Source organism: Tubulanus polymorphus, chromosome 5 (genome assembly GCF_964204645.1).
Source record: "Tubulanus polymorphus chromosome 5, tnTubPoly1.2, whole genome shotgun sequence".
Lineage (NCBI taxonomy): Eukaryota > Metazoa > Nemertea > Palaeonemertea > Tubulaniformes > Tubulanidae > Tubulanus > Tubulanus polymorphus.
Genome location: NC_134029.1, coordinates 12770335 through 12914513, shown reverse-complemented (window position 1 = coordinate 12914513; position 144179 = coordinate 12770335). Strand labels below are relative to the sequence as shown.

Here is a 144179-nt window from a genome sequence, read left to right as displayed (position 1 = left end):
CATTTTGTAATTTCGTAATTTGGTTTCGTATTTCGTAATTTCTTTTGTTTCGTTATTTCGCTCCATATTTCGTTATTGCGTTTCATATTTCGTAGTTTCGTACTTTAGCAGGACCCCCTTGAAACTGAAGCTGTCATTACTTGGCATTCAGGGTTACTCCTATGTCTGTCGGGTTCATCTCGTGAGCCTGGTTGTTCTCCGGTAGTGCAGATAAGACGGAGATATCTTAACACTGATTCAAGTTGAACCCTCCGTGTTTGCATAAACTCTTCATAAACTCAAACGTAAGACTGACAGATTTTGCGGGGTCAGCAGGACACTTCAAGCAGTCATTGACGTAGAAGTTACGACTTATGGTTCATACCACTTCGTAGGCGAAATCATCAGCACTATCGATAGCCGTTTGAGGCAAGGGCATGTTTGCGCAGCTTGGTGATGAGACAGCTCCGAATAAGTGAACAGTCATATGGTAGCACCCTTGTTCTTTTGTCACATTGGTCCACCACAAGAAACGTAGGCAGTGGCGATCTTTTGGTGGTACCCTAACTTGAAAGAACATCCTTTCTATATCAGCTTTCAGTGGTACTTCACCCTCCCGAAACCGATGCAATATACAAACAAGAATTTTCATATGGTTGGGCCCTTGTAACAGTACGTAGTTCAACGACAATCCGTTGAACTACGCCGAGGCATCGATAACGACATGAATCTTGTGTGGTTTCTCGGGTGACAGACACAGTGATGGGGTAGATACCATACGTGGCCGTTGGTTATTACGCTATCTGGGGGTACCAGTTCGGCGTAACCTGACTTGATTGCCATCGACATGAAAGTTCGGTAGTGATCCCGGAACTGTTCATTTATGCTTAGTTTCCTACGTAAGCCTTCTAAACCCACAGGGGGTAACTAAAGTTATTCGGCAGTTTAACTAAGTTCAATGCGAAAGGCAAGTCAATGGTTGTCTTTGCTCTTCTCCTACTGGCCGTCCATCGGTAGGGGAGCAGGGCGGCGATCCCTCATGGAATTCTCATAAGAAATCCAGCCATCCACCTCCCGTCACTCTCGCGACTACGGTACTAGATACCAGTAGTAAACAGAGCCAGTGCCCAAGTCTGTGCCGCTCTCGTCTCCAGCTCCGGTTGCCCATGCATCGTCTGATATCATGTCAAGTTGCCCAGCCGGGCCAAGAGCTTGCTCGCCCGTTCGTCGCTCCCCTGGAGCATGTCGTAGGAGACAGTCTCCATCGTCGTCTTCTTCGACCTCATCCAGTCGGAGGAATTACGACCGTTACCATCCGAGAAGGCCATGCTCCCGGTCCAGCTCCTCGAGGTCAAGCAGAGCGTCCTCACGGTCCGTACAGGAGCTGTCGCAGGAGCTCCTTGTCTCCTGAGCAGACTACATCCTCATCCAAGTAAGATTAGGCAGAGGATTTTAAGGCCTTTCAGGCAGAACTGAGGGGACTGTTAGAGTCGGCAAAGGGTCGCCTCAACCCGACTGGCTCTGGAGCCCCTCGCTCTCTGTCTTCCGAGTCAGAGAACTCCAGTCCCAGGGATGTTACCCATGCGGATCCTGACCGCAAGCATTTCGACGAATTTTCTTGTAGGCAGGTCCCATCACGCATCCGGGTTCCAGGGAGTCGTCGCCTTGGATTCCACCATCCGAATTGACCACTTCCTGTTCACCATTAACGTTTGACCGACCGCCTTCGGGCTCGTTCGCTACCAGTTTCAACTTTTCAGCACTGGCGGATAGTCCGTTCTACACGCTCATTCAAAAGGTTTTATGCAAACATGGCGCCACCATGCCTAAACCTCGTAAGTCCGCGGAACAGGCTGAGTGTATGGCTTCAGATACCGCCTCCAAGGAGGATGCTCACGCTCTTGGCGAGTCATCTGTGGTGGCAGCCGAGTTGATGTGTATTGATAAATACGGGTCCAGGACCGGCTGACTGGGTTTACCTATCCGCCGCTGGAGTCGGGCCACCGAGCCGGGAAAGTTTCTCTCTGGCTGAGCCACCTATCGACGGGTTAAGAACATCCGATGGACCCTGTATGAATAGAATTATCTAGTTCCTAGGTCAGTGACTCGTGTGATTTTACTGGCTGTCAAGGCTCAAATCAACATGATTCTGGCAGCAAGATCTTCGCTGATTAGGGAAATCCAGCCGATGGGAAGAGATCGTCCAGAACCTCAAAATTACACAGCCAAATTGGAGAAATGTGCTCCCTTCAACAGTAAATGAATTGAGATTAAATGATTGTTAACAAATTGAACATGTACACTATTACTACAACATGTTAGCAGATACCGGAGGAGTCCTCTCTGGGCTGGAACTCGAGACTGTTTACAGTGCTCAAGGCCTCGGGAGGCTTACGCACTGTGACAGACCTGTCCTTTCTCAGTGAGCATCTAGTTTCGGATGACCTCACCCAAACAGGTAGTTCAGACGCTTCTTCCTGGCAATGGGTGGCGTGGATCCAGATACGTTCAGGTGCCAAATCCACCCATAGTCGCGTTGCTACCTCCGGGTCATCTAGCACTTGTTTAAAATCATGAAATGGCAAGCCCATACTTAGTACATCTTCCTAGTCAAAAAATATATTTGATTTTCTTCTGTTTTCTTACAGAGAGGTTTCGCAGTTATGATGATTTGGTTAATTTGCTAAATAAAAATCGTGGATATCTAGGCAGCATTTTCCAAAGCTAAGTATTACTTTTTTTTCTCAACCTTTTTCTTCTGTTCCTCCATATTTTGACAGGTTTGGACCTTTTGAATAAAGACTGGTGTTTGATTGATTTGATTGATTTGATCCATTGTGATCTCAAAAATTTAGAAAATTGTTGATTTCTTTGAATAATACATGTACATCACATTAGTAGAGATCACCTTAGCATGTTATAAGTATACATTGCCGATAGCAATTATATTAAACTTGATATGATTTCAGATTTTATGTCGATATCTTGATGATCATAAAGCAGGAGGAAAGAAAATGTGTAAGTATGAATAATGGGCCATATTTGCTGAATGTATCAATTGACCAAACTACAGTTCCAGTCAGTAGTCGAGGTTTTATTGATGTTTGTATCTTCACGCGCTGATAACTTTCTGTTTGAATGGTCTAAAGGTTATCTTGGTAAATGAAACAATTACGTTGCTCACGCATGATAACCCCCGAAAATAGCACTTCTGCCGCACTTACAGCATAAGTCACAATAGTTTAGGGATATCTTTCTCAATTCACCTTCCAAATAAAACATGTTGTATCTACCAATCAAATGAATAAAAGGGGCCAATGTTAAGATGAAAAAAATACCCACAAGAAGCAGAATTTTCAATTCAATCATGATAAAGCCCATTTTTGGAAGGATCATTTGCTAGTTCTTTATATGTGATGAATTGTTGTGTCTAAGTTTGTTATAGCCAGGTTCCACTGTAACTACATGTAGATTTTGATCTAATATGTTCATGTTTAAATGGATCTCTTACAGTGAACTTGACGTACCAGGTACCATCGCAACTGTACAGCAACAATCAGTATATTTGTGTCTTCCAGTAGGCCAATATGGATTATGTTTTTCGTGTGCTTCTTCCGGAGACACTCATAATAATATATGGAGGTTCATGGAATCACTCATGATAAAGCCGAGGAGCAAATTGTTGAACTTCATAGCAATGGAGATGATTGGTTAAGGTGGCTGCAAGTGGAAATCATTATGTGATGTTTAATGTTTTCTGTAGAGTGTATTCAAAATCAGTCATTTACTTCAATCATGGGAATATTTTTAGGTATTGAAAGAACGCTTACTAAAATTGAAATTAGATTGTTTTTACAAAATAGAATTAGATTTTATGCGGTTTCGGATATTTAGATAAGACCTGATAATAAACCCTTTGTTATATGGTAACTGTTAATTGGTACCGTAAGTGTTATGTTGAAAAATGATAAATGGTAAGTGTTAAAAGGTTTCTCATTTTTAGCTAAACTGGGACTTAAGTCCCCGTGGGCTATTGCATTCACTTATCATCCGCTTGACTGCCCTAAAACTGAGCCTGTTGGAATCAAGATGACCGTCGCCAGAATCAACGCTTTTTACACATTTTATCAATGAAAATTGAAGCAAATCGATCAATTATCTTGAACTATATGTGTCCCCCTGTACCCATCAGCATTAGAAGAATTGGGTCAATTGGTTACAAGATGGCCATCCTGTAACCTTTCTATATGCTAAAAGGTTATTTTTGGCTTGAATGTGCAAGACCTGTAGCTTCCTAATGGTTTGCCATCTTTCGTTGAAATTTGTGATTGGTATTATAAGGAAAGGGATCTTTAACATATCAGACACATATTTTGATCAGTCAAATATTTTGCAGCTGGTGGCCATCTTAGTGTGATGAATACTCATTCGTAAGTGGAAAAATTTCAACGGGTGTTAAATTTGAGTCTTGATAATCGATAATTATTAGCACCGTCATAGTTTTCATCTCCTCACGTGAAATTGGGATCACCCAGTTTTTTTTCTCACCATCAGGGGCAGTTGTTGAATATTTTCAATTCGTCCATTTATATTGGTACCTATCCGTTTAATATTTAGTAACCGCAATCAATTGTAGCTCATGACTTGTTCTATAATTTGGGTGGGGTTCAAGGTCATTGGATTTTGTATATTGTCACCAGTGAGCGCTGAATAGCCAATTAACGTAGTATTTTCATATTACATTGATATCTGGGCTTATTTTGTTACAATAATTGCAAAATTGTAGCTCATGACAAGTTCTAGTGGTAAATTCCAAAGGTTTCTGTATAAGAGGCATAGAATATAGAAATTTCTGATTTTTGGGCATTTCATACCACTTTCCTAGTAGGCATAGTGTTCCTGGACCCCTCGTTTAAAAATGTACTCTGAAAATAGAATATTCTCTATTTTGTTATGTCATTGAAGATTCTCTTCTATGGTTCTGCCAACGCAACTTCTAATTTTGATTCCATGTGTGAATGTGTATAATTGATTTCCATTTGCAGGTATGAACTTGTATTGAATATTCAAACATTTATGTCCATTTGAGGATTATGAGTGTCCATAGATGGAATCAGGTTTCTTTCTAACGTTTTCATTACACTTTGATGTGTTGTCTTGATGCCTTTCCTAGGGGCATCGTATAATTTTATGGACATTTGCTTTACTGAAGTCCATTTTTGCTCATGTATGACACGTGCCTCCATTGGTACAAAATAACTTGCGAAAGAAGCTTAGTTTCTCATCTGAACTTTCAAATGTTCAATGTTGTAATAATCTCTAACCCTCCTGCACCACCCTCCTGTAAGGTTTGTTAGCACTCTACAGCCGGTAAGTCTTAATAAATCTTCTTGAAAGTTTGTGTATGAGTTGGAACAGGTAAGAGGTGATATTGAAAATGGTGATCTATCAGCTAGATGATATGTCCAACATGACAGCCATGTCTGCCATCTTGAATTTTTCATTGGCACCATACAGCCTGCCAACCTATATTGATTGCCTTGACCCTGGTGTATAAGCAGGTAAGAGGTCTACCCCTATTAAAATTGGTGACCACCAATTGTCTAATATTGCTGCTATATTATCCAATGTATGATTTTCTTCATATTCAATAATCATTAGCACTGTCACATGTTATATACCTGTAGAAATCTGTGACTAATGAGTATACTCTACACCGGGAGTTGAAAATTTGAATACATTACTACGTATTAGTCAATTTTTATGAAAACCATGTTATGTATTGATAATGATGTTAAATGGCCATTTGTCTACAAGGTATAATATTGATTCCCCTATTTAGATTCAGTTATTTTCGATTTGAGGAATTTCTATCAACCTCAGGTACATGTATATCGTACATAGTTTAAAATGACCCCTGTGTAAAAGATTGATTTTGTGCTGTAATTATCAAAAGTGTCGGAATATTCATTATTGCCATACCACGTAACAACCATTGTGAGTATAGATTATTTCTGTTGCATGGCATGTTGTTTCTAAGAGTCCATGGTTGTACAACAGGGGACCAGTCAAAAAATGAAAAAATAGTTGAGAAAAAAATGTTTCGGTTCTCCATCGTAGGTTTGACACATATGTATTAATGCTGTAGTCATCGAGAATTAATCATATCTCTACAGATTTTGTGCATATTTACATGTTAATAAAGATATTTTCAAATAAGACCATAGCGTTGTGTTTCCATTGCTGAAAAGGAATAGGATCGATTCGATGCAGCATACTTGATTCCTTATACAACTAGGGCCTACATATGTTCAATTCCCCGACATCAATTTCCGACGTTCACGTTATCGTATTGGGTTTTAGTTGAGTAGTTTATGCATGTATAGTTTTGACTGGAAGACAACACCGTTGGGCGAATATCTCAAATATATAGAAGGAAAAATATCGAATTGTGGTCGGCCCAGAATGCAGATCGATTCCTATGTACTGCCAAGGCTTCTAATGCAATATCTCGAGGCCCCCACATCGCTGCTGCAGACCAGATCTTTGATGCAGAGCCCAACGAATGACCTGTTCAGCCCTACACATACATTTTTCTGGCAATCTATCATATATTTTAATGATAATTACTGAAGTACTCGACGTAAACCCCAATACGAAATATTTTGAAGCATGGATTTATTTTTATTGTTTCAATCATAATATTACATGTAATGCATTCACATCGTGATGTTACTTAGCCTAAATGTTTAGAATAGTGATTAAGATGAGCGCAACATACATAGCATCAAAATTTAAAAATTCAGCCATCCATTAAACATGTTGACTTGTTGTTTAGTGGGGTAGCTAAAACACATTTAAAAAAATAATTTCCAGTGCCAAATCCGAATCTGTAAGGAGAGATGAAGTGGGGTTTCTTCCGACTTCCTGAGCTATGAATAACTAGTTTTAAAATTGCAAAGTGATTTCGACGGTTTATCCGAAGTCTAAAAGCCTTGCGTAAGTTGGATCTTTTGGGACCAGACAAATCCTTCGACTTCGAAAAATTCCGATTTCCAGCCGTTTCCAAAAACTATACGACTTCCAATCAATTTTTGTAAAGGGAAAAATTTAATCCATATCTACAAGAAATGATTAAAAACACTGAAATATTTCGGGTTTATTTTTTCCAATATACTCTCACAACTAGAATAACGACTGTTGACATGTATCATCGATTTACAGCGAGAAAAAAGGGTCGGAACAGAAAAGAGAAAAGAGGAGAAAATTCTGGACCATCAGTATTCACGTGATATAAATGTGATCGTGATATAAGCGAGTATCCGACTACGTAAATTCATTGTTTCTGAGTTGAAATCATCGCCCTTTTATTTCCACAAGTGACTTTTGAGGTATTTTCCGAGTTTCTGACCTGAAATCATCGCCCTTTTAATTTCGCAAGAGATTCTGTAGGTAAATTCTGAGTTTCTGAGCTGAAATGATCGCTCTTTTAATTTCGGAAGTGACTTTGTAGCTAAATTCCGAGTTTCTGACCTGAAATCATCGCCCTTTTTGTTAATTTCGCAATTCACTTTACAGCTAAATTCCGAGTTTCTGAGCTGAAATGAGCTCTTTTAATTTCGCAAGTGACTTTTTAGGTATTTTCCGAGTTTTTGAGATCAAATCATCGCCCTTGTAATTTCGCAAGCGACTTTTTTGGTAAATTTCGAGTTTCTGAGCCGAAATGATCGCCCTTTTAATTTCACAAGCGACTTTTTAGGTAAATTTCGAGTTTCTGAGCCGAAATCATCGCCCTTTTAATTTCACCAGCGACTTTTTAGGCAAATTCCTAGTTTCTGAGCCGAAATGTTCGCCCTTTTAATTTCGAAAGCGACTTTTAGGTAAATTCCGAGTTTCTGAGCCGAAATCATCGCCCTTTTAATTTCGCAAGCGACTTTTAGGTAAATTCCGAGTTTCTTAGCCGAAATCATCGCCCTTTTAATTTCGCAAGTGACTTTTAGGTAAATTCCGAGTTTCTGAACTGAAATCATCGCCCTTTTAATTTCGCAGTTACAACCGGGATCACACACAACTCACCAGAACAACAATGGATTCTTTTCAAGAGAGCGATGTCACACTGCTACATTTCTGCAGTGAAATCATCGCATTTCATAAGTGATTTATGTAAATTCTGAGTTTCTGAGCTGAAATCATCTTTTTTTAAATTTCGCAAGTGACTTTGTAGGTAAATTCCGAGTTTCTGTGAGCTGAAATCATTGCCCTTTTAATTTCAAAAGTGATTTTGTTAGTACATTCTGAGTTTCTGAGTTAATTAATCATCGCCCTTTTTTCACGAGTGTTTGTGTAAATTTCGAGTCTCTGAGCTGGACATCACTAGTTTAATTTCAAATTAAGGGATTATTAGTAACTTCCGACTCGAGATCTAGAATCATTATAGTTAGTGATTTTCGAGGTTTATATTGTTTGTGAGCTAGGAATGATAACATTTTAACAAAAGGGAGTCGCTTGATGAAACTAAGGCTAGGAATCAACTATTCTTAGATTTCAAAAGTTATCTTGATCGCCATCGTACGCCACAGCACAAAATTTTTCCTCGGTTTATTCCGAGTGAAATAGGAATAAATTCCACTATTGCTATTTTCGGTATGATTCCAAGTCTGTGAGCTGTTCAACTAGGGAAAGTTGGACTTAACTGCCAATACTAGGAAATTATCTGACGGCTGATTTTTGTCCCCGAAATGTTTGTATGATCGTCGAATTTATTCATCACATCGGCATACCAAGGACTGCAGTTGTCACCTTGTTGTGTTTTAATATGCAGTTGAGGTTCGGTCCGTATTTTCCGTCTGGATTATTTTAGACGAACGGCTTTATGATAACCCAATGAACGAACTTCATGGTACAGGCTTACTAACGAGGATATCATCCACCCGCTAAGCAGTCTATTACTACGTGATACTAAACTATAAATACGTACTACTAATACCGGTACCATTCTATTCTCACAAGATTGATTTTTCAAAATCCCAATCACATCAAAACTGGGAGATATAAATTGTATTAATTCCAACGAACGAATTGGCGGTTGCGGGGCCGCCCAGCGTGGCAAAAATTCAAAAAACAATCGGATCCACCCGCTCGTAATGAATGATTTGGCTTCCGTTTATATAATTTCTTAATCTTCTACTTCATATGAACTATTTTTCTTCGTTTCCTGGTGATTTGTAGGCGGCCCGCAAACAAATCATCGTGCCACCTCTGAAATCTTCAATTTATAATAGTTTGAAATCGGGGTGATTGCATCTTCACCCGTCAAGTGATTCGAACCCACTACGCTAAAGCTGTTCCCCGAATCCCTTGACCTCACGAGTCGTTGGAGTCGTTACTAGCCGACCAGAATCCGGTCGTACCAATCACAGCGCTTGTAACAAACCGACGGTAGACATCTGTTTGTTTTCCCGTTAAATGGACCAATCAGCGAACGTTTTACCGAACAAGGAAGTATTTCGCAAATCGATATATGACGTCATGCGCAACAGCGCCAGTAATGAAATCACGCTTCGTGAGGCCAGGGGGCTGGTGGAAGCGCGTTCGGGAGTGATACTGGAACCCCGCCAAGCGAGGATGGGGTGATTGCCACTTGGGTTGTGACACGTTCTGGGTAGCGCGTCATTATCGGTTCCAGAGTTGTTCCCGAAACTGGTTGAACTGACTCGGACTCAGAAATCCACTCAATAAAGACATAAGACCGTTATTCGTAAAACGTAACGTTAGACATGTTTATTGCCTCAACAACGCAAAATTTATAAATGGAATGTTGCTCGCTACTCGTAGTGCTCATTCATAGTAATACTTTTTATACTCGTAATACTTTTAATACTCGTAATACCTTTAATACTCGTAATACTCTTAATACTCGTAATACTAGTAGACCCCTAGGATAAGGTCACAATATCTCACTAAATGACGGCTCGTCAGCCTAATCACGTTCAACTAATATTTCGTACGAAATGTGGTTAACTCACGCTATGAAAGAACATTTAGGGGGAGAGAAGGGTGAGAGGTACAACTATGAAATTAAATAAATAAAAGGCTTGAGTCTGAAGCGGAAATGTCAGTGACGATAGACAGATCCCAATATCTGAACCCGGCCCCAGGGCCGACTCGATAACACCTCCTCTTGAACTACCACTACAGGGATTCTTCATCTTGGTTGGAATTAAAATGGCTAAAATGGTCTAGTATAAGAAGATTCAAGAAATAAGGATTCTATTCCTCACGCGGTTTAACAACTGCGGAAAAGTGATTCCCCGGATAGTTTAAAACTCGGTAAGAACATAGTCTGGGTGAAATCCTTAACCGAACACAACTCGACCGGACGCGAGTTCGTGCTGCAGCATAAACTGGAAATTTGGCCCGGATATATAACAGCCATAAAGGAACAAGACGGATGATTAACGTTTGATAAAGTAGTTATAACATTATGACATTATGACGCTATCTGTGGCGATTATTTCGTGACGCTATCTCTATTCTATGGCGATTAAAGGAAATTGATTTTGAATTTGGCGCTCTCGGCGCAATCACAAGGGAATTTCCGCTACACGCTGCAGCGTTAGACTGGTTACCTGTCCCATTCAATATGGGACAGGTTTTGCCTAGACTGGTCGCCTGTCCAATTCAGCGCCACCTGCATTCGCAGTCAGAATAGGACAGGTTTAACCCGTCCGCCATCTTCCGCGGAATATACGGATCCAATCAGATTTCAGTATTTCATCACGTGAACAATGTAACATGGCCGCCTCCATAGTGTCTCGATTTACGTTCCATGGACCTCTTAAAAGTCGGTTTTTACATCAATGGAAGAAAGAATCTCGACCAAAACTATCAGGTAACGCTTCTGCGAGAACCTGTACTGCGTGTGGCCTCGAAGATATCGACATACAAGGCAGTATGTCTCCGTTAGAGCACCATCAAAATCTACCCTGCTCAAAGGAACGGTCGTCAATCGACAACCACCGACGAACTTGAGATGGAATAACCAATTTCTACTGACTGACTTACTGAACTGAACCTAGCCATGCAGCAGAGGCCACGACACCGGCAATTTGTTTGTTCACTTAAGATGATTGATTGGTTATGCTGAATGTGACACTAGATATTAGGAGTCTATCAGTATGGTGAAAATATTAGCCTACGACAGGTAACTTCACTTACTTCACTTCAATGTCTTTTATTAAAACTTGTGAACAGTAAATGAATACTTATTTACAAATATTCTGTTGATTGTCTATCGTAGGTCACTGTGTGTGTTCGGATGTTGATTTTCTGAGATACAACTGAGGTTTTCTCAAGAATGAGAAGTTATACGTATTAAATTGAATGGGCTCAACATGCACAGAATGAATTGTTGTTGTATCATGTGTTACGGTCAAATCCCGCCCGCTCTGTTGTTCTGGAGTTTAGACGTTTTTTGTCGCTTTATTAGCATGACCGAGAGATACTTGCGCATGCGCAATGATGTAACAAGTCTGAAACAGTTCTGTAGTTGAAGTCAATTTTAGTTCCTTAAGAAGGTAAAATGTTTCGGTAAGCTTTTTATTATTTTAGTTTAATTGTCAATGCATAGTTTTAGTTATTTGTGTAAGTGCTATTTACTCTATAAAGTGCATAATAATGGTTTTAATTGTTTCCTCGTGGACGCGATTTAACTTCCGCCCGGCGCCATGTTCAATTTTGGATTGTTGTGAAGTTTCGGTGCATTATTTCTAGAGAGAATTAAGCATATTACATTTTGTCATTCGACTTATCAATTGCCTTAGAGATGTATTATTAATGTGCAAATTTGTAATTCTATTATTATGCCTTATAAATTGGCATAAATCATGATTTTCTGTGAGAGCTTAATCTGGCATGTGAGTAAAGGTGGCAGCTCCTGCTGGTTTAAATGCCTGAAATTTAGTATTCCTTATTTTGTATCTTACAGTAATCGTTGAAAACGGAATAAAGAAAAGACAACGCATTATGAATATCTGACTTATGGTTATTAGATTTATTGATGACTCTCAATCTACATAATTACGAAACAGTACCAGAACAGAAAGAATAAAGATGGAAGACACAGTAAACACCTTCCTACGGGCAGCCGAAATGATGGAGAAACGTCGCACGGTCGCTAATACTAGTAAAGCGTCAAGCAGATCATCGTCCCAGTCAAAGAAAACTGCATCGAGTCAATTGCTAAGATTGGAAACAGCCGCCAAAGCCGCTAGAGCCACAGCACAGCTAAGTTTCTTGAAATTAGAGTCCGAAAAGAAATTACAGCAGCTTAAGACTGAAGAAGAGATGAGAGAACTGGAAAAAGAAAGGAACTTGCTTGTTGTCAGGCTGAGTTAAGCGCCATAGAAAATATAGAACGGGAATCAGAAGCAGGAAGCGTAGTCCTCGACAACAACAACGAGTTATTATCAGAGGTCAAGGTCGAAGACTGGCTAAAATCTAACAAAGGGATCGATTCTGATCTAAGTCCCGGTGCACAGCCGTTCGTACCCGTTCTACCGTTAGAAAACGACGTGCACATAAAGGACCCACCTGAATTAACGGATACACAGGCAATAGTTAGACATTTGAATAAGCCAACATCGCAATTAAAAAGGTTCGACGGTGATCCTTTAGAATATAACCGGTTCGTTAGGCAGTTTAAACATAAAATAATCGCCAACTCTGATGACAAGGATGAATGTATGAACTATCTCGAGCAATATACCGGCGGTGAAGCTCATAAGGCCATAGTTGGCTACGGCCAGCTGGACTCGTCAGTTGGTTTTCCTAGTGCCATGAAAGAACTAGAAATAAGATATGGCGACAAGGAGATAATAGCTAGCGCTTACGTTAAAAAGGCATTGGAATGGCCTATAGTAAAGCAGGACAATCCGAAATTGCTGGACGAGCTCGGAATGTTCCTTATGGAATGCCAAAACGCAATTATCGATTTAAAAGGTGTAAAACTGTTAGAGTATCCCGACAATATTAAACGAATAGTAAATAAATTATCGTATGGTCTACAAGAGAGATGGCGTAACGTTGTTTGTAACCTGAAAGAGAAAGGGCGAAGCGTTGCCTTTGACGACCTCGTTACTTTTATTAGAAAAGAAAGTCGTAAAGCTTGTGACCCAATTTATGGACGCACTGCATTATCTTCTGTAGATCCTAAAGCAAGTAAATCTAATAAGAGTAAACAGACTTTTGTGGCAGCAGCCACCACCATTACTAGTACATCAAATCAATATTCGACCTCGCGTTGTGTATTCTGTAACAAGGAAGGGCATTTTCTCGATAATTGTTTTGAACTGAAACGCAAACCCTTAGATGATAGAATAGATTATTTCCGTAAAAACTGGTTGTGCTTCGGTTGCGCAAAAAGCGGCCACCGGGCCAATGAATGCAAAGCAAGGTCTACTTGTAAAGAAAAAGACTGCGGTAAACGACATCCAACTGTCATTCATCGATCACCCAATTCGAAGTCTGGCGTGACCACAGAAACTGAAACTGTGACAACAAAAACTGAAAAAGCAGTCACAGGCGCCACGCTAGTGAACCAACTTCGGCAATCGTTAGACGCAAAGGCGAAGATGACCGTAGTTCCAGTACGCCTACGAGCTCAGAATGGTTTAAAAGAAATCGTCACATATGCCTTTATGGACAATGGAAGCGAAGTCTCTTTTATCCGTAAAAGTTTAGTAGATGAAATCTGTAACCGTACTAAGCCAGTTACATTAAAGCTAGGGACCGTGAGCCAGCCCCAGGGTAGCGACCTAAAAACAGAAAAGGCTTTCGGCCTTGAAATCAGAGCGTCAGATGAGGAAAACTTTGAAGTTGTACAACTACCGCCCTTGTACGCCATAGAGGAGATACCGGTTACCGCTGGTCATATCGTCAATCAAGATGACATTGGACAATGGCCCCACCTAAGTGAAATTTATATGCCTGATCATAGTGGCATCACCTTAGGTTTACTCCTAGGGGGTAACGTGCCAGACGCGTACAGTCCACGAGACTTTGTCTCCGGACCTAGTGGCAGTCCTCACGCCACCAAAACCAGACTAGGTTGGCTAGTATGAAACGTCTTACAGAATCATATGATCGTAAATTCAACAACGTTGGTGTCTCGTACTACCGTGTTGTCAGAAGATCAGAAGCTGGAAACACTCGAACGTCAGATTAAAGAAACATATAATCAAGACTTTCCTGAACGTGTAATCGATGACGAAAAACAGTGGTCTGTAGAAGATAAAATGTTCATCGATCGTAAAAGTAATTTAAGAAAAGTCGATGGTCACTATGAGATCCCGTTACCTTTACGGAGCGACGTCAAACTCCCAAACAACAAGTCCGTAGCGGAATCACGTTTGAAATCCTTGAAGAAGAAATTAGTTAATGACGATAAACTACGTAAAGATTACGTCACGTTCATGAACGGTGTTATAGAAAGTGGGTTTGCAGAGATTTTTCCCAGCGATGAAGTGGAAAAAACAGATAAACAGTTAAAGTGGTACTTGTTACACCATGGCGTTTATCACCCCACCAAACATAAGTTAAGAACAGTGTTTGATGCCGCTGCAACATATTTAGGGGTTTCGCTAAACGACGCCTTACTTCAGGGCCCAGATTTAACGAACAGCCTTTTCGGGGTGCTGTTACGTTTCCGTGAGAAGCCAGTGGCCGTATCTGCCGACATCGAAGCCATGTTCCATCAGGTGCGGGTACCAAAAGAGCATTGCGATTACTTACGTTTTCTCTGGTGGAAAAATGGCGACCTTGACAGTGAACCAGTCTGTTACCGAATGGTAGTTCATTTGTTTGGTGCGACCTCGTCACCTAGCTGCGCTAACCTCCCCTTACGTACGGCAGCCGAACAGGCTCGTGAATCTGCAGGTACAATTGTAAAGGACTCCGTGATGCGATCGTTTTACGTTGATGACTACTTGAGGTCATATAATACTGACGATGAAGCAATATCTATATTTAGCGGAACAGTCGAAGCCTGCGACGAAGGAGGCTTTCGCTTGCATAAGATAGTTAGTAATAGTCGTCAGGTGATTAAAGCTTTCGATAGCAGAGAGTGGGCATCTAGTGTCGTCAGTCTAGATATGGAGAATCTGCCCACAGAAAGAGCATTGGGGGTTGTTTGGGATGCCGAGACAGACGAGTTAACCTTCAACATCCGTATGGACAGAGATAAACCTATAACGCGGAGAGGAATCCTGTCAGTCGTCAGCGGTGTATTCGACCCTCTAGGGCTGGCAGCGCCCTTCGTCTTACCAGCCAAAATACTGTTACAAGTCCTCTGTAAAGCAAAGTTAGGATGGGACGAGGACATTGGAAAAGTTAGTCAAAAAAGCTTTGAAACATGGAAGGCTGGAATAATTAGTTTGGAACGTATACGTATTCCTCGTTGCATAAAACCAGTAGACGTCGAGGTAGTTAAGTACGAGCTCCACTACTTCACAGATGCTAGGGAGATTGGTTGCGGAGTAGTATGCTATCTGAGGTGCTTAGATAAGAATAAAAACGCCACATGTCGTATCATCACGTCAAAATCGAAAGTTGCTCCACTAAAAAAGATATCTATTCCTAGATTGGAGCTCACAGCCGCGTCACTAGCCGTCCGCATGAACAAGTCGATATTAAACGAGCTTGAAATTACGATAAATCAGATCGTATTCTGGACCGACAGCATGAGCGTGCTACGATATATCGCTAATAACTCCGCCCGTTATCAAACGTTCGTGGCGAACCGGGTTAACATCATACGAGAAGGTAGTCAAGTTGATCAATGGAGATACGTTCGGACAAGCGAGAACCCGGCCGATTATGCATCAAGAGGTATCAATCCTTCGAAGTCGACGGTGGCAAATGAATTTTGGTTTCGCGGGCCAGATTTCCTCAATTTAAACGTAGACGACTGGCCAACAGATTCGTCAGATAGAACATTACCGGACGACGATGTAGAAGTTAAAAGGAATGTAATCGTAGTGAATTCAGCCACATTAAAACCAATACACCCTATCGAAAAGTTAGCCGATCGTTTTTCGTGCTGGCAGAAGTTCAAAAGATCCGTCGCGTGGTGGATTCAGTGCGTACGAAGACTACGAGATAAAGTTAAAGGAACTGTTAATAGTTATAAACGATATCTCACACCGGTGATGCTCAACGAGGCCGAAAATCGTATAATCCAACATGTTCAGAAGAATAGTTTCCCAAAGGAAATGATAACCCTAAACCATAAAAATCCGTATGTTACAAAAGACAGTCCGTTGTATAGACTAGATCCGTACATAAAAGATGGTTTGATCCGAGTCGGTGGACGAATTAGTCGTGCATCAATACCATTCGACGAGAAGCATCAAATCATATTACCAAAACAAGTGCGAGTATCGGTTCTCATTATAGAGGATGCTCATCGAGCCGTAGGTCACCTTGGAAAGAACTCAATTATGGCGTATATTAGAAAAAGATTCTGGATCACACACGCTACCGGCAAGATAAAATCGATAACTGATAAATGTGTGTCGTGTCGAGAATATCATGGAAAACCGGGTAAACAAAAAATGGCCGATGTCCCGGAGGAGCGTTTGGCTGTCGATAAGCCACCTTTCGCCAACACTGGTATAGATTACTTTGGTCCTATAGAAATTAAGTCCGGTCGAAGTAAGGTGGAGAGGTATGGAGTGGTTTTAACGTGCATGACTAGCCGAGCAATTCACCTCGAGTCAGCCAATTCATTAGAAACTGATTCCTGTGTGAACGCTATAAGAAGGTTTATAGCTAGAAGAGGCGCGGTGAAACACATTGGCTCAGATAATGGTAGTAATTTAGTTGGCGCGCAGAATGACTTGAAGCAGGCGTTAACAACTCTCGACCAGGAAAAAATCTCTAAATTCTGTGCCAAACATGACATTGAGTGGGATTCCAATCCGCCCCTTGCTAGCCACTTTGGTGGCATATGGGAACGGATGATAAGGACTGTGGGAAAAATTCTATTTCATCTGATGCGTGATCAGTCGAAAAGCCTGAACGATGAGATGTTAAATACGATTTTATGTGAATCGGAGATGATTGTGAACAATCGTCCTCTCTACGACTTCGAGAGTAATAACCCTAACGACCCTAAGCCATTGACTCCGAACCACTTGTTACTTCTGGAGCCAAAATCAGATCTACCGATAGGAGTTTTTGACCGAAAAGACTCTTACGCAAACCGAAGATGGCGTCAAGTTCAGTATATGGCTTCAGTATTCTGGAAACGTTGGTCCGATGAATATATGAAATTGTTACAAATACGGTCCACGTGGAATCGCACGAGAAAGAATGTAGCTGTAGGGGACGTTGTGTTAATCGTAGACTCAAGTATTAGAAATTCGTGGGTTCGTGGTATCGTCTCTTGTGTCGAGCTAGATTCAAAAGGTTTGGTCCGAGCTGCTACAGGTAAAACCTCGGCCAGTGAATTTAGACGGCCGGTTGATAAGTTATGTGTACTTTTGGAAGTAGATTCGTCGTAAATAGTTAGTTAATTCTAAAATATAGAAGTCATGCTGTGTAAAGCTTTAAGTGGTTAAAATCGTTAATATTGGTTGTGAACTAATACGGCACTAAAGTGGTGCATCTAAGTAACATTATTGATCAATATTTCATATAATTTAGTAAATGGTATATTTTTAAAAGCAAATTGCTTGTGTTTAAGGCATAAAGTTTAGTTAATTATAGTATTACTTCAGTACTTTGTAACTGATCTTATTACAATCATTATAAGTTTAGAGAGTTAGGTAATCCATAGCAGTAGACTTAATTGAAAGCTGATTATATTTCAGTTGTAATATTTCAGTTAAAGTTTATGTTCACAAAGTTTAGTGGAGTCTTATATGTTTGTTCATAGTTGAGTCATGAATATTGTGTAAAATTTTGAATGTTATGTAACGGAAGTATTTGACCGTTTATAAGGATTGTCATAGGTTATCGTCCTATTGAGGGGCTGGTATGTTACGGTCAAATCCCGCCCGCTCTGTTGTTCTGGAGTTTAGAAATTTTTTTTCGGTTATTAGCATGACCGAGAGATACTTGCGCATGCGCAATGATGTAACAAGTCTGAAACAGTTCTGTAGTTGAAGTCAATTTTAGTTCCTTAAGAAGGTCAAATGTTTCGGTAAGCTTTTTATTATTTTAGTTTAATTGTCAATGCATAGTTTTAGTTATTTGTGTAAGTGCTATTTACTCTATAAAGTGCATAATAATGGTTTTAATTGTTTCCTCGTGGACGCGATTTAACTTCCGCCCGGCGCCATGTTCAATTTTGGATTGTTGTGAAGTTTCGGTGCATTATTTCTAGAGAGAATTAAGCATATTACATTTTGTCATTCGACTTATCAATTGCCTTAGAGATGTATTGTTAATGTGCAAATTTGTAATTCTATTATTATGCCTTATAAATTGGCATAAATCATGATTTTCTGTGAGAGCTTACTCTGGCATGTGAGTAAAGGTGGCAGCACCTGCTGGTTTAAATGCCTGAAATTTAGTATTCCTTATTTTGTATCTTACAGTAATCGTTGAAAACGGAATAAAGAAAAGACAACGCATTATGAATATCTGACTTATGGTTATTAGATTTATTGATGACTCTCAATCTACATCATGGTAAGTTTGAAAAACGGATGAAACATGAATTGAAAACTCAATCCAGGTTTAATTGTTAGTATATGTATATCGGTTTAATTTCAGAAAGTAACCTCAATCACGAATCAAAGAGATTACTACACGAGCGAGCATGCAATTGGAATTGAGATTGGATTGAGACCTACTTTCTGGTCAAGACTTGGTCTTTGTGATTCGAGTTAAGTTAGAGATATCAGTGTCATTCTGTTGTCACACACAATTTGCTGTCACAAAATACGTATGTCACCGTCTTATCAGGCAGTCTGCATATTGAATAAGATTTTGTACTAGATAGTGGACAATAAATATAGAATTGCCAGTAAAAAAGAGGTTGTCGTGATGGATTTGATACTCAATTTCTAGCAAAAATCATGTATGGTCCATGAGGAGAGGAAAATATTGCAAATATCCAGTTGATCTGAATAACTGGTCTATCCCAACTTGCTGTCTGTGTCATAAGGAATAAATGTAGAGATGCAGCGTTGGATCCAAATATCCGATATAAAAAAAACTGACAAGGAGTTCAACTATTGTAAACTTTATTCAGACTTTAGTCATTTTCACATCATCAGAGTGAATATTTTACATATGGTTGACAAAGAAACCATGTCACCCTTCAGCCAAGTTCCCTCAGAATGTCTATCACAGCTGATCCCTTTTTCTTACCTACAAAATTAATAAGTGTCGAGATAGATCAATTGACCCAAACTTCTTCTTTATATTGACAAACGTTCATTAATGCGTTTATTTACTAATAAAACGATTGACTGAAAAATACAAAATAATGCTATTTTGAGAACAATATCTTAAGAAACATTGTAAGACAAATTCCATAATTTTAAACACTACGCCCAGAGAGCTGTGGAGACGACAGTAGAACAATGTACGAGTTTTAGTTTAAAGTACAATATTAATCATATACAATAATTGAGATAATTGTCTTTCCAAGCCTGTTAAAAATAACCAAAAACGAACCTTCGGAAATATTATTCAAGATGGCGGCGGCTTAGTAGCCACGAGGATGTACAAAAAAACCCTAATACACACCTTAGATAAATACAAGGTCATCAGAAATATAGATGAATAATTTCTCTATGTAGTGATAAAGCAATTAAAACTCACCGAATTGTTTGACATCTTAACTTTTTTATAATAACAAGCTTTAACTAGATTCTAAGAAGACGGTTTCAAAATTAATCTTCTCGGCCATCTTAGGTCGTACTAATTTCCAACAAAACCCGTCCAAAACACACGAAATTACCCACAAAGATACATAGAGGGCGCATTTGCCGCAACATACCACCCCTCCAATAGGAAATCACCTATGACAAACAAACAATAGGTAAATGCGTCTAGTACAGAATGTGTAATAGTACACTTAAACTTAAACTATATACATTGAGAAAAAAAAATTTAAGCCAAACGGCTTTAGCTATAAAAGTTAACGTTCATAGATAAGAAGTATCTTAATACAAAATTACACCATAGCCTTAATTACCATAAGCATTAGCACATTAATTATGATGAGCCTACATAACTCTCAAAAGTATTCTATAAAACTCTCAAAAGTATTCTATAAAAGGAGTCTCTAGACAAATAATTACTTCGACAGAATTTTAGGATATATACCTAACTCGAACTAACTAAAAACTACTATGTGCTGAGTGCACATGTTAGAATAATAAATCTGATAACAGGTCACAATACAGAGTTCTAATCTAATAATCACTAACTTGATAGCTCTCAATAAAGTCAATATATGAGCTATTTAAAACCGGTGCTAATTATATGTCTACTTATATAATAAAACGTTACTGGATCATTAGATTGTCAGGTTAGAAGGATTATTTTACCGCAGCCTCGACCAAAACACACAATGTATCTACGGGTCGACGGAAATTGCTGGTTTGGGTTTTAATGGAGGCGGCTCGTACGAATCCTTTACGATCGCATTCGACACTTGTTACGCGACCGGCTACCCACGAACTCCGTTGCCCAGTGTCCACTATGAGCACTACGTCACCCACGGTTACGTTTCGGCGGGATCGATTCCACTTAGACCGAACTTGGAGAGTATGCATGTACTCTTCTGCCCACCTTTTCCAGAACATCTGGGCCAAATACTGTACTTGACGCCACCTACGTACGGAATACCTGTCTTCTCTCTTAAATGTTCCAACAGGAAAATCCGATTTCGACTGCACTAACAACAAATGGTTGGGAGTCAGTGGCTGGGGATCATTCGGGTTGCCACTCTCCAGCTCGTACAGGGGGCGATTGTTCAAAATCATCTCCGCTTCGCAGAGAACGGTATTCAGCAACTCGTCGTCCACACTTTCCGATTGATCGCGTAGCAGGTGAAACAGGATCTTTCTCACCGCTCTAATCATTCGCTCCCAAATGCCTCCGAAGTGAGACGCGAGCGGGGGATTAAAAACCCATTCTACACTATTCTTTGAACAAAACCGAGTAAGTTTTTCTTGATCGAGGTCGTCTAACGCACGTTTCATTTCGGATTTAGCGCCGACCAAATTTGTGCCGTTGTCGGATCGAATTCGCTTAACCGCACCTCTGCGAGCTATAAATCTTCTTATCGCGTTTATACATGCGTCCGTCTCGAGAGAAGACGCAGACTCGAGATGTATAGCTCTGCAGGTCATGCATGTAAACACGACTCCATATCGTTTGACACTACTTCGACCCCTTTTAATGTCGATCGGACCGAAATAGTCAATCCCCGTGTTCGTAAATGGAGGCTGATCGAATGCGAGCCGATCGATTGGCACGTCAGCCATCTTCTGGTTAGCCTTCTTTCCGTTGTATTTTCTACATGCAACGCATTTAGACGTAATTGACTTGATCATACCTCCCGCATGAATAATCCAAAATTTCTTTCTGATGTACGCTAAGATAGCGTTTTTACCCATATGACCTGTGGCTTTATGAGCATCTTCAATAATCAAACTAGATACGCGGTGGTACTTAGGGAGGACAATCTGGTGCTTTTCCTGGTAAGGAATGGATGCACGGCTAAGTCGCCCACCAACACGAATAATATCATCTTTCATATAAGGATCCAGATTGTGCAACGGACTTCTTTTTGTAACACGACTAAGCTCACTGGACAGGTTTGTGACATCCGTTCCTAAGCTAGATTTCTGAACATACTTCACGATATTTTCCTCCGCTTCGTCCAACATGGTCGGTGTAAGATACATTTTTACGCCAGAAGGCCTATCGGAGCCAAGAACTTTGTTGCGAAGTCGCCCTTTTACACTGGATCAACCAAGCCACAGCTCGTTTAAGCTTCCACCAACATGAATAATGTCCGGCTAACCGCTCTATAGGGTGGACTGGTTCATCTTTGCTAATAGTTGATCCCACCATGTTGGTTTTCTTTATTTCGACGTCGTCGTCACAAGTGGATCTATCTATCGAATCTACTGGTCTCAGCCTGGTACAGGTATGCTGGACCGCTGAACCATCTCTCTGATAAACTAGTATTTCCTGGACTGACGCCACGGGAGGCCAAGTCTGCCGGATTCAGTGAAGATGGAACGTATCTCCATTGTTCTTTATTACTGCCTTCTCTGATCGTGTTCACTCGATTGGCTACGAATGTCTGGTATCTGGCTGTGTCGTTACATATGTATTTCAATACAGTTTTGCTGTCTGTCCAGTACTTAACATCGCTGATCTCTAACTCGATTTCCTTTTGAATCGCTGTGTTCATTCGAACTGCAATCGCAGCTGCCGTAAGTTCTAGGCGCGGAATCGTGATCTTTTTTAAAGGTGATACTCTCGATTTCGACATCATAAATGTACAGTTTGTTTCACCGCTGATGGCTACTGATCTTAAATAACATACCACACCATAGCCACTCTCACTGGCATCCGAAAAATAGTGCAGTTCGTGTTTTGTCGAATTTTCACAGCTAGTTGTGAGGGATCTAGGCACCTTTATTTCTTCTAGAGTAGCGAGATTCTCTAACCAGGTTGTGAATCTGATTCTTTGTGCTTCGCTGACCTCTTCATCCCAACCATGGTTGCTCAGTTCTTGCAGCAATATCTTGGCAGGCAAGTATCAATATCTTGGCGGGCTGGCTAGTCCTAGCGGGTCATAGACAGCGCTGACTGTTGACAATATGCCTCTTCGTGTGATAGGCTTGTTATTATCTATTGAGATCTGGAACGTTAAATTGTCCGTTTCTAGGTCCCAAGACACGCCCAAAGCACGTTCGGTGGGCAGTTGTTGTTCTAGGTCTAGATCTACTTTATGCCATTCCTCACTGGAGAAGGATTCCATCACATCCCGACTGTTGCTTAGGATCTTGTGTAACCGAAATCCACCGTCAGCGCAAATCTCCTTAGTATCGCTGAGTACTTCTGTTGCTCTCTGGTCAGACTTAAAGGATTTGATACAGTCATCTACATAGAACGACTTGAGGATGGTCTGACGAGATTCAGTATCGTAATGATCGTCGGGATTTTCTGCTGTAGCCCTTAAGGCCAAGTTAGCGCATGTGGGGGAAGAAACACTTCCAAATATGTGGACGACCATTCGGTAGCATATAGGTTCTGTATCTAATCTTCCGTCTTTCCACCACAGGAATCTTAACAAATTCGAATCTTCCTTTGGAACCCGCACCTGATAAAACATTGACTCTATATCTGCAGACACTGCCACGGGCCACTGTCGGAATCGTAGTAAGACGCCGATTAAATTGTTCGTCAGGTCTGGTCCCTGCATTAGCGCATCGTTTAGACACACGCCTTGGTACTTAGCCGCTCCATTGAAGACAACACGTAATTTCTGTTTCCTCGGGTGGCGAACGGCGTGGTGTGGCAAGTACCAAGAGTTCTCGTTCTCCATCTCATCAGCCGGTACGATTTCAGCAAATCCTTTCTCGATTATTTTATTCATGAATTCATTGTATTCGTTACATAGTTTTTCGTCATTAAGTAATTTTCTTTTAAGACTGTTCAGACATGATACTGCCAGCGACTTGTTACATGGGAGCTTTACGTTGCTTTTAAGCGGCAGTGGGATCTCATAGTGTCCGTCTCTAAATGTGATGCGTTTCTGAATTGTATTCATGAATTCCTGGTCTTCATGTGACCACTCCCTTTTATCATTTATTCTTTTCTCCGGAAAATCGAAGTTAAATGTTTCTTTTAACCTGGACTCTATGAATTTCAAATCCGACTCTTCAGTGTTCCATGTTCGGTTTACTGGTTTACTTTGTTAGTCTTTACTGGTTTACCATCAGGATGATTAGCAGTTCCAATGTTTAGACGTTGAGGTTTCTTACTAGCTCCTAGTTCTTCTACGAGGTCGGTTCGACAAAACGATATCGAGCTACCTGGATCTAGGAAGCAATAGGTTTCTATTTCTTTGATACCACCTTTAAGCCGGAGACGAACTGGAATGATTGCCATGGTACCGTGTATGTTTTCTGTATCGACGGAGATAGTTGCTCCACTTTGGTGGTTCGTCTTCATTCAGCTTCGGCGGAGGTTCTTTTGGTTCCTTTGGTATGCTTGGCGTCTCGCTGTGGAATGAAGTTAGATGTTGTTTTCCACATTTGGCACATTTCATCCGGTCGGTGCATTTGGCAGCAATGTGGCCAGATTGACCGCAACCAAAACAAAGTCCTTTGGCTTGAAAAATCTCTCTCTTCTCATTTAGCGGTTTGTCTGCAAATTTAAAACAGGATCCTATCTGATGTCCTGGTTTTTGACACAAGGAACAGGTTCTCTTCTTCTGATCTGAGGATGTCTGAGTGCTGGCCGCTGGGAAAGTCGTCGGTCTCCTGAGTCTATTCTTGTCCACGCTCGAGCTTGGTACTATATGGGAGAGAGCAGCGCGACCATAGACAGGATCAATAGCTTTCTTAGCCTCTCTTTTAACAAAATCTACCAGTGTCTCAAATGTTGAAGGTCGCGACCTCTCCTTGTTGGTAAGTACTATGTTTCGCCATCTATCATGGAGATGGAACGATAACTTCCCAACCAGACGTTTCATATTCTCTGGAAATTCGAGTAGCCGGATGCCATTAGCGTTGGCCTTGATAGCGTTATTACACTCCATTAGGAATAAGGAGTAGTCGTCGAGTGATTTTGGGTTATCGGCTTTAAATGGTGGCCACTTTAATGCCTTGTTTACGTACGCCGTCGCGATTACTTCGGCATCACCGTATCTTTCTTCCAATTCGGTCATAGCAGCATTATACCCTTGAACCGCGTCCAGCTGAGCGAATCCTGAAACGATCTTGTTCGGTTCCCCTGTAGTGTACTGTTCCAGGAATCCTATCAGTTCTTTTGGTTCTTCCGTATTGCTGACGATCCTACTGTTAAACTGTCTGATGACCTTCCTGTACTGGGTCGGATCGCCTCCAAACTTCGCTATTTCGGAGTTGGGTCGATTCAAATACCGCACAACAGAACTTAATTCGGAGGTAATGGCTACTGGAGTAATCTGTTTGGCGGGGATGATATTATTGCTAATATTTTCTATACGGCTGTCATCTACAAACGGAGTGAACGTAGGCGCTGTATGCGTTAATTTCGAATTAACGACATTTTCCAGACTTGTATCAGGCACTTGATCGTCGTAAGATCGATAGTTCTGACAGTTACTGAGTGTGTCTTTCGTATGTTCTAAAGTTCTTAATTCTACTCTCTGGGGCTCTAGAGGAGTTTTTACTAGTGCCTTATCTTCCCTTTCTAATGAGTCGAACAGCTGATGGTCCGATGTAAGCCATTGCTGTACCTTCTCGCTGCTTTTGATCGATCTTGCCTGGCTACGATGACCCTCTGATACGATAGTTTCTATGGCGTTCAGTTCGGCTTGTGCACAGGCAAGCTCCTTACGTAACGTCATCTGCCGTATTTCCTCTTCTTCTTTGAGTTTCTTAAATTTCTTTTCAGATTCAAAACGTAGGAATTTTAACTCTGTTTCATGTCTCGCCGCCTTTGCTGCGAGCTGCATACGCATTTTCAGGGAAGCAGACGACGAGGAGTGACATGATGAGGCTCCACTTCTTAAGCTGAGGGCTTCTTCTGGCTTATCTATTATCTCTTATCTCATTTGTGCTGCTTCCGCAAGTACTTCTAGACCGAATGACTGCATCTTATCTTTCACTGGTTTCTTTTCTTTACTTTCACTTTGTAGCCAAATTCGTCAATTATGTCGAGATAGATCAATTGAACCAAACTTCTTCATTATATTGACAAACGTTCATTAATGCGTTTATTTACTAATAAAACGATTGACTGAAAAATACAAAATAATGCTATTTTGAGAACAATATCTTAAGAAACATTGTAAGACAAATTCCATAATTTAAACACTACGCCCAGAGAGCTGTGGAGACGACAGTAGAACAATGTACGAGTTTTAGTTTAAAGTACAATATTAATCATATACAATAATTGAGATAGCTGTCTTTCCAAGCCTGTTAAAAAAAACCAAAAACGAACCTTCGGAAATATTATTCAAGATGGCGGCGGCTTAGTAGCCACGAGGATGTACAAAAAAACCCTAATACACACCTTAGATAAATACAAGGTCATCAAAAATATAGATGAAGCAATTAAAACTCACCGAATTGTTTGACATCTTAACTTTTTTATAATAACAAGCTTTAACTAGATTCTAAGAAGACGGTTTCAAAATTAATCTTCTCGGCAATCTTAGGTCGTACTAATTTCCAACAAAACCCGTCCAAAACACACGAAATCACCCACAACGATACATAGAGGGCGCATTTGCCGCAACAATAAGTATCAATTCATTAGTGGCTATTTGAATTCCGAGTAATATCAGCGGATTAATTCGATACTCACTGCAATTAATGCCTTTTCTTCGGTCTTTAAATTTCCGTTTGTTTGCTGATTACATTTATGATTCATAGATTATCAGCTGATTTACTGTAATCAATCATTCCAGTGCGATTTTGATATTACTCTTAGTTTCGATGAGACGCCATTTTAACCCGGAAGTAACTCGATACTGACATGTTTGACATGCATCGAAAATGTAAAATGGAGGATGGGATCAACCGGTCTCTAACTGAAGGTAGAGACCGGCAACCAGTCTAGGTTTTGCCGTCCGCCATCTTCCGCGGATTTTACGGATCCAATCAGATTTCAGTATTTCATCACGTGAACAATGTAACATTTCCCTACACTGTGTCTCGATTTACGTTCCATGGACCTCTTTAAAGTCATTTTTTATACCAATGAAGAAAGAAATTCCATTAAAACTGCCGGGTAACGCTTCTGCAGGCTTTTGTTTAGCGTGTGGTACCGAAAATATCGGTATTCAATTCAGGATGGCTGCGTGACAGCGCCGTCAAAACCTACCGGTCGTCAAACAGCAATTTGGACTGTAGTGGATGGAAACAGCAATATACATACAATACTACTATACCACTACTGACATACTGAACCTTGCAGCAGAGGCTACTTGTTTGTTCACTCGAGGCGATTGATTGATTGTTCTTAATGTGACATTGGACATCAGTTGATCCAGTAAAAATAATGACATCAACAAGGTAACTTCACCTACTTACTTCGTAAAAATGTGAACATTGAATGTGAGTGCTATTTCACAAACACTATATTGATTATCTATTGTAGATTATTGTGTGCGTTTTACTTTTAGTGATGATTTTGTGAGTCACAACTCGTTGGATGTTTTAAGAAATTGAAGTAATGCGTATCAAATTAGCTCGACATGAAAAGAATAGATTGCAATGCCTCAAGGTAAGTTTGAAAAATGGATTCTGAACCATTAATTGTAAAGTCAATCCGGGTTTAATTGTAAGTGTGATATGTATTTTAATTTCAGAATGATAACATCATGCAGTAATCAAAGAGAATAAAGAATCAGCACTAGCTGTCATGAAATGAGATTCCAAATAACAGGCGGTGAAACTCCTTGATTCTGATAAACTCATCATCAGTTACATCAGTAAGCGCCGCTGCGCCGTTGTGTACTGTATTTCTCCACTGCTCACGATCTGATAAACTGATGAGGTTTAAAGAGCTGGATTCTGTGAATAACTGCACTAGCGAGCCTTCAATTTGAATTGTGATTGGATTATCTGTCTGGTCGAGACATGGTCTTTATGATTCTAAAGACACTATCATTCAAATCAGGGATATCAGGATCGTCCCAATTTGTTGATGAAATAAAAACTACTGTTCTATGTCATGAAATACGTAGTGTCATTGTTTATTCCCTTGTCAATTGCTTATTCTCTTGTCAGGGGCTGAACAAGATTTTGTACCAGAAGGGAACAATAAATATTGAATTCAGTGAAAAAGAATTGGTCGTGATGAATTCTATTATCGATTTCTAGCAAAGTCAACATTGACATTGAGTGGTCCATGAGGAGAGAGGATATTGCGAATTTCCAGTGTGATCTGAGTAACTTGTCTTGACCAAATCTCTTAATTTGACTGTCCCAACTTGCTGTCTGTGTAGCGGATTTGGGTAGTAGCGTGGTCCAAATCCGTAGGCGTCCGCTACGGGGTCCGTCCCGGGTCACCTTACTTCGGGGAGTGAAGTAAAGAAGGAGCTGCCCTAAACTGCAGCTTCCCCGGGAAAAGGATTCATTCGTCAAAAATACTAAAACTCGAGGATTATCTGTTGTAAAAAAGGTTTGTCAACTCCACTGTTGTGGCTCCTGCTTTCCCCATGACACCCTGATATAATTTGCATATTTCATAATCATATAGGTCTACAATGTCATATCGAACAGTTCATAACATTTCATAGCTCTACTACATATTATTAATAATAATAATAATAATAATAATATAATATAACTTATGACTATAGTGTCAATATGTGCATTATGGTCGTAATCAACATGTGACATTACTCAACATGTTTTTACAATAATTAGCTATAGTCAGTGCTCATCGATAATTAATTAATGTCTCTCAAACATGTCACTAGGTGTTTGTTTGTGAGTCCTGATGTCTACAACTTGTCTGACACCTAGTTCTCACATTATACTCATGATTCTGTATATAAAGACTATGTAAAGCTATGATAATCATTCTCATTCCGGGATGCAATAAAGATTGTACATATAAGGTTTAACTGCCTTGTTGTTCCTGATGGATGGAATCCTGTACCGCTGGTGTAAATGCTAGTTCCCCAGCCAGCCTGCCGATACAACAACCAGCCGGTTACAGATGGTGGAGAACCCAAATTTAAGTCCTCGTGACTTACACAAGTACAGACGAAGCTGCTGATATACGGATTGTGACTGAAACATACCACAAAATAGAAGATCGCATTCAACTACACTTGTGACATGACTGTGCTGATCGCCGAAATCGCTGCTGTTTTGGTGGATACAAACACATTATGGTAACTTGTTGTCAGCCATAGGTAATATAATTGAATCTTTGTCTCGAATTAGTGGTCGGATATTGAGTATAGGAAATTATAGCTGTTTGAGTTTGGGAGCATTACCGTGTAGTTGAGCAGTTTGATATATGTCTCAAGTTTCGATTGTTCAATTCAAAGTATTTTTCTAGCTATACATTATTCATAATCAGTTTCATTTCGTTCTGTACACTTACGTGGTATACACTTCAAAAAGATGAAGCGCATACATTGTAGTAAGGATGTTTGTCGCAAAGAAGCATCTCGATTATGGGTACCTGATATCAATGCGGTTGATATGAGCTTAGTTTCAGGGTTGAATCGGAATATTATAAACGTTGATATTAATAAACACTCCCAACGAGCATTAGTCGATACAGGTGCATCAATTTCATGTATTGCTAGATCAACGGTCGAAGGATGTATCAAAAATCCCATATATGGTCAATCGGATATAAACATTATTAGAGGAGTTTGTGGGGAAGCACATTCAGTAATTGGTAGAATTGATGTACCCATTTGCATTCAATCTCATGTATTAACGCATAAGTTTTATGTATTCGATAGGCTACATACAGATGTCATTCTAGGACTAGATTTTTTGAAGGAAAACAATGTAAACATTGACCTTGCATCAGGCACAATTGAATTTAAAGATGTTTCGATTCCATTAAAGATTCTTAGGAATAAACAAGAGCTGTACAGAAATAAAGCTAAAACGGTTAACAAGATAGTTATTTCACCAAATACTAAACAAATAGTTCAAATAAGTGTCGATACGTTGGCGGAAGGTTCATTGGTTGTTTTTGACCATACAACCACAAGTTATTGAATAAATGTTTAGGTGGAGGTAAAACATTATGTAAAATCACGGACGGTAAAATTTTCGCTACTATTGTGAATCCTACTAATGAACCGATTCAAATTTCAAAAGATTGTGTGCTTGGATTTGCATACAATGTAACTGACGATGATTGTTTCGATTTCGCAGATGACAATACTAGTGCAAACATTTTCTCCATTGATACTGAAACACCACGTGATTATGATGAAAAAATTAAAATAGCGGAAAATTTAGGCATAAAAATTCCGGCAAATTCAGGATTGTCTCTTGAACAAAAGGAGAGATTAATGTATTTAATTGGATGTAATAGGTCAATATTTGCTAGTAACTTACAAGAAATCGGCAAAACTTCATTAGTTACGCATAAGATAGAAACAACTGATGACGACCCTATAATTCAAAGACCTTATCGCAAAAGTCCACATTTGAGACAGGTAGAAAACGGCTTGGTTAACGAACTGTTATATGCCGATCTCATAGAACCAACTGATTCTGTTTTCAATAATCCTGTGGTTTTGGTTAGAAAACCAGACAATACGTATAGGTTTACTATTGATTTTAGAAAACTGAATTCGAAGACCGTAACGCAATCATTTCCACTACCTCATTTTGATGATGTATTTGACACTATAGCCGATGCTAAACCCATGATATTTAGTAAATTAGATCTTAATTCAGGATTTCACCAGATACCGTTACATGTAGAATCGCGTCATAAAACAGCTTTTCAAACGACGCAAGGCAAAATGTGCTTCAAAAGAATGCCGATGGGAATTAAGAATGGTCCTATGGCTTTTCAGATGCTTATGTCAAAATGTTTAGGTCATTTGAATTGGCAATATGTATTGTGTTTCATTGATGATCTCATCATATTCTCTCAAGATTTTGACAGTCACTTAATTCATTTATCGAATGTTTTTGAGAAGCTTAAACAAGCCGGTCTAACTGCGAAACCGACTAAGTGTGAATTTGCAGTCCCAGAAATTGAATATCTGGGTTATACCTTATCTGCTGAGGGTCTTCGTACTTGTAAAAAGAACATCGAAAAGGTTAACAGCTTTCCAGTTCCGTCCAATGTCAAACAATTACGAAGTTTTCTAGGATTGACAAATTTTTACAGGAAATTCATTCAAAATTATGCATCAATAGTTTCTTCCTTGAATGCTTTGAACTGTAAAGATGTGAAGTTCAAATGGACCCCTGATTGTCAGCAAGCTTTTGATACGCTTAAACAGAAATTAACTAGTGATCCAGTTATGATATTCCCTGATTTCAATTCTCGTTTCTATCTCTCGGTTGACTCTTCGGAATATGCTATTGGTTACGTTTTGTCTCAGAAAGAGAATAATTCAGAACATGTTATCGGATATGGTGGTCGCGCGTTACGTGTAAACGAAAAGAAATGGCATATTAGTGATAAGGAAGGATTAGCTTTGATTGAAGGAATTCAGAATTTTCATCCCTACCTGATTGGAAATGAATTCACTGTGTATACTGATAACAAAAGTTTAACGTATATTCATGAAAACCGACTAAATAAACGTATAGGACGTTGGGAATTGGCTCTTCAAGCATATAATTTTTCTGTTGAACACCGACCGGGTAAGAAAAATGGCAATTGCGACGGTTTAAGTAGACGAGATTATGATAAACCTCCTCCTCCTAGACCTGATGATCCTTCACAAGAAACTGTTTTCACAGCAATGACAAATGGATCTCAGTCTTATGAAGTCGTGTTTGATTATAGTAGCCCCGTGGGGGCTGAGTTAACTCCTGATACTTATAAGGAGATTGAACTGATTAAACCTGCTAATATAACTCACTTACAGCGGAATTGCCCTGAAGTTTGTCACATGTTGGAACATAAGTTAGATCCATCATATGCTGTCGACGATGAAAAACTGTTTCGAAAGCTCAGTTGGAGGGCCGACCAATATGGTATTATCGATGGCACGTTATATTATTTGTATACGCCTAGAGTTACTGGTATTCCTAAAGCCGAGAAGGTCATCCCAGTTCTTGAAGTTCCTAGGTCATTACGGTCGGAAATATTGAAAGCTTACCATGATTCATTAGTGGGAGGTTGCCACCAGGGTCGAGATCGTCTTTATGGTGTTTTACGTAATAAATATCATTGGGATTCCATGTATGAAGATTGCGGGAAATATGTTTCTACTTGTGAGAATTGCCAACAGGTCAAACGGAATTATCATAGTCATCCAACACCCTTACAACCATTACCAATTGAAGGCTTATTCTCCAGATGGCACATTGACTTCCTTTGCAATCTTCCGGAGACACCTAATGGTAATAAGCATATTCTACTCGTGGTAGATAGCTGGAGTAAATGGCCCGAGGCTTTTCCTCTCAATACTCAGGAAACAACAGAGGTAGCAAAGGTTCTCTTTAAAGAGATATTTTCGCGGTATGGTGCGCCTCATTCTTTAGTCTCTGATCGCGGTAAAACATTTATGTCTAAGTTAGTTGGAGCTCTCTGTGAATTGTTTCACGTGAAACAACATTTCACCGCTCCGTACCATCCTCAATCCAACTCAGTTTGCGAGAGAACTAACCAGTACATTTGGCAGTCACTTAGGTCGTATTGTAACCAGGACCAGACTAATTGGGATACACTAATGCCAAGTGTAATGATGAGTTATAGGCATGTTCCCTCAACTGAAGGTTCAGGTTTTAGCCCTTACCACATGTTATTTGGTCAAGAAATGCGTCTACCAATAGACACGGCTTTAATTCCACGGCATTCGTTAGCTACTGATCATAAGGCATACTTATCACATATATTAAGGCAGCTGGTCATATCACGAAATATCGCTAACGAGAATATTAAAAGAGCTCAAAATAAGTATAAAACTCAGTTCGATAAAAAGGCATCAAAACCTCAGTTTCAGATTACTGATCGCGTTTGGCTAAAAGTCATGAAAGTTAAGAAAGGAAAATCACCAAAACTGTGTAAAAAATACGTAGGTCCCTATTTCATTCAGTCAATAGCAAGTAAAGGGGCTTATCAATTACGAAGAATCTCTGATAACGCTTTACTCCCATCGCATGTCAATGGGAACCGTCTTAAGTTATACAAAGATCCCTCATCGCGTCCAAATTATGAAGAGGTCGCATGGGATGGTTCAACAGCTGAGGAAAACCCTGAATTATTCGACGAGATTCATGGGCGCTTAAAATATAAACCTAGCAATTTAGCTGATACTCCAACTGACACTCAAATTTCGGCTGACGATAACAAAGATAGACCGGTAGTTACTGAGACTTTCAATGAATCAGATATTCAGAAAATTCTACAGTACAAACTAGAAAGTGGTTTATGTAAATATCGCGTAAAATGGAAGTCAGATTTAAATCGTGGAAATTCTTGGGAATTAGGAAAATGGATCCCAAATAAACTAATTCGACACTTTCACGAAAACTATGCGGCATCAGGCAAAAAACGTAAGAAACCTTGCAAAAGTAAGTTTTTTGATCGCATTACAGACAATTCTGATAATAATCAGGGACATCAAAACGATCGAAATGAAAACGAGAATGACGTAGCAAATATTATAATCACAAATAGAGATAGGTGTCAGGATAGTGAAGTAGAGATACGTGAAAAACCTAGAAGAAAATTAAATGGAACCGTAATACAGGGTGTATATGTTACTAATGATCGCTTCCAAGAATTTGATAATCAGATGTCTAATGAAGACTCATCAAATAATGAGAATGTAAATAGTGTATATTGTTCAGCTCGATCGAAAACTCACCAAGATCATACGAATCAGGATAGCGTTAAGAGTAGTTCAGATTCAAGTAATGTCGCTATCGAAGAGGCTATTCGGACGGGAAATCGTCGAGCATTATGTCCATGCCCTACTGGAAAAACGGTTGTTGCTACCAAATTTCAAAATAATGTGCTATTCGTCAAATATTACCATGACAGTCCATGGTACCGGGCATCAAAACGAGATTGGTTTGAAGTAAGTGATTACAGAGAAAGTCTTGAACATGTATGGGGTATATATCATGTCATCTTGGAAAATGAAAGGCCTCCCACCGAAACCGAGCTCAAAAACATTATACCTACTGCCGCTCGAGCCGTATCAACACGTTTCAACGACCAGGGAGTCTTAGAATACTATGTTTTATTTGGGCGGTTCGCTCCCCCTGCATGGCGGCCTTGGTATGAAACACCTCCTGGCACACAAAGTCAGTACGCTACTCGTTTAAAATCTACTTCTTCGAAACTCAGTAGTAGCTACAGTAAGCTTTCCAGAATATCATATGGATATCAGCGATGAATTGATCAGCTTATTACTCGTACGTATATTTTCAGTTTATTTACGCCACGAACGGTTCAAAGATCGGATAGTTCATACGTTCAATTAATATATACTAGTCATTTTAAGTAGAGTGCATGAAATCTTTCGTAGAAAACACGCAAATAACGTCATTGTAAATCTAATACGAGACATAACTGAGATCAGTGTAAAGTACGGTATGAATTTATCAATGATATAATATAACGTGGATTAATTGAGACTGCGATGATAGGTGTTAATACAGTTCAATTATGCTGGTGGTGTCATCTTTGCTCAATTACTATGGTTATTCTTTATTTACTTCTGACCACTTATTTGGGATGATGATAATTTTTTCCTTTTGGTTGACAAGGGTAACTGTATTTGTGTTGTGTCATTGCTTGAACTCTGCTCTGATGTCAAATGTTGCATGTTACTATCATTGTGTCACGAAGTTATTTCCAGTCAGTAATCGAAAGATCTCCAAAACAGAGAAATACGTACTACTTGCAACTTGCATCACCAACTGATCTTCGGGACGCTATAACTACACAACACGTCGCTACTTCTGTTCGTCGCAGAACCAACCAGAATTCGGGGATCGTTTGCAGATCAATCAAAATTACAGTTAACGTATCATCGCATCGTCCGTATATAACGACAAGATGTGACTCTTTCGTGAATGACTGATAATCCGGATGTTACTGTCCAGTGTTTGCACATTTTCGCGCGGTGAAACTCAATTTTTCATGTTCTCGCAGTGGAAGGAGTTTTAATGAACTTATACCATCAGCGTTTTCCGCAAATTTGGAGGAACAAATTTAATTGGACAAGGGGGCATCTGTCACCCTGATATAATTTGCATATTTCATAATCATATAGATCTACAATGTCATATCGAACAGTTCATAACATTTCATAGCTCTACTACATATTGTTGATAATAATAATAATAATATAATATAACTTATGACTATAGTGTCAATATGTGCATTAAGGTCGTAATCAACATGTGACATTACTCAACATGTTTTCACAATAATTAGCTATAGTCAGTGCTCATCGATAATTAATTAATGTCTCTCAAACATGTCACTAGGTGTTTGTTTGTGAGTCCTGATGTCTACAACTTGTCTGACACCTAGTTCTCACATTATACTCATGATTCTGTATATAAAGACTATGTAAAGCTATGATAATCATTCTCATTCCGGGATGCAATAAAGATTGTACATATAAGGTTTAACTGCCTTGTTGTTCCTGATGGTTGGAATCCTGTACCGCTGGTGTAAATGCTAGTTCCCCAGCCAGCCTGCCGATACAACAACCAGCCGGTTACACACAATATCGTCCCCCCCGTACAATCTCGCAGGATATCTCGCAACAACTAGTCTAGACCTCACATATCTTCAACCTCACAGTCTCGAACTAATAAAAACAAAACCACGAATGATGCGACTCTCCTCTCCTCATGTTCCTTCTTCAGACGTGCCCAGCTTTCAAAAACATAACAGACTCGCCATGTAGAAAATATATGTACAATAGCCATGTCATTAGGCCATTTATTAGGTCGATAAATACAGCATCAACAGGACATTTCCATAGTACAGGACTATAAAAAAATGCATACAAACTGCTCTCAACCTCGCTCTAAGAGGTTTAACCAATTATTATAAATACATGTATTGCGAAAATCGCAATAAAATATCATGGTGACAGATGGAAATCGCAGTATCAGCTTCAATAGGCTATCAAAGCTGGAGAGAAAGTGATTAAGTTCACCCAGCTTCAGAGTTGAAGCAAGGAATGCTTCAGATGCTTTGAAATAAGGATCTCAGATAGAAAGCTTCAAATCATGCTTTCAGACGACTGCCAAAGTAACTATTCAGCTAGGCTGTATAAAATTCGTAATGAAGTTTGAAGCATCACAAAGCTGGAAAGCTTGACGTTTTAAGAAACGTGCTTCGCATCACAAAAGCTGAGATCTTTAGTCTATGTACACGATAATTCGAATCTTCTCTATCTACATGATAATTGTAGTTGAAGCATCTAAAAAATGAAAACTTCAAAGCATCCTTCATGCTTCACGGGAACATGCTTCACCATAAAGTTATTTGATTCTATCTACAAACATACGATACTTCACATCGATTATAGCTGAAGCATCTTAAAAGTGAAAGCTTCAAAGCATCATTGCTTCACCATAATAAAGTTATTTCATTCCATCTACATGCGATACTTCATGACGATTAGTTTAAGCATCTCAAAGCATCTCAAAGCTGAATGCTTCAAAAGTAAGTGTCTGGAAAACGATTCCCATATGTCACCATCCATGACGAAATAGCTTATAATACGCTGTCGTTAGAAATATAATTTAATTCTAACCATGTTCTATGCAATTGCTCACCGAATAAAGGTAGTCAGTCAGCCGATCTTCAAATAAATATCTTCAGTTTGCTTGCTTTATAACTTGACGTAAGTTGACAATCAAGCTGTTATTTTTGAGCAGCCGAACTGTCACACTTATATAGAGGCGCGGCGTGACGTCACAACAAAAACAAAGGCTCTAATTGGCCGAGAGACGCGAAGCATGACGTCACGCAACAACAAAAGCCGCGATTGGCTAGAAAAACACGTGCAGCGACGAGCGCACAACAACAAAGGCTGTGGTTGGTTGAAAAACCACAGCGAGGCTCAGCTATGCACATAAATTATTGAAACACGGGAATCGAACCCGCACGGATAAATATTATGAAAACCGCGAGAACTACGCGAATCGAAGCGAAAATAGAAGTCCCGCGACAGAAATAAAGGTAGATAAATCACTCAAATGTGAATCTATCCACCCCGCGCCTATATGGCTTAATTGATACAACGCGACATCGCATAAGAAAGGAAGGCAAAGGAAGGGAGGGGAGGACACCGAAGCGAAAGGAAACAACAAATCAAATCAAAATCAATTTTCGCTACAATGCCCCCCTCTAGCCCTTTGCCTGTACATAAAAGATAAAAGGCAATGGGCGAAAATGCCCAAGAAAATTGCCAAGAACACTAAAAAATACAAGAGAACGTCCGAATCCGATCTACGCACTAATTGAACACTAACGCATACTAATACTCTACTAATACTCTAACTCCTATACATATACTAACTATACTAATATATTACAATACTCACTAACAACGTAACCGTACTAATAAAGAAGATGAGATTAAACTACATAACGCGATAGAAAGAAGGTCTGGAAGATCACTCTTCACGGCGACGTTGATGAATCTCCCGGCAGATGTTGCAGAGTTCGCACTCGATGTCGTGGGTCGTCGTAAATTCGGTCTTTATCTCTGACCCAAACATAACATGAGTGTGTAGCTTCTGTCCCGTCTTTTCGGCGAGTCGTTGAGAGAGTCCAGCCATGTCTCGGCACATCATAAACAGAATAAACATTGAGGTAAATCGTCTGGGTGGTGCATGATTTCGATAGTGGACATGTACATAGAATGTACATGTTTCTTGGCATTCGGAGGATGATAAGTTAGTTCTGATGACGGAATGACGGAGGGTTGAGGAATAATGACTGGCTTCTGTAATTCGGATGACGGAGTGGCAGCAGGTCGAGAAATGGTCGCAGGTTTGACGGCTGATGATGGAGTGGTAAACGGCAGTGAGGACGTAGCTAAAATATTGTCCATCACTGGATTCTTCGTGACGACACGACGTTCAGGCGTGACGGCTGCCTTCAGAGTTGATGGTTCGCCTCGCTTGGCTCTCTCGGTCGCAACAAAATTCAAAAATGAGGTCTTCGGTGGCGGCGGACCTGACACATATGGAAACACTGGCTCCGAAATAGACACGTCGTCAATTGGTGCTAAATCATCTGATGTGATCAACTCCGAAATACTTCTACCAATAGTATTGTCACGATGCTTCTTCTTGATATGTGTGCGGGTGGTCTCATATGCTTTGGACGAGTAGTTGCAGATCTTGCATCGAAAACTTTCGTTCTCACGATCAGGGTTTTTATCGCATACTCGTAGATGTCTGCTTCGACTCGTCGATATAGAAAACCTGCCATTGCAGTACTTACATGACCATTTTTCAACTTCCGACTTCATAGTACTGGAAAATAATAATACATGCGAGTATTAATTAGCAGCCTGAATTGCTAAGGCTTATAAAAGCCATTCGCCGAAGCGATCTGGACATCTCGTCTGTCGGCCTGAGGATGTTATGACCGGCTGTTGCATGGTCTGCGTTTCGACATCATCAGCGACAGTCGGCTCAGAAACATATGGCTTTAGCCAATCATAATGGACCTTAATCGATCTGTGAGCACCAGGTTCAGAGATTTCGTACACGACGTCATTAAACAAACTCTTGATGACATTCGGCCCATGCCAATGACACGACAATTTTGACGATCGGCCTGCCTTGACTGCAGGTTTGTGTACCCAGACCGGATCGCCAACTCTGTACCTCTGACCATGGGCCTTCATGTCGTAGTTTCTCTTGTTGCGTTTTGCTCTGAGAGCCAGGTGTTTGCGAGTTTGATGAAACGCTGATCTTAACCTGTCCTGTAGCTCCAGGCTATAAGTTTTGATAGGTACAGATACGTTTGTGATAGGGCCGCCAAAGATTATATCGATAGGCAGATTCACTTCTCTGCCAAACATTAAATAATTAGGGCTGAAGCCGGTACTGTCTTGGACGGACGAACGGTAAGCCATGGTGATAAAAGGAATCTGTTCTTCCCAGTTAGACTGGTTCTTGTTCACTGTCATCGCCAGACCATCTAATAGTGTTCGATTATATCTTTCGACCAAACCATCAGAACAAGGGTGGTAAGCTGTGGTTCTAGTTTTCTTCATCTCGAGAATCTGACATAATTCTGACATTAGTCTAGACTGAAAATTAGCGCCCTGATCACTGTGCAACATCCGAGGTATGCCAAATCGACAGATAAACTCTGTGACCAGAGTGCGAGCTACTGTCTCAGCTTCTTGATTTGGCAAGGGATAAGCTTCTACCCAGCGAGTGAAGTAGTCGCTTATGACTAAAATCACAGCGTTGCCCCTGTCAGTGATTGGAAGTGGACCGAGTATATCTAGAGCGACGCATTCCAAGGGTAGTCCTACCCTGTAGTCGTTTAAAGGAGCTCTCATCTTCTTTGGAGACGTTTTCCTGGAACCACACGTCTGACAAACACTACACCATGACTTAACGTCTGACCGAATACCATACCAAAAATATCGAGTATGAATGGCAGTGAGAGTTTTGCGGAAACCAAAATGAGCTGCAGTGCGGGCGGAATGAAGACTGAGAAACACATCTCGTCTGAAAATCGCAGGTAAGAGAATTAACTTAGATGTAGGCAATCCATCTCTCTCCTTTATGATAAATAAAACTCCGTTGGAAACTTCCAAATTCAGCCACCTAGACCAATAAAATTTACTTGTATCGTCGCGATGTGACACATCCTGCCACGATGGTTTCTCACCCTTCATCAACGCCGCTACTATCCAAGAAAATTCAACATCTTTTTCTTGTTCTTCAGCCAAACTCTTACAAGAAAAAGATTCGTCAAAATTGGTACTAGAAATAATGACTGAACCTGCGCTAGCCAGAACAGGAGAGGTTTCGACATCGTGAAAATAGCTATCAGACGCTAGGTTGCACGGAGATATATCTGAAGCTCCTCTCTTCGAAGCAGAAAGACAGTGTGCACATTCTCTTCGAGATAAAGCGTCGGCGTTTAAGTGCTGTCTGCCTGGTCGATGCTGTATATCGAAATCGTATTCCGCCAAAACCGTGAGCCAACTTGCGACTTGACCTTCTGGATCTTTAAACGACATAAGCCATCTCAAAGATCCGTGGTCTGTTCTAAGTAGAAATTTCGATCCTAAAAGGTAATGTCGAAAATGCTTTATAAAGGTGACTACTGCTAATAATTCTCTTCTGGTCACACAATAATTCCTTTCTCGTTTAGATAGAGTACGGCTACCATAGGCGACAACTCTCTCTACACCGTCATAACTTTGAGATAAAACTCCTCCTAAGCCGACTCCAGAAGCATCTGTGTCAAGAATAATCAGACCCGGGGTGAAATAAGCTAAGACCGGAGCTGAGGAAAGCATACTCTTCAACGTAGAGAATGAAGTTTGACATTCATTACTCCAAACGAATAGACGTCCCTTCTCGGTAAGTCTATGTAGAGGTTTTGCGATAGTAGCGAAATTTTCGCAGAAATGTCTGTAGTAGGAAGCTAATCCAAGGAATGACCTGACATCGGTCTGGCACTTCGGCTCTGGCACTTCGGCTCTGGCCAGTTGGCTACGGACTCCACCTTGCTTGGGTCACACGAAACTCCAGACTCTGATACAATATGCCCCAAAAATAATACTGAAGGTTTGAAAAAGTCAGACTTTTTCGGCTTTAGCTTCAAGCCAGCATGTCGCAATCTTGAAAATACTTGTCGTAGATTATGTAAAGTTGAATCAAAATCCTTTCCATAAACTACGATATCGTCTAGATAAATCAAACAGATTTCATTTTTGCAAACCACCCAAAACTTGCTCCATCAATCTCTCAAACGTAGCTCCAGCGTTACACAGACCAACCGGCATTTTGTTAAATTGATAGAGGCCATTCCTCACTACGAATGCTGATTTCTCACGGGCTTTTTCAGATAGTTCCACCTGCCAATAACCGGAAGCTACGTCCATGGTACAGAAATACTTCGCACCAGATAACGAACGGATAGAATCATCGATTCTGGGCAACGGATAAGCATCATTGACGGTAAGTTCATTTAATCTTCTATAGTCGACGCAAAATCTAGTACTGCCATCTTTCTTGCTTACCAAAACGATAGGGCTTGCCCATGGCGAAGTAGAGGGTTCAATCACTTCTCGCTGAAGCATGTCTTTGACTAATACATCTGCTAAAGCTTGTCTGGCTGGTGCTAGTCGTCGAGCTCTCTGTCGTACTGGTCGGGCATCACCTGTGTCAATTTCGTGTTGACTACCTTGAGCTACGACGAGATCTGAATTTGATGTCACAAATATATCGGAATATTCTACGATTAACTTCTTTAAACAGGAAGCTTCAGAAGCATTGATATTCGCACTGCTACGCTCTATTAATTCTCTCAGGTGGTCAGGAACGGTTTCGGAGCTTGGCGCCTGTTCGCGTCCTACATGATTTATGCAGCCATCGGGGGTGACTTTGGTAACTGATCTCAAGACGCCTATGGTAGAACCTGGATTCACAATAAGCGGATCATTAGTTGGATTCATCAGCCTAACAGGTAAATAATCTTTGCCGGTATCTATTAAAGTTCTGGCGGTCACATATTTGTACTTCGACTGATTTCTTGCACGTTCGATAACTGACCACTTGCAGGGAATGGTTCCGTCCGGTACAACTCCTTGAACTATTTTCTCAGATCGGGGTGGAATGATTGTTTTCTCTAGACTCCTGACGTAGATGTCATTATCGTCTTGATGGCAGTGTTTCTTATAATCAATTTGACTATCTCCGCATACGATGCTATGACTTGCTGCATAAATCTTGCAATCGTAGTACTCCAGGAAATCCATCCCTATAACGACTTGATTTGAAATCTCAGCTACTACAAATTCCCAGGGTGTCGGTTTGTTGAAAATATTAATATTGGCACAAACTTGACCAAAGACTTTAAGTGAAGTTCCATTAGCTGCGCATAAATTGAAATCGCACGTGGAAAGTGAATCGCGAGTAATGGCGTCGAGCATGTTGAAAACATCGTGACTTAAAACAGAAATACAGGCTCCAGTGTCAATTAAACAATCGACCTGTCTGCCTTTAAAACTACCCTCGACGATTATGTTCGAGTCTGCTTTGCCGAATCGTTTATCTGTAGGCCTAACACTTAATTTGACTATTGGTTTAACGATTTCAGGGTGAAGTGGTTTTGATGAGAGCTCTACTGTCTGGGCTGATTTGGCTCTCCTCGGACCAGCCGTTGTCCGTTTCCCTGACGATTTGAATTGGAAACTCTACAGAATCGAGCAATGTGTCCCATCTCGCCGCAGTTATAACATTTGACGTCTTTCTTCTGTTCTCCGCGCCTAAACTGATCTCGGGGACCATTTCCGTTCATCATTACGGTCTTCACCATGCTGCTGAGTTCTGACACTTGATGTTTCAACTCTCGAAGTTCACTGTGATCGTCGAGCTTAACCGAGTTAACATGGCCACGACTTCCTCGTTCACGGTCGTCTTCAAGCTTGGTAAAGCCTTCCAGCTCAACTGCTAATCGAACCAACTCATTTAGATTCTCGCACCTGCTTCTGTACAGCTGCATTCGCGAATCGCGGTCATCTAATGCGTCGATAAAATGGGTTCTGATCATTCGATCACGCTGACGAGAATCAAGGTCTGGATACGCTCGCGCTGATAACGTGGTAAGAGCTTGGGCTAACTCACGTAACGTCTCATTTCGTCTTCGTTTTCTATTTCTAATTTCAGCCAAGAATAACTCTGCCTGATTTCCATAACCGAATCTACTGTCGAGTATTCTATTCAGTTCGTGATAATTGGAACGATCACATGCCGGGACTGCACACGCCAACTGTCGAGCAGGACCACGAAGTGATGCAAACAAGTAGTCTGCTTTCGTTTCATCGTTCCAACCATTAATTCGTGCCACCGTTTCGAAGACTTGACTGTAGTCTTGCCAGGGATTTTCGCCAGAGTACAATTCGGGCTTCATCTTGCAGACACTAAAAAACGAATCTCGTTGATACGGTCGCACGTCACTGGAAACTGGAACATGTTGAAATCTCTCGCGTTCGTCCTCAGACGGTAGATCATGCAGCATATCACCAGCAGCTTCTCTGCGCATGACGACGGGTTCCATCATCACACGATTCTCTGATGGATTTAAACTGCGGGATCTCCGATGGTCACCATTTGAGCCACAGATATCTTTATTTCTGACTATAGATCTCGTTTCCATTCTCAAACCTAAGACGTTGATGTATACTTAAAATAATGGAAAGAAATCATCTATATGTGCATATACGTTTTCGAGTCAAGTTTCAGGATAGGCCTAGTTCATGACTATTGAACACCAGGCCCAATAACGAGTGTTTCTCATCCGAAGCTGGGCACAAGCTGAATAGGAGGAACGTCGCATCATCGAAGAATATAAATAATACCACCGCTGCCACCATTTTGTAGCGGATTTGGGTAGTAGCGTGGTCCAAATCCGTAGGCTTCCGCTACGGGGTCCGTCCCGGGTCACCTTACTTCGGGGAGTGAAGTAAAGAAGGAGCTGCCCTAAACTGCAGCTTCCCGGGAAAAGGATTCATTCGTCAAAAATACTAAAAGTCGAGGATTATCTGTTGTAAAAAAGGTTTGTCAACTCCACTGTTGTTGCTCCTGCTTTCCCCATGACTCCAGGTTATCTGGCCAGAATAACCACCCCCAGCCCCACCTCTTGATGGACCGCGTTCGGAGGATTTCACCATAAAAATATCCATCTAGGGCTCAGTCATGACTCCTTCCAAGTGCGTTCCGTTGCACAATATCGTCCCCCCGTACAATCTCGCAGGATATCTCGCAACAACTAGTCTAGACCTCACATATCTTCAACCTCACAGTCTCGAACTAATAAAAACAAAACCACGAATGATGCGACTCTCCTCTCCTCATGTTCCTTCTTCAGACGTGCCCAGCTTTCAAAAACATAACAGACTCGCCATGTAGAAAATATATGTACAATAGCCATGTCATTAGGCCATTTATTAGGTCGATAAATACAGCATCAATAGGACATTTCCATAGTACAGGACTATGAAAAAATGCATACAAACTGCTCTCAACCTCGCTCTAAGAGGTTTAACCAATTATTATAAATACATGTATTGCGAAAATCGCAATAAAATATCATGGTGACAGATGGAAATCGCAGTATCAGCTTCAATAGGCTATCAAAGCTGGAGAGAAAGTGATTAAGTTCACCCAGCTTCAGAGTTGAAGCAAGGAATGCTTCAGATGCTTTGAAATAAGGATCTCAGATAGAAAGCTTCAAATCATGCTTTCAGACGACTGCCAATAAAGTAACTATTCAGCTAGGCTGTATAAAATTCGTAATGAAGTTTGAAGCATCACAAAGCTGGAAAGCTTGATGTTTTAAGAAACGTGCTTCGCATCACAAAAGCTGAGATCTTTAGTCTATGTACACGATAATTCGAATCTTCTCTATCTACATGATAATTGTAGTTGAAGCATCTAAAAAATGAAAGCTTCAAAGCATCCTTCATGCTTCACGGGAACATGCTTCACCATAAAGTTATTTGATTCTATCTACAAACATACGATACTTCACATCGATTATAGCTGAAGCATCTTAAAAGTGAAAGCTTCAAAGCATCATTGCTTCACCATAATAAAGTCATAAGATTTCATTCCATCTACATGCGATACCTCATGACGATTAGTTGAAGCATCTCAAAGCATCTCAAAGCTGAATGCTTCAAAAGTAAGGGTCTGGAAAACGATTCCCATATGTCACCATCCATGACGAAATAGCTTATAATACGCTGTCGTTAGAAATATAATTTAATTCTAACCATGTTCTATGCAATTGCTCACCGAATAAAGGTAGTCAGTCAGCCGATCTTCAAATAAATATCTTTAGTTTGCTTGCTTTATAACTTGACGTAAGTTGACAATCAAGTTGATATTTTTGAGCAGCCGAACTGTCACACTTATATAGAGGCGCGGCGTGACGTCACAACAAAAACAAAGGCTCTAATTGGCCGAGAGACGCGAAGCATGACGTCACGCAACAACAAAAGCCGCGATTGGCTAGAAAAACACGTGCAGCGACGAGCGCACAACAACAAAGGCTGTGGTTGGTTGAAAAACCACAGCGAGGCTCAGCTCTGCACATAAATTATTGAAACACGGGAATCGAACCCGCACGGATAAATATTATGAAAACCGCGAGAACTACGCGAATCGAAGCGAAAATAGAAGTCCCGCGACAGAAATAAAGGTAGATAAATCACTCAAATGTGAATCTATCCACCCCGCGCCTATATGGCTTAATTAATACAACGCGACATCGCATAAGAAAGGAAGGCAAAGGAAGAGAGGGGAGGACACCGAAGCGAAAGAAAACAACAAATCAAATCAAAATCAATTTTCGCTACATCTGTATCAGGAAATCAGTAGTAGGCTGAGGTGGATCCAAATATCTGAGCTCACAAAGCACTAAGGAGTTCAACAATTGTAAACTTTATTCAGATACTAAATATAGTCATTTTACAACACTGTATTAAAACATCAATTCACTAAATACATCTCACGAACGGTAGATATAGAAAGGATGTCCCCTGTTCCTTCTTCAGAATGTTCTGTATTCAGTGACGGTCGCGGCAGAGCTCACCTCGCATTAGATTTCGATGCTTGTTAGTTTGTATTCCGAGTACCAGGTAAATTATCAGCGGATTTATCTGATACTTAGCAATTAATGTCTTTCCGTCCATTGTAAAGGGCAATTTTGATATCGCTCGAAGCTAAGCAGATTCGAAGAGACGCCATCTTAACCAGGAAGTAACTTGCTACTTTACATGTTTGACCTTATTTGACATGCATCGAAAATGTAAATTGGAGGATGGGCACAACCCATCCTCGCTTGCCAGGGGTCCAGTATCACTCCCGAACTCCATTCCACCAGCCCCCTGGCCTCACGAAGCGTGATTTCATTACTGGCGCTGTTGCGCATGACGTCATATATCGATTTGCGAAATACTTCCTTGTTCGGTAAAACGTTCGCTGATTGGTCCATTTAACGGGAAAACAAACAGAAGTCTACTGTCGGTTTGTTACAAGCGCTGTGATTGGTACGACCGGATTCTGGTCGGCTAGTAACGACTGCCAACGACTCGTGAGGTCAAGGGGTTCGGGGAACAGCTTTAGCGTAGTGGGTTCGAATCCCTTGACGGGTGAAGATGGGCACAACCGGTCTCTAATTGAAGATAGAGACCGGTGTGGCGGTAACCAGTCTAGCTGCAGCGTTTATTTAAGGCGATTCGATAGTAATCGACGGAGCAAAGCGATTTGATCCGAGGTGCTTAAATAAAAACGCCTAATGTAAAATGGAGGATGGGATCAACCGGTCTCTAACTGACGGTAGAGACCGGCAACCAGTCTAGAGACGGGTAACCAGGCTAACTAACCTTCCGAATCGACGATATGAAAAGTGGTTGTGAGCAATATGATATAGTCAGACCCGAACGGTCGCCATAACAAAAATGTCGAAAATGGCAGCCAAACCAAAACACGACCCGCCGACGGGGATGGAACCGTATGATTTGGGAGGTCCTAGAGATCTTGGTGCATTGAGCGATGATCAACAAGAAAAGCTTAACAGTTTCAAGGTAGGTCTTCCGATTTCCACTGACTTATATGTGTCCTTTCCACAACCAGGGGCTTGTCACCATTTGGGTAAGAAGTAGGGATTTCAGGTTGAAAATTTCTATGTGTCTTATGTGTCTTTTTAAAAGGTTAAAATGAAGAAGGGGATAGCATAAGGATATAGCACTTTACAGAATCAAAATCGGTCAAGCGGTTCAAAAGTTATAAGCAATTAAAGGGTGGAAATTTGGTAAGCGATTTTTTCTACCGGCCACCCCAGTTAGGTTTCGTACTGCGCATGTTCTGAATATACCGGAAGTAAACAAACCGTGACGTACGCGGAAGTAAAGCACATGGCTAGTCAAAAATCAATTACAGTGTCAATAGGTAGGCCCTATACGTTATTCTGCGATGATAAAATCGAAATTTTAAAGTTAAAATCTGAAAAGATTTCCGATCCGTTTCCTTCTATGACAGGTTGTAAATATTGAGACAAAAAAAAAAATGGAATTCAGCATATAGAATGAATTTAATGTGTTTATTTCTTATCATGAATTTAAGTGTTTATTTCTTTACTTAGTACAGTACTGCTTGCAGAAAATACATTTCCAATCAAAATTTAGAATTATCTTTCGGTTTAAAGTATGAGGTAGACACACCACATGGTACCATCGATAGTAATAGTTGCATTCCTCCTAGTCAGTAACCTGACTGTGGTTTAGTTTCACGATCGGATATTTTCACAAACCACAGTCAGGAATGGGAAGGTCATTTTTGTATGAAATCTTTGTCAGCCAATTTGACTGACGAGTAATTTGCCTGGCATTTCATTGTCTCTTAAGATATCTGTCTCATTTTTGTTGTAATCGACGCACAACAGATTCGTAGTTTGTCTGATACCTATAACACCTCACCTGACGATCTTAATCCATGTGCAAATCGGCCGTAAAGTGAGAGTAAATTTCCGTAGAGTCAACAGCTGCCATTTTGAAAATTACTGGAGGTGCTGGCACCTGTGGACTGAGGCCAGGACAACAGCACAAACTAACAAAGCGAAACGACGAAATTTAAAAAAAGGAAGTGGATATTTTGCCAATGCGGCATTATTTTAGTAAACGCTATTTTGCCAATGTGTGACGTCATTTTCAAGGGAATTCCATCAGCACGTGATTTAGGTAATCGGGTTCGAATCCCGATATAATCAAATTAAAAAATAAAACCATTACAACTTATTTTTGCATTTTTTTCCATGTATTTCTAAGGGCCTATTTCCATCAGTCTACATCATATTCTTGTCTACTAATTGATGCAACTTTTCATCCCAAGGTAAACCTGGGAGACTGTAAGCAACGAGCTTGGACTGTTGATCATTGTATATGGACAATACTGGCACCATAGAGTAGAAGCTCAATAAAGTCTTGAGAAAGGAAGAACATAAAACAATGTCATATATGCATCGCAAAATTTTTTAAAATTTATTTCTCATATCCTGTTTCTCTGATACATACTGAATACATTTATTTCAGACCAGCAGATAGAAATGAAATATAAAGTACCAAGTAATCAAAAAGAATGCAACACATGACTATGTAACAGTACACTCCACTTGATCTGATGAGCTTGATTGTTATGGTTTATCTGAATATCATTTTCAAAGTAACTTCATAAAATGCTTAGAAAAATATATTTAAGCCTATATTTAATCCAGATACCTCATGAAGCAGATTAATCTCATTGGTCCCTAATGATCAGAGTTAAGTGGGGTTCGCTGTACAATTGATGAGTAAGATTGTACGTATCAATCAGCGATGGTCATCAACAATACACTTGACTCAAGGCCGAAACCAGAACTTTTGTTATTCTGTTTATATATAGTCATTTGTAAGGATCGTAAAAACTGTTGTATATTCTGTATAAATACTTTTAGAATTAATAAGACGTAGGTTTTCTTTCTTAATAGGACCTTCTTAATAACGATCTCTCATTCAATCTTACAATATCATGAATGATTATGAAATAATAAATGATCAATAACAAACTCTTAACTGACTATAGTTGGGTTGTTTTGTATTATCTGTACATTGGAATCTCAAACTTCAGGCAACAGAATCTATTTAAGTCATAACTGAAAGTTTGTTTTACATACATACAGTGGAACCTCGTTATAACGAACTTGGATACAACGATTCATCGGATATAACAAATAAAGAATTTCGTCCCAAGTAAGACAAGTTGACTAATTTCATACTTGATATAACGAACTATCGGTTATAACGAACATATGTAGATTAAAAAAACAATAGCTATTCGAGTGGAATACTTCCACCCATCTTCAGAGATTTATTTCAAATTGAAATGTCAGAATAAAAACAATAGCTATTGTTTCTTTAATCTACATTGTGGGTGTATTCACAACTTTCTATGCATTAGTATAACATGTGCTACAAAACCATTTTTTGGTTTAGGAGCCTTTTTAAGGCCGGTACAATTCAGGTGATGCCACTCTAGGCAGCCATCACAAGCTAATTGATTTCCATGGAGATCATCATGGCATGATCCACATAACCATCCCATCTTTTGCAGTTCAGTTATTCGTGCCTTTAACATCAGCCACGATTCTTCACAAAAGTAATGTCGTATCCTGGATATTGAAATTGAATCATCCTTGCAGGCATGAGAAATATGTTGAATATTCTTTATATCGGTTTTCAGCAAAAGTTTTCCTTCTAGGGCAGCATTAGCTGCAAACTCACTGACAAACCATTTTAACATACCTTAAAATAGAAATGACCTGCATAATTATACAATGGCCTAATTTCTTGAACCCAACAAATAATAGAGTGGTAAATACTTACATCTGTCTTTCTCCTGTGGCAACTTCTTGTGATATGGGATTGGTTTCATCGATTTTGAAGCAGGTTTGAATCGCTTTTTTGGTATACCTACCGCAGTTAGTTCGGCACCCTTGGGTCTGCCCCTTACTTTCCTAACTGGCGGTAATTTGAGCTTTGATACCTGAAAAAGTTGATAGATGGGAATATACAAATGAAATGACATCAATCCATATCATTAATCTTGCAAACTTGAGGAGAATGATCCTCTGCATCTGTCCTAGAAAGAATTACTGTAATTTAGGACAAATTGGGGCAGGTTTAATCATCATTTCAACTAAAGTAAAGTAAATTTAGGGTTATCAAAAAGAGAAGTAATATATATTACCTGACAATGAGGTGAACTGATTGTGGAAGTGAAAACTTCTGATGACGATGTATCAACGGTGGTATCTGTCGTTGAATACTACAGCTACTACTACCGGACGACGCAGGAACAACTGACGGCTGTTGTCGTTGAATACTACAACTACTACCGGACGACGCAGAAACGACTGACGGCTGTTGTCGTTGAATACTACAACTACTACCGGACGACGCAGAAACGACTGACGGCTGTTGTCGTTGAATACTACAACTACTACCGGACGACGCAGAAACGACTGATCTTTCTGTAGAACGAACGTTGCTGCTTTCCTGTAAAAGATGAACATATACAACATTCATACACCAAGTAGGGGCCTATCTCACAATTATTGTCTACGTTTATTATTTTTGATTTCCTTATTTTTACCAACATTAAGTGGATCAAAGTACTGTAATTGTATACAAAATTGTGTAATATTATCCCAATTCTTCTTTAGAAGGTCAAATGAAGGATGTTAAGTACTTACTTGAAATGATTCATCTATCAAGTACAAATGTATAACAATCATACATCTATGGGAGTGAAAAAAATGAAACAACATGCAACTTAACAGGAGTTGATTAACTTCATGCAACAAACAATCATTGTTCAACTAACAAAAATGGGAATTTAACTTAAATTAGCATATAGCTGTGTCTACACTAGCTCATTGAACCTGCAATGGTAAACACAGGTTTGATGAAAACCTATGTCCACAGCGAGTAACGTCTACACTTACTCACTATGGTAGTACGAATCCACACCTGGTTTCTAAGACTCAGGTTTGCCAGAAACTCTGTATTGTTTCTAGCGTATTATAGATACACAAGCCAGGTAGAAGAAGCAAGTGTAGACTTAGCTTGAATGAACCATTATAATTGGTCCATTATAATTACCTCATTATCATCAAAAAAGCTATGAACAAAATATGCAATTGGCAAGTATCTTTCTTTTGCAGATATGAGTTTCCGCAGATTCAAGGTCCTTGATTATGACCCCTGTCTATATGTACATAAAAACTCAATTTTAACAGTCCTAAAAAAGCGAAACAATTCACAAGCAACATGGGTTATTTTTGCAACTAGCTAGCAAATCATCGTTAGTTTCACTTATTAACTGGCTTATTAATTACCTCTTCACGATCAATTTCAATGGCTACAGCTTGACTATCTTGTTCCCACAGTGCAACAAGATCACGTAGCACCTTTATGCGTTGTTTATATTTGGTCATCGAACCTTCACTTGCGAGTGTAGCGAGACGTTGAGCAACACCAAATGCAGCTTTATATTTCTGTGGTTGGGACAAAGCCGTCTTACGACGTTGTTGACCAAGTTGTGTAATAGGTATCTCAGCATCATTGACATTTTCCGTCGTACAATTATACTGCTGTAGACTGTGATCTATATAACATCTTATCTTCCAACGCTCGGCAACACTGGTATCGGTATATAGATGATGATTTCTCTTCCGGCGAAGTGCGAAAATATGTCGACATGGTAATGAATTGAATTCCACATACTTGCATGTACATGTTTCACAGGATACCATTGCAACTCCATGTGATGTGCGCATTTCGACAAATTCGGGATTATCTGCAACATCTTGGAATCTGACTTTTGATGCCAAGCTGATTTGATCAATCACAAGCTGATACGCAACAGGTGTCAGAAGGTCCATGTACATGGCTGCTGGTGAACCGGCGGGATGTGAATGAACCAAACGCTTGGTGATTACATTTGCAATACGACTGTCGCGTTCCTGTCTCAGACAAGCAATTACAAGCTTGAGATCATGAAAGAAATTCTCTAAATTCGAAAATCGCGCCACAACCTGCTTCAGTTTTTGGTTTATGCTTTCAATTCTGTTAGATGTATTATTGCCATAATGACAGGATTGCTTCAGACCTAACACCCATTCAGATCTGATATCATGCCAAGAATGTCTGTAATAGTCGATAACGGGCTGTATTCGAGTATTATTGAGTTTGTCTACGTTGCTCGTATATTCTTCTTCATTTTTTGAATACGCAATTTTTTGAATTATTTCTAGACAAGCATTTTTCTCTCCGATGCGGATGCCCATTTTCTCACAATGTATTTCTCTTCGCATTGATTTGAGGACATGAAACAAACACAGCTGTAACTTAACATCAGGCATCAGATTTTTAAACACGGCACGCTCTGTCATGTCCTTATCGGTAAGAACAGTTTTTGTTCTTGTCCAGGCAGGGTTATGTTTCTTAAATATCTCAAGCAACATCTCTAACGTTCCCTGATCTTCGCTGACGATCAAAAAAACTGACACTATCTCACTTTCTCCATTTCCGTCAACCACTATTTGTAGAAAAACTGGCATTCGTAGATTATTAAGCTTGTAAGTAGCATCTGCTATCAATAGTTCTGGATACTTTTTGAATTTCTTTTTCATGATATTATCCTGATAATATATCGCGCGAAGCATATCGGTATCATCACTGACGACTTCTACCGTAGCGTCTGGAAATAAAAGTTGGCAAGTTAGTTATCAATATCGCCTATCTGTATATTGTAGGCCTATAGGCCTTTGGTTCATAGGGTCCGTAGTATTGTGATGGACCGGTAAAGTCCGGTATCCGGCTTTTACCGAGTCCAAATCTGCGTTTTAGTGACACCATATTGTGTAGTGATTCTTGTGTTCTCTTTGGCGTGTTGAATAAAGCAAGCAAGACGTTAGGTAAATCTCGGCGTGATCTTAGGTTATTTTAGAGGTTCTGTGGCAACGATTATTCCGATCCCCCTTTCTTGACGGAGCCAACGAAAGAGGAGATTTCACAGTATAACTAACTAAAATCCTTTCCAAAAAAGATGAGCCAGATTCAAAGTGAAAAAATGGTGTTTACAGTCCGATAGAATGGAAAAAATTATGATAGGTAAACAAAGCCGCTATATAAATCACTGAAATGAATCTGAAATGAATCATAATTACCTCTTTCAGAAATGAGACTGTTTAAAATCTCTTCTAAGTCACCTGGCGTCCCCTTTAATCTTTTCTGTAGGTTTTGAATATCACGCAAAGTTAACTTCTTGCCAGAAATGCTCCTGATGTGATCTTGTAAGATTTTTTTGTTCGGTCTGGTCTTTAGAATATTGTTAACTTCGATTGTCTCTTTTTCATCTAATTTCCGACACTTAGGGATAAAAGCATATGCCCCCTCTGTGCATTCATGGTTATGTGTAGTATTCAGATATGTCACCACAAGATGTTGTCCATCCTTTGAAGCGCGGAAGTGAACACATGATTCACAATCTTGACGGAATGTCCTGTAAATACAGGGAAAGGAAAACATGATTAAAAAGGCCCATAAAAAACAGAGAACGAGAGTTTAAAGCTGTTTTAGAAAGAACGATACCTAGAAATAATGTTGCGAACATATTAATGTTGTGATGGTCTTACTGCAGCTATAAAGCCTATAGAATTAAGGTATCAGTTTACTGTCACCTCAAATGTCAAAAGTTGATGAGGTTTTTTTTCATTATTCATATCCATTATTCCTTCATTATATTAAGTCACCAACGCCGAAAAGCTTAATGTTCTATTATATATCATTATATATTGGTCCTTATATATTGGTGGCTCTATAAGCTGACAAAAGCTTCAATTTATGTTCGATAGATGGCGCTAGTGGTTGCTCAGCTGTCAAAATATCTTTGCACAACAAGACAGTCGCATTCCAATAATAATCCCTAAATATCAAGACATAAATATTGCCATCTAAACTTCTAATGGCAATCTACATCTTAGATATTGATTTTGCCAACTTTTTTTTAGCATTATGTGTTTATTATGTGGATATAATTAGAACGTAAAAATGGAAAATAATGAGAGAAGGAATAATGAAGAATTTTCAGTAGGCCTACTCAAAGTCCAATCCTGGTTCTAAGTCCGATCCCACTGTACATGAGATTCTAAGTAGTAACCACAAAATCAATTTAGTGATAGACCTTAGTGATATATACATACTTCTGGTTTGGTCTCAAGCCCTTGCTGCATGTCTTGTGTTTCTTTCCCCCTTTCAAACAGTGATAATATACTTGATAGTATTTTATAGCGTTCTCATTTGTCTTTGGTGTACTCTTTGGTGCGCCATCCAGTAAACGAGTGTGACGTCGCCAATACGACATAAGTTGCTCATCTTCGAACAACTTTATAGCAGCCAAAACATCGTCAAAAGACGAAAATTTGTCTCCAACTTTGAAAATCCCCGACGAAGTTGAAGAACGCGCCATTTTTAGTTGGAATTAGTGTCGGAAAATCCCGTATGACGTCACAATATATTTCAGCCAATCAGAACGAGCCATTGGCAAAATAGCGTTTACTAAAATAATGCCGCATTGGCAAAATATCCACTTCCTTAAAAAAAATTAAAAAATCAACACTTATTCACATTTTTCTTTTACCAGAAATTTATTATTTCATTATTTATTATGGAAAACACGAAGACTTGAAATAAAAGTTGGAAAACCATCAAAAATAAAAATTGTCGTTTCTTCTCGGAAGTTTTATATAAATCCTTGTAGGTCCCCTTGTCTTATCATGCCACATGTGCAATACAGAGAAATGGCGGCCAATGGCGAAATTTGTGGAGAAATTAATTAATTTTTTTAAAATAATGTTGATTAATCACTCGAAACATACATAAAATTGGATTATTTCGAAAGGTACCTGTGTTAGTTTGTGAATTAAGCCATTAATTGTGGACTGAAGTGAATAGAAAGTATATTTTTGAAGTGTTACTTTTTTCAACTGTGTTTTGGTCCTTGTCATCCCTAACGTTGGTATAAGCCCATCCGATTATAAAAAGCTTACCACCAACGATTAGGTAACTAACTACATTCCTCCTAGAAAAGAAATAACAGAACTGTATATTGATATTGATTAATGTTCATTTATCTGTGGGTGCTTCTGTCTTAACAATCAAAACACAAAACATGACTTTGACCCTCCCTGCAATTACTAGCCATAATTCCCTTGGTACATTGTATATTCTTTTGGTCTTTTTAATTTATCTCACCTAAATCTATTCAAGTTATACTTACCCAATCAGAAGACTTGCCATTTTCATTTCCACAGACATGGCATATGTTACTTATATCATCTAGGATAAAAGGAGAAAGATAGCCAATCAGTTTGTGTAAGCCTATACAGTAGGCTATTAGAACACTGTTGCGGCAAATGGAAAACATGGCATAATAACAAAATTGGCATTATAAAGAATGGAACTTTCATCAAATTTGAGTTAGATTGGGCAATTTGGTTCTCTGAAATGGCATTTAGCGAGCACTGGCATTAAAATAAAAAAGGATTGCATTATAATGAACTTTGAATTTAATAACTGTAAGGTCGAGGGCCTACCTGATTCATTAACTAGTGCAGCGGCTGATGTCCAACGATGTGAATTTGCATTTACTGTTGAAATATGGGTTGTGTCGGTACCTTGAAGAACACTGCCAGCATACTGTTGAATACACATATGTAATTGAATGAGATTTGTTGAACAATAATCAATAATATTGAAATTAAACAAATCAATCCTACCAAAATAGTCAGCACGTCACAACTATGCCCATCAAGTTGTTTCTGGTGAGGCGGTTCGATTATGGACCATTCAATATCATCAATGTCATGTCTACCAAGGGCTGTGGCTCAGTAAGTCAAGTAAGACCTTACAGTGAGATGAGAAATAGTTTGGAAATTATACATAATACATTGACATCGATAGAGAATAACGCAGTTTTCATAATGATTTCTTACTTAATATTCTTCAGTGCTTGAGCTTTTTTAAAATCAGATGCTCCAAACGGATCAAGGTAGGGCCTAGACGATTTCATAGTTTTTGGGCTTGATCATCTAATATGAATAAAAAAATGCATTATTTCTAAATACTTAATATTTGACAAATAAATACCGAAATTATCAAATAATTATAATTCTACTTACAACCAGAACCCAATGATTACCATCCTTGTTGTAGCCGCCAATGATCATATCTTTGTTTTCAAAATTTATCTAGTAATCAAATAGATTTTATGAGGAGTCTCAAGAGTAAATGAAAAACGAGAAAAGTTATCAAAGTACTAGGCCTACATACTTTCTTGAACAGATTATTTTTGTATCGTGATTTGTTTCCTGCGACAATCGGGGTTATTAGCCTATATAAGAATCAATAACCGTACAGTCATACATACTTTTTTCAGCTTCAAGGGCTAGGGCCATTGTTCATCACCTGAATAAAGAGCAAAAGATATTGATATAAAGTTCAATGAAAAAATGCACATGGGATGATTTATTATCCAGTAACAATACATGTTGTCTAGAACTGTATGAGATGAGTTTTAAGATCTTCCGAAACAACACACTACTTACTCACTAGTAGTAACATAGGAATTTAATTTCAAGGACCGCAATCCCTCATCGGTCAAGAGATGACTACCAGATTTGGCAACTACTGTTCTGAGTATTGGATCTTCCTTTTTGTCCAAAATACATTTGACATGAAAAAACATCATTTGTGGCACACGTATTTCATATAGAATAGAAGAAAGAGAGAAAAGAATTAATTTCAATTGCGACTAACATGTGCTGAACTTTACTTCCGCGTACGTCACGGTTTGTTTACTTCCGGTATATTCAGAACATGCGCAGAGCGAAACCTAACTGTGGCCGGTAGAAAAAATCGCTTACCTGGAAATTTGGGGTATATTTGTCATTGTATTGCGCAATACACTCTAGTTCATTTTCAATTAAAGAGTCAGACAGGAAGTGTCTAGGTTTTACAGCTTTTTAGCCTGATTAAAGTAGTAAATTCAACATTAAAACTAATATATCTCCCAGAATTTCTATCTGATTGAAACCAAACTTGCTCAGTATGTCGTCGGTAAAAAGAGTTTTGAGATTCTAGAAGTATTTATGCAAATATGTAAATTAGGCTAATTTGCATACTTATTAGTTAATTAATACACACTACAATACCATTAATACACTATATGAGAGTTTCTTTTTCAAGATAAATGATACTGGAATACATCCAATATCAATTTTGAGGTAAATACAATGAAGACATCGAACTTCTAGGTTATACCGGTTACCGTGGTAACCAAAAGGTGAGTATTGAGGCGGCCATCTTGAATCTAATTAACTTCCACTTAATTGTAAATAACTCATTCGATATGGCCTTTAGACCTATATTGTTAGCAATAACTCCTCTTCTAGAATATCTCAATGTTCCTAAGATCATATTCCTGCATTTTGAGATGCTCAGATACTAATAATAATCATTATATTTTCAGATCCTCACTTGCCGCAGAAGAATCAGACAAGCATTTGAAGAGATTTATCAAGTTCAGAAAAAATGAATCTATTAAAATGAATGTGTAAACCCTTGTTATTCTTTCAGAGATCCTTAAAAGGCATCTCGAAAAAATATCTATATCATGATATCTCAGATTGTGGCTCGCAAGAAGGCGGCCATCTTGTTTTATGTTGATATTTCATCGGAAGTGACCAATTTCAACAAAGTATGTCATGTTTGGTATCTAATGAAAGGTCTTTTTCCAGGAAGTTTCTTCTAATGAATAAGAATGGTGACAAACTAGCTCGTGAATGTATGAGACAAAGTATTAGTCTGTAAATATTGATCCCAGAAGATAAGATGCACAATCATGAACATTAGGACAACCGTATTCACATCTATCATTTCACAACGTGAAAATATTCCTAACATAAAATGTTTCACTCATCAGTATGGCCACCCATGAAACATTAATACCTCATAGTCATCAAAGCTGTATTGGTTTGCCTATTGATGGAGGTTTCGGGAGCCGAAAGTCTTTTTTACTAAAACGCAAAATCTCAAGGCCTTTGTTACATAGTTTTTTTCTGATTTTGAATAATATATTCAACAACATCAAGAGGATAGACCTACGTAGGCCTATAAGAGGTTAGATTTAGGTGACCAACATCATTTGGCTCGAAAAACCATTGATTGGGTGTTTTAGGCCTACTGCACTACTGGCGGCAGTTACATTGCAGTGGTAGGCCTTGGACTAGGAGGCCTCGAGTCAAAAAAAGAAAGACAAATAAGTAAATATTCATTTCAGGAGCTATCCTAGCATTTCCATTAATAGTCAAGACGAATATTTCAACTTATTAGGCAAAGGAGATCGGGAAAAGTAAATTTTTGGTTGGGAAAAAATTTGAGCAAGACAAGGCCTGGATTCTGATGGAAAATACTAAAAAATTTGCCATTCGATAGCCATTATTTTACTTAAACTTGGCCGATTTCTTAATAAAGAATGAATTTAATGAGTAACATTGTCGTTTTAGTTGCTAATTTGCCATTTAGAGTAGCAAAAACGAACCAGGAAGTGTTTTAATTGATCCGCTGGCAGCCTGTGTTGAGCCGGAAGTGACCCGGATGTAAACAATTTTAAGCGCCTCGCCAACTTTAGGTCAAAATCCGCGAAAGACTACTAAATCAATCATAAAAGTAATTACAGAAAATGATTAATTAAGTATTCAATTTTGAAACGTATGGGTGTACTTTTTGTCAATTATTATAATTTTCGCTTATTGAAGCTTTGAAATACGTTCATCGCTTGAAAATAGCAAAAACACGGCCGGGCAAAAAAGTACGCATCACTACGTTATAGCCGAGAAATGTTTTTAAAATGTTCTGAGGTCAAATAATCAGCTAATCAGCAGTGGGCTTGCGGATTTGACCTAAAAAATTGCATGCGGTTTTCACGTGATTGAAAAATGCATGTTCAAACATGGCCGCCATTTTGTTTCCTAGAAATCCGGCGATGCGCGCTGAACTACGATTTATTCCTCTGTAACTACGCAAGATACACTCATGAAATTTACACCACAACAAATAACCGGTAAATTGAGTATACTGAGCAAGTTTGGTTTCAATCTGATATAAAATGCGTTTTTTGTAAGTGAATAAAAATTTGAAGCGAGGAAAACGCTAATTATGACACATTTTGATCACGTGACCTGAAATCCCTATAAGAAGATTCAAGAATAGGGGACTATTGTCTGTCACACCTGCTCTTCGTGCGATGTTTTGATCCGTAATTTCGTTAACAATCGGTTGATCTGTAAATATCATGCATCAATTTGTTCAGTGAGGAATTTGCATTCAGAAATAAATCATGTGAACTGGCATAAATTTGTTTGTGTTTTCATCTATCAGCGATAGTTTACCCAGCATATGCTCGCGTAATGCTGAAAAACGGCGCCACCTACTGTATTTTGATATGCTAATGAGCAGGTTTTGACGTCACTGTAACGTTTCCGAGCGTCCGCGTAGCTGATTTTTCAGCATTTCGCGAGCGTATGCTAAGTAAACTATCGCTCATAAATGAAAACAAAAACAACTTTAGTGAAAATTGTTGTTTACAGTCAAGCCCGCTTTATTCGGATCGGTTTTACTCGGATTTTGACGTATCTCGGATGATTTTTAAAAGTCCCTTCCTTTTTTTATTATAATATTTAAAAAAATTTCACTTAATTCGGTTCGTATTATTGGGATTTTCGGTTATTCCGGATGAATTTTCAAGTCCCATTTGTCCATATCCTTTCAAATCTTACCACTTTATTCGGATGATAAATTTTGATATCGAAAAGAGCACAGCGGCAGTGCCGTGCGACGCAACATGATGCAATCCACGCTCGATAGTCATAGTGATGTGCTGCATTACGCGTCGCTGCGTTGCAATATATACAGTATACGATCGGGCAAACAGTCTATTAGAATAGGCTAACGGTATTGATTGTTGCGATAGTAGGCCTTACAGTGCGCTGTAATATTAAATCCCAACCCGAGTGTCACCGACGTTCATGGGGCTTTGGATGTTCTAAACAGATTTGCACTGGCCAAGTCAACCGACGAGAAATTCGTTGATGGAGTATTGGTTTTCTCTCTGAAATATGAGAACTTTCTTCGACGGGACGTCCCGAAACTCGCCAAGCAGACATTGATTTCTGCCTTCTTTGTGAAAAAAGACTGAGACTGTTTATATTGCGATGGCATATAGTTTATACATAGAATAATAATTGATATTTTGTTTCGATTTAAAGTGCAACATTCATTGTTGTCATTTTCAATGGTAGAGGCATGGTAAATTGCTACACAAAAGGCTATCTATTTAATTCGGATTTCACATAACTCGGACGAATTTTAGGGGTCCCGAGTGATCTGAATAAAGCGGGTTTGACTGTATTTCTGAATGCAAATTCCTCACTGAACAAATTGATGCGTAATAAAGGTAGATAAACCGATTATTAACGAAATTAAGGACCAAAACGTCGCACGGAGAGTAGGTGTGACAGACAGTAGGTTGTTAACACAACTTATATCAACCCGCCATCTAAATAATTACCTCCACTGTAATTCGCATTAATTACTACAACAGCCGACGGTTTTTTGTCAAAGTAATAGACTACTTAGAAACCACAACAACCCAAACTAATCCGTCAATATAATGACAAATAAACGAACACGGCCCACCATGGCATGATGTCACACTAATTGCCACCAAAAACCGTTCGACTACTATCATGTGAAGCGGGGTGTCCAGCAGGCGCAACGGAAAAGCCGCCAATGATACAATTTCAACCTGTAATTTAACACCCGTTCTTTCAATAAATGGAAAACAACATTACGGTAACAAAAACAGACACCACACAAAAAGGAAGAGACAACAAATGAGGGGGCACCTCCATATTCACAATTCACATCCCAAAGAACAAGGACTTGGTGAAGATATCCCTCCCCCCCGATTTTCATGAAACAACCACAAACAACTCATCGATAACCAATTCATAACTGCTCATTTTATTTACGTACGGTAGGCCTACATAAAACACAATTAATACAATCCTCAAATTTAATGCATCAGATTAAATGAGCTATCAAACCTACGATCTTAACACACACTCCAGTACCGCACACTCACTCTCACTCTCAGTACACACTTACATTCACACTAAATTATTAGACACTCGCACTCAAACTACACACTCACTCTCACAGTACAGCTTACGCTTACGGTCACTGACACTCACAGTACACTCTCACTCAAACACTTTCACTCACTGACACTCACAGTACACACTCATTCTCACTCACCATACACGCTCACAGTCGCTCAATCACAGTCTCACTCAAACACTGTCACTCACTCTCACTCACTGTGCACGCTCACACTCACTCACAGTCTCACTCACACTCAAACACTGTCACTCACTGACACTCACAGTACACACCCACTCTCACTCACCGTACACACTCACTCTCTCACACTCACAGTACAAAGTACATGGTACACTGTACACTCACTCATCTTTTATCTTAATCTGTTCAACATTTTTTGAGGTGTAGTCGTAGAGCTGTAGAGTTGTCTGTACAAAAACCACGCTCTCTCTATATCTTTGTCAGTTGTTGAGGTGTCGAGGTGTAGAACTGTAGAGTTGTCAGTCCTAAAAGCCACGTTCTCTTTTTATCATCATGTAGGCTATGTCGCACCGCCATCTATCCACCAGTCCCTTTTGGATTGCTAAGTATCGCCTGGTACCATCTATAGACAATTTACGGGAGTACCACCCGCTATAGTCACCTATTCTTAAATCTCACCGTGATATGTTAGGTCAGCTGTAGTCTGAATACCAGTCGTTGTTACGGTTCCCTACAACGTCTGACGCTAAAGTATCATATAGAGGTTAACTCCTGTTAATTGCAATGCAACAACTGATTTTAGTGTCAAATCAAACCTTTGTACTAAAATAAATAAATTAGTTACCTTGTTGACTTTGAAAACATGTTTTATAACAAAATTTTTGATGATTTAAATCGCGAACCGGAGAATTTATTGATTTGATTTGAATTGATTGCCACTATCGGGATTTCCAATACGGACTAAATTAATGAAATGTGAAAATTCAATATGTCTCTCTAAAATTACTCTAAATGTTATTTTTTGTTGATAAAACGCATAAATTTTGGTAAATTTTAACCATGATAATTTAAAACAAGAATAATATCTGCATTGGCATCAATGTCAGTCCAAGTTTAAGTTCGAATCCATAATTAACACTCCCATCATGCACCACGAAAAGCCGCCATATTTGTTATGTTGCTTCACTTCAACTGTTTTTTGAGGCGACTAGTCAAAAGTTTTGAGCTACTACGATTGTCAAAAGCTACTTAGGATTACAAATTTATGCACAAACAATATTTAACTTCCATCTGATTACAGAACAGTCAGTTTGAGGTAAGTTGATGGTGTTTTAAGGGGTGAAATAGACGCTCAAAGCCTCCCTCAAAATGAGGGACGAAAATTAACCTTATATGAGCACTTTCGCCCTAGACGTTGTTTCAGGAACAACGGCTAGGTACTAGACTAGGTCAGCTGCTAATGCATTCTGGTCCTTCTATAAGTATGACTTCTATAAGGTATGTACTACCAAAACTGACTGAGCTAGGCCACCCAGAATGCTCTCAAGTCAGGTTGAAATAGACATTATTCTGAATACCAGTCGTTGTTACGGTTCCCTACAACGTCTGACGCTAAAGTATCATATAGGCCTAGAGGTTAACTCCTGTTAGTTGCAATGCAACAACTGATTTTAGTGTCAAATCAAACCTTTGTACTAAAGATTAATTAGGCCTGGTTGGAAGTGGATATTTTGCCAATGCGGCATTATTTTAGTAAACGCTATTTTGCCAATGGCTATATAGTAATAAAATATAATAACATCATTATATTGGGTGTAGGGTTAGGGTTTTGATAGGGTTAGGGTCTAGAGGGTCCAGAGGGTTAGGTTTAGGGTTAGGGTGAGGATTAGGGTCGGTTTTACCCCTAGGGTTAGGGTAAGGTGAGGCTATATGTAGTGAAAATGTTTTAAGGGGTGAAATAGACGCTCAAAGCCTCGTCCTTCAAAATGAGGGACGAAAATTAACCTTATATGAGCACTTTCGCCCTAGACGTTGTTTGTAGAACGACGGCTAGGTACTAGACTAGGCCTACCCCAAACAGCCGTGCAAGTCTACTATTTTTACTAATATGTGAGAAGTCGTGTGATTCGCCGTATATCAATACGCCAGCAGAACAATTATGGGGGAATCAGTGACAGTGACAGAGTGATGTAAGATACGTAATGTACGTAATTTTACGTAGGTCAAAGCATAACCTATACCCCCTATGGCCAGTGGTACACCCTGTATCAGACGGCACATCTGATTGGCTTTCACTCCATGATATTAACCAATGGTTGAAGTTCTTTTAGAAAAAGTTTGGTATTTCTATCTTAACTGTGTTAATAGGGGTGACGGGTTGACGTAAGACAGTGGTTGTATTTTACCCATCACTGCCATATTTTGGAGGCTGTTGCGTAAGAGATCTTGCGGTCGGGGAACACAGTTTGTGTTTAAAGGGGTGGAGGGCTAAGTTCTGCTGATTTCTGCCGTGGCATTTGATGATCTACCGTGGCGTTTTGTCAGCACAAATTTTTGAAGACATAATGGGAGTACTATGGTCACTAATTTGATGCATAGCAAGTACTTATTCTCAAAAAAGCTTCAGATTTTATAGTGAATATTGAAAATACAAATAAAAAACAAAACTCCTGTATAAAACAACATTTATCATTGAATCTTCCGATTAGTTGACTTGCCCTATTTCACTTGTTTTTGTCAATTTGAAACCTGTGAAAAATCTTAAGAAGCAAAAAATTTCAAAATTGAGTGAAATTTTTTATCAATAGAACTCCTAAATGAAGATATTCTTCACCCTGTTGTCGAAAATGATATTGAAACCTGGTTTTCCCCGCAAAAACTTTAAGCCAGCTGGTGCTGCCACCCTTATAATTTCACCATTTTTCATACCAATCTAACGATCTTTAATGCCAGTTGCAGCAGGAATGTGTAGTCCCTGAATGTTCTTTTATTTTTTCCTTAATTCTTATCACTCAGGAATAACTTTAAATGCAATGGAGTTGGGATAAAACATCAAAATCAAAGAGCGTGTATAACGGCGAAAACTTGCAAACTTTCTCAATAGCTAAATACGTAAATTAATGTACAGTACGTGAATTTACGTAGATACGTAAATCTACGTATTTTAATCAACCTATAGGGATTTCAGGTGACGTGATCAAAATGTGTCATAATTAGCGTTTTCCATGCTTCAAATTTTCAATCGCTCATAAAAACCGTATTTTATATTCGGTTAAAGCCAAACTTGCTCAGTATACTCAATTTACCGGTTATTTGTTGTGTTGTAAATTAAATGAGTGTATCTTGCATAGTTACGGTGAAATAAGTCGTAGTTCAGCGGGCGTCGGCTCATTTCTAGGAAACAAGATGGCGGCCATGTTTGTTCATGCATTTTTCAAACGCGTTAAAAAAGCATGCGAATCAATATAGGCCTATATTGTTTTCAATTATTACTTGTAAGATTGATTTAGTAGTCTTTCGCGGATTTTGACCTAAAGTCAGAAAGGCGCTTCAAATTGTTTACATCTGAGTCACTACCGGCTCCACACCGGCTGCCAGCTGATCAATCAAAACACTTCCTGGTTCATTTTTACCACTCTAAATATCAATTTAGCAAGTAAAACACCACTTTATTATGAAATCGGCAATATATAAGACAAATAATGATAAGGCCTACCCAATTTAAAAACTTTGCACAAGAATCCAAGTTTTGTCTAAAGTTTTAGCTCATTTTTTGCTAAAAAGAAATTTTATTTTTCCCATCTGTTTCACCTTTAGGTAATAAAGTAGTCATTTCATATTTTGATATTTCATCTTGAATACTAGGATATCCCTCTGAAAAGCAGTTAGTTGTCATTCATTTGTTCATGGTTATTCAATTCCAGTTGACCCTTTCGCTAAATAACTGCTGCTGGTAGGCCTAAAAATACCCACCAACCAATGGTTAGTCAAACAGATTCTAGAGGATTATATTATCAATTTTCTTTTTCATTCGAATGATTTGCCTAGAAGGAGACCTTTAATTAGATACCAAACATGACATACTTTGTTAAAATTGACTTTCCGTGAAATATCGACGCAAAACAAGATGGCCACCATTCCTCGAGCCTCAATTTGAGATATCATGATATAGATATTTCATGGGTAAGTCTGTTAGGGTCTAAAGAATAACAAAGGCATTTCCATTCATTTCAATTTGATTTAATTTCGGAAAACCATGTAGAAGATCTCTTCAACGCTTTATCCTATTCTTCTGCGGCAAGTGAGTAGGCCTATCTGAAATATAATGATATTATTAGTATCTTTTATTTCAGAAGGCTTTAAAACATTGAACTTATCCAGTAAGATTAGTTATTTCAAATAATAACGGTCTATGAGGCCGTATCGAATCAACTAAATACATTAAACATTATTTAGATTCAAGATGACCGCCTTGATACTTACCTTATGGTAACCGTGGTAACCGGTATCACCCGGATGCACGATATCTTCAGTATATTATCTCAAAATTGATATTCCATGTCTTAAGTATCATTTATCTTGAGAAATAAACTATAGTATTATGTGTTAATGGTTATTGTAGTGGGTATTAATTAATTAATCAGTAGGCCTAAATTAGCCTAATTTGCGTATTTGTGCAATTACTTTCATGATTCTAAACAAACTTTGTATAGACAACATACTGACCAAGTTTGGTTTTAAACGGATACAAATTCTGGGAGTTATATTGGTTTTAATGTTGAATTTAATTCCTTTATCTGGCTAAAAAGCAGCAAAACCTAAACACTTCCTGTACGATACTTTCATTGGAAATGAACTAGGCTAAAGTGTATTGCGCAATCGAATGTCAAAGATACCTAAAATTTCCACCCTTCGATTGCTTATAACTTTTGAACCGCTAGACCAATTTTGATTCTGTATGCTTATACTATCCCCTTCTTCATTTTAAGTTATTAGAATGACACATAGGACACATAGAAATTTTCAACCTGAAATCCCTACAATGAGTGAAACTACACGACTGACTAAGGAGAACAGGGGATGTTTAATGAAATTAGATTTAATTCATTCTTCATCCAGCACTTTGGAAATTATGACCTCCAAAAAATGAAAAGAAATAGAATACATATAGGCCTAATACAAGTTGCGACGCATTTTATTTACAATCCACCATTCATTTCTATAAAAACAATCATTTCTATAAAAAGTCAATTTTTATATTTACAATTATTCACAATTATTCATTTGATTACAGAAATAGATATGAAGGTGAAAAATAGAATTTATTTACAACTAAAGAAATTAATTACATTATTTATTTTCAACTATCCACAAATCAAATAATCTTAATACTTGGTTAACAGTCAATCACCGACAATTCAATGAAAATTTTAATTACAAATTAAAAACACATACACATAGGCCTACTAGTCCATCATTGTAATCAACCTTTTTATGGTACATTTATTTGATTGTAAATTTAAGAAATGGATCATCATCCCCAACACGACATTGCCACAAGTAATGTCCAAGATACGAATCGAAATGGATCTTCACTGTGCCATACTTTGGGAAATTCTTCTTCGCATTTAGCCATTGATTCTCTATGAGATTAGTCGTTTGTATCCAGATCTACAAACGTGACACTATGATTAACGGTCAAATGCTTGAAACCGCGTTGATTCAGGCTGGAATACGCTTTCCAGCAATCGCTCATGATTTTTGTTCCTGGTAGTATCCACTTTTCGATCATCGGTATCTGTATCGCTATCAAGTTTATCGACACTGACCATGAACACATTCTTAAAAATTTCTCTCTCAATGCCGCCGAAAACCCATTGCCCATCTACGCATCGGCCTCGGTTGAATTTCCGTTTTCCGAACTTGCTTTCATCGATTTCCACTATTGATCCCAGTCCGCCTTATCGCTTTACAATTGTCAAAAACAACAAGTTTGCAAAACTTCACGGAAAAAGCTAGCCCAGTCGACAATAGTTTTGCTTGATAAGCCCATTTCAGTCTGTATGACAGTCTGCTGGACTCCGTGCAATAACCAATACGTTATTTCTAATATCTCTGCGATCGTTCAATTAGATTTCAAAAACCAATTGTTTGCTCGAAGCGACTTGAACCGTTGGTGCAACACACTCTCAACACGTTTTCAGCAGCTCCATCGCCATCCTTCACTCGCAGATTTTCTGCTGACGACCAATGACAATTTCATTTCGCCATTGCAAACTGGACATTGATGAGAAACTCCAATCAACTTTTGATCCATTAACCAGTCAATAGTTCCACATCTTGTACTCAGGATTGTTCCAATCAGTTCTCTATAGGTGATGATTTTTTTGTCATCTCTCACAACTGCAACTCCAACTATCATCGTTTTTCAATCTTTTACTTTCTGGCCAATTCATGTTGTATGTTCAATTTTGCAAAATGATCTTGAATTTAAAAATGAGCCTAAGGCCTAACTCTATACAACCTTAATTATAATTTGGCCTATAATTCAACCGGTCATGCCCCTTCATTTCTATTGACAAAACTTTGATAACGAAATGTTATGGAACACCTGCAATGAACAAACAGGTTAGCTGTAAACTAATGTAGAAATATAATTACCACTAGCACGTGGCTTCATTGAACTCATGGATTATTCTGTACAGTATTCACTACCGTATTTTCCGGTGTACATGTCGACCCGGTGTATAAGTCGAGGTCAAATTTTCAGTTTAAAAAGTTGTGCTAGGGCTATAGTCGGTGTATAAGTCGAGTTGATTTTTCATGTGTTTACATATGTCACATTGAAAACAGTGCCGATGTCATTCTCATAGTAGTTGAGAGTCTTTACCACTAACTGCATTATTAAATCATTGGGATCTGTTGTTTCTTATATTAAATTACCGGATTAGTGCTCATTGTTTGTATCCACGTGTTGAATGTATAGTGTATACGTTGAATGCCGCGCGCCTGTAGTCTATTATTAGACTGACTGTGTATTGATCATTGGCACGCTGCCACAGCATCGCGGCTTATATAAACACTGTACAATGAATATACGCGGTTTTCTTTCTCTTTTGATTTTTAACATTAGTTAATTTTGAAATATTTCCAACTATAAGAAACTATTTTTATCAGCATCCTAAATTCTAATTGGTATATGAGTGTAGCCTAACATAAATTGATATTCCATTTCATCATGGCGACCTTGAACTCTAAACATCTTCAGTTTAAAACGATATCGAAAGTGTAGCCGGTGTATAAGTCGATCTACGTTTTTTTGGACATGATTTTTGGTCTTAAAAACTCGACTAATACACCGGAAAATACGTTACATTAACTAGTCTGTTAGTGTGCTGCAACTGTTAGTACGGGCCTGTAATTATCAAAATCTAGTTTTCATTCTAACTAATTCTGTTACTTCACAGAAAACCCTATTGAAATTCGCGTGATTATTATTAGGGTTTTCTGTTACATCGCAGATTCGTGTGTTTCTTATTATTATTATTACTATTTTTTTCCACTTTTTTTGTCAAAAGTACATAGGCTTTTTTACATTACCGTTGTTGCCGATACAATCCGTTTGATATCCTTCAGCTCACTTCGATCTACAAATAATCCGTGCGTATTTTGATGAATCAACGTTACAAAAGCACTGTCGGGCTGTAAACATCGAAAATCGAGCCCCATTCAATGAGGCGACATGTGATTTTAGAGTCGTCATCCCGAAATCATCCACAGGCTGATTATCAATTCAAGTATAGATAAACAAATTTATTGCTGCAAGACTTCACATTCAGTCGCGGTCTTCAAACGGTTATTTTAACAATTACCTATTTTTCTTCATAGGTACACTTAACTGATCCACATGATATTTACTACTCTCAATATTACAAGCACTGTCGAGCTGTAACTATCGATGAATCAACGTGTGTCTATACATCGTCGTTCCGCAGATCCGCTGCGAGTTTTCCTCGCCATGAGAATCAAATCAAGTACAAATAAATTTATTACTACCAGTGATTTCTCGCGGGCTTCAAACAATTAGTTTTACAATATCTATTTTTCTTTGCCAAATTTACCGTGTATGTACTAGGATAAGTCATAGGTGTACCGGGGAGTCGTAGGCCTAAACTAAACACGCCGAAGAGATGTAGCGGAGAAAAGCTGTTGTGTCGACAAGGTATCAAAATAAAAGAAATTATTACTTTATTCGGCTGCGGGCTTCAACCATTTATCAATACTCTATTTTTCCTACAGTACATACCGATCATTGTCAAATGCACAAGGTATCTTCTAAATACAAGTGTATAACACACTCCTATCCGTAAGTTGGACTCACGCTTGATATTCGGAGTAGGCGTTCGCCGGGGGACAGGAGATCGTTCGCTGTGTCTCTTGAAGTGTTTATCGAGTTGTACGCAACCTTTGGGCCTACCAGTACTAAGCTCTACTGTCTCAAACAAACACAGTATAATTCTTGCACACCTGCCAACCGTTACGTTTTTGCCGTATTCTGTTCCGGTGCTACCCGCGGTAATATGGCGTTACTGGCACAGGCAATGGAATACGCTTTTTTCCGATATCGTTCTTTACGGGAATGAGCAAATAAATACGGCCTCAATAAAAATCTCCTTATATTATGTCAATAAAGGTAATTTTGCAGTACATAATCGGTATTTTAATGGTTTATTAACATTTATTACGGGGAAATTTGGTTTTTATTTGAGTAATTGTCACGAAGTTTCCATACAGCCGGGAACCAGTCTAGCGAATTTTCGGTTACAACGAGTAATTTTCATCGCTCAAATTGTCATGAATGTTGCAAATGGCGGACGAAGTTCACGACGTTTTGTCAAATCTGGAAAATTCGGAGGGTTTCTCCGTCTTCTTCGGAGTCGGAATCTGAAACTGATACTGCGGTAACAGGCAGTAGAAAACGTATGATTAAGAAATATCGGAAACAGAAGTATAAAAAATCGTACAGCGCACAATATCCATGTTTCATAGCATCGAAATTAAGTAAAATATCATGCAAGATGTACGATATGTCAAATCGATATAGTGATCTCACATGGATTAAATGATATTTCACGTCATTGTGAAAGAAAATAAAATAAATGCATTTTTAAAAATTAATTTCTTTAGTCTAGTAGTTTTAATATTCTATATTCTGATTTTAATCCGAAAATTCGTTACTGGCCATATTGAAAATGTTACTGGCAAAGGTCATATCAAGTCTAGTGGGTCACTGGCAAAATCTAAAAAATACTGGCAAATTTGAAAAATGATACTATCTTGAAAAATTCAATGTTGGCAGGTCTGTTCTTGCGTTTATTAACGGACTCATTGGATTGAACTTCAAAACAAAATTTACGATATTTAGGAGGGTTGTTATTCAATAGGCCCACGACCAATCTGTCCGGATGTTAGGCCTACGCATATACATAGGCTAGTAGCCTCTACTAGGTTAAAGCTAAGTTCACTGTAAAGGAGGAATCAGATTTATTAAAATGAATGTTAATTAGTGATTAACTGGTTCTGGCTTGCAACGATCAATCACAATTATCAATTTAATTGGCAAAGATGAAGATTTTTTTTTAAATTTTTTTCTGAGCAGACAGCTTTATAAGCCATACTTTTCATTTGAGTTTTTTCATCATAAATGAAACTGGTATTTCATTAATTCCTAATGCGACGGCTTTTGACTCACTGCGACCGCCAGCAACGATTGTCACGACTCATCGACCTACGCTCCATTGCGATGGGCTGCGACTGTCAGCAACGCCAGTCACAAGGAGTCACACGTGTTCTACTTTCTGCGACACGACACGACTGTCACAACCGACCTACGCGCTCTTGCGACTGGTAGAAACTAGTCGCACACAGTCGCTGACAATCGTATGGCAACCGACTTGCACCGAAACTTGTGATGCAACACGAGGATCGCATCGCGTCACAAGGTCGACCTACGTCCGGCTTTAAGTTACTGCAGAGCCCCAGAAATATCTTTTTTTTTCGTTCAAAAGACCTTTCGCTTGAAGATTCTTTCGGAATAGAATGTATTTCGTTCGAACTAATAATATTTTGTTCGATTTAACCAATTTGAGTAAATCGTTAGAACAAAGTTGAACAAACTTTTTTTTGTCCAAACGAAAGGTTTTTCGTTCGAACAACAGTACAGAATCGTTTTAATTTGAACCGAATTTTCTTGTCAGAACATTAAGTTTTTCGTTCGAACAAGTATATTGTAAAAAGTTTTTTTTCCGAACCAAAAGTATTAAGTATTTCGTTCAATCGAACAGAATTGTTTTCATTCAAACATACGCTCGAAAAAAATTGTTTTCGCTCAACCAAATTTTTTTGCCGGGACAAAAAGTTTTTCATTTCAACAATAACATTGCTTTTTATTCGAACACATTTTTTGTCAGAATGAAGAAAAGTTTTGGTTAAAAGAATTGTTTTCATTCGAACAAGATTTTCTTGTTGGAACATTAAGTTTTTTGGTCGAACAGCGTGTAAAGGTCGTTTTGGAAATTTACTCGGTCTGGTATTTTTTGGATTACTGTGTTTGTCATTTGTCAGGACATTAAACAGCAGAGGACTTAAGATACTACCTTGCGTGACTCCACTAGTTAGACTGACTTATTCCAAGATGAGGCGTTCCGTTGATTTCGGCTAAAAGTTTTCGTTCAGAGATAACTGCTGAGCCATTTGAGCGACCTATCATCGATACTGTTTCCTAATAGCCTCTTTAGTTATGGCTGATGTTGTGCCTTATCAAATGCTTCGTAGAAATCCACCGTTGAACAGGATTCTAAGACTTGTGCAGAAAACCCATTATCGCTGCTTTGCAGCTATAGGCTATTTATTTTTCTTTTTCCCTTTTCAACTCAGTTTTTGTTAAAAGTGCAAAGGCTTCCTTGCCTTACCGCTGTTACTGATACAATCCGTATGATATCATACAGCTCACTTCAATCTCCAGATACTGCATGGGAATTTTGATAAATCCACATTATAAAGGCACTGTCGAGCTGTAAACATCGGAAATTTGGCCCCGTTCAATTAGTAGCCGTGTTGTGTTTTCTTCTGACATTTCTCTCTTCTTTTTGAGGAAGAGCTATCGAATTATTCCCTCTCTTCTCCACAATCAATTTCAAAGTCAATTCTATGAATTTATTGCTCAGCGGGTCCGAGTAAAAGAGTATACGAGCCCGGCGTTCGCGAGTCCGACAGGTTTACGGGCATTTGTTTGTTACCTCTCTTATATTATTGATTTCTTGTTATTCCGGTTATTTCATTTAAGTATATTGCTTATCAGTTCATGTAACCAAAAGCCTCAATAAATAAATTTTGAATTGATCAAGTTTAAATCAAGGTCGTTGAGTCGCAGGTAGCTACTAGAATTACGTCTCAGAGAGAAAACCAACGACAGAAAAGTATCAGGTGATTATCGATAGCCTACTACGGTACACACAGTTGACAAACAGTGTTAGGCCTGTGCTGGTAGGTTCGACTGGGACTAAAATATACTGGTTGGTCAGTTGGTTCGGTTATGAAGTGTGGAAGCTAAGAATGCCTACCGATATTTATTTGTCTACAGGCCTATTATATAGTAGCCAATACCATTTTAAGTACGTAGTTTTTACCCGTACGTGACTGTACAGTGATCTTCACAGGTTAACCGCACGTGAGTTCCCTACTAACGCTGTACGTGAGTTCCTAGTAGCCAATACCATTTTAAGTACAAAGATGTTACCTGTACGTGACTGTACGGTGATATCCACAGGTTAACCGTACGTGAGTTCCCTACAAACGCCATACGTGAGTTCCTATAATCTGCAAACGCGCATGCGTGAAAGAATAGAGTTTGGGTTAAGTGAGGCTAGGCTATTTGTAAATCAAATTTCATCCACCCTGCAGTTACGTTCTGTGGCACAGTGGGTAAATCACTGGACTACTACTGGATTTCATTTTCGTTTGGTTTCGAATCCCAATATTGCAAGTCTGAGCGTCAACGTACTCACATACGGCTAACCTGTAGAAATCACCGTACAGTCACGTACAGGTACCAACAGCGTTTTAAGTATTAAGTGAGTACGATAAGCCTACCATGCACAATAAGCCTACAGTGTACTACAAACACAACTTTTTCCCTCTCGTCGGCCCTACAGTGATGTTACTATAACTGGTGCCATTATAACATGGATAGGATTTGGTCAGGACTAGCCTAAAGTCTAATTCAGTCTATGCACTAATTCACTCGATAGGCCTATTTTTAAAACAATACAGTGAAGTATTCACACGCAGAAAGGCTAATTGATTTGAGCCATGCGATTAAATTTTACTCAGGCCTTCTCTGACCTGCTGACATTAATAGTCAAACCTAGATCCAAAACGTTCATGTGGTCACGGCTTGTATACCAGAAATTATTGTAGGCCTGTACATTTTGCTGTACGAAGGTTTGGTATACCGATTTCTCCAATCTTGACTGATAAGTGTACGGTACAGCTGTGCGCATTATACAGTTGTACTAATGGGAATAGGGCCTATTGACTGGGCTTATTATTTCCTGCTTTAGAATACTGTAATAAGCCTAATGTTCATTCAAATATCCAACATCGGTGAAAGTTTGATTACTGTATGCATGTATTGTAAGTTTTCATGTTGTATGAACATTTTGCAGTTCAAATGGTTATGATGCTGATTCCAATGTACAAATAAACACATGAAGGTAATTGGTCAAGGACAGTCAACACCAAGATATCTCTCTTCGACCTATGTTGCACCATAGAAGATCTGATTCTTTCAACTCAAGCAAAGTGATTCAACACGATCGACATAACACTGGAAAAGGTTTGCAGTGACTAACAGTTCATTTCATTTAGTCCTATGTACTTTTCAGCCAATTTGGATTTGATTGTAATTGAAACTCTGGAACTGTTAACAAGAGACAAGTTGAAAAAACACAAGTTATGCGCGATTCTCATATTCAAATTTAATTCAAATTCGAATTTATTTTATTACATCATATTTACAAAGCGTATCATTGGTTCATACAGTAATAAAAATTAGGAAAGAACAAATATTATTATAGAATTTTCAAAAAGGCAATGAATTTCTATAACTAAATGAACATTTTTCTAATAACTCAGATCAAGAGTGACTCTCCCGTTTATTAGGAAACACACGCAACTAGTGGAATAGGTTTGATTTACACACATGTTGCAGGTATAAATTGTTTGTCACTATAGAATTTGTAATCCATAAAAGCCAAAATCAACATCAGCCGGAAACCCAGACCTAATCAATTCATAATTTATTGATTGAATCTACACTACAATATATGTATTTATTCAAATATTTCAATAAAAAGATTTAACTTCTTAAATCTATTCCAAATCATAATACGTTCTTATCTGTAAATTCACTCAATCTATTGACTCAGCAGGTGCTTAAGATGAGTTCTTTACAGGACAGAACCATTTTTAAGCATGGTGATAATACAGTATCATGATGTTTGAATGCCAAAATAAATGCCTGGTCAAATAAATTCATATTTGTTGATTGTACGTCCGCGTACCGTAAAAATACAAGCACATGTTGGTTAAAACAAAGCAAAACTGAATGTATTAATCAGGCGACTTATTTATCAGACTTATCAAAGACGCGAGTATTAAGGGATTTGCAGCGATCGATTCGTCCTTTGCGACCCGCATCAATAATTCAGCACGTTCCTCCCAATCTTGCATGATCTCAAGTTGAGGTTCCTTATTCTGTACCCCCGCATACCACATAATCACTGCTAGTAAACCGTAGCGGGCATCCGGCGCTCTCTTCCAGAACGGCGAGGAGGAGTAGGCGGTTTAGATTCTGATTCCTCTGCGTCCATTTCAACTTCCCGATTGTCCTCGACGTCTATACTTACCTCGCCATCGGATTCCGGGACGATCTCCCCTTCATCGTGCTCCTCAGATCCGAGGGTGACTGAAGTGCGATTTTGTTCCGTTGCCACGGATGCCGTCAGTAAAACTTCAACTTCCCCATCACCGACAGAAATCTTCTCTGAAGTGTGAATGGGAACAGATACCTCTACCTCCACATCTTTTAATGTATCGTCGACGTCTCCAATAAAACGGTTTGTTTTTTCTTTTTCCTGTCGCCTTACAGTTGGTTCCTGTTGAGCTTCATCCCGTAATGGATAAGCCAGCGGATGCAATAGGTTTCGATGAAGCGTCCTGCGCTTTCCGGTCAACAGACTTTTCACAATGTACACCGGGAAATCTTCGTTAGGTTGGGCCTCCACGCAATACTCTTCGTCGCGCCATTTGTCAGCCAGCTTACCCATCGCCTGAGGTCCCATATTCCGAACTAGCACTAAATCTCCAACGGAGACTGGTCTTCCGGTGACCTTCTTGTCGTAATACCACCCGGTTCTTTCCCCATGCTTTTCTATGTGTCCACAAGCAGTCTGCCATGTCTCTTGAATTTCCCTTTGAAGATCTTCCCCAAATTTTGTTCGACAGGTCAAAACATCCAAACCGTACACGTGATCAACCGGCAGGACAGGTTCCCTACCGAAAATCAAAGTATAAGGAGAATATTGAGTCGTGGAATGAGGAGTGCAGTTATACTGCCAGACTACTGTATTGAGATGGTTCTTCCATTTTGCTCTGTGAGTAGGATCTAATAGCCTCAATCGTGACAAAAGTACTCCATTCATACGTTCCACACAACCATTCCCTTGCGGATGATATGGCGTCGTACGACTTTTCACGATTCCAAGAATTTCACATAGTTCGCTCACCACTTTTCCTTCAAAATTCCGTCCCTGATCGCTATGGAGGGTTTTTGGAATCCCATACCGCACAATGAAGTTGTCGTATATCGCCCGCGCTGCTGTCTGAGCTAACTGATTCTTCGTAGGTATTACAACGGAGTATTTCGAGAAATGATCAGTGAGAATGAGGAGATTTTCATACCCTTGAGATGGGTCGATTTTCAGGTAGTCCATACATAGTAACTCAAGAGGTTCACTTGAGAGGATTGACTCGAGAGGTGCACGGGGATCTCTGGCCTTCTGCACAACACATCTTCTACAACTCCCCAGATATCTTTCCACATCCGTAAACATTCCTGGCCAAAGAAAACGTGAACTTACCGCCTTCCATGTCTTATCTCGAGCAACGTGTCCAAGTGCATCGTGGGTCCAATGAAGAATATTCCCGCTCTCCTCCACCGGTACCAGCACTTGAGTAACTCCGAAACCATCCACAGTTTTCTTTCTCACAAGCAAACCTTCCTCAATTATGAGCGACGGAAAATATTTCCGGTATCTTTGTTCGGCGCGATCCATTGGACGGAATGGTTTTTTCCGACGATGAGTCGCTTGAGTCTCGTGATCACCGGATCCTGGTCCTGTAGTTCAGCTAGCCTGAGTTTAGGGAGCTCACTGAAAACGTCCGTAACACTTCCTTCGGTGACGTTCAAAGGAACTGTGGCTGTATGCGTAGATGAAGCCATGGCTACAATTACCTCGCGGTTTATCTTCCTACTCAAAGCATCTGCATCTCCCATGGATTTCCCAGGCGTATAATTTTGCTCCAAATCATACACCGATAACGCCTGTAACCAACGATGCCCTACTGTGTCTAACTTTGCGGTTCTCAAGACGTAGGTGAGTGGGTTGTTGTCTGTTTCAACTACGCAACGCTGCCCATACAGATAGTCATACGGTCTCAGGTGGCTTCCAATCCCGGACGGTTGCTATCTTGGCGGGGTAGGCCTCAATGCCTCGCTTGGATATGCGGTGCCCAAGATAAGATACCTCGTCCTGTAAAAAAACACACTTACTCAGTTTAGCTTTCAGCCCGGCCTTCTCTAGACGCTCGAATACTTCCTCCAGACGTTCCATATGCTGTTTAGCACCTTTGGAAAATACAATTACATCATCAATGTATACTAAACAGGTTTTCAAGTTTAAATCTCCGAGGGTCCTTTCCATCAGTCGCTGAAAAGATGCCGGGGCCCCTGTTAAGCCAAAAGGCATCTTGTTGAATTCGAAGAAACCGCCATCTTCAACTGCCAGTATCCAGACTTAAGATCGATCACACTAAAACGATCACATTCGGCCAAATTATTCAAAACCTCGTCAATCCTGGGCAGACTATAACGGTCGGGAACGGTTTTTCGATTCAAATCCCGGTAGTCAACGCAGAACCTTAATTCCCCGTTCTTCTTCCGTACTAACACGACCGGACTGGAATAGGGACTGCTGGATGAACGGATTATTCCGGCATCCAACATCATTCGTAGGTGCTGGCGTACTTCCTCCACCATCCCAGGAGGAACACGACGGTACCGAAGGTTTACTGGTTCTTCATCTGTAAGATGGATGGTGTGCTCGGCCAGTCTCGCCGTACCCAAGTCCAGGTCATTTGCGGCGAAAACATGCTTCCATTTTACAAGCAATTCCCGGAGCATTTCCTTTTCTTCCTCTGTTTTTGCTCCCGCCAAGTTGACACCCGCTATAAACTCTTCGTCAGACACCCACGAATGTTTTCCAGACTCCACTTCGACTTTCACATCCTCTTCAGAGTCCGAGGTCTCCACTTCAGTCACCGGAACCACTCCACAAATCACTGCTCTATGAGGAATAGTGATATCCCGCTCGCTACTGTTCCTAAGTCGCACCGAAATCCTGCAACATTTGACTGACGGTACTTCGGTAACAGTCGGTATGACACTTAAACTGCCAGGAACGTTAACTACGCTTCCATCTACCATCATCAGTCCACCACGACAAGCAGTTCGGACTTGCCCATGCACGGTAACCTCCGAATTAGCGTGGACGCATAAAGTTTGCGTCGTTCGGACGAGAGGGGCTTCCATTGCTAGCTGGGTAACAAACGATGGAGTTTTGAGCCGACGTAAGACATTGGTTCCAACCAAAACGGGTACTTCTCGGTGATAAATTGTTGACGGTACAACTAGAGCCAAAATATCCAAATCATCACCTTCACATTTTAAATTTACCCAAGTAAATTTACCCTTAAACGGTAACACCTTTCAACTTACCATGTGCACCTGAAACTTGGGTTCGATGTCGGACAAAGGATACACCTCACCATCTTGGAGAGTTTGTAGAAAGTCTTCCGAGATGGTTGAGACCATCGAACCTGTGTCGATCAGGACTCTACATTCACGACCATTTATTTGAGCGCTAATCTCGTTAGGCCCTCCAATTAACTCTGATAGGTTAAGGCGCTGTCCTCCTTTTCCGCCCGTCTCCTGCCTCCTGATCCGAGCGGTTCCTCGTTTCCCGGCAATGACGGACAGCTACGTCGCATATGACCTTTATCACCGCATTGCCAACACTTTCCTCCATGGGCACAATCGGATTAGGCGGTCTTGGGCCAGTCTGCCATCGCCTCCCGCGCCAATTCCGTTGTTCCAGCCGCCCTTCCTTGACGGCTTCCAGCTCACGTTCAATTCGCTTTAAGTGCTCAGTCAATTTCCTTAATTGTTCAGCTAGTTCGTTCGATTCCGTCTTTTCCACGGCAACCCCCTGAACTTGCTGAATGAACGGCTTCTTTCTCCGGTAAGAGTTGATAGAAGTGCGGCCTATCTCGCTACCCATTTCACTCTCCACCTTCCGAGCCTGCCTGACTAGTTGACGAAACAAATAACCTGGCTCTTTATATGTTCTCGTCGACATCTTAACTTGCATATTTTGTAACCCTGGCCAAAACTGTACCTTTAGTGTCTCGTCATTTATATAGGTAGGTCCATGTCCCGCAGCTTTCACTTGCGCAGCTATCTCCTCGATTGTTGTGGACCAATCCGCTATCGTTTCCTTGTCTCCTTGACTCGCTGAGTGAAATCTTATCATCAACTCCTCCGCCGTTTGCACCTCCCTGTATTTGAGTTCCATCTGATCAAGAACATCCGCTGCCGTAACTTCATTTTCCTCATCATATAGATTGGTTAACACCCGTAATGCAGTTCCCCTTAATGATGCACGAATTATCCTCATCCGGGTGGCATCACCGAGTGCTTCATCACGAACAAGTGCCTTCACTTCCTGGCGCCATTGGGCGTAGGATATCTCTCCTTTGCTCTCCGTTCCACTAAACATTCCGACCCTTGGTGCTTGCACCGACACATTCACCCTCGGTTCAAATTGGGGTTGTGAGAGTGCTGGTGGCCTCAATGTCGGACCGGAATACGATTCACCGAGGCTTGTTTCTTTTTTGGGTTTCATCACCGAAGCCGTCAACTTGTCAACCAGTTTACTCTGAGTCCCTGGTGGTAGGTTTGAGAATGATCTTACCATTTGGTCCAGATCCTCTTCCGCCTGATATATTTGACGCAAGAATCGCTCTTGGGACGAATCAATATTCTGCACCCGTAGGGTTATGGACTTACCATCTGCCTGAATCCTCCTGTTATCAGCTAAACTCGCTTGAGAACATGCATCTGGAGAATCAAAGATAAGAAAAACCCCATCCGAGTTCTGGCTAGAGGTTCTAATTTCCCCACAAGGCTGAAAGTATTCCAGACAAAATCCAACCGGATTAGTTAACCCTTGAATACCCCCAACAAAAACCGCTTGTTCCCACAAGGAGGGCATTCTCTCCTATATATTAGCACAAAAACACAGATATTTAGTTTCACCAAGTCTCAATAGAACAGAAACAGAGGGTTAAACAAATGCACTCTAACACTTGTTTAAAACTAATTAATACGCACTCAGTTAATTGTACAAACCAATAATATGTCCCACTCTCAACTACCTTAACAGCTTAACCCATCTCACAAGGTATTTCGTAGTACAATTAATTGTGTGCTTTAATGGACAAATTAAGAATAGGCAAACACAAAAAGAAAATAAAGCAATCACAACATGCAGTAAATTTACATTTAACTAAAACAACGCAAAAAGAAATGATCGCATCAAGCACCGCAAATAAAATGTTCTCCGCTCAGCTCAGCTACACAAACCAATTAACAGACCGTTCTCTATCACAACCCCTGTAGAACAGAACTCACACGCTCGGATCCACAGGTAAGTCAACCACAATCTCAATGCAAACCCAATCTGAGCTACACATGCAAACAATGTAAACAAATAAATGTGCACTTAAATCCAGTTTGGATTCCTTGCAAAGCAACTAAACAAAATCTGTATCGCACAAGACTTCTGTGCAACACGTCACAACACAAATAACAACATGCAACACGAATTCGACGCACAATAGCATGCAAACCATATTAATCGGACGGTAACACGCAACACGTATTAAATCGGACGGTATCATGCAACACGTAGTGTTCGGACAGTAACACGCAACAGGTATTAGTCGGACGGCAACATGCAATACGAGCAGCACACCTGCATTACACTGACCACCACAATGCTAAATCACCAAATCCAAGGCTCCTACTCGGGAGTAAAACCCGTGTTAATACTCACGATACTCCAGGCAGCCTTTCACGTCGACTTGTACACCGGTACCGGGTTTACACAACACTGTTGGGTGATCGAAATTCCAATTTGTAATCGCTGACTGGCGTCCGTAGTGGACGGTTGAGTTTCAATTGATTCCGCTCTTCGATAATCTTCTTAGTTTCCTGGACGAGCCCCAAAATGTCACGGAGCGGATTTCCAACTGCCCGAGTCCCGTCTGTTCTGCTGCCACTTGCAGTACCGCACTCAATGCAGCACCGATCAGCTGATTCTGACTCCAACTAAATAAACGAACGATCAATTTAAAAATACTGATATTAACATTTATTACCCAGATGAATGCCTCCAATAATTCAGCACTACCGACTCAATATATATATAATAAACATTTATATATCCTAACATAACTAATTGCCAGCTACATTACATGTCACATGATAATACTCTGATCCAATATTCAAATCATAAAGGAAAAAAAAGGCGGGAACAAGAAATGGCGGGAATCTAGTTAACTTAGGAAATAAACCGGGCCAGGCCAGGCCAGGCCTAAATCAATGCATTACAATAAACAATACATGGATATACATAATAATATACAAACAATATAGAAGACAACTCACCTAAATAAACGAACGATCAATTTAAAAATACTGATATTAACATTTATTACCCAAAGTAGAGGGCACCACACTACAAATGAACAGGAACAGGAATGCTCCCAAAAAAATAACGTCCTGTGACAGTTGCATATTAGGTTCGAATCTGTCAATACATTTTATTCTATGTATCGGTATTTCAATTTACTACAATTTCCGTCATTCTGAATGGCTTTGCAGAAAACCCGTCATCGCTGCTTGGCAGCTATATTAATCCATGCTTTGTCATGAAAGAAATGGGCAAGTTTCAAACTCAGTCAAATTTCATTGACGCACTTAAATAGGCCTACCCATTTTCATTGGTTAATGAAATATTGAATAGCTAACTGACCATATAAAATGGTCATAATTTGCTCAAAGTTCACAGTAAACTTACTCTCCATGCCATGGCTAGTAAACGTTATTCTAAAAGTAGTATCTTCAAACTCTATCAGAGTGCATATACGATTAAATTCCAATGGGATATTGGATCGTGTATTGCATCGGTTGCTGGACCAAACACTCGTCAGTACAGTCAGTCAGTACTGTCAGTACAGCAGCTGCTGGGTTCATCGATCCTTTGAACTGGTACATGATGATAGTTGGCGATCCTGGATGTGGCAAATCGAATTGTTTCAAGCGGATTATCGAACTGTTTTCGGATCACTATAGCGATACAAATGGAGGAAATAACTTCATTTTGGAGACTTATTCTGTAGCTGGGGTGCAGAAACACCAGCCTTTAAATTCTGGTTACGGACTAATCACATCGGAAGAAGGAGGTAGACTCCTCAAAGCTATCAACGTGAAACAAAAAAAAGGGCGAAACTGAACGTGCGTTGCTTTGCAAAATGTGGGGAAGTCGAGGAGATACTTAAAACTTTATCGAACGGACTAAGAGGATTCAGTAAGACATCAATGTCGATGATCGTCATGGTTCAGGCTGAACCACTTCTAGTGGAACTAGTACAATTGTGTGGTGGGGACGGTTTTGTGGACAGATTTATATTCTGTATGCAAACCTGAATTGCATCAACCCGAAGAAAACGTTAGAGCGCATCGCGAAGTGATGAACTCCCCCTTGAAAAACGGGTTCAAAAGCATTCTTCAGTCCGTGTATGATGCACACCTAAACAATGCAGTGACTTACACATTATCGGACGAAAGTGAAAATTTGTTCAACGAAATCAGGAAAGAACATCGATTACCTTCAACGCAGATACCACGAAAATATCGGTAAGTTGCTAAATGGTTTAATTGAAGGTCTTTTGTAGTAAGGCTATGCATTCATATCACCAATTCCGTTTATTTTCAAATTTCAGAAGAAAACCAAGAACAGAACGGCGATATACACATGGCATCGTCAAAGGATGCGTCACACATTTATCGCCTCACTGCTTTACTGCATATATTTGTTGAGGCGATGATACACACCATAAGGGGATCCAATGCATTAACCATTTCAGAAATCATTCCAATACAACAAATGCAAGCTGCGAAAACGGTGTTTAGAACAATGCAGCACCAGAAAGCTATATTTCTCGAGGTATGTATTTCCCAAAATCAGATTCATCTCGTACAATGTATCACGTATTATTGTCAATGTAGACCGTGGGGCTGAAAACAAAATCCATTTTTTCCCTATTAGTTTAGGCTATATGTAACAATGAACAAAAAGTTCATAGCCCACGCAAAACATTTACGACAATACATGTATATTAACTAAACTAAAATAGATTTGTCATTTTGATTTACAGGCAGTGGAACAGCACAAAGCTGTAGATTCGATACACTCGCCTCGAGTGTCATCATTTCCGCAAAAGATATCGAAGGCGTTGCTTTCATCACAAGGACCTGTCAAATCTGTACGCAACATTCACAGAGTTAAAGGTAATTATTATCATTAATACTAGTCAGATGTTTTATACCTTCGTTGTGCTGTTATTTTGGGCCGTCATTTTATTTGACGCTGCCATAATCCTCTTTAACTATCAGTTACTGATTACTGATACTTTATTTTAGGAATTACAGCAGTTGACCGAACGAGGATTCAGGCGAATTTACATTCTGGGAAGATCAGTGTTCTTTATGAAATCGCATCCGGACTCTGTACAACTTCCCTATGACGATATTTCCAAGTCCGGAATCGACATTCAGCTTTACAGCGAAAATTTCTCGAAGGATTGTTTATTTGAATTTATTACGCGTTTACCAAAACATTACCAGCATGAATTATTATTACTACATTTATCCTATACACTCTGAATAATATTATACATGATTAATACCATATGAAATTTACTAAGGCTATATGAAATTTATTATTGTATACATTCTCGTATCTAAATATGACACTTTTTAGCCCGCATACTTTTTCTAAAAATGCTATACCGTATTTTCCGGCCAATAAGCCAATTTTCTAGCCTCAGATTTTTACCCAAAATATCGTGATCGGCTAATTGGGCGGATACGATCTGACATAAAAAATCACTTCCCGATCTATGCCACTCTAATGCTCTCAATGATCGTCAAAATCAAGAAAAGTGGTCGATATTTATTTGAGGTCATTATTTACTACCAATTATAATCTATTTTGAACTATTTTATTTTTACTTTGATTGTTCCATCACCGCACAGCGGCAATGGTATACATTTATATAACGCGCGAGTTTATCGTACTACCACGTGTCAGTTCATACATAAGTATATATGCAAATCAGCAGTGAGCTGCGTACTGCGTGTATGGCTGTGTGTATAGTAATCAGCTGAGTGAGTCTATATATAGCACAGTCACTCGGCGATGATAGTATACACAGCACTCTCACACATCGGCGGGCGCTACTGTCAGCCTCTTAAATCGTTAATTAAGACGAACTAATTGACAAATCAGTGAATTAAAATCTCTGATGAAGGGCCTCGGCTTATTGGGTGAAGCTTTATGAAATCCATGTATTTTAGGCTAAAAAACTGCCCTCGGCTTATTGGCCGGAAAATATGGTATATGTCCGATATATTCAATTGAAAGAAATGATTGACTATTATGCTAAGTAAACTTTTTGGATGTAAATATATTCGATTGGAATAGATAATTGATTTGAATAGCGATTGATAGTTATCACATTTTCACTTTTGAAAACTCATATGCCTGGCTATGTGTTCTAGACATTTCTGCATGGTTTTCTTGGATGCAGAAGTCAACGGTTTGGGGGGGAGGGGCGCGCGGGAGGGATGCAGAGCTGGAAAAATATCCCCGGAGATGTATCCTGGAGATGTCACCGTCCCCGATGTCACTCTATGCCACTGTCCCCAATGTCACACTATGTCCCCCATGTCACTATGTCACTGTCCCCGATGTTCCATGCACCAGAGGGCGCATTCACTAGAAACTAAAAAGTAGTTCCTCAGGTGAGAAAGACAGTCGGAATACCTTACACACTTATATCATATCATATGCTGTGTAACGGATAGTAAAGGTGCACCCTCGAATCATTATTCGTCATTATTTGCCGTGCTGGGTTATTTTGGCCAATTTTCTGGCGGAAAACGACGATTTCGTTGCGCATATTCATCGTAGAACGAAAAACATAGCTCATTATGATATGTATGTCAATATCCGCTCTCTGTCACACCTGCTCTCTGTGCAACGTTTTGGTCCGAATTTTCGTTAATGGGGTTTGTTTGTTAATATTAGGAAGTGATTATTTCTTTTTGCCGGATCCATATATCATGTTACAATAGAATCATTTTATTGGGTTTAGGGTTAGGGTTTCGATAGGGTTAGTGTCAAGAGGGTGAGAAGAGGGTCCAGAGGGTTCCGTTTCACAATTTGGGATAGGGTTAGGGTAAGGTGAGAGTAATTGAAAGGCTGAATCCAAGAACATGTCTATCATACTTTTGAGCCCAAACGTCTACTTTTACTTAGTAGCTACTTGAGAACAATAAGCAATTAAGGATATCAGCTACTTTTCCAGTAGTATACATTTCAAAACAGTCACTCTGAAATAGTATTCCTTTCAATTCAGTTGGTTTTCTATAGTGGCTGTTTCGAAGAGTCTACTATTGAAAAGTGACCATTTTGAAACATCTGGTTTCGATAGTGCACACTAGCAGTAGAGGTGACTGTTAAACCACCCGCCTGTTAACAGTGACTTATTGATAGTAACTCCTACCATAGCAGCTACTCTCAAAACACATCGTTTCTAAAAGTCAACTATTGAAAAGTGACCATTTTGAGATGGCATGGTTATTTCCTGTTCAAAATAGCAGCATCTGTTAAAGATTTGCAGTGATACGTGACTGGTTCAAAGGTACTGTTAAACCCTATATGCTTTGTATACAGAACTCTGTATGCTTTGAATACAGTTCTGTGAATAGAAAATCAAAGTTTTTGAGATGCTAAGAATCCCCTAAATAATATTACGCTCAACAAAATGGAAAACTATTCATTCATATAACATCATCATGGATTAAATCCATTAATACTAAAATATAGTGCCATTCCTAGAATTCTTTACATTTGCGATTATAAAACATTCTGGTGCGTTCATAAATCTTTGATTTTGTAGAAAAGAAAGACAAGACAAAAAAATAAATTTGTCTTTTAGGCTTAATTTGATTTTAAGGGTATATGAGAGAGGAATATACAAATAAAATCATATGTTCAAAAAATGAATTGCGAAAAAAATACTTAGAATTAACCTTGAATTAATTGTTTATTTCGATACAAACGATTTTTAAATAATCCATGTGATGTTCACTTTGTCACGCTGTTCTCTGCTTGTTCGTTAATGAATATTGAATCATTTTATCGCTTGCTAGAAATGATACCATAATCAAAATCTTATTTCGTAGTTATACAGTTTGGTTGAAATGAAATTACCAACTTATAAATGATCAAACGATTAGCGTATAAAAGTGCAGTGTTGAGATGTTCACGTAATTTTGAAGTCAGCAATTTCATTTGATAGAGAAAACTTCTTTTGGCCTAAGATGTGAAAGAAATGCAATATGCTGTAATTCTAGTTTCACATACTTTCCCACTTTGTTGAGTAAATTGTTTATATAGGTTATCAAAAACCCAGCAGCAGCTATCGGTCAGCAGGTCAATTACACTGGCTAACTAGACAGTGATTGATGAACGAATGAACAAACTGCATTGGCCACCAAAAGACCACAAACCAAAAGTAATTACCTCTTAATATTGATAAACTTAGCACCGCAATATCTCTATGAAACTTTATTTCAAGGTGCCAATATAATAACATGCCAAAATGTACGGTGTTTGAACTTCGCTGAATCGTTGAACCAATATCGCTGAATTATAAGATTATCAGTTAACTCATTAACTGAATTATCAGTTTTCTCCAACTAAACTCTTTTTCTCAAATTATCGTAAACCAACGTTACCAATACTTGAATTTGGAAGTGAATGTGGGCTAGAACTAACAAAGGTACCGGTTTAAGGTGCAGATATACAGGGAATCCCTCTCATAGCGACCAACACGGTTTTATATCCCTTCTTCGCCGATTAGTAAATAATTTTCGATCTAAACGACTACAGGACCCGAAGAAGTCGAATAAAATACTCTAAAGCGTGTTAACTGTCGATAAATGAAGAAATTCCACAATAGAATTTTGTATCATGAAATTTATTATAGTTAAACCACAACGTTTCAGCTGTTGATTGACAGCCATCTTACTAAAAGCCCTTATCACTACGAATGTCTACATTCCACCTGATGATGGCTGTTAGTCTACAGTCAAAACGTTGCGGTTTCACCTTAACAAATTTTATCATATTTAAAATTCTATTACGGGATTTCTTCATTCATGACCCCAGGGACGATCACCAAAGGCCGTTACCGTAATCCAAATGAAATCTTGAATACCATACAAAGTTTCTTCTATTAAATTCGATCAAATATGGGCACAATTTAGATGATTTCTTTACAATGTTAAAAATCCACATGGATATAGCATATTTTGTTTGAAAAAAATCAATTCGCGAAATTAGAATTCAGGGAAATTCGAACACTCCGAAATGCACATCTTAATTTAAGGCTAAAAAAAATTGATACCTTGTTTCTCCGCTCTGCTGAGCTTAAATGTTGAACTGGCTGGCCGCCTATCTACCCTATACATTACTTTTTTTAAAATCGTGATCAATTTTACCATAACAGACGCGGCCGCTATAGAAATGAACTGTTTACAAATTTTATCATATTTTACAAAAATGACCCGGCTGCTGCGGAGAAACAAGGTATCATTTTTGTTTAGCCTAAGATGCAAAGACATCATTAATCTAAGAATTTAAATCAAAAATAAATGCAGACCTATGCTTGAAAATAGCTGCATTTGTTCAAATTGAGTTCTTTATTCAATTACATCGCCATGAAAAGAAGGAAATTTAATGAATTCAAACGTCATATTGAAGAAAGATATTTTGAGGGGTCTGGTTAAACATTGAATGGAATTAAAGGATATTAAAGCATCATCTTATTAGGCCAGCCGTAGGCTGAGCCTATTACTATACAAATGGAGCGAATTTAAATGACATGGTTTCCACACAAAAGGCTCTTTTGCTTGCCAAGTGAGGGCATATTCGAACAAATCACGTATTTAAGCGTAATCCATTCTTGGAATCGTAGCGAGCAGAATTTTGAAATAGGGTCTCATAAAAATGTTTTCTGCATTTTTCACGAAAGTTAAATCGGGAAAATTTCAATTTTTATCAGCCAATCAGGAAGTTGTGTCTTCCCTGTGATTGGTTTATCTGAAAATATCAGCAGCTGTTCACGTGAATTATCGCGATTTCATTACTGGCGCTTTTGCGCATGACGTCATGTATCAACACGCGACAATACTTCCGCGTTCGCTACGTGTTCGCTGATTGGCCCATTTACTGGGAAATTCCACAGAAGCCTAATGTGGTTTGTTACAAGCGCTGTGATTGGCCCGACCCGATTCTGGCATGGCTTTAGCTTAGTGGGTTCGAATCCCTTGACGGGTGAAGATGATGGATCCTATCAATATCTATTGAAACAAATAAGTTTCCCGGTTGGGCAGCCGCGGATATCTACTGGAAGTGTTCCGGTTCGATATTTCGAGGTTTCTTTGAATTTTGGAGTGATATAGAAATCCGGTAAATACGGCAGCGGTAGATTGTGAAAACCCATTGCATGATATTTGTATTACTTAATCAACGAAAAGCGTCGGGGCCGCGCCAGGAGTTTTCGTGATTCAAGTAGCGCAATAGCCTACTTCTTCGTGTTCGTCCACCTCAATTTTCACTCCGCCGATCTCTGACACGGCTCTGTCCCCGTCGGCGCTGTGATTGCACTTTCGTACCACCAAAATTTTTTATTTCTATATCAGGGAGGTCTGGAGAATAAAAAAGTCAAAATTTGGATATCACATAGGCCTGATTTCATCGGTTAAGTCGACCATGGTCGTTACGTTTCCGTACTTATTACCACCTAAAACCGTCTGAACAATTTTGTCACAACCAACATTTCGTTTACAGAAATCAGGTGTTCACGTGAATCCGCGGTATCGTCTACTGTACTGTTTTACTTCCGGGTTTTTTTTTGAGATTTAAAATTGTATTTCAAGATTGATTTCTATGAAGTCTTTAGTTGATTTGGTGTTTGGGAGGAATTTTTATTTGCTCTACAGAAAATTCATCCTTGACAATTGCGCAAGGTTCGCGAAAAAAAGGTTTTACCAAATCGGGTGTATGACCTTGATATGCTAATTAGCCATGTGCCCGAATTGCAAATTCAATCAAATTTTATTCTGCCAAAAAATGTTAAATACAATTCGCTTTCCGAGAGTTAATGGTATGCTGCATGGAACAAAGTTGTTTTGAGATGGGTCTTGAAGCTATTGAGGTCGAGAGATAACCATCTAGATAGTTCATGAGAGTTCCAAAGTTTTGAAGACGCTTCAAGGTAATGTCTTGATATTTGTTTTATACGTGTATCTACCCTAGACACATCTTCAGGCCAAAACTGGCCCTGTCAGATTCAAGATGGCCGACTGGCAGCCATTGTTGTTCGCCAAAATCAGCACTTTTTACACATTTTTGAAGTTTTCGAGGGAAATTTTGAAGACACTTTTATCAATAACCTTGATCATTCGTATATATTTGTCTCCCCCGAGGGCCCATCGGCATGAGAAAAATTGAGTCGATCGGACTCAAGATGGCCGTACTGTGACCTTTTTTGTTCCCAAAAATGTCAATTTTGGCCTGAATTCTGAGTACTGTAGCTTTCTAATGGTGCGCCATGTTTCATTGCAATTTGTAATGGGTATTCTTTGGAAAGGGATCTTTTATATCCGAGAGGGTATTTTTGACCAGGCAATTATGACGCACTTGGCAGCCATCTTGGGGTTATCAGTACTCATTCGTAGGTGGAAAAAAAGTTTTTCCACATCATAATTGATACTTGAGCATATTTTGCTACTATAATCAATTGGAAAGTTGTAGCTCATGACATGTTCTATGATCGAGGTGAGTTTCAAGCTCATTGGTTTTTTTTATGGCCACCAGGGGGCGTTGAACAATACAATAACTTAGTATTTCTATATTACATTCGTTCCTGCTGTCTGTGTTAACACACGATTTTACTATGTAAATGATATTGAGCAGGGAGTGTATATTGATAAATATAACCCACAGATTACATCATTTATAAAAAGCAAATCTGACAGGCTGGCCATTGTGCCCCTTGGGGCTCTTGTATTAAATTACCATTTACAACAAAAGCAGTAATAAATGTTCAAAATGAAGATAATAAATGTTTTCTATGGTCAATTATTAGTTGTTAACATCCAACAGAAGAACATGTTTATAGAATAACAGAGTACCGGAAATATGTAACATTATATAAGATTGATCAATATCCAGTAACTATTAAAATGATTCCTAAATTAGAAAAAGTTAATAATTTAAAAATAAATGTATTAATGAATTAATGCTATTACCAGAGACAAAAGGTAAAAATATTAAAGATTATACATTAGAAGCTTTATATTTAACAGAATATTATGATGATGAAAATGTTATAGATTGATGATATTACAAAACATTTCTTAAGATTTATCTTTGTAGAAAATGTTTATCTAAATCTATGACAGAAAATGCATTACTAAAACATAAAGAATTATGTGAACAACGATTTTATTCATTTGATAAAAAAGTTAGAGATCATGATCATTTAAATTCAAAATATCGCCGAGCTGCTCATGAAGATTGTAATTTACAAGCTAAAAAAGTTAATTTCGTACCAATATTATTTCATAATTTATCAGGGTATGATACCCACTTATTTATAAAACAATTATCAGAAAAATTAGGCGCCATTAATCAATAAATAGAAGAATATAATGCTATAAATGATTTAAATGTAAGAAAATAGGATTTTAAACTATTAGCTAAAACATCTGAAAATTATATTTCATTTCAATTTGGTTGCATTAGATTTTTAGATTCTTATAGATTTCTAGCAAGTTCATTAGATTATTTAGCAAAAAGTTTAGTTGATAATGATTTTATAATAACGCGGCATTAACAGAAGTTGAAAATGATGATAAAACTAATTGGGAAAGCGCAATTATGAGTTTAGAAGATGATGTTCCAATTGGTTATTTCTTTGTAGTTGATTTAGAATATCCTGAAAATATAAAGTTTAAAACAAGAAACTTACCTTATTGCCCAGAACATTTAGCCGTAGATGATAGTTATCTAAGTAAATACCAGAAAAAAATAAAACCGAAAGACCATGTTTTTACAGAAAAATTAATATTAACACAAAATAATAAATATAAGTATATTGTTCATTATAGAATGTTAAAATTTTATCTAAGACAAGGAATGAAATTAAAGAAAGTACATAGATATATTGAATTTAATCAATCGAAGTGGTTAGAAAAATATATAGATTTCAATACTCAACAGAAAACAATATCTAAAACTGATTTTGAAAAAGATTTTTTTAAATTAATGAATAATCGTTTTTATGGAAAAACATGTGAAAATATTAGAAATAGAAATGATATAGAATTTGTAAATAATTCTGAACGATTGAGACATTTACAATCAAGTCCTAGACACTTAGGAAATAAAAGATTTGAAGATTATTTAACAGCAGTAAATTAAAAAGAACGTCAATGAAATTTAATAAACCTATATTCGTTGGTTCAACTGTTTTAGAAATATCAAAATTATTAATGTATGATTTTTATTATAATGTTTTACAACAACTTTTCGGGGAAAAACATAGTGAATTATTATATTTTGATTCTGTAACAGCTGATACTCCAATATTATTAAAATACAATAATCAAATATTAATCAGAAGAATTTCAAAAATAATGTCAAAATGAACGTTATATTTCATATGGTGAAAAAGAATACAAATAAATGGATTAATGGATGTTTGGACAAGAAATGGATGGAAAAAATTAAAGAATATTATTAGACATAAAACGAATAAGAAGATTTATAGTTTGAATCAAATTAGGGTTTGTAGATGTTACTGAAGATCACAGGTTAATTAAACGAAATGGTGATGAAATAAAACCAACTGATATAAAAATCGAGATGAATTATTACATAAAAGATTTTATCCAAGAGTGAATCATATGTCATTTGATGAAATAATTGATACTATTTATAACATAGAACCAGAAACATGAGAAGTAAAAGAATATTTTATTAAAGGATTTTTTTATGGGAGATGGTTCAGCAGGTGTGTATAATTATGTTGGGTGCAATAGATATTGTTGGTATTTATGTAATCAAGATTTGAAATTATTAGAAAGAACTAAGAAATACTGTGAAGAAGTTTATCCAAATAAAACATTTAGAATCGTGGATCATATGAAATCATCAGCAGTTTATAGAATACTATCAGAATAATCCAAAAGATTTTGCTACAAAATATAATGATGAATTCTATATTCATGCAATAGTTACAAGTAATACTTCATCAAAAGAAAAGATAGTTCCAGATTATGTATTAAATGCAAAATATAATCTAAGAAAATGGTATTTTATAGGATTCTACGCAGCAGATTGTTCAAAAGGTTTCAAAAACCGCAAAACAATATCTTTAGCTCAGAAAGGAAAAGTTGCTATATCAGGATTGAATATATTATGCAATTCATTAGGTTTTAATATGAATATTGGATTAAATCTAAACCAAATTGCTTTAATTTAAGCCATGTAGAAAATGAGTTAACAGAAGAAGTTAAAGATTTATTTGAAATATATTACCCATCGGATTATGTTTATGATTTATCAATAGATGATGGAACATTCAATTCTGGGTTCCCATTAATAGCGGTCGATACGGATGCATACATACTAAAAATCAAAACAAAAGACATAACAAAAGACTTAAAAGCATTAAAGCATCATTTCGATTTTAGCAATTATCCAAAAGATCATGAATTATTTAGTAACGAAAATAAAAAGCAGCTTGGTAAATTTAAAGATGAATTAGGGGGTGATGAAATGATTGAATTTGTTAGGATAAGAAATAAAATGTATAGTTATAGAACAAAAGACCATGAAGCGAAAAAAGTTAAAAGGAATAACAAAGCATGTGGTTGATAAACATATAGAATTTCAAGATTATATAAAGTGTTTATATAACTCAATTGTAATGAAACATAGAATGAATTGTTTAAGATCAGAAGATCACGAGGTGTACATTAATGAAGTTGAAAAAACTAGTTTAAATCCATTCGACGATAAAAGATATATTTTGGATGATGGAATAAAAACTTTACCTTATGGCCATTAATTATTAATATTTTTATGAAATTGTTTCATTACAAATAAATCATCATCTTCTAATTCTTCATCTTCTAAAAGTTCTATATTTTGTTCATTAATACATTCAATTAAATATTCATAACTTTCATTCATTAGATGTTCTTCATTTTCACCTGATTGTTTTTCTATAATTTCTTTAGGTTCTTTCATTTCATTTTTCTCATTTAAATGAAGATCTATATTGTTCCACATTTCATTTTGCTCTTTTTCTTTCTTTTTATTTGTTAATTCATCAAATGGAATTATAATATCTATGTTTAAAAAATTTACAATCTTATTTAAAAAGAATTCATAATTAATTGAATCTGTTATTTTATGATCCACATAATATTTTAATATTTTTATGAATGTTTCTTTTATATTTTCCCTGTTTTCTTTTGTTTTTTGGTTTTTTATAATAATTGTAAATAATAAATATAAATACATTTTCTTCTCGTTTGTGCTACATGTTGATGGAATAAATGATTTGATTATATCTTTCTTAGTTATTTCACCATTATCATTTTCGATCATTTTCATTTTTTCAAGCCATTGCTTTTATTCTGCTGTATGATAGAAAATATTTTAAAAATTTCATCTAGATATTTTAATTGTGCTTTTTTAAATTGATGATTCTCCCAATCTTCTATATTTTCAGGGCTATATTTTCAACAATGCTCACAGAAATGATTCTTTATATTATTCTTATCATAAAATAATAAAGGTCTATTCCAAATCATTTCAGGTTCAGTTGCAACAGAATTACTATTCCTTTCGTAACTATCAACAATAACCATTAAGTTATTAATTTTACACTTCTCTGGATGTTTTTTAACATAATTTCTTGAAAATAATTTATTGCAATTTGGGTAGTTTATTTTAGGGGGTTTATAATTTTTATCATGTTTTTTTCATCTGTCGAGCCATATTATTTTTTCTTTGAAGTTCACCACAAATATCACATTCTATCTTCTCGTCCATTTATTTTGGAAAAATTTTTTTTAAATTAATTTTTTTGGTTCGAGGTAATTTTTTTGAGTTATAATTAATGGTTGAATTAAAAGAATGTAGAATATTTGTTGATTCTAGAAGACTTAAAAATTATAAATGACTTAATTTACTAGTACAATTAGATAGGGAATTTAGAAATTGTGTAGATTTGAAATTAGTAAATATTAGTTTATGTAACTCATTTTACAATATATCGAATAAAACTATTGAACTTAGAGTTTTTTTAAACGATAGAAAAAAAATTAATGGTTTCATCTTTATCTTAAGCCTGGATTATATAATTTAGAAACATTAGCGCAAGAAATTAATAGGGTGAGATCGAAACGTCGTGTCTTTTAAATATTTTAGATTTAATAAATAAATTCTGGTTTTTAAATTCTTTTAATCTGTAAATAGTGGGATTTTATCTTATTATCCGTTCACCACGTTTGAGTGTGGTCATCATTCTATTACTAATTAGTAATTTTTTTACTAAATAAATGGATGACAAAGTTGATAATATTGATATTATTCCTCATGATATAAATAAAACTAAATTAAAATTATATTTGGAAAAACAAATATTAGAATTTGAAAATGATTTAAAAGTTAAAAAGAAAAAATGTTTATAATCTAAAATCATATTTTATTTCATTATTAGTGGTTCAGTTACAATTAGTTCGGTATTGACATTTAAAGCAATATTCAGTCCATTAACACCTTTAGCTGTATCAATTGGCGTTTAAGGATTATCATCAAGTGTTGTAACCGGAATAAGTTCAAAATTAAATATAAAAAGTTATAAAGAAAAAATTAAATCTAATATAAAAGAAATAAATAATTTAAAAATACATTAGATTATATTATTAGTTAAATGGTAATATAACAATTGAAGAACAAGATAAATTATTAAAAGAATAATTAAATTGTTAATTTTTGATCATATAAATGGTAGTTAGTTTTCCAAAAGCTTTCCACTATAATAGATGAATTGAATATATTATTCCAGCAATAGATTTTAATAAAAATAGTACATATAGAAATGAAGTTTTAAATTCATTAATTAATTTAGATATTTATGTTACTGAAAGTAATAATTTTAATGTAAAGATGGAAAATATATTTCATGTATATTTAATCAATTAAAAAAAATTGAAAGATGAAAAACAATGGTTATTAAAATCTGATATAAAGTATTGGCAGAACCAATTAAATTTTGCTGTTTATTGCGCAACAACAGGATGTGGAATTAGTTGGAATGATCATTTAAATAATTCAAAATTTAAATTAATTCAAAGTTTATTTAGATTTCATACTTATTTTCAAATAAGATTAATATTGAATGAATTAGAATGTCCTTTACCAGGATCTAGATATTTTAAAGAAATAGATAAAAATATTAATTTATCAAAGTTTTATATAATTTGTAATGAATTTAATATAAATATAAATTATTCTGATTTTAGAACAAAAATTGGAACAATAAGATTACTTCCTTGCCCTAAAAATATTGCACAATATTGTACACTTCCCTTACCAATTAATAGTTTTTACAATTTATATAGTCGTAAATTATAGCTGCATTTGTTATAATTGAATTCTTCATTGAATTATATCGCCATGAAAAGAAGAAAATTTGGATTTATCTTAAAACTACATAACTTATTGACAATTTGTAAACAAATTTAACTCCAATCTCGACTTTTATTGGTTAGAGTTGGGAATCGCTCATTACATTTCACATCCTCAAAGAGTATCTTCAATATCTTCAGATCTTAACTGAGTCACTCTAAATAGAACTATACCCAAAACTATAGCGTGTCAGTGAGTAGAGTATTCACTATAGTTTCTGAGTATGTTTATACTGTCATGTATCACTGCTAATCTGAAGCATCTGTTGCTGCAGTGTATTTATAACCCGAAATTACCACGCCATCTCAAAATGGTCACTTTTCAATAGTTGACTTTTAGGAACGATGTGTTTTGAGAGTAGCTGCTATGGTAGGAGTTACTATCACAAAGTCGCTGTTAACAGGTGGGTGGTTTTACAGTCACCTCTACTGCTAGTATGCACTATCGAAACCAGATGTTTAAAAATGGTCACTTTTCAATAGTAGAGTCTTTGAAACAGCCACTATAGAAAACCAACCGAATTGAAAGGAATACTATTTCAGAGTGACTGATTTGAAATGTATACTACTGGAAAAGTAGCCGATATCGTTAATTGCTTATTGTTCTGAAGTGGCTACTAAGTAAAACTTATTCTTGAAAAACACGTAAAAACACTGCTTTTTGGTTTACCTTTGTCAGCAGTATGAGGTTGGCATTGAGCCAATTCATGTAGAATCGCGGTACGTTTTTTTATGTGAGCATTTGTTTTATTGGTTCTCGGCTTAAACAATGTGTAATCGATGCGATTGAAGACATGACGAACCTCCATCGATGACATGGTCAGCATTGTTAGAATTCGACGAAAAACGACGAAAGAAAATTCTTAGCTCTCGCGTATAAAATTGCAATTACTTCGATTGGGGGGCGTTGTCTCTACGAGCGAACGTGATTGACTTTTTTTTGGATATACGGGGAATTCCGGCGCTACTAAAATAATTATGGGAAAGCCATTAATGGCGAACATTTCATTGGACTAGGTGCCGTATATGTGCGAATTTTAAATGCTCATTGCTGGTGAGAATTATTTCACATATCGCCAGAGGTATTGTTTCATTTTAATACCCTGTGAATGTGTTGATCGAGATTGTAGTGAAGCGAACGTTCACTATACAAGGTCTCCGTGTGCGGGAGTGCTAAACATTAGACTGTTGCACACACAAACACATGCTCATACAGACTACTATATGGTGATGCTGTAACGCTGCTTGGTGCGTGCACGTTTGGTATGATAACAGGCTGAATAATCGTCGTAGCAGATGAGCGCTGTGTTTTCTGTTTGATAGAATTTGTAATGAATTGTAATTTCTTGTTACCTGAAAATACTAAGCAGCAAACTATAGGTATAGGTCGATGTCTGAATATTGTAGTGGTAAATTCCAGGATTTAAAACGATCTAATACTACGCCTCGGTTTTAGCTTCCGCAGCCATACATTGGAAAAGGTTTCGTTTCCAAGACTCAATATTCAGCCACCCTCTATGTGACATCATATGAATTTGATTTGAATATTTTTTCATATTGTGAAGAATATTTCTTTGAAAATGTAAAATAGTTTCCAATGCCATGCCTACCTGTACCCTACGAAATTATGGACGTAGACCATAAACAAATGTTTATCTTTCGTCTCATTTGACTACAAAATAATTCTTTAAGAAAGATAAAATACAATATAAACTTCTAGAGCTTTGAAGTCACGAATTAAAAAGATTTTTCAAGCAATGCCCTTTCTCCAACCAACCTCTAGCTTTCAAGGTAAACCACACTTTGCCCATGGGCAATTTATTAGCACTAAGTAATGGCACGTTTTCACATATGAGAATTTGCATACTTGGAATTGAAATATATTAAAGTTCAATCCTTCCTGGAAGTGTTGCCATATTTTGTGCGACTTATCTGGATGTACTTTTCGACCTACTGGCCCTCACTTTATAAACCCCCTAAGTTTTCTCACTTCAATTTATCTGAGTTGACGTTGTTACCTGAGCTACATTGAATGTGATTGGCTGTTTGTTGGATATACAGGAAATTCCAGGAACTTTCGATGTAATTGGGAAAGCCCATTAGGAAATGGCGAGCATTTCATTCGACTAGGTATCGTATGTTCGCTTATAATTTGTTTCGTGTTACGAATGTAACTGAGTAGGCTATTCAATTAAGTATCCAAACTAGCAAGTATGGCGATACGAATGGAGTTTTGGCTTAGATTTGTCTTGTCAATGCCTTAACCCCTTGACCGCAACTTATTTTTATAATAAATATACCCGTACGCCACTTATTTTGGGGGGATTTTTATGTCGTGACCCAAAAGTTGAAAATTGCTTTCCAGTCACTTATTTCTCAATTAAACTGCTATAAACCATATATATTTGAAAAGGTAACATTCAGAGCTATCTATTCAAGCCCATAAAAATACTTTTTAAGATACTTGGTTGTGCATGATGATGTCATTATGATGTGAATTTTATTATATTCTTCAGATACATACCAGACTTGAAAATGAGAAATATTTGAGGAACCATCCAGAAGTAGAATGTCTTATTGCAGGATTTCTTGGGTAAGCTCTTTTTATTCATGTACAGTCAAAGCTCGTTATAATGCCAGCTGCGCGACTGTCAAAACTGGTATAACGCATGTGGCCGTATAACGAAATGGGATCGTGAGAGTTGACCTAGTATACACAACATGGCTATTAACCAAATCGAGGATTAGACGTTAGTTGACATTTGTTTATCTTAATTAAGGAAAGGGTAAAGGTCTTAGCTCATTTCATTTAGATAATAGAAACAAATTATACAGTAGATATGTGATACTGCCGACCACATGTATCGATTCTTAACCTGAAGACTGGAAGCGATGATGAAAGATCATTAGCCGTTTAACAATGTTTTTTCTATGAGTATGAAAGGAGGTTGTATGATTTCGTTGGCGTTCTGGCAGAGGGTGAGAGGTGGTATAACGAGAGCTATTTACATACATATAGATATCAAATTAACTGTCCACAAGGAAATTCTTGGTGATATTACGGATGGCGGTATAACGAGCTTTGACTGTGCTTCTCGGCCACAAGAGAATTAACGAAACCCTGAAGACATTGAAGGTATTGAAGCAAATTTTGTGTCAAAAGATGCATAATTAAAATCACTGTTGCCGATAACAAAATGTTAAGAGTCGTGAAGTGGTTTCCGAAATATGGCTAAAAGTAATTTTTATCATCAACCATAACCTAATTAATGGTTAAGTGGTCAATAAATGAATTCTGCATTCTACAATTAGGCTACTGTAAAAATTAGACTTTTGATCGGCTGTGCTGATTCCTTCCCTACCCAGAGGTGTGACGTCAATCTTAGAACCCGAACCAAAACAACATGGCTATTCTATAGAAACGGGTGATACTAACAGCGATTTAAGTGCAAAGTAGTGACTCAAATGCATCAAATGTCTGAATTTTATGAAGCCAACCGTTGTTATTAACACTTTCGTTACGTGTTACATGGTCAGCGGTGACTTTCCACCACACCTTCACTATGTACACAGTCACAGGTGTCTCGCATTTTCATGGAGAATTTTCATAATACCCATGAGCCATCTATTGCAAAACCTTGTAAGTACCTTTGAAATATATTTATTGGAGCAATCAGGGATGTAAATATCCCGCCAAATGGCAGAAATCCGCCAACAGTTGGCCCAAACGGAAGTAGCAACTTTGGAGTTTTGTTCTTGTTTTTCGTGCGATTGATTCTATCTTAACTAATAGAGTTGAAGTGGGAGGAGTTAGAACAATTGGCGAGTGATAGACAAGGGTGGAGGCCTATATGCTAGGGGAGAGTCGCGATTTACCAAATGCTGTGTGCCTTTAGACTGCTGTGTATTGATATAAGTGCGGCTTATATAAATACTGTGCAATGAATTATACACGCCGTTTTTATTTCGCTTTTGATTTTTACTATTAGTTGATTTTGAAACATTACCAAACTATAAGAAACTATTTTATCACCATCCTAAATTCTAAATATAGCTGCATAGCAGCGATAACAAGTTTTCTGCACAGTCTTAGAATCCCGTTCAACGGTCAACACGGTTTTTTAAACGGGAGGTCGACAAACAGTCAATATAGCCTCATCTTGGAATAAGTCGGTCCAAATAGTTGAGTCAAGCAAGGTAGTATCCTAAGTCCTCTTCACTGTCGTGATAAATGATATACACAGTAATCCAAAATGTACCGGACCGAGTGAATTTCCAAAACGACCTAAATTAGCTGTGATCTGTACATCGGTAGAAACATGAAAGATGGGGTTCAACCTAAAAGGCATGATATGGATATTGGATACAAAGAAAACCGAGGTTGAAACCCTTGTGTTCGAGTGAGAAGATTATTTTGTTCTAATAAAGATTACTCATTTAGTTCCATCAAAATTGTGTTGTTTGGAACAAAAAACGCTTCGATCGAACAATATACTTGTTCGAACAAAAAACTTAATGTTCCGACAAGAAAATTTAGTTGCAATGAAAATAATCCTGTTTGATCGAACAACATGCTTTTCGTTTGAACGAAGACTTCTTCATTCTACCAAAAAAATTTGTTCGAATAAAGAGCTATGTTATTGTTCAAACGAAAAACTTTTTGTCCTGACAAAAGAAATTGTTGAGCAAAAACAATTTTATTCAAATGGATGTTCGAATGATAACGATTCTGTTCAATCGAACAGTTTATTCCAACGAAAAACCTTTCGTTACAAAAAATTGTTTGAACAAAAACAACTTTTTTCGACGAAATTTTCAATAAAAATCTTCATTTTTGTCAATAAAATATCATTGATAATTGTGATTGATCATTGGAAGTCGGAACCAGTTAATAACTAATACATGCCTTCTAATAAATTTTGATTCCTCCTTTACAGGGAACTTAGCTTTAAACTAGAGGCTACTAGCCTATGTAGGCCTATGTATATGCGAAGGCCTAACATCCGGACAGAATGGGCTTAGGCCTACTGAATTTCAACCCTCGTAAACATTGTATTCCTACACCTCATTCGACAGGGATAGGTCTCTGGGGTATTCAATTGGTAAATCGATATTATTAACGGATTATGAAAAAGAAATCTTTTGTACATAGTAGCAATGTTGCCAGAATTTTATTTCAAATTTTGTTTTGAAGTTTAATCCAATGAGTCCGTTAATAAACGAAACAATTATACTGTGTTTGTTTGAGCCAGTAAAGCTCAGTACCGGGAGGCCTAAAGCCTAAAGATTGCGTACAACTTGATAAACACTTCAAGCGACACAGCGAACGATATCCTTTCCCCCGGCAAATGCTTACTCTGAATATCAAACGTGAGTCCAGCTTACGGATAGGAGTGTGTTATATACTTGTAGATACCTTGTGCATTTGACAATGATCGGTATGTACTGTAGGAAAAATAGAGTATTGATAAATGGTTAAAACCAGCGGCCGAATAAAGTAATAATTTCTTTATTTCGATACCTCGTCGACACAAAAGCTTTTCTCCGCTACACCTCTTAGCATGTTTAGTTTAGGCCTACGACTCCTCGGTACTCTAATGATTTATCCTAGTAAATACATGGTAAATTTGGTAAAGAAAAATAGATATTATTAAACTAACTTTTTGAAGCCCGCGGAGAAATCACTGGTAGTAATAAATTTATTAGTACTTGATTTGATTCTCATGGCGAGGAAAACTCGCAGCGGATCCGCGGAACTGTGATGTATAGGCACACGTTGATTCATTGATATTTACAGCTGGACAGTGCTTGTAATATTTAGAGTAGTAAATATCATGTGGATCGGTAACGTGTACCTAAGAAGAAAATGGGTAATTGTTCAAATGACCGTTTGAATACTGCGACTGAATGTGAAGTCTCGCGGCAATAAATTTGTGTTTTATACTTGAATTGACAATCGAAGTGATGACCAGCCTGCGGATGATTTCGGGATGACGACTAAAATCACATGTCGCCTCATTGAATGGGGCTCAATTTTCGATGTTTACAACCCGTCAGTGCTTTTGTAACATTGATTCATCAAAATTCGAAAATTCGAATTAGAAAAAGTGGTAAGGTAAGAAAGCCTTTGCAGTTTTGACGTCAATTGTCAAATAATGATAAATATAGCTGCATAGCAGCGATAACGGGTTTCTGCCCAACTGGTTCATATATCGCACTGGGAAGCGTCATCGAAATCATTCTACAGTTCATAACATATGACTTATTTCCAAGAAGCGCAACCTGGGTCACCAAAATGCTGGATATATGGATCCAGCTACACACAAGGGCTACAACGTAAAAAGTATCGATGTACCAAAATGACTTAACCGAAGATATGGTTCTTTCAAAGTCTCCTGGTGGCAGTTGCATGAACTAGTCTGTCGCACATGCTCTCCTTGCGCGTTTTGATCCATAATTTCGTTAATACTACCGGTAGGTTGGTCTACTTTCATGCATCAATTTGTTAAGTGAGGAATTTGCATTCAGAAATAAACTACGATTTTTAGAAAAAGTTTTTTTGTTTTCATTTATTAGTGACAGTTTACATATTGTACATATGTTTGAACTATAACAACTTTGAAAACGACCTTAACAACGTATATTCAATGAACATTAATTAACTTTAATCACAAAGAGGGAATTATATATAGGTAACAAAATTATTGCATTGTCGGGATTCGAACTTGATGTGGCATCGGCGTCTTTGAAGCGATTAAGGTAATGTTGAGTTCATATGCCAAACGGAAGATGGTACAAAATGGTGACGATAGATGAAACAAAAACAGGAAATGGCGGATCGGGACTTATATCAGTCCGATTACATGATTTGCGAAAACAAAATGGCGGCTTTTTGAATCGCTCATATATGAATCAGATAGCGAGAATTGACGTGTCCGGAGTAATGTGAGTCCGAATCCGTCATTTACGGTTGAGTTAACGCTCAAGGTCGTCCGGTAAAATTTAGGCTTTTCGGAGTGCACTTTTCTCAATGGATGACGATTCTTTGCGTTATTCTTGACGCTGTTTAGACCCGGTAATTATGCGGGATTAATTTATGATAGATTACTACACGCAAATTCGAAATGGTCAGGCGCTGAGTTATATTTCTGACTGAATTGAAAATTACGTTTACAAGCTGTTGGTAGTCGAATCTGAAAGGAGTTACATTTTATGAAAAATCTTTGGCTGGAAAGTGGAACATTTATAATAAATATAGCAGCAAAGCAGAGATAACGGGTTTTCCGCTGTCTTAGAATCCTGTTTATCGGTGGATTTCGACAAAGCATTTGATAAGGCACAACATCAGCCATTACTAACTAAACAGGCTATTAGGAAACAGTATCAATGATAGGTCGCCCAAATGGCTCAGCAGTTATCTCTGAACGAAAACTTATCAATCAACGGAACGCCACATCTTGGAATAAGTCGGTCTAACTAGTGGAGTCATGCTAGGTAGTATCCTAAGTCGTCTACTGTCTAATGTCCTGACAAATGACATACACAGTAATCCAAAATATACCGCAAATCAATTGTGACAAAGTATTGATGCGAATGACCTATTTAGTTCATCGACCATGTACCGAACACTATTATTGTGGCCCAGCATTTGGGGTCATTCTACTTGAACCCCAAAATTCAATATGTCAAATGATAAATGATAAATGATGTCAAATGCTAAAGTCATTTTAATTTTTCTGCCAACTTCATTTCTTCTTTCATATTCATCTAACATTAAACATCATTAAGTATGCGTCCCCTTATTGAAATTAGGTTAACTATCTCAATATATCGATGTAACTAGGAAGACTTTATTTAAAATGTTGTGATTTTTATGTCGACTTTTTGCGATATTGTCTCAATAAATTGCCATACGTATCACGACATTTTAGCTAAAGGAGTGATAATTATGTCGATGGTACGCGGTTATGTTGAGATACAGACGTCGACATTGGTGAAAGGCGTGATCCGTATAACGATTTATCGTGATATAAACACGGTATATCGACTTAATTATGTCGATAAATTGCGATATATCACGTTTGTTCGACATAATTTCGTCGTGACAAAAGGTCGCGACGGTTTTGTACGGGTCCCATACATACGGAAGTACGGAAGCGATAAAGGGCCTCGAGTTGTCGCGTTCCAACTCGACAAAGTCGTAATGTTTTTGTCGACATATCACGATATATCGGTTCATGTCGACATGAATTTGTCGACATATTGAGATGTTTTGACGACATATTTCATTTTCTCAACCATTTTCCTCGCAACAATTGGACATATTCATGACGACTTGAAACTCAGTCGCCATATTACTGGCGTCCTCATCTTACATTTCGACGTGTCTTCAAATGACGGCTTGTCCCGTGGAAAATGGGCGAAAAAGCGAAATTTGTCGTGAAAATGTCACGATATGTCGACATATTCACGTCGACTTGACGCGATATATCGCGATATGTCGACATAAATATAGCGACTTGTCGAGTTGGAACGCGACAACTCGAGGCCCTTTATCGCTTTTGACATATGAGCTTCCGTACATGTTTAGAAAAAGAAATAATATGTGATCTTTCATTAAGTAGGATCACTTGAATGATTGCTTTAATATCACTTTAAAAAAAAAAGAATCTGCCAAAATGACCTTAATATCCAACACTATATCAGATTAATCGACTTCAAAATAGGCGAAAGGATAAGTCTTGATTACGTTATTAATTGGCCTAATTATTCAAAAGCTAATAAAGTGGGCGACAAAACCAAAAAAATGAATTTTCGCGTGCGATAAAACCAAAATCTTGAATTGTCGCGGGCGACAAAACCAAAATATTGAATTGTCGCGGGCGACAAAACCAAACTAATGAATTGTCGCGGGTGATAAAACTAAAATAATGAATTGTTGCGGGCGATAAAACCAAAATATTGAATTTTCGCTGGCGATAAAACCAAAATATTGAATTGTCGCGGGCAACTAAACCAAAAAAGTTAATTGTCGCGGGCGATTAAACCAAAATATTGAATTGTCGTGGGCGATAAAACCAAATTAATGAATTGTCGCGGGCGATAAAACCAAAATAATGAATTGTCGCGGGCGATAAAACCAAAATATTGAATTTGATGGGGCGACAAAACTAAAAATTATTAATTGTCGCTGGCGATAAAACCAAAATAATGAATTGTTGCGGGCGATAAAACCAAACTAATGAATTGTCGCGGGTGATAAAACTAAAATAATGAATTGTCGCGGGCGATAAAACCAAAATATTGAATTTTCGCTGGCGATAAAACCAAAATATTGAATTGTCGCGGGCAACTAAACCAAAAAAATTGTCGCGGGCGATTAAACCAAAATATTGAATTGTCGTGGGCGACAAAACCAAAATATTGATTTGTCGCGGGTGACAAAACCAAATTAATGAATTGTCGTGGGCGATAAAACCAAAATAATGAATTGTCGCTGGCGATAAAACCAAAATATTGAATTTGATGGGGCGACAAAACTAAAAATTATTAATTGTCGCTGGCGATAAAACCAAAATAATGAATTGTTGCGGGCGATAAAACCAAAATATTGAATTGTCGCAGGCGATAAAACCAAAATATTGAATTGTCGTGGGCGACAAAACCAAAAAAATTAATTGTCGCGGGCGATAAAACCAAAATATTGAATTGTCGCGTGCGACAAAACCAAAATAATGAATTGTCGCAGGCGACAAAACCAAAACAATGAATTGTCACTGGCGATAAAACCAAAATATTGAATTGTCGCGGGCGACAAAACCAAAAAAATTAATTGTCGCGGGCGATAAAACCAAAATATTGAATATTCGCAGGCGACAAAACCAAAATGATGAATATTCGCTGGCGATAAAACCAAAATATTGAATTGTCGCGGGCGACAAAACCAAATGAATTAATTGTCGCGGGCGACAAAACCAAAAAAATTAATTGTCGCGGGCGATAAAACCAAAATATTGTTTTGTCGCGTTATTTTAGTTTTGTCGTTTTGTCATAATGCCGCCCTCATTTGCATATTCGTGTTTTTTTTATTCATGGCCCTTATCAGCCACCATACTAAAGCCTTAAGGCCGCGTAAAACTCGATAAACACTTCAAGCGACACAGCAAACGATCTCTTTTCCCCCACAGCGAACGCTTATCCTAGTAGAGGCTACTAGCCTATGTAGGCCTATGTATATGCGTAGGCCTAACATCCGGACAGATTGGTCGTTGGCCTATTGAATAACAACCCACCTAAATATTGTAAATTTTGTTTTGAAGTTCAATCCAATGAGTCCAATAATAAACGCAACAATTATACTGTGTTTGTTTGAGACAGTAAAGCTCAGTACCGGTAGGCCTAAAGCCGCGTCAAACTCGATAAACGCTCCGAATGTCAAGTGTGAGTCCAGCATACGGAAAGGATTGTGTTATATACTTGTATTTAGTAAATACCTTGTGCATTTGACAATGATCGGTATGTACTGTAGGAAATAAAGAGTATTGATGGTATTGATATAGAGGTTAAAGCCCGCGGCCGAATAAAGTAATATATTCTTTTATTTTGATACCTCGTCGACATAACAGCTTTTCTCCGCTATATCTCTTCGGCGTGTTTTGTTAAGGCCTACGACTCCCCGGTACACTTATGATTTATCTTAGTGAATACACGGTTAATTTGATAAAGAAAAATAGGTATTGCTAAGCTAACTGCTTGACGCCCGCAGCCAAATCACTGGTAGTAATAAATTAATTTGTACTCGATTTGATTCTCATGATGAGGTGAAACTTGCAGCTGATCCCCGGAACGACGATGTAGTGACACACGTCGATTCGTCGATGTTTACGGCTCGACAGTGCTTTTAAAATCTAAAGTAGTAAATTTCCTGTATATCGGTAATACGATTTGATGAGGAAAAGGGCTATTGTTAAAATTAGTTTTTAAAAACCGTGACAGAATGTGCAATCTTCGGGTAATAAATTTGTTAATTTATGCTTGAATTGATAATTGATATGACATGAAACGTGTGGTAGATTTCGGAAAGAGGACTTACAAAAACATGTCGGCTCTTTGAATGGGGCTCAATTTTCGATGTTTACGGCCCGACGGTGCTTTTGTAACGATGATTCTTCAAAATACGCACGGAGTATTTGTAGATCGAAGTGAGCTGAATGATATCAGACGGATTGTATCGACAACAGCGGCAAGGTAACAAAGCCTTTGTTCTTTTAGTAAAAATAGTGTGGAAGAAAATAATAATAATAATAATCACGCGGATATCAATAGGGTTTTCTGTGAAATAACAGAAAACCCTAATAATAATCAACAGAATTACAAGAGGGTTTCTGCGAAAGCAGCAGAAACCATAATAAACACGCGAATATCAATAGGGTTTTCTGTGATGTAACAGAAAACCCTAATTAGTAATATTAGTGTCACCTAGCTAACATGAATTAATATTCCATTTCATCATGGTGGCCTTGAACTCTAATCTAAACATCATCAGTTTATGTAAAACCATATCGAAATGTAGCCGCGGTATACAAAACAAATTGAAATGAAATTCAACTGATTCAACCTCTAAATACTTGCTATTCCGAATTAAATTTTCTCGTAAACTGGAATATTTTTTAAGGTTTTTGTCTACGTTTATATAAATGTCTACCATGATTAGCTGTCCCAGTGTGCCTAAAATCGCATCCGAGAAGCACAAAAAATTCAAAATCTCCCATAACAGGGGGACACCCCCTCGCGCTCCCTGTCCTTCGTTTTGGCCACCCTTTGTTATTTCACTACAGAACGAAGACCTGCGTCCTCATAACGTGCCTCATAATAATAGTTTACTGCCAGCCAAAAGGTTATAACGTTGTTCACCTCCCTGATCGATATTAATTAATGTATTTCTATAATTGTGCAGGCTACCTTCCTACACTAAAACAGCCATCATTCTTGGCTGGCGTTAGCGAGCCTATGTCAACGGTCTGGCTGATCAATAATCATTCGTATGCTTAATACACTACACTCAAAGCTATTTGTAACACATTTTTATGCAATTTCAGTAGCCTGTAATATCACTATTAATGGGCGAATTGAACGGATTAAGCGAAAATATATTTCATAATTGGTTTTTCTTGAAGGTGCGCAAAGTTGAAAGCCGTGGGTTTCATATTTTTTGAGAAATTTACCAAAAAGTTTCAAAAATTCGATTTATTTGAGGTTTTTTTTATGCAGCACCTTTAACTGTTCAAAATTACACATGTGAAAAACAATGCTATTTGCACCGGAAGAACATTATATCGCAAAGATCCGACGCTTTGTACGGTAGTTATGGGCTTTCAAAGACGAAACCCCTCAAAATCTTGGTTATACAAAATTTGTGTAGACCGGGTTTTGACTTCCATCAAGCTTGAACAGTTGTTCCGGGGCAAAAATGCTTGTGTGATCGCGGCTTATGATTGGCTTAGCCGCATTGATCAGCAGGTGTTCACGTGAACCTGCGGTATCGTATACCATTTTACTTCCGGATTTTTTTTAAAGATATAAATTGTATTTCAATATCGATTTCTGTGAAATCATTAGTTGATTTGGTTTTAGGGAGGAATATTTTTATTTGCACTACAGAAAATATCATTGACTATTGTGCAAAGTGCAAAGGGAAAAATAGCTTTCGGATGGATGGATGACCTTGATATGCTAAATAGCCATGTGCTCAAACTGCTAATTCAATCAAATTTTATTCTGCAAAAAATATCAAATCCAAGTCAATTTTACTTAATTGAACAAAGTAAAACAGCAAATCCAATTCAATTTTGTTTTAATGAGCAAATTTCATAAAATTCAATTCTATTCCGCATTCAAATCAATAAGACCAAGGGAAAAGATTTATCTGAGGTTTTTGTTCCTGCCAGCTCCAGTCGCTGTCTGTGCTACTTATGAAAACACGATTGAATTGTGTAAATTATTAGCCTGGGATTGACTAGTCCGCCTACCGCCGGGAGTGTATTAGGACAAATGAACCGTCTCACAGAATGCATCATTTGCCATTTTATGAAAAGCTGACAGGCTTGCCATAGTGCCCCTTGGGGCTCTTGTTCGTTTGAAATTAGCAGTGGTGACAAACTGCTACTAGGCCTACTGTATCTAGTGGTATTCAATTACAGTTAATTCTGATTACATGTACTGGGCTACTATTATTATTACTAGCTCTCAAAATCTACTGATTATAAGAATGCCTGGAAAATGTAGATTTCAGGATTCTTTTGCTTAAGCGAGACGATTATAGCCAATGGATCGATAAATGTAAAGATATGAGGGAAGCCAGGTGTGAAATATGCCATCGAAGTTTCAGTGTTAGTAACATGGGAGAAGCTGCTTTGAAAAGCCACATGAAAAGTAAATTAAATTCGGCATCGATTGAATTGGCGAAGTCTACATCTTTGGATAACATGTAGGCCTATTCAAGTTCCACGATCAATAACTGTAAGGTTTTGTCAGCAAATGCATGTAACGCTCAACTATCATCATCACTTATTTATTCTGTATTTTATAGAAATAATATTTATTTGTCTCGATGACAATTTTTCCCAAAAAAAGAAGGTATTAAACAATAATAACCACAACAGAAGCTGAGATGTACATAATGAATAGTTTACTACCAATGACTGTGGCTGTCCTAATGAGAAATTTCTTGTTTTATTCTAGAGACATTCTGAAGAACAGACCTGAAAATATCAGAGAGTTTGCAGCAGGTAGGGCCTAAATAAATAATGTTTAGGGCAAATTAAAATACAGTTAATACAGTGAATTCCAGATAAAGTACAGTTGGATTAGTGTGGAATCACTTGCATCATATTAAGTCCCAATATGCAGGGGCTGATCCTTGATTTTCAAAGGGGGTAGCTCTGCTGGTCATCCTTATGAAACTTTTTAAAAATTAGTCTAACTTGCATGTATTTAAAGCAATATTTAGGCCCTGCTTTATCTTGTCATATGTTCAAAATGTACCTTCTTTTACATGTATTCATACATAGGCATATTTTGTTATCACAATCCATTGCAAAATTGTTGCCCATGAGATGTTCTATAATTGTGGTGTGTTTCGAGGTTATTGGGTTTTAGGTATGGTCACCAGGCGGCGTTCAATAGTACAATAAATTAGTTTTTAGATTCTGCGGAGCTTAATCTATTAGTATAAAACGGAGTGTTGAATTGATTTAGGGGGCCTCCTCCAAGATGATTTTGAAAAAAGAAATCTTCTAGATGCATGTTCGGCCAAATCTTAGTGAATATTTCATATAAAAATGTCACTGAAAAAAATGTAATTAATCCTCAAAACATTTTTTCAGAATAAGTTTTTTTTAGGTCTATTAATCCAACAACATACACACAATCCACATGAGTCTCATCCTTCGTTTATGGAGACTGGCAAATTTTTGATAACAGTGTCTATATCTACCGGTATATCGTAGTTATAAAAATGTGAGCAAGAAATTTACTGTGACAAAAACAGGCCCATATAGGACTCAAGTTTCAGCGTGAAAGTTGTTGATGGTTTGCGTATTTGATAAAAAAAAGTATTGATTTTCACTTTTCAAAGGTGATGATAGGTCTTGATTTTTACCAAGGCCTGATAACTATGAACCCTGGAATGCTTTAATTATCTATCGCTCCTGCAAGAGAATCTGTAATTAAGGTGAAGGAGATTCGCACAAAGCGACTGCAGTCTCCACAGTGAATCCTCACTCACTGACGAATCTGTTCCGATCCTAACAATTTTCACCGTCCGTAAACACCCACTCTAGATAAACCTAAATAAACAACATACGATCGAAATTAAATATGATCAAGTTTATTTATGACAGCAGGAAGAAATCAAACCACATTGGTTGATTTCCTATACCAGAGTGGAGATAATATGCAAATGTACAATTATTTATGTATTTTGTAACATTATATTCACATATCTGACACTATCTAATAAATTTGTTATTAATTCAATATACATAGAAATCACTCAATAAAATCACTTGTATGAGACTTGACGTATTGGCCCCACTCTGCGCAGTTGCGCCACTGCGCAGGGTTTACGTGAAGCAGCAGAAAAAAACATTGCCACCTTTTGAATTTTCAATATTGGAAATTGTACTTGAATTTCAATTATTTCAGCTGTTAGTGTTTCAAGGTACAATATAACTAGATGATGTGATATGGCGATGTTAATAAATGATAATTCAGCAAAGAAGCTTGTGAGGAACTGTCCCGATTGAGAATACAGCAGTCAAAAACATCTAAATATGCGTAGTTACATAACTATTGCAGTGAATTACAGACGAAACATTGAAGCTTAATGGCTGTTTACAAAAACATTATAGCAATCACAATTTAAAGATAATAAGGGTATACAACTTAAGTTAAAATTATGGCCATTTCTAAAATTATATCACTAATTTGTAGTCAGTGCGGAACGTTTGGTTTTGGAACGATAATGAGGGGTGGTAGGTAGTCATGATTTACCACATGTTACGTCCGTGTTGTTGAAAATCATGCGAGAATGGCGCAACATTGAAACTGGCAATAATTTCCAAATATCATACATATTTTTTTGTACATATTCATGATTTATCCTCTATAAAGTGCCGATAAACAATTGCATTGTAATTAGCTTTGTCTTATTCTATATAAATACCAGTATGGTATGTAAATTCAATCACTTGCGCTATGCCTGAAGAGGGGATAATGTAACTCCCGAAAATGTTCTCTATAATAAATATATGTTACTCATTAGAAATGAGATTTGTACTGTTTTTGCTGCTATGGATTTTTAAACAATTCCATGTTTATGATCAGTATGTTTGGCCGCGATGGTTGCCTGGGACGCGATTTTTCACTAGAGAATTTCCGCAATCTTGTTTGCAGTGCGCATGCTCCTCATTTTGTGTGTACTACACTCGCTGTATCAGCGTTTGCAGCTCTCAAACAAAACAGCGTCAAATAACCTAAAGATTGAGAGAGCCTGGTTCAATGTTTATTTTGCTGGACCATTGAATTTCAATTATTTCAGCTGTTAGTGTTTCAAGGTACAATATAACTAGATGATGTGATATGGCGATGTTAATAAATGATAATTCAGCAAAGAAGCTTGTGAGGAACTGTCCCGATTGAGAATACAGCAGTCAAAAACATCTAAATATGCGTAGTTACATAACTATTGCAGTGAATTACAGACGAAACATTGAGGCTTAATGGCTGTTTACAAAAACATTATAGCAATCACAATTCAAAGATAATAAGGGTATACAACTTAAGTTAAAATTATGGCCATTTCTAAAATTAAATCACTAATTTGTAGTCAGTGCGGAACGTTTGGTTTTGGAACGATAATGAGGGGTGGTAGGTAGTCATGATTTACCACATGTTACGTCCGTGTTGTTGAAAATCATGCGAGAATGGCGCAACATTGAAACTGGCAATAATTTCCAAATATTATACATATTTTTTTGTACATATTCATGATTTATCCTCTATAAAGTGCCGATAAACAATTGCATTGTAATTAGCTTTGTCTTATTCTATATAAATACCAGTATGATATGTAAATTCAATCACTTGCGCTATGCCTGAAGAGGGGATAATGTAACTCCCGAAAATGTTCTCTAATAAATATATGTTACTCATTAGAAATGAGATTTGTACTGTTTTTGCTGCTATGGATTTTTAAACAATTGTATGTTTATGATCAGTATGTTTGGCCGCGATGGTTGCCTGGGACGCGATTTTTCACTAGAGAATTTCCGCAATCTTGTTTGCAGTGCGCATGCTCCTCATTTTGTGTGTACTACACTCGCTGTATCAGCGTTTGCAGCTCTCAAACAAAACAGCGTCAAATAACCTAAAGATTGAGAGAGCCTGGTTCAATGTTTATTTTGCTGGACCATAGAATTAGTTGTACAAGTTAGTTAAAATGTCCAAGCTTATTCATACTTTGCTAGTGATGACGAGTAACCTTTAAATCCGTTTTGATGCGTACGTTTGTCCGGTTGATCTACCTATTGGCTGTGCATCAGATTATTTTACATTCAGAAATATCGTTCTGAGTGGAAATCACGGGTCCAAGGCCCGGAGATGTAGCAGCGGGTGACACCCGAACGAGAATAACTGAACCGAACGCTGTGAATTCTATACTACAACCGAAGAGATTTATTCAGCATTTAGAAACAGTCTGGCTGGTTGCTGGGTCACACATGTCCAAATAACCTTATCTAAATATTGTAGCGTACAAGCGTGAGACCGAGGAGTCGTGAGATATTCTCGACATTCCCGGCTGGGAAAATTAATTGTTTCTAGAATAATTCTCAAGTTAGAAAAATGACATATAACTACCACATGTGCGAACCCAGCCAAACAATTCGATGCTTAATGCTTACAAGTATATTCCTAAACTAATTAATACAGTCAACATGATCTAGTCTGACTACATTATCTTCACTTGATATCCATCAGAGTCTGAGCTCGACGCTACGCATTTTCGTACTAGCTGCACATGCAGCCCGGCGTTAGGAGGTACGATTTTGGTTTTAATGGTTTTTGGTATAGCCAAATTTTTTGCATTTCCCTTATCCCCCTGATCTTCCACGCAATGACCGAGAGGTGCCAATCTTGCGATCGGTCTTCGTGTCGTACTGTTGACCGTTTTGACAGTGGCTGACTGTTCCTGGGGGTTTCTACGATTACATCAGAGCTGCCAACTGTCCCGCGTTTTGCAGGACGCTCATGGAATTTCATCGTTAGTCCCGCTGTCCCGGGAAGCATTAAAATGTTCCGGATTATTAAACAATTAGCTTTTGTCACGGAAATTGTGATGGTTTATATTAATTTCAATGTTTTCAATGGAAAGTTGACTTTTTGGTTTACCTTTGTCAGCGATATGAAGTTGGCATTGAGCCAATTCATGTAAAATCGCGGTCCTTTTTTTATGTGAGCATTTGTTTCATTGGCTCTCGGCTTAAACGACGTATAATCGATGCGATTGAAGACATGACGAACCTCCGTCAATGACATGGTCAACATTGTTAAAATTCTACGAAAAACTGTTTTTGGCGGGAAAATTCTTAGCTCTCACGTATAAAATTGCAATGACCTCGATTGGGGGGCGTCGTCTCTATGAGCGAATGTGATTGGCTGTTTTTGGGATATACGGGGAATTCCAGCGCTACTAAAATAATGGGAAAGCCATAGAATGGCAAACGTTTCATTGGACTAGGCATGTTAGATGCCGTATACTTGCGAATTGCAAATGCTCATTGCTGGTGAGAATGTAATTATTATCCGCCATAGGTATTGTTTCATTTTAATACCCGGTGATTGTTTTGATTGACATCGAAAACATTCACTTACACGAGGCCTCCACGTGCGCGCGGAGTGCTATAGTCTGTTGCACACACAAACACACGCTCAGTCGTACAGTTATACACTACTATAGTGATACTGTAACGCTGCTTGCTTGCTGGCGCGTTTGACATTTCATCAGCAGAAGATGAGCGCTGTGTTTTCTGTTTGATATAATTTATAATAAATTGTAATTTCTTGTGACCTGAAAATACTAAGCAGCAAACTATAGCTATAGGTCGAGGTCTGAATATTGTAGTAGTAAATTCAAGGATTCAAAACGATCTGAAACGCCGATTTCTTACTTAGCCAGTTTAGATTCCGCGGCCATACATTGGAAGAGGTTTCCAAGACTAAATATTCAGCCACCCTCTGATATGTGATGTGACATCATATGAATTTTATTTGAATATTTTTTCATATTTTTTGAATATTTCTTTGAAAATATAAAATAGTTTCCCGCGCCTACCTGTACCCTACGAAATTTTGGACGTGGACCGTAAACAATGGTATATTTTTGGTCTTATTTGACTACAAAATAGTATAGTATAGTATAGTATAGTAGTTTATTTGTCACCATCAATATGTACAAGATTAATTTTTCAAGCAATGCCCTTACCCCAAACAACCTCTAGCTTTCAAGGTAAACCACACATTGCCCATGGGCAATTTATTTTCGCTAGCAGTGTAATCGATATACGCCGCAAGTGAATATGATAAGGCAAGTGTTCACTATGGCGCTAGCAGTCAGTACGCTAGGCATGATATAATATGGCAAGTGAACGATGTGGCACTAGCAGAGGGTACTCAGGAATGATTGAATATGGCAAGTGAACACTGTGTTGCTAGCAGTCAGTACTTAATTTCTCCATGCATTGAGTTAGATTTCCTGTCTGAATTTCATTCAACATTCATTCATGATGCAGTTCTCTACACCTGGGTACAAGATAAGTGCTTGATTTTAAGTTAAAAAGCTGAAATGCTGAAATTTTTAGATGTCCCTGAAAATTGATGGCTGTCCCATAAAATGGGGATCACTGTCCCTCAAAACAATTTCCAGGGGTTGGCAGCTCTGTTACTACACCCATCTTCCATTTGCATCGCAGATTGATGTTGTCGTGGATTAGAACCACATCACCGATTTTTACCTCGCTCGGGTTGACATTCTTCCTTTTTTGTTGTGACGCATGTATTTGACACAACATCACAAGGTATTCACTTTTGAACTGATTTCGGAAATTTGCTAAAATTTGAGTGCAGTGCCGTGCGAGGTTGCGGAGCCTGTCGATGTGGCTTCAGCAGCATGCCATTGGTCGTCACTGTCCGAACCTCTGTCCGGAACGATCTCAATATCTCGGCAGTAAATTATCTTATTCGGTGACAGTGGCTCCAGCTCATTTATGTTGGTATTTATGTACGTGATCGGTCTATTGTTCACTTCACTTTGAATTTCCTTCAGTAAAGTTTCTTATTCTTGCTGGACCATACTTTTTCCGCGCACTTTCTTTATCGCCGATGTTATGATGCCGATGCATCTTTTGTGGATGCCAGAAATCCAGGGTGCCTGTGCTGGCGGGTACCTAAAATTGATGCGTTTCTCGGTGTATAGTTTTAACATTGCATCATGCGTGGCCATTCTGTGCAAGCGTTTGATTTCGACTTCTCCGCTTGTGAAGGTCTTGGCATTATCTGAGTAAAACAATTTAGGAGCCGATTGTGCCGAACAGAAGAGTCTGAAGGCTCTCCACGGTCATATCAGTTATCAGTTCAAGGTGTATTGCACGTGTCGTACAACACGTGAATTGGCAAATGTATCGTTTTACAACTTTCTATCTGTTTATAATGTGTAATTGGCCGGTAAAATCCATGGCTGTCGCCGAAAACGGTGTGTGGTAGTTCAGCCTGAAATCTGGAAACGGGGGCGTTATAGGCGGCTGGTAGTTTCTACCATGCAGTTTTTTGCACGTGACGCACCCGCGCAATAACTTTTTTATTCTCGATCTTAGTGTAGTAATCCAGTATCTCATTCGAATTTTATTCATTGTCAAACCTATTCTGTAATGGAAAACTTTGCGGTGTCAATGCAAAATGACGTGCTCGGCTAAACGACTGTGGTTTGGGATCAGCAGTGGCCTTCTCTGGTCCCCGTTTACATTAGCCTTCTAGAGCCTCCCGGCGCCCCGTATGAGGCGTCTGACGTCTAAAAACAGACGGAGCTGACCCACAATCGCAGGTGCCGACGTGCGCTTTCGGCGAAGGTATTGCAGTGCGTCGCTGCAATGTTTATTTTGTGCATCTTGAATCTAGAGCACTTCAGCTGCTTTTAGGTCAGCAGCTGTGACTACGTCCTGCGCGTAACGTTTCTTAAATGCAATGCACACTAGAGCACTTGCTCGTTGCTGTTCGTTGTTTCGAAAACATCCGTATAAGTTTCTGCTAGCGCGCTCCCATACGTGGCACCCAGAACCATCGCTTGGAGTCCGAGTCTCCGCACCGTGTGATGGTTGAGCTGTTTTTAAGAGATGATTTTGTTTTTGTAATCGCACGATACCGTCCTGTACTGCGTACAGGATACACCTTATCGCAACTTTTTGGCATGCGTCGCAGAAAACCACAAAGGTGCCCGGTTTGCTTCAATCAGACCCTAGCCCTCTCGGTTTCTGCGCTAATGCGATGCGATCCGCCTGCGTATCCCATTTCAAACCTAAAATGAAATGTTTTCGATCGTGTCAGGCATCCATCTTGCTGTATGGCCTCGGCCATCGATTTCGAGTTACTGGCCCATTGTTGGCGTATTGTAAAGGCCCCCGTCGGCCATCAATCGTTTTGATTGGTTTTAGTAATTCGCCACTTCTTGTTCATTTTCTACGCATGTCAGTAAATTGTCCACATACAGTTTTTCAGCAAGGTCTCTCGCTATCGCACAGCCAGCGTATGATTGTAAGTGAGTCTGCAGGGTTATTCTCAGCGCGAAGGGGCTGCTGACATTTCCAAAAATGACCTTATTGCATCGGTAGGGTACGATTGGTTTTTTCAGATCGTTGTCTTTGTACCATAGGAATTGAACATATTCGTTCAACAACCATATCAAGAGGAACGCCCGCTCAATGTCCGCAATTAGGCCAATTTCTTCTGAACCTATGCAGTAAATCGGTTAAGTCTGTAGTTAAATTAGGACCTTCGTAAAGGCACCCGTTGAGAAATGGCTCGACACAGCTCGCGTCGAAAATGATTTGGACCGAGGTCGTTTCCGCTGTCACGCAATACCGGAAAGTGTGGAATGAAATAGCTGTCGCATCTGCTCTCCTCGAAACTGCTTCCAGTTTCGGACACGTATTGTTTCTTGATGTTTTTACCCCCGAAGGGTTATGGGGATTATCCGTCGTCGTCTGTCCGTCCGTCCGTCATTTTTTGCTTCAATTCGCTACTAGTCCTACAGTTTCAGATCAATTTAGTATGAGTGTTCTAGGGACCTAGGCCTATCAAGTTAAAGAGCCATTTTTTTTATTCGTCCCCCAGGGCCGCCCTTGGGTGTGGAGTTTCTATTTCTTCAAGTCGCTACTAGTCCTACAGTTTAAATCAGATCAAGTCCAAATGTGGTATGAATGTTCCAATATGGACCAATACCTACAAAGTACAGAGCCCTTTTTGGATTTGGCCACAAGGGGGCACCCCTAGGTATCAGCTTCTATTTCTTCAAATCACACAGCAGAGCTATATTAGCCGATAGGCTCCTTGTCTTTCATTACCGCTCGGTACTGTCCTGTTGAATTTAATTTACACAAACGATGCATGACCTGCTTCAATCTCGACTGACATGGGGCAATGTTATCTTTCAACGGCAGGTGGTCTGGTCACCACGGTAATGGTACCGAATACCACCTGTTTTCAAATTCTATTTTCTTCGCAAAATTGAGTTTGAAAAATGCATCGTACTCATTCTCTGCCTGCCCCTGAAGCAATTAATTCTTCGAAAAGTTTGTATATTCTGTATCGCTTTGCTCGTAATCGCCCTAATAGTATAAGCTACTAATGCTTCAAGGCCAATGGGCCTCTTGTAACTTATAAACAGGTCTTTAAGTAAAATTTTTTATATATATATATATATCGTTACATTAATAACTGTTTTTAATGACAAATAATAAATTGTAATCAGGCCTTTATGTAATGTTTATTTTTCATTGAGAGATTTTATATGGCAGTATTTTTGAAAATATTTTCAATCAAGTTGGATTAAATTTGACAACCATTTTTTGCCTTCTCCGTGAAGTTTTTGCTGTGGCTGTTATTCATCTGCTTTTAAGAGGTATTCAGTGATGTGCAGTTTGAAACTGGAATAGTTGGATAGAGCATCAAACATAAACCTCAAAAGGAATTACCTGCGAAAAGTTTCAGCACATGCCGATCTTTAAGAAAATAAACCCAGAAAACAAGCATAAATTTTTAAATCAAGACAGTATTGAATTCTAAATTACACTTCAGCACAAGTGGTGACATTTATATTTGTTATACATGTAATTGTAATTGATATGTTTAGATACATTGATCAAGCCTGCCCAGCTAGGCGGGACTTCTCCCTTTTCCCAAACTGGAACTTCCGATTATTTTGATGAAGTCCCATGAAGGTCCATGGACCTCTTGTTATTGGTTTACCTTTGTTAGCGATAGTGTACCTTTGTTAGCGATAGTGTAGTTAGCATTGAACCAATTGTAAAATCACGGTACGTTTTTTTTAAATGTGAGCTCTTGTTTCATTGGTTCTCAGCCTAAACGATGTATAATTGATGCGATTGAAGACATGTCAAACCTCTGTAGATGATTGGTCAAATTCATTAAAATTTCTCTAAAAACTGTTTTTGGTGGGAAAATTCTTAGCTCTTGCATCTTGCGAGTTTAGATTGTTGCACACTTGAAGAACAGACCATAAAAGTGTCTTATAAAACTGGTGACCTGATCTCTGAAATCTGTTTACAACATCATTGCATAACATCGCTGTTGTCTGGACCCACTGTCCTCGCACATTCAACAAATCGATAGAAATATATATTATATATATATATATATATATATATATATATATATATATATATATATATATATATATATATATATATATATATATATATATATATATATGTATATATATATATACCAGGGCAGCGATCTTGAATTTCTAGTTTGAATTCTATAACTCTTGATGCATTTTCATGAAAATCATTGAAAAAAGATTTTCTATGAATATGGTTGACATTAGACAAAAAGATCCAAATATATTGACCAGAGTGAGATGTTAGCGCAGGACGTACAATAGGATACCAAACTACAATGTGATTTACCAATGCAACGCAATTTTCACTGTATTGATCTTAAACATTGTTTTACCTTATCGCCGAGAATAGAATAAGATCTAACAACGATCGCCTCGATTCATCAAAGCAGAAAATTATCAAATTTCAAAAAATACATTTCAATTTATATATCGTAAAAAAAAACATACTTAACTGTCAATCTAATATAAATAGGTCAAGCCTACCATCGTATCTTCCATATAAATATTATTTTCTAATAAAATGAATATGACTATATTGAAGCAGTGTTGCCATTTGATTTTGATTGCTCCTTTGAAGGATTGAAAGGCAATGGCTAGGCTATATGGATCTCCCTCTTGCTGACTAACCACCTGCCCTGTCTAATCCATAAACCCAGTATGACCACAAGTCTAACTGTGTAGGCCTATAAGTTAATGGTCATTTGAGCTACAAGACCATTGGTCTTTTTTTAAACTATTTGTTCAGGAATCGTCAGGTTTTTTAATTTAAGGAGTGTCTATCATAAGGTGGGGGTCAGGGGTCACCATTGATAGCTGGTTTAGGTGAAGTTTACAAATTTTCCCATTTAAAATGGATATCAACCAGTGGATACAACAAAACTTTTTCCCCAGTTCATTCAAACATGTTTACAGGTTCTGCTATATCCTAGTCTTTTTGTGCTTAACACTTAACACTCTTGTGAATTTCGTGTTTCTTATTTTATCTTTCAGCACATTTCACGAAGTCAAATTTTTCCAAGAAGATTCAACATCAGCTTGAAGAGCGTAGTGAGAGAATGATTGAAAACCGTATATTACAGAATATCTAATATGCCGCATTAAGTCTTATCATCTGTTTTCATATGACAGCTGTCTGTATATTCATACATGTGATCAACCTCTGAGTTCAATAAATAGTGAATTTTCTGCTAGCTTTGAAACGAGCTCAAACTTTTTCATAGACATGCATGTACATAAGAATCATTCACCTGCTAAATTTTGCCATCCGTTGTATGTTAATTATTTCTTGTATTTATTTTCTCATATAGTTAATAATAAATGCATGTATCTTGTTGTCAAATTAATTTTGATATTCGATATTGTTGAATCCATAATGAGGAAAGAATCTGAAGTGGAACAAGGGATAAAAGTTATTATCATTGTAAAACTGTATGAAATTATAGAGATGCTTCCTAAGTAGTATGTTAATTTGTTAGCTACTAATATGACTCAAAATTCGGGTCACCCTAAAATCAATGACAAAATATCACGATCCTATACTTAATCGTATGTATTTCAAACCTATATTTGCATTCTTTTACCCTTTCGGTGTAGACGCACTGAAAAGGTTAAGCCATGAAATTATTTCACGGCATCTGTCTTTCATTAATCCGACAGTCGTCCAGAGGGTAACATTTCAGACATAGAATTCTGACTTGCTTGGCTTGAGAGGTACAGAATCTTCAGTAATAGGAAAAGTAGGCTTTCAGATCAGAGGTCGCACTTTTCAATTTCATGATTTTTTTTCTATATAATGGAAGGAAATAGAAAAAACATTCTTGACATCAATAAATAACAGAATAATACCATCAAAAAAACAATATGAATATAGCTGCGAAGCAGCGATAAAAGGTTTCTGCCTTGCTGAGTAAAATATTGTACAAGGATACGTGGAAAAATTTCACCAAAATCAGTTCATAACGTTCTGCTATTTTGAAAGAGCGTCACATAGGGGTCAGCTCATATCGTGGATATGTTGACCCACATGTGCAAAGTACTAATGTACCATGTTTAGGCAAAATAACATGGAGAATGATGAAGACGCTGCGTTTTTTCCATTCCCTAGTGGCTGTTGTATGAACTAATTTCACTGGTTAGTGTACTATACATATTTTGATGTACTCACACCAGGTTTAATGATTTCTATAACAAAATGATTGAATTACAAAAGAAAAACGGATTTTAGAAGTTTTCATAATAACAATAATGTATATTTAGGTACTATTCCAGGTATATAAAGGTCAGAAACTGACGGTCTGCACGAACCAGTTACGCGATCGCGTAATGATCAGTTGCGCGAGTTGTTACTTCGCGCAGCTAGGATATTTTCATGATCAGTTGCGCGAGGTAATTAGACCCGGTACTTCGCGCAGCTGACAGTAATGATCAGTTGTGCGAGGTTATTAGACCCGATGATTTTTCGGGCGGGGTTTCAAGTGATACTTTTTTCAAAGGATTTTCCGAGAAAAACGACAGTTTAGCAGAGAACATTAAATACACATATCCTGATGGAGAGAAAAGACGAGTATTATATAACAATTCTGTTCATTACTTATGAAATCATACACCATATTACCATAAGACGTTGAACGTTAACGTTAAACACCCACAGATTGAAGAGAAATAGATCTCTTTTCGCTGTCTGTAGTTAGCATTTTTTAGTTTTTGGGTTCATTTATTGCGGGATATAAGACAAAAATGATACCTTCTCATTTTTCCCCAAGTTAATTTTACACATAGCCGGCCACCCATTTATAAAGTATTCAAATAATTCTACAAACAAGTAATTTTTAGACCCGACAGCTAAGAAAATGAGTTGGCCAGCATTTCCATTTGGAATTTACTTAATTACCCGGCATGAGATGGAAGCCCTAATTTTTTGCCATAAATTCGTTCTCCTTCCTGCATTATATATATATGAAAATATTTGAAATTTATCATTTGCATTAGTCAATTATTAAGATTTTCTTTTTGGTCAATTAAAAAGTTATTTCCTGAAGGCACCTGGCGCCGTCGGATGGAATACGCCTGACTGGCTATAACTTGATTACTATGAATAAAGACATTTATTATGAATTTCTGCCGTTAACTAATTTAAAGTCTAGTATAAACTACTATGTAAATGCATTTTTAAACTCTGAAGTACCGGTCCAGTGTTGGCCCCTGAGGTAACGAACAATGAAATCATTATAATCGGTACCTAATTCTTTAGAAATAGATTCAAATGGGAGTAATTTTCTTACAATAAGTAGCCAAAATGTAAAACGAAGCAGGAATTTTGGCATGTGCATAATTAGTAATACCATTCGCCCATTTATTTTAAAACACCAGCACAATGTTTGCCAATCGTACCAGTCTCCCTAATTTCTTCATAATTATCGTGTCTAGAAGACCTATGTAAACTATTTGGTCTAGAAATTCTGAAGACAATGATAGAAAAACCGTATAAAAATCTGCAATTTCTCAGCACATTAAACAGTATTCTTTGATTCTTTTAACACTTAACATCACTTACAACATCATTTACAACGGAAACGACCAACGCTCAATGACCAACGATTAACGACATGGATACGGACTCAAACAAAATAACTGCAGACTTACGACACGCGTGGCATATGGCAAGGAAGTATGCCAAGAAGTCGGGATATGCGGTTATTCTTTGCGGATTAGTGGAAGGGAAGAACCAACATAACAAAAACAAACTGGAATGCCTCACATTTTCCACAAAGGTTACAGAAGGTGCAACGAATGACATTCGGCAGAAATTTGTGGAGCACGCGCTTTCGGCACCAGCGGTACGTACGGCGGCATCAAAGGAAACTAACAGAGATTTGCCGAAAGTGAGTGAGTTATTTACACGAAAAGAAAACATGGAGATCCGTGATCTGAATAGTAACGAAGTTAGATCGCTCTGTGCCATGCTGATATTTCATTCAAATATGATTAGAGGCATCGAAAAAAACTGTCCGAGCTGGGGCGATGAATCCAAAAGAGTGCCATGGTGGCCTGCAGACCTGCCATTCAAGAACCCTCGATCGGATTTTAGACCGAACAAGGCAGGGTGTACGTGGTCCGAAGTCGTCCGCGGAATTTGTCAGTCAGCATACGATTGGCACCGTAAGTAACGTTATATTAGTATTAATTCCTGCCTGCCCTTATTATTGTTAATTCCAACAATTTATTTCATTCAAGGAGTTTACTTAAGAATTTATCGCAACGAAAGATTTCATTGCGCAGTTCAAACATATTTCGGTCTCATTGCAAATGAGTAATTGGAAAAGTAGGCTTTCAGATCAGAGGTCGAAGGTCCAGACACCACTCATCACCACAAGTAATTTTTTTCCCTAATAAATGGGGGAAAATGAACAACAGCCAGAAAACAATAATGTTAATAAAAATCAATAATTTTGCCAATATTGTAAAAAATACATCGATAAATCCCAAAAATCACGACATGAAAAAACTGCAAATCATATAAAAAATGTAATAGATTTTAAAACTCCAGAAAATTCCAATGAAAGAAAAGAAAGATTAGAAAATATGAATGTGGATGAAATAAAATGTGAAGTTTGTGATGAATTTATAACAAAAAGGAATTATAATAGACATCTCGAAACAGAAAAACACCATCAAAATTTGAGTAATAATGTTTTAGGAAAAGATTATTTTGATGATAAACCTCAAAAAGTAAAAAAAACAACTTCAAAAACTAAATCCATTTCAAATAAACCTTACATGGAAAATGTTAGAAATTATATTGATTCACTAGAAATAAAAGATACAATTGAAATTTTAGAAACATTACATAGTAAAATTGGTCCTGCAGCTATTATATTTAGATTTTTTAAAGGTACAACAATAGAAGATTATAGTACATTTTATGAAATAATAGAAAAAATACTAGATTTGATAACAGATGTTGAATATCCAAAAATTAGTATCTCTGGGAAAGTAAGTTTTATAAAGTCAGAAGAAAAAATGAATTATAATATTCAAACACACTCTGAAGAAATAATTTCAACCAGAAAGAAACTTTCCATGATGGGTTTCTGTGTAATTGTTTCTGTTTCATTCACCGAACTCGCTGTCAAAAAGGCGATTCTCGATATAAATAGTAATGGGTTTTCCCCGCGGGATACCCGCTTTGGGAAAGGCACCTGAATCGATGCTACGAGTTCGAATCCCAATATTTAGACGTAATTTATTATTCTTTGAAATAAATTCTTAGAATTTCTATTTATGATAGGATGTGCAGGTTTTGATTTGGTAATGATGTTAATAAAAGTTAACCTCTTAAGGTATTGTTTTCTATCTATTATTTGTGACGGATTAGTTTCGATGCTCCTCACAACCCGCCCCACCACGTGTCACTTATTCACGGACGCGCGGGTTGTATCATTTGTAATAGGTCTACCACATGAAAGAGTCCATGGCCTGCCGTAGAATAGTAGGGCCGATCACGCTGTGTGCGATGAAAGTAGTGTTTGAAAAAAACAAATTTTTAATGAAATAAACATTATTTATCATAATTAATCAATAGATCAGGTGCCGCCTAAATAATTGTTTGTTTCGTGAAATTTGTACAAAACTTCGTCATGTCTTGTGACCCTGAAAATACTAGAAGAATCATCGGTAAGCTTATAAAACGGCGAGGTCAACATAGTAACAAAAACTTCGGGGATTGAAAAAAAAAACTCAAAGAATTATTTCTTATACTGATGAGTTATACTGATGGGGAGTAGCGACCGTCATTGACACCGGTTATTTATCCATTCACTATCAAATGTGACGAGCCCAATAAATGATTGCGCATAGATTCGGCCTCTCAGCATTTAGCACAGCAGTTCCGAGAAGTGTTAAGACCGATCAGCGCGCGCACTATCTAAAACCGGTGCTAGTACGATCAATATCTACAGGTATATACGTGTTCAGTATTACACAGCGAGTACCAATATGTTGATCGAGCGTCGTCGTAGCAACGCGCTATACAGCGGCTCGAACTAGCGAGTAACGTTAATTATCTTTTAACCAAATTAGAGCACTTATTACCATCGGAATCAAATATAAACCAAGCTGCACCATCTACATCAAGTAGAGAATACCTGTGTGAAATTACAGTGTCGGTCCACACGTGTCATAAAGAAACATCCACAGACAGACAGACATGACGACGATGCCATAGATGGGTTCGTCTGACGACGAAACCCATCAAAAACACAAATAAAAGAGAAGTTAGAAAAAATATTTAATGAATTTAAACGTCATATTGAAGAAAGATATTTTGAGGGTTCTGGCTTAACATTGAATGAAATTATATATTTCGATTTAAATGTTTACAATACAAAAAGAAATAAAACATCAAAAAGTAATAAAATGTTTAAAAATGATTCAAACTTTACAATAGAAAAGGATATTAAAGCATCATCTTATATTAAATTACCATTTACAACAAAAGCAGTAATAAATATTCAAAATGAAGATAATAAATGTTTTCTATGGTCAATTATAAGTTGCTTACATCCAACACAGGAAAATGTTTGTAGAATAACAAATTACCGGAAATATGAAACATTATATAAAATTGATCAATATCCAGTAACTATAAAAATGATTCCTAAAATAGAAAAAGTTAATAATTTAAAAATAAATGTATTTGAATTAATGCAATTACCAAAGACAAAAGGTGAAAATATTAAAGATTATACATTGGAAGCTTTATATTTAACAGAATATTATGATGATGAAAATGCTATAGATTTGTTATATTACAAAAAAGATGAAAATGAACATTATATGTGGTTAAAACAAATTGATTTATTCTTTAGAACAGAAAGTGATCACCATAATAAAATTTATCTATGTAGAAAATGTTTATCTAAATTTATGACTGAGAATACATTATTAAAACATAAAGAATTATGTGATAATAATAATTTTTGTAAATTAATAATGCCAACAGAAAAAGATTATAAATTGAAATTTACTAATCATAAATTTAAAAATATTGTTCCATTTGTAATTTATGGGGATTTTGAATCGTTGAATAAAGAATTAACTGATCAAGATAGAAAAGAAATATATAACAAAAAGCAATTATTAAAATCAATGGATAAAGGAAATGAATTAAATGAAGACACAATACAAGACCCACCAATTATAAATACAATTAAAAAAGTTCATCAAAGAGCTGCTGCTTATGGAATTTATATAAAATCAAATTATCCTGAATTATATGAAAGTCAATATATTTCTTTTAGAGGTGAAAATGTAGTTAATGATTTTTGTGATAAAATGATTGAATTAGAAAGTGATTTTGCAAAATTATTAAACAAACATAAAAGAATAGTTATGACAAAAGAAGATGAAATTGATTTTAATTATGCAACTCATTGTTGTTATTGTGAAAAACGTTTTTATTCATTTGATAAAAAAGTTAGAGATCATGATCATTTAAATTCAAAATATCGTGGAGCTGCTCATGAAGGTTGCAATTTACAAGCTAAGAAAGTTAATTTCGTACCAATGTTATTTCATAATTTATCAGGCTATGATACCCATCTATTTATAAAACAATTATCAAAGAAATTGGGCACAATTAATCAAGAAATAGAAGAATATAATGCTATGAATGGTGTAAATGTAAGAAAATATGATTTTAAACTATTAGCTAAAACATCTGAAAATTATATTTCATTTCAATTTGGTTGCATTAGATTTTTAGATTCTTATAGATTTCTAGCAAGTTCATTAGATAATTTATCAAAAAGTTTAGTTGATAATGATTTTGTTATAACTCGATATTATTATCCAAATGAACAAGATTTTAAATTATTGAGATATAAAGGTGCAATTCCTTATTCATTTTATAAAACACACAATGATTTTAATGTAACAGAATTATTAAAAGATCAATTTTATGATCAATTAAAAGAGGAGTATGTGAAAGATGAAGTGTTTAATAGAACATTAAATATTTGGCACCATTTTAAGATGAAAAATCATGGTGAATTAGTTGATTTATATTTAAAATCAGATGTTATGATATTGGCTGACATATTTGAAAAATTTAGAGAAGTTAATTTGAATCATTTTAATGATGATCCTTGTTATTGCTACTCTAGTCCTGGTTTAACCTGGCAATGTGGTTTAAAATATACAAATGTAGAATTAGATTTATTAAAAGAACCAGATATGGTTTTATTATTTGAAAAATCAATTAGAGGTGGAATTAGTGGTGTTATGGGAGAGGTATTTTAAAGCAAATGATGAATATAAATTATTATGTATTGACGCCAATAATTTATATGGTTGGGCAATGATGCAACCTCAACCATATAAAAATTTTATATTAACAGAAGTTGAAAATGATGATAAAACTGATTGGGAAAGCGCAATTGCGAGTTTAAAAGATGAAGCACCAATTGGTTATTTCTTTGTAGTTGATTTAGAATATCCTGAAAATATAAAGTTTAAAACCTACCTTATTGCCCAGAACATTTAACTGTAGATGATAGTTATTTAAGTGAATACCAGAAGAAAATAAAACCGAAAGATCATGTTTTTACAGAAAAATTAATACTTACTCAAAATAATAAATATAATTATATTGTTCATTATAGAATGTTAAAATTTTATCTAAAACAAGGAATGAAATTAAAGAAAGTACATAGATATATTGAATTTAATCAATCGAAGTGGTTAGAAAAATATATAGATTTCAATACTCAACAGAGAACCATATCAAAAACAGATTTTGAAAAAGATTTCTTCAAATTAATGAACAATAGTTTTTATGGTAAAACATGTGAAAATATTAGAAATAGAAATGATATTGAATTAGTAAATAATTCTGAAAGATTAAGACATTTACAATCAAGTCCTAGATATTTAGGAAATAAAAGATTTGAAGATTATTTAACAGCAGTTAAATTAAAAAGAACGTCAATGAAATTTAATAAACCTATATTCATTGGTTCAACTGTTTTAGAAGTATCACTAAATTATTAATGTATGATTTTTATTATAATGTTTTACAACCACTTTTTGGGGAAAAGCATATTGAAATATTATATTTTGATTCTGTTACAGCTGACACCCCAATATTATTAAAATGTAATAATAAAATATTGATAAGAAGAATTTCAGAAATAATTCCAAAACAAAATGAATGTTATATTTCATATGGTGAAAAAGAATTAATACAAATAAATGGTTTAATGGATGTTTGGACAAGAAATGGATGGAAAAAATTAAAGAATATTATTAGGCATAAAACAAATAAGAAAATCTATATAGAGTTAGAACTAAATTAGGATTTGTAGATGTTACAGAAGATCATAGTTTAATTAAACGAAATGGCGATGAAATAAAACCAACTGATATAAAAATTGGAGATGAATTATTACATAAAAGATTTTTCCAAAGAATGAATCATATGTCATTTGATGAAATAATTGATAATATTTATAATATAGAACCCGAAACATTAGAAGAAAAAGAATATTTTATCAAAGGATTTTTCATGGGTGATGGTTCAGCAGGTGTGTATAATTATGTTTGGGATAATAAATATTGTTGGTATTTATGCAATCAAGACTTAAAATTATTAGAAAGAATTAAGAAATTCTTTGAAGAAGTTTATTCACATAAAACATTTAGGATCATGGATGTTATGAAATCATCAGCAGTTTATAGAATACTTATAAATAATCCTAAAGATTTTGCTATAAAATATAATGATGAATTCTATATTCATGCAATAGTGAAAAGTAATACTTCAACAAAAGAAAAGATAGTTCCAGATTATGTATTAAATGCAAATAATAATTTAAGAAAGTGGTTCTTCATTGGATTCTATGACGCAGATGGCACTAAAAAATTTACAAAGGATAAAAAGATAACCTTTGCACAGAAAGGAAAAGTTGCTATATCAGGATTACATATATTATGCAGTTCATTAGGATTTAATATGAATATAGAATTAATTAAATCTAAAATTGTTTTAATTTAAGGCATGTAGAAAAAGAATTAACAGAAGAAGTTAAAGATTTATTTGAAATATATAACCCATCAGATTATGTTTATGATTTATCAACTGAAGATAGTACATTTAACTGTGGATTTCCATTAATTGCCAAAAATACTGACAGTTACATACTAAAAATCAAGACAAATGACATAACAAAAGACTTAAAAACATTAAAACATCATTTTGATTTTAGCAATTATCCCAAAGATCATGAACTATTTAGCAATGATAATAAAAAGATTCCTGGTAAATTTAAAGATGAATTAGGGGGTGATGAAATGATTGAATTTGTTGGGATAAGAAGTAAAATGTATAGTTATAGAACAAAAGATCATGAAGCTAAAAAGTTAAAAGGAATAACAAAACATGTGGTTGATAAACATATAGAATTTAAAGATTATATAAAGTGTTTATATAACTCAATTGTAATGAAACACAAAATGAATTGTTTAAGATCAGAAGATCATGAAATGTACATTAATGAAGTTGAAAAAACTAGTTTAAATCCATTTGATGATAAAAGACATATTTCAGATGATGGTATAAAAACATTACCTTATGGTTATTAAAACATAAAATCAATATCATCATACTCGAAATCACTATTGGCTTCTTCATTTTCATTTAATTGTTTAGGTTCTTCCATTTCATTTTTCTTATTTAAATAAAGTTCTATCTTGTTCCACATTTCATCTCGCTCTCTTTGTTTCTTTTTGTTTGTTAATTCATCAAATGGAATTATAATATCTAGGTTTAAATAATTTACAATCTTATTTAAAAAGAATTCATAATTTATTGAATCTGTTATTCTATTTTCCAAATGATACATTAATATTTGTTTGAATATTTTTTTTATATTTTTCATATCTTCTTTTGTTAATTTAGGTTTTTCATAATAATCGTTAAATAATAAATATAAATACATTTTCTTTTGTTTTGTGTTAAATGTTGACGGAATAATTGTTTTTATAATATCTTTTTTAGTTATTTCACCATTTTTAGGCCAACCGTAGGCTGAGCCTATTACTATACAAATGGAGCGAATTTAAATGACATGGTTTCCACACAAAAGGCTCTTTTGCTTGCCAAGTGAGGGCATATTCGAACAAATCACGTATTTAAGCGTAATACATTCTCGGAATCGTAGCGAGCAGAATTTTGAAATAGGGTCTCATAAAAATGTTTTCTGCATTTTTCACGAAAGTTAAATCGGGAAAATTTCAATTTTTATCAGCCAATCAGGAAGTTGTGCCTTCCCTGTGATTGGTTTATCTGAAAATATCAGCAGCTGTTCACGTGAATTATCGCGATTTCATTACTGGCGCTTTTGCGCATGACGTCATGTATCAACTCGCGACAATACTTCCGCGTTCGCTACGTGTTCGCTGATTGGCCCATTTACTGGGAAATTCCACAGAAGCCTAATGTGGTTTGTTACAAGCGCTGTGATTGGCCCGACCCGATTCTGGCTTTAGCTTAGTGGGTTCGAATCCCTTGACGCGTGAAGATGATGGATCCTATCAACATCTGTTGAAACAAATAAGTTTCCCGGTTGGGCAGCCGCGGATATCTACCGGAAGTGTTCCGGTTCGATATTTCGAGGTTTCTTTGAATTTTGGAGTGATATTGAAATCCGGTAAATACGGCAGCGGTAGATTGTGAAAACCCATTGCATGATATTTGTATTACTTAATCCACGAAAAGCGTCGGGGCCGCGCCAGGAGTTTTCGTGATTCAAGTAGCGCAATAGCCTACTTCTTCGTGTTCGTCCACCTCAATTTTCATTCCGCCGATCTCTGACACGGCTCTGTCCCCGTCGGCGCTGTGATTGCACTTTCGTACCACCAAAATTTTTTATTTCTATATCAGGGAGGTCTGGAGAATAAAAAAGTCAAAATTTGGATATCACATAGGCCTGATTTCATCGAATAAGTCGACCATGGTCGTTACGTTTCCGTACTTATTACCACCTAAAACCGTCTGAACAATTTTGTCACAACCAACATTTCGTTTACAGAAATCAGGTGTTCACGTGAACCCGCGGTATCGTCTACTGTTTTACTTCCGGGTTTTATTTTAAGATTTAAAATTGTATTTCAAGATCGATTTCTATGAAATCTTTAGTTGATTTGGTGTTTGGGAGGAATTTTTATTTGCTCTACAGAAAATTCATCCTTGACAATTGCGCAAGGTTCGCGAAAAAAATGGTTTTACCAAATCGGGTGTATGACCTTGATATGCTAATTAGCCATGTGCCCATATTGCAAATTCAATCAAATTTTATTCTGCCAAAAAAATGTTAAATACAATTCGCTTTCCGAGAGTTAATGGTATGCTGCATGGAACAAAGTTGTTTTGAGATGGGTCTTGAAGCTATTGAGGTCGAGAGATAACCATCTAGATAGTTCGTGAGAGTTCCAAAGTTTTGAAGAGGCTTCAAGGTAATGTCTTGATATTTGGTTTATACGTGTATCTACCCTAGACACATCTTCAGGCCAAAAACTGGCCCTGTCAGATACAAGATGGCCGACTGGCAGCCATTGTTGTTCGCCAAAATCAGCAATTTTTACACATTTTTGAAGTTTTCGAGGGAAATTTTGAAGACACTTTTATCAATAACCTTGATCATTCCTATATATTTGTATCCCCCAAGGGCCCATCGGCATGAGAAAAATTGGGTCGATCGGACTCAAGATGGCTGTACTGTGACCTTTTTTGTTCCCAAAAATGTCAATTTTGGCCTGAATTCTGAGTACTGTAGCTTTCTAATGGTGTGCCATGTTTCATTGCAATTTGTAATGGGTATTCTTTGGAAAGGGATCTTTTATATCCGAGAGGGTATTTTTGACCAGGCAATTACGACGCACTTGGCGGCCATCTTGGAGTCATCAGTACTCATTCGTAGGTGGAAAAAAGTTTTTCCACATCATAATTGATACTTAAGCATATTTTGCTACTATAATCAATTGGAAAGTTGTAGCTCATGACGTCCTATGATCGAGGTGAGTTTCAAGCTCATTGGTTTTTGTTTATGGCCACCAGGGGGCGTTGAACAATACAATAACTTAGTATTTCTATATTACATTCGTACCTATGCATATTTTGCTACCACAATCAATTGGAAAGTTGTAGCTCATGACATGGTCTATGATCTTGGTGAGTTTCAAGCTCATTGGTTTTTGTATATGGCCACCAGGGGGCGTTGAACAATACAATAACTTCGTATTTCTATATTACATTCGTTCCTGCTGTCTGTGTTAACACACGATTTTACTATGTAAATGATATTGAGCAGGGAGTGTATATTGATAAATATAACAAACAGAATACATCATTTATAAAAAGCAAATCTGACAGGCTGGCCATTGTGCCCCTTGGAGCTCTTGTTATTTTCTATTATTTTCATTTTTTCAAGCCATTGCATATATTCTGGTGTATGATCTTCTATAGAAAATATTTTAAAAATTTCATCTAGATAATTTAATTTTGGATCTATGAGAAAATTTCTAGTTTTTTCTTCACTCCATAAATTCTTTTGCCATCCACATTCATTACAAAATAACACAGTACCTTCTTGTCTTAAGGTCGCATAACTACATTGTGGACATTTTCGTTTATAATTTATTGGTAACAGATCTTCATTAAGCTCATTGGTATTTTCTTACGTTTTCTTTATGTTTTATTGTTCTATTATGTAGATTTGAATTACTTGTTGTAATAATCAATTTACAATATTTACAATAATATGTTTTTCTTGTTAATTCATTATATTGTTTTTCTAACTTTTCAACTGTTTCTTTATTATCTGGTAACGTTTTCTCATATTTTATTTTTTCTAATAAATTATTTTTTCTTTCATTGAATTCAGTTTCAAATTTATTAGAAATTTTATCTATATGTGCTTTACGAAATTGATGATTCTCCCTATCTTCTATATATTCAGGTCTATATTTTACTTGACAAGGCTCACAGAAATGATCTTTTATATCATCCTTATCATAGAATAAGAAAGGTCTTTTCCAAATACCTTCAGGTTCAACTTCAACAGAATTACTATTACTTTCATTACTATCAACATTAGCCGTTGCGCCATTAATTTTACACTTCTCTGAATGTTTTTTAACATAATTTCTTGAGAATAATTTATTATATTTTGGGCAGTTTAGTTTAGGGGGTTTATAATTTTCATCATGTTTTTTCATATGTCGAGCCATATTACTTTTTCTTAGAAGTTCACCACAAATTTCGCATGCTATCTTCTCATCCATTTATTTAGGAAAAATTTTATTAAAATTAATTTTTAGTGATGAGTGTAATTTTTTTATGTTATAAATAATGGCAGAATTAAAAGAATACAGAATATTTGTTGATTCTAGAAGACTTACAAATTATAAATCTCATAATTTATTAATACAATTAGATATAGAATTTAAGAATTGTGTAGATTTGAAATTAGTAAATATAAGTTTATGTAACTCATTTTACAATATATCGGATAAAAGTCTAGAACATTTAATTTTTCCAATCTTTTACAAAAAAAGGAAAAAATGGTTTTGTATATATTTAAAACCAGGATTATATAATTTAGATACATTAGCACAAGAAATTAATAGAAAAGCTCGAGTTAAATTAGGAAGTGATTCCGGATTTAGTATTAGAATTTTAAAAAGTGCTAGTTCTAATAAAATAAAGATTAGGTTAGCTAATGACCAATTTAACAATGAACAATTTAAATTTACAGTAAGAAAACCTTTAGGTAAACTGTTAGGAATTAACCCAGATATTGTTACAGCATACGCAGAAGGTAAATCAAACTTAATACCTTTTACACATTTTTATATTTATTGCAATTTAATTGACCCAACAAAAACATTTGAAGCAACTAAAGATACAATTTGTAATTCTGGTTTACTAAACATTTTACCATTGAAGAATGTTAAAGAATTTGGAACGCAAGTAAATTATAATTTAGCTGAATGTGATTTTAAACCTTGTATTCCACATTTCAATAATTTTAAATTAGAAATAAGAAATCATAATGGTTATTTAATTGATTTGAATAACTTTCCTGTAATTTATGAATTAGTTATAAGATGTAAAGAGTAATTTTTTCACTATATAAATGAATATAACTGTTGGACCGAGTATAAGTTTTGGATTTGATTTTAAACGTGAGAAAGAAATGAAATTTAACATTAATGATGTAATTACACATATCAAAAATATTGCATTTTCTAATGAAACAACATTTAACAATAGATAAAGAAACTTTAAATGTAGAAAAGATTACTAATTTAATTAGAGAATCTTTAAGATTTTATGAATTAGATGAAGATTTTATCATAGATGATATTAAAAATATATTAACCGAAATATATGATAATCATAAAAGTAGTAATGAAATAAATGTTGAATTAATCATCACTAAGATAACTAAATATTTTGAAGATAGTAATTTTTTTGATTAATAAATGAGTGATAATAAGTGGATAATAACTGGATTATATAATGGAGCATTACTATCAGTTGGAACTGTTGGTTATTCAATGGTATTAAAAAAAGTATTCAAAATGGGAAGTGTTAATGTTGATAGATTTGATATAAATGATATTTTAAAATTAACATTAGCAATTACTTTATCTAATTTAACTATTGATTATTTGGAAAAACAAAAATATATTCCTCCCATATAAATGCGTAATTATTTTACTAAATAAATGGCTTCTGCAATTATAACTATTATAGGATCGGCAATTGTTAACACTTTGGCATTTACTGGTGGTGGATATTTATCTAAACATATTGATAAAAATAGTTCATTAGGAGAACAAAGAAGACATAACTTAGCATTAGAGAAATACAATAAAGCTGCAGAAGAATATAGAGAAAAGAGGCAAAACTATATGGATTATATTAACAAGGAATTATATGATCGGAAGATTTCACATAGAGATTTTCAATCAGTTGATGATGCAATGAGTTTATATAACGCGGTAACCAATAAAGAAAAATTACATCTATACAAACCTAAATTATCAGATTATTATACCCCAAGTAAAGAACAAGAGAAATATGAAATAATATGGATTTTAGGTGGAACTGTTATTGTTATATATGTAGCATATAAATTTACTAATTAGTAATTATTTTTCTAAATAAATGGAAGATAATATTGATATTATTCCTCATGATATAAATAAAACTAAATTAAAAATATATTTAGAAAAACAAATATTAGAATTTGAAAGTGACTTAAAAGTTAAAAAGAAAAAATATCTAAAAAGTAAAATTATATATTATTTGATTGTAAGTGGTTCGGTTACAATTAGTTCTGTAATAACATTTCTAGCAATATTCAGTCCATTAACACCTTTAGCTATATCAATTGGTGTGTTAGGATTAAGTTCAAGTGTTTTAACTGGTATAAGTTCAAAATTAAATATAAGAAAATTAAGAAAATTAACTTTAATAAATTATTTGACGCCTGCGAAAAAATGTAGAATTTCTGGGATAAGCTAATGTGGAATTGCAAATTTGAAATCGAAGTTTTAAGAAATTTGGGGAATTATGAGATTTGGCGATTGGGTAGATGATACAATCTTCGACTGGTCTAATTAAAAAAAAAATTGTCAACTTGTGACCGATTTCGATTCAATTTTGCCTCTAAGCTGGTCTGCAACTTCATTGCCTCCATGGTTGAAGAAAGAGCTCTTCTGATGTCTGCTTCATCATGACTTCGAGCATATCGTGTAGCCAGCCGGCCCGGTCGACCGGCGGGATCCCGGTTTGACTGTCACTCGATATCCTAGACTTGAGTCTGGGTTGAAGTAGACATTGTCATTTAAATAACTTATTCATGTTATTCTGTATGAATTACCCGTGTGTCTTGTATTTTGTATTTTCTTAGTTTAAAATTTGTAACTTTATTGAATTTGGGAATTTTATCCCGGAATTTCAATGAAATTAGGATCAATAAAGTATTGAATTGAATTGTCACCTTATACACATGCCATCAGTGGACGCGGAGCCGTATATGACAGTTATGCTATTATAAATTGCTAATCTCATGAACCCTGCATACCTCTAATATCGAACATATTTTCTAAAACATTTGAATATTGAAATTATATGTTTACACGATTTTATATAGACCGCTTGTAGCCGCCGATGAAATTCACGCCGGCCCTACTCAGATCGTAGATAGCTTCGTCATTCCACTAGCATCCCCATGTCAGGGTCTGACTTTTATATCAGACTTCCAAATCGTGTATACATCCGCCATTGAACCGAAAAATCCGATTTACTTATCATTTCTATTTATGCCTGACGCTCCTGATATAATCATACATCCTTTACTATTACAATACGTCTTCTCATGATATTCAATGCAATATAACATTTCGACGTTCAAATATAGGTCATTATATAATCACAGGGAGCCATTCTACATCTTTATCAATAATATTTTGCCAAATGGCTTGTATGTGTACACATAAACCTGTGACGTTTTGCACATCGATTTACGGTTGTCGTTTGTAAAATGACGCTGAATGGTTAGCATTGTTTAGGTTTCATTATGGTAACGTTTTATAAGGCGTCAAAAAAGTAATAAAGAAAAAATTAAAACTAATATAAAAGAAATTAATAAATTAAAGAACACACTAGATTATATCATAAGTTTAAATGGTCATATAACAGTTGAAGAACAAGATAAATTATTAAAAGAATTAATAAATTATTAATTTTTTAATTATATAAATGGTAGATAGTTTTCCAAAAGCTTTCCTATATAATAAATCAATTAAATATAATATTCCAGCAATAGATTTTAATAAAGATATTACATATAGAAATGAAGTTTTAGATTCATTAACTAATTTAGAAATTTATGTTACTGAAACTAATAATTTTAATGCAAAGATGGAAAATATATTTCATGTATATTTAATTAATTTTAAAAAATTGAAAGATGAAAAACAATGGTTATTAAAATCTAATATGAAGTATTGGCAGAAACAATTAAATTTTGCTGTTTATTGTGCAACAACAGGTTGTGGAATTAGTTGGAATGATCATTTGAATAATTCTAAATATAAATTAATTCAAAGTTTATTTAGATTTCATACATACTTTCAAATCAGAATAATATTAAATGAATTAGAGTGCGCTTTACCAGGATCTAGGTATTTTAAAGAATTAGATAATAATATTAATTTATCAAAGTTTTATAAAATTTGTAATGAATTTAATATAGATATAAATAATTCTGATTTTAGAACAAAAATTGGAACAATAAGATCACTTCCTTGCCCTAAAAAGATTGCAGAATATTGTGCACTTCCCATACCATCTAATAGTTTTTATAATATCTATAGTAATAAATTAGGTAATGGTAAAATAGAAGCAAAGGATTTAGAAACATTAAATTTCAATAAATTACCGACATTTTATGATAATTTAAAACAAGAAAACAATAATGGTTGGGTTTATTTCATTTTAGAAAATAATGAAGGTTTTACAAAATCAGGTATACAAAGAATAAATCAATCTATTAGAACTTATTTGATATATATTTTAGGTGCGCAAGTTGAAACAAGATCCCCAATAATTGGAAATTTAAATACGTCATTTGATACATTTCATTTGATTTGACGCAGAAACAATTTAAAGGATTATTTGAAGATTCCATTCATAATGATAAAAATAGATCGATTCCAGAAAACATTGTAAGATATCAAAATTATTTAGATAAATCACATATTAGATTAAATTATTGTATAGGCCCTAATCTATTTATTATTTCTAATGATTTAGTATTAAAGATGGGAAATATAATTGGTTATAATAATCTAATTAAAACTGCAACAATAAATAATTCATTTGGATTAAATGATATAAATAAAAAGATTATCACTGCTCCAAAATTAATGGAAGGTGAAAAAAATAAAAAACATATTCAATCAACAGAAACTAAAACTAAGAATATTAAATTGGATAATGACTCCAAAATAAAAGATTACAATACTACAGAAAATATTAAAACTGATAATATTCAACATGATATAATTAAAACTGATAATGATAATAAATTACATGAAAATACTAAATTAGCTTTAACTTGTATAGGAATTGTTATAGGAGGAATATTTTATTTTTAATTTTAATTTTTTTATTATATAAATGGATGTAGAAGGTGGAGAAGATATTGGAATGGATCCTTTTGATGAACCTGGTATAACTGATGAACAACAACCTGATTTTAGTGAAACAAGTTTTGATGATGGTAATGAGCCAGAATATAATAATAATTTAAATATGCCTGATTATATTAAAAATGCAGAATCACAATTAAATCCTGAAAATTTAGACCCAGATTTAGTAAAACAAGATTTAGATAATTTAAACAAAATACCTAAATTAGAAGATTTAATTGAAAAATCTAAACTTAACATAAATGATGAAGACGTTGGACTTTTAGCAGATCAATTAAAATTTTTAGATAATGGTAAATGTTATTATCGTTTGAAAGATGATTATTATATTGATATCACTTATAAAAAAAAATAATAACAAAATTAACTTTGAGAAAATTAGATCCAGATAGAATTAAAAGAATAAGTAATAGTAATGTAATAACTGATGTTATAAAACAAGAATTAACTGATAATGATATAGACGTATTTAAACAAAGAATTAATGAATTATTTGAAATAATCAAAACGAAATCAGAAACAGAAAAAACTTCTGAACAGAATATAACTTCCAAAACTAGTAAACTTAAATCAAATAAAGTTTCAATTGAAAAACTTTTACCGAATGGATTAATTGATGCAACAGATCAACAATTAGAAGATTTGAATAATATATTTTCTGTTGAAGCAATTAGAGAAATTAAAAGTATAAGGCTTGCATCTGATAAAATTGCGCATGATAAAAGTATAAGAGATTTAAAAATTAGAACTTTAGAAGATGAATTATTTAAATCAAGAAAAGAATCGGAACAACTAAAATTAGATAGAGATAATAAAGTTATTGAAGAAATTGAATTTAAAAAAAGAAATGCATATTTAGAAAAAGAAATTGATGATTTAGAATATAACATAGAATTACAAAAAGAAGAAATTAAATTATTATTAAAATCATATGATTATAATATCAATAGATTAAAAGTTATTTTTAAAGATTTATTGATAAAACCAAATTCTGAAATATCATTGAAAGATAGAATAAAGTTATTATTTAAATTAGAAGGAATAACAATTCTTTCAATTCTAACAGCTGTAACTATGTTATTTAAACAATTGGTTTAGCAATATCAAATGCTTTAAAATCTACTCCTACTCCAAATAAACCGGATAAACCCCCAGGTAATAATTCTATACAAGATAAAGTTAAAGATGGTTTAAAGAAATTAGCAAAATATTTATGGGAACTATCTGAAAAATCTGCTGCAACTTTACCAGGAATTATTGCATCAATTGTTGGTTTTATATTGAAATCTGCTGGGAATATTCTTAACTTTGCTGCTGAACATATTATTTTATTTTTAATTACAGTTGTAAGTGCTATTATTTTTGGGTTAGTGAATATGATTAAAAATAAATAATTAATTTTTTTGTTAAATAAATGAGTGGGAGTTATATAAGTCCTTCTAAGATTTCTAGAATATCTAATGCTATTAAAGCAGAAAGATCACATCATATAATTACTCATAATCCTTCAAATATTGATCCCGATGAAACTTTATATGTTAGAATTCCTCGATTAACACAAAATACTTTTTATGTTCCAAATAGTATTTATTTATCAGCTGATATAAAAGTAATTGGTCATGATAATAATTATGTTGTTGATAATGTTGGGAGATTTTTGATTAAAAAATTAACTATAAAGATTGGTCCAGAAACAGTTTTCTCATTAGATGATTATAATTTATTTATGCATTATAAAGATTTATGGTTAACTAAATAAAATAGAAATAATATGATATTTCAAGGCATCCAATCAGAAAACCATAATAAATTAAGATCAGGAGCTAATGACGCAATAGTAACTCGTGCCACAGATAATTTGATAAAAAAGATTTATGGAAGCAAATATAAAATTCCATAAGACTTTGAATTGATAAATAATAATGCACCTTTATATAAATATGTAATTCAAGAAGATATTATATTTGAGATAACATTTGCTCCTGTAAATGAAATTGTATTATCTAGCGTTGTTAAAGATATGGGTTATAAATTATCAAATATATGTTTAGAATATGACACAGTAACTAATGAAAATATTGCTAGCACAATTCAAACTCAATACAATCAAGGATTTTCATTATTATATGATTATATTGATAAATTTAAAACTGTAACTATTAATGCAAATGATGAAATAATTAATGAGAATATTAACTTCCCAAGAAGATCTATTAAAGGTATATTAATATTTTTCACCATTGCAACATATTGTAATGGCGCAATAAAGGTAGATAATTATTATAATCCTGAAATAACAAAAGTAGAAATAACTATCGAAGGAATAGCAAATAAAATATTTTGTCAAGGAATGAGAATGATTGATCAATGGCCAGAAATTAGAAAACATTTTATGAATGAAAAAGTAAAATCATTTGAAAATTGTAATATTAATCAAATTGATTATTATACCGGCAATAAATACGCATTATGGTTAGATTTTAGAACAACAGAGGATAATTCATTACATGGTTCTGGGAAAAAACTACAGAATACTAAAGATGGAATACAATTATTCATGAAAAAGAAAAGAGGAGACAAAAATTTTAAAATGCACATTTATATTATATCTGATGCACAATTAAATATTGTAAATTCACAGTTAGATAGTATTCAATATTAGAAATATAAAGTTAAAATTAACGATATATAAATGGGAGGTAAAAAAACTCCTAATACTAAAGAAAAATATTTAAGAAATTTATATTACAACCCTGAGAGTTCGGTTGCTTATTCTTCTACCAAAAATATATGGCGTAAAGTAAAACAAGATAAATTAGATAAGATAATCCCACACAATTTAGTTAAATATAAAGATATAAATGAATTTATGTTAGAACAACCAACATACACAACACATAAAAAAATTGTTAGAAAATATAAAACTACGTAAAACTATGGTAAGTTATGTAGATCAACAGTGGCAAGGAGATTTAATTGATATGAAAAATGTTAAGAAAGATAATGATGATTATTGGTGGTTATTGAATATAATTGATATTTGTAGTCGTTATATATGGAGTTTCCCACTTTAAAGAAAAGATGCTGTACAAACATCAAATGTTTTAAGAAAATTTCTTTCGGATGATAAACTAAAACCAGAAAAAATACAATTTGATGATGGAAAAGAATTTGATAATTCACTTGTTCATGAACTCTTAGACAATCATAATATTTAATATTTTTCAACAAAATCAGATAAAAAAGCAGCAGTTGTTGAACGATTTAATAGAACATTAAGAACAAGAATGTGGAAATATTTTACAGCAAATAATACTTTTAAATGGATTGATGTTTTACCAAAATTGATAGAAGGATATAATAATTCTTATCATTCTTCTATTGGAATGAAACCTATTGATGCTAGAAAACCTGAAAATGCTGAAATTGTTTGGAATAATTTATATGGAGCATTTCTTGTAGATGATTTTGGTGAACCTAAATTTAAAGTTGGTCAAAATGTTAGAATTTCTAAGTATAAAAAGATATTTGACAAAGGATACGATCGAAATTTTACTAGGGAAATATATAAAATAAAAAAGGTAATAACAACAAAACCATATGTTTATAAATTAGAAGATTTAGATGGTGAAGAAGTTGATGGCTACTTTTACGAAGAAGAATTAAGTTTAACTACTGAAAATCTAGAACAAGAATATAAAATCGAAAAAGTATTTTAAAAAAAACTATTAAAAGAAAAAAATATTCTTTAGTAAAATGGGTTGGAAGGCCAGATAAATTCAATGAATGGATATTATCAAGTAAAATTAAAAATATATAAATTAATAAGGAATTATTCATATTTGAGCCTCATAATATGTTAATTTCTGGTGTAACAAATTGTGGAAAAACTTATTTTATATTAAATTTATTAGAAACTGTTTATGAAAACTATTTTGATAATATAGTATTATTTTGTCCAACATATGAATTTAATCAAACTTATGATAGAAATATTACTAGGAATAATAAATTTATTATATTAGATCCTAAAACAGTAAAAGAAAATTTAGATAATTGTATTAAAATAGCAATTGATATTTATAAAGGATCAAATACATTATTCATTATAGATGATTGTGCTAATCTACATGATTCAAAAGTTAGAGAAAGTGAGTTATGTTATTTAGCTTTTTCTGGTAGACATTTCGGGATAACAACATGGGTTTTAAATCAAAAATATAATTCAATTGTTAAAGATTTTAGAGAAAACATTAGATTTTTAGTTTTATTCTACAATAAAGATAGAAAATCTATGAAAAATGCGCTTGAGGAAAATGATATTATTCCGCATGATTTACATAATGAATATATGGATAGGTTGAAAAATATTAAAAGATCAAAATTACTATTTAGATTACAACACCCATTTAAATATGAATTTATTTAAATTCAACTAGCTTGTTAATCTAGTTGAATTCTAGTTACATTCTAGTTGAATTCTAGTTGTTAGTAGTTGGAACAAAAATCAACTAGATTTAACAATATTTTAACTAGCTTGTTAATCTAGTTTAATTCTAGTTACATTCTAGTTGAATTCTAGTTGTTAGTAGTTGAAACCAAAATCAACTAGATTTAACTAGAAATAAACAAAAACAACAATATTTCAACTAGCTTGTTAATCTAGTTGAATTCTAGTTACGTTCTAGTTGAATTCTAGTTGTAACAACACAACTAATTTATTTGTTATATAAATGGTAGGTGAAAAGAAAATAAAATCTAAAAATGGTGATGTTCCAATTGAAAAAACTTTAGATGATTTAGGAATAACAGAAAACAAATTAATTCCAGATGATGGTGCTTTAAATAATGTTACAACAAATAATAATTATGAATATTATCTTTATTGTAAACATCAATTGGAAATATAAATAGCATCTGGAAAATGTAAAAATTTTGTCGGTAAAAATTTAACTTATAATGAATTAGATACAATGAAATCAGATGAAATTATTAGATTATTTAAGATTTATGAAGCCGCGAGAACAGCTAGAATTAATGACGCGACATCAGAAAATGTAGTAAAAGGTTATAGTAAATTATGTAATTATATACTACCAATTGAAGATGAAAATAGATTATATTCCGATTTAAAAAATGATTATTTAGTTATGACTGAATTAAATAAATGGATTGGATATTTATCATTTCAATTTATGACATTATTATCAACTGGGGTTATAACATTTTCAAATATTGAAAGTAAAAATATTTCTATAATAAATGAGCGAGGTGGATGAAGTGAAGGAATTAACTGTGAAGAAAAAACCGAGATCACAGAAACAAATTGAATGGTCTCGGCAATTAGGAATTAAATCACAAGAATATAAAAAAGCTGTAAAAGAAAAAATAAGTAATAAAAATGTTAATAAAAATAGTGAAAATATTGTTATTTCTACTCCTTCTAATGATAGAATATTTGATAAATGTCTATATTTTACAGTTGGATTTGTAATTGTATTCATTTTGATTGGGTGTAATTGGTATAAGAAATCAAATAAAATTCATGATATTTATAATTCTGAAACAACTGCTATCAAAAATGAAAATACTTCTGAAATTCCAAAATTGACAATAAAAAAAATGGATTAAAATTTTAGAAAAAAAGCAAAAAAAATAATTTGTTTAATTAATTGAATATTAATTGAATATCTCACAACCTTTGTCTATCTATGCGGAGCAATTAAATTGTCCAGATAAGTCATTTCAGATTCTAGATATTCATTATTTTTATTAATTTATTTTTTTCAAATTCAATCAACAATTTCTAAATCATGATGGCCATCTTCATTTTTTCCATGATAGATTATTTTAAATCCTTCTAAATCTTTTAATTCCTCTGTAATCAATGAAACCCATTTATCAGGTAAAAATACTTTAAATTCTCGCGATGTACTAACATTACA

General features: G+C 36.5%; 4 protein-coding genes across 5 annotated transcripts; all 4 read left to right on the top strand.

Annotated features, from left to right (window-relative positions):
• The first annotated feature begins 12090 nt into the window (after positions 1-12090).
• Positions 12091-14689, top strand: LOC141906248 (uncharacterized). Its single transcript, XM_074795494.1, has 4 exons — positions 12091-12258; positions 12366-14085; positions 14167-14530; positions 14611-14689. Exons 1-4 carry the CDS (start codon positions 12091-12093, stop codon positions 14687-14689), a joined length of 2331 nt encoding a protein of 776 aa, XP_074651595.1.
• Positions 14690-14822: 133 nt separating this feature from the next.
• On the top strand, positions 14823-17540 carry LOC141906247 (uncharacterized). The gene has a single exon (XM_074795492.1). The coding sequence runs from the start codon at positions 14823-14825 to the stop codon at positions 17538-17540; it is 2718 nt and encodes a 905-aa protein (XP_074651593.1).
• A 28568-nt stretch (positions 17541-46108) lies between these two features.
• On the top strand, positions 46109-120274 carry LOC141905829 (RIIa domain-containing protein 1-like). 2 transcript variants are annotated; one of them, XR_012619277.1, is made up of 5 exons: positions 46109-46681; positions 68783-68928; positions 97997-98073; positions 109221-109267; positions 119944-119956. XR_012619277.1 is itself a non-coding variant. In XM_074794879.1 (4 exons), exons 1-4 carry the CDS (start codon positions 46556-46558, stop codon positions 120039-120041), a joined length of 348 nt encoding a protein of 115 aa, XP_074650980.1. In that variant the 5' UTR covers positions 46214-46555; the 3' UTR covers positions 120042-120274. The 2 variants fall into 2 exon arrangements, 1 of the variants encoding a protein (XP_074650980.1); XM_074794879.1 differs by lacking the exon at positions 68783-68928 and having other exon boundaries at positions 46214-46681; positions 119944-120274.
• On the top strand, positions 81194-84091 carry LOC141905828 (uncharacterized). Its single transcript, XM_074794878.1, has 4 exons — positions 81194-82274; positions 82361-82584; positions 82796-82928; positions 83061-84091. Exons 2-4 carry the CDS (start codon positions 82393-82395, stop codon positions 83162-83164), a joined length of 429 nt encoding a protein of 142 aa, XP_074650979.1. The 5' UTR covers positions 81194-82274; positions 82361-82392; the 3' UTR covers positions 83165-84091.
• Positions 120275-144179: the final 23905 nt, after the last annotated feature.

Coding starts and splice junctions, on each gene's coding strand:
- LOC141905829 (XM_074794879.1), top strand. CDS start 46,556: ATGTCGAAAATGGCAGCCAAACCAAAACACGACCCGCCGACGGGGATG. Junction 98,074..109,220: donor CTTATTGCAGGATTTCTTGG/GTAAGCTCTTTT, acceptor GTTTTATTCTAG/AGACATTCTGAAGAACAGAC. Junction 109,268..119,943: donor TATCAGAGAGTTTGCAGCAG/GTAGGGCCTAAA, acceptor TTTATCTTTCAG/CACATTTCACGAAGTCAAAT.
- LOC141906248 (XM_074795494.1), top strand. CDS start 12,091: ATGGAAGACACAGTAAACACCTTCCTACGGGCAGCCGAAATGATGGAG. Junction 12,259..12,365: donor CCAAAGCCGCTAGAGCCACA/GCACAGCTAAGT, acceptor GCTTGTTGTCAG/GCTGAGTTAAGCGCCATAGA. Junction 14,086..14,166: donor CGCCACCAAAACCAGACTAG/GTTGGCTAGTAT, acceptor CCGTGTTGTCAG/AAGATCAGAAGCTGGAAACA.
- LOC141906247 (XM_074795492.1), top strand. CDS start 14,823: ATGGTAGTTCATTTGTTTGGTGCGACCTCGTCACCTAGCTGCGCTAAC.
- LOC141905828 (XM_074794878.1), top strand. CDS start 82,393: ATGGCATCGTCAAAGGATGCGTCACACATTTATCGCCTCACTGCTTTA. Junction 82,585..82,795: donor AGAAAGCTATATTTCTCGAG/GTATGTATTTCC, acceptor TTTGATTTACAG/GCAGTGGAACAGCACAAAGC. Junction 82,929..83,060: donor CAACATTCACAGAGTTAAAG/GTAATTATTATC, acceptor ACTTTATTTTAG/GAATTACAGCAGTTGACCGA.